The sequence below is a fragment of the Vicia villosa genome, linkage group LG5 (genome assembly GCF_029867415.1).
Source record: "Vicia villosa cultivar HV-30 ecotype Madison, WI linkage group LG5, Vvil1.0, whole genome shotgun sequence".
In the NCBI taxonomy this organism is placed as follows: domain Eukaryota; kingdom Viridiplantae; phylum Streptophyta; class Magnoliopsida; order Fabales; family Fabaceae; genus Vicia; species Vicia villosa.
Window position 1 is genome coordinate 154515404 of NC_081184.1, and position 118447 is coordinate 154633850.

At 34.8% G+C, this 118447-nt stretch overlaps 6 protein-coding genes, 3 long non-coding RNA genes, 5 other non-coding genes and 1 pseudogene across 20 annotated transcripts; 10 read left to right on the forward strand and 5 right to left on the reverse strand.

The window, feature by feature from the left end:
• Nucleotides 1-13338: 13338 nt before the first annotated feature.
• Nucleotides 13339-16355, reverse strand: LOC131607855 (uncharacterized). The gene is made up of 2 exons (XM_058879809.1): nucleotides 15938-16355; nucleotides 13339-13629 (listed from the first exon to the last, which is right to left on the reverse strand). Coding segments are annotated over exons 1-2 (312 nt in total). The 5' UTR covers nucleotides 16248-16355; the 3' UTR covers nucleotides 13339-13627.
• Nucleotides 16356-22704: 6349 nt separating this feature from the next.
• On the forward strand, nucleotides 22705-23220 carry LOC131605781 (secreted RxLR effector protein 161-like). The gene has a single exon (XM_058878093.1). It carries the CDS (start codon nucleotides 22705-22707, stop codon nucleotides 23218-23220), a length of 516 nt encoding a protein of 171 aa, XP_058734076.1.
• A 30835-nt stretch (nucleotides 23221-54055) lies between these two features.
• LOC131603322 (beta-amyrin 28-monooxygenase-like) lies at nucleotides 54056-56566 on the forward strand. The gene is made up of 4 exons (XM_058875619.1): nucleotides 54056-54657; nucleotides 55078-55533; nucleotides 55700-55887; nucleotides 56121-56566. Exons 1-4 carry the CDS (start codon nucleotides 54165-54167, stop codon nucleotides 56424-56426), a joined length of 1443 nt encoding a protein of 480 aa, XP_058731602.1. The 5' UTR covers nucleotides 54056-54164; the 3' UTR covers nucleotides 56427-56566.
• LOC131603325 (uncharacterized) lies at nucleotides 56244-57718 on the reverse strand. Its single transcript, XR_009284299.1, has 4 exons — nucleotides 57586-57718; nucleotides 57458-57494; nucleotides 56787-57104; nucleotides 56244-56376 (listed from the first exon to the last, which is right to left on the reverse strand). It is a non-coding gene; the product is annotated as an uncharacterized LOC131603325 (long non-coding RNA).
• On the forward strand, nucleotides 57582-57765 carry LOC131608294 (U2 spliceosomal RNA; annotated as a pseudogene).
• Nucleotides 57766-59154: 1389 nt separating this feature from the next.
• On the forward strand, nucleotides 59155-59315 carry LOC131608524 (U1 spliceosomal RNA). Its single transcript, XR_009285777.1, has one exon. It is a non-coding gene; the product is annotated as a U1 spliceosomal RNA (small nuclear RNA).
• Nucleotides 59316-68673: 9358 nt separating this feature from the next.
• Nucleotides 68674-75794, reverse strand: LOC131603324 (uncharacterized). 5 transcript variants are annotated; one of them, XR_009284294.1, is made up of 9 exons: nucleotides 75611-75794; nucleotides 75180-75238; nucleotides 71734-71858; nucleotides 71535-71650; nucleotides 71073-71308; nucleotides 69840-70726; nucleotides 69391-69519; nucleotides 69019-69153; nucleotides 68674-68913 (listed from the first exon to the last, which is right to left on the reverse strand). It is a non-coding gene; the product is annotated as an uncharacterized LOC131603324 (long non-coding RNA). The 5 variants fall into 5 exon arrangements; XR_009284296.1 differs by adding an exon at nucleotides 72783-73062 and having other exon boundaries at nucleotides 69019-69519; nucleotides 75180-75241; XR_009284295.1 differs by having other exon boundaries at nucleotides 69019-69519.
• LOC131603323 (cytochrome P450 716A75) lies at nucleotides 68831-70191 on the forward strand. The gene is made up of 3 exons (XM_058875620.1): nucleotides 68831-69180; nucleotides 69346-69533; nucleotides 69743-70191. The coding sequence occupies exons 1-3, from the start codon at nucleotides 68907-68909 to the stop codon at nucleotides 70046-70048; spliced, it is 768 nt and encodes a 255-aa protein (XP_058731603.1). The 5' UTR covers nucleotides 68831-68906; the 3' UTR covers nucleotides 70049-70191.
• On the forward strand, nucleotides 71131-71322 carry LOC131608292 (U2 spliceosomal RNA). Its single transcript, XR_009285567.1, has one exon. It is a non-coding gene; the product is annotated as a U2 spliceosomal RNA (small nuclear RNA).
• LOC131608530 (U1 spliceosomal RNA) lies at nucleotides 72775-72935 on the forward strand. Its single transcript, XR_009285783.1, has one exon. It is a non-coding gene; the product is annotated as a U1 spliceosomal RNA (small nuclear RNA).
• Nucleotides 75795-89009: 13215 nt separating the features above from the next.
• LOC131607856 (beta-amyrin 28-monooxygenase-like) lies at nucleotides 89010-91678 on the forward strand. The gene is made up of 4 exons (XM_058879810.1): nucleotides 89010-89681; nucleotides 90190-90645; nucleotides 90800-90987; nucleotides 91070-91678. Exons 1-4 carry the CDS (start codon nucleotides 89183-89185, stop codon nucleotides 91370-91372), a joined length of 1446 nt encoding a protein of 481 aa, XP_058735793.1. The 5' UTR covers nucleotides 89010-89182; the 3' UTR covers nucleotides 91373-91678.
• Nucleotides 91679-93757: 2079 nt separating this feature from the next.
• LOC131603327 (uncharacterized) lies at nucleotides 93758-95010 on the reverse strand. 2 transcript variants are annotated; one of them, XR_009284302.1, is made up of 3 exons: nucleotides 94574-95010; nucleotides 94371-94466; nucleotides 93758-93979 (listed from the first exon to the last, which is right to left on the reverse strand). It is a non-coding gene; the product is annotated as an uncharacterized LOC131603327 (long non-coding RNA). The 2 variants fall into 2 exon arrangements; XR_009284301.1 differs by lacking the exon at nucleotides 93758-93979 and adding an exon at nucleotides 93988-94229.
• LOC131608520 (U1 spliceosomal RNA) lies at nucleotides 94841-95001 on the forward strand. Its single transcript, XR_009285774.1, has one exon. It is a non-coding gene; the product is annotated as a U1 spliceosomal RNA (small nuclear RNA).
• A 1873-nt stretch (nucleotides 95011-96883) lies between the features above and the next one.
• LOC131608288 (U2 spliceosomal RNA) lies at nucleotides 96884-97078 on the forward strand. Its single transcript, XR_009285563.1, has one exon. It is a non-coding gene; the product is annotated as a U2 spliceosomal RNA (small nuclear RNA).
• A 451-nt stretch (nucleotides 97079-97529) lies between these two features.
• Nucleotides 97530-101420, reverse strand: LOC131603326 (receptor protein-tyrosine kinase CEPR2-like). 2 transcript variants are annotated; one of them, XR_009284300.1, is made up of 4 exons: nucleotides 101071-101420; nucleotides 100690-100810; nucleotides 98374-98967; nucleotides 97530-98271 (listed from the first exon to the last, which is right to left on the reverse strand). XR_009284300.1 is itself a non-coding variant. In XM_058875622.1 (2 exons), exons 1-2 carry the CDS (start codon nucleotides 98651-98653, stop codon nucleotides 98267-98269), a joined length of 285 nt encoding a protein of 94 aa, XP_058731605.1. In that variant the 5' UTR covers nucleotides 98654-99307; the 3' UTR covers nucleotides 97530-98266. The 2 variants fall into 2 exon arrangements, 1 of the variants encoding a protein (XP_058731605.1); XM_058875622.1 differs by lacking the exons at nucleotides 100690-100810; nucleotides 101071-101420 and having other exon boundaries at nucleotides 98374-99307.
• Nucleotides 101421-118447: the final 17027 nt, after the last annotated feature.

A 118447-nucleotide genomic window follows, 5' to 3' on the forward strand; every position in this document is an offset into this window, starting at 1 on the left:
TTATTTTGTCTATGAGATTCTTCTTTATTGTAGAGACGAATGAAAAATCAATTTTTTTGTTAGGAGTCCAATTTTATTTTGGCCCTGGGCCTCTAAAAAGTCGGGACCGGCCCTGGTTGTGATGTTTTATCTTTGATGATAGTATACATGTGTACCAATAAAATAAAAAAGTGTGAATGTTTATTGAAGAATTTCAATTAGTTAAAATTTAAGTGATAATCACAAAATCATAAATGAACAAGAAAATTTGTAAGATGCTTGTGGTTTGCTAGAAAGCTCCAAGAAAACATATGTTGACATGTTATAGACAATTGGGTGACACTTTGTGGGGGCAGATTCAAAATAGATAAAAGAAAGACACAAACATAAAAATAAAGTAGTATCAAATTTTAATTTTTTTTCTTAAAGATAACTTTCATTCATTAGCTCTTTTTTTTTTTTTTTTTTTTCCCTTAAAGAGAACTTTCATTCTTGTTCCTTTACATGTACATTGTCCAAATTTATTTATACATAAATGTGCTTTTATTAATTTCTGATTGCATATAGAGATAGGCTTTACAAGTCTTTACAATTCAACCAATCAATGAACCATGTAGCTTTTTCTCATGATAATAATTGTGGTGCTTTGCCAACTACTATATGTGGCATTCAATAATACTCCATTTCTCAAGCTGATCATGTTCTGGTGTCAAGTGTCGGTGTTCTTTTCTATCTAAATATGCATTTCCACTGCCTAACTTCATATGAAAGGTTCATACAAAATAAAATATTAATATAATTGTTCAAGTTTTTTTCAATATTAATGTCAATCACGAAAAGAACCATATAAAGAAAAAGGGGGAAGTTGTTATTAATACAAAATTGACTTTATGAAATTAATGAGTGTTATTGCACTTTTAATGTCCTATGATGGAGGAGCTTTTGCAAATGGTCCTAGAAAAAACTTTTGAATAGGGAAAAAAAGGTAGCAACGCAGAAGCTGGAAAATATTATCATAATATTTTTTTTGGGGTCTACATATCTTCATCCTTTTAAGTTAGGAATGCTTGATCCTTAGATGGACTTTCATAAAAAAAAAAAAACAAGAAGTATTGAACAGTAATTTGAGCTACAATTTATTCTTCTTTATATTCGGTTTTACTTAAGGGTTTGTTTGGTTTAACACGAAGAGTAGAAGGAGGGAGTAATTTTAATGGAGAAAAATAGTCTGGAGTATAAAAGAAGGAAGCGGTTTTAATTAAATATATGTTTGATTAAAAACGAAATGGATGAGTAGTAAATCTGAATAAAATATTTGTCTGGATGACCACAGTAAGAAAAAATTTAAATTAATTTATTTTTTCTTTTAAAAATAGGACAACACTCATGTTAAATAAAAATAATTATTAGTAAATTTTATCAAAAAAATTGTTAAACAATATAAATGATCAAATAAAAAATAATTAATGTTTAAAATATTTGTGCTTTAAATATTTAAAAAATATATATTATTAATCATAACTTTTTAAAAGTAATCTATTTACAATTATTTTTATTTTAAGTTTTATTAAACTATAATTATTATATGTTTATAAATAAATGAAAATATAGGAAAGTTTTAATTTTGTTGTTATGTATATAAAATGGTATCTAAAGATCTCAAATGTGCTTCACAATTTGGGCGTAATTTAAGGGAGTTCTTGATCTGGCATTGTAGAGGCACAAAGATGGATGCATACATAGTCAGCAAAGTAGTAAAACAATGGCATACAGATACCCCACCAACCCAAAAACTCTTCCTCACATTAGAAAAACAAAGAAAAAGTAGGCATCTATACAAGCCAATCTCCATCTGTTCACCAAAAAAAGAAAAGTAAAGATAATTATGGTGTGTGCATGTGAGATTGAAAATTGAAGATTGAAAATCAATTAATTTTAAAAAAATCAATTAATTAAATTAATTAATTAATTAATTAAATAATCCATATTTACTTCAAAAAATCAAATAATTAATTAATTAAATAGATTTTCTATAAATATTTCATTAAGCTGTTTTTAAAGTGGATTTACTCTCCTTTTTGTAGTTGATGTCATTTTAAATCTTAGGGTTTGTAGTTGAGAACAAAAGAAATAATTATATTTTTTTATAAGAGGTCAATTATAAAATTTTATTAATTTATTTTTATAAGACACAATTAAACATTCAAAAAAATTAATATTAATATATTTCAAATTATTATGTGCTAAATTAATATTCAATTCGTCTCTGTCATTTGGTGCTAGTCATGAAAAGTCCCGTAAAAAAAATATAGATTTTTCTTTATAATCTTCAATTTTTTCAATTTGTAGCATAACAAAATGACTCTGGCCAATACGAAATGATTGGATCTTCCCTTCCTGATAGTAACTTAGTAAGACCCAAAAGAATTACAAAGAACCTAATTGGATAAGAGATTGTGTTTCTAAATAATTTTAGTTATTATTATTATTATTATTATTATATATATGATTATAATCTTATTTAATACTCTTATGTTTTCTACAGCACAAGCTAGAACCAAGTCCCATATCAAAAAAAAAAGCTAGAACCAAGTCATTGAAGAAAAAATATTTAATATGAACTAAGTTGCTGTTGTGACAGTGGCACTGAGGAAGAAGTGTGGGCTACTGGAGTCTGGAACTGAGTGCAGTCACATGCAAACAGAACAAATAACAAAAAAATATAAACTAATCTGCTCACAGTCATGAAATTGGAAACATTCGACATATTTTGACCATCCTACTCTATATGCTTTTTGCCTGTAATTATGGAAATATAATATTGCTAACACATGTTTATAATTAACTAGTATTTTGAATCGAAGGGTGTGTTTGTTGTTTGGAAAGTTAAAAGAAAATAAATTGACCATGGATTCAGAGTCTCAGTTCATAAATTGTGTTATCGATGTTTAGATAGATTTGACTCAAATTTTAAGATGATTATGTAAAAGAGTTTGTCAGTTCACTCTCTAAAATGTAAAAAGTTTAGCTAAAGGATTTGTTCGATAGTGTATTTTAACCAAAATAAAAAGTTATAGAAAGATTCTTCTAATAATATATTTTGACATGTTTTAACATAAGAAGATGGAGACACATTTTTAGTAGTCTATATCTATTTTGAAGATTTTGGTTGGGAGTCTTACTAGTCTCACCTATTATGGTGAAAATTAATAACGTCGTTAAAATTTGAAATTTAACTTTCAGACGTATTTAAAATACAATTAATTATATGTTTTTTGGTTTTGTTTGGTACAAAAATTTACTTCTGAATTTTTTTAAATGTATAATTTGTTTGGCTTTTTTTAAGTGTGTATCGTTTTATTTCTTTAATTATGATATGATTTTTTTTAATTTAATTAAAGATAAAATTTGTGACAATTAAAAAAATTGAGACATGGTGACACAACATGCTTTGTTTAGAGGAAAAAAAAGAGAAATTCTTTGGCCACCTCCCTATCTTCTAGTCCACCTCTGGTGAAAACCCCATTATACCCCTGACTTTGGAAATGAACTTCCGAAATGCATGAAAAAGGTGTTTTCGGAAGTTCATCTCCGAAAGCGCCTTTTTTTTTGAAAAAAATGTCTTATTTCGGAAGTTCATTTCCGAAACTACAATTTCGGAAATGAACTTCCAAAATAAAACGCGTTCTGCAGATTAAGCATAACTCTCCCCCTCCCCCAAATCATTTACCCTAATCATCATCAAACACTTCCATAGGCGAAATTTCTCCAGAAGCAAGTGTGAAGTAGCCAAACTCTTCTTCCAAACTCAACCAAACTCATCATTAAACACTAATTGGTAAGTTTATCATTGTTTTTTCAAGTTTTAGATCTATTTGATTAAACTATATTAGGGTGTTTAGAATCTGAAAAAATGACATTAAGATAGCTTAGTACTGATATTAGGATGTTTAGTAGGCAAAAAAATGGATTTGGTTTAGGTTTTTGGGTCTGCCATTGGAGGTTGCAGAGAAGCTCTGCGTGGGGGTGTTTCGGAAGTTCATTTCCGAAAACACCTCCATCCCAGTTTTCGGAAATGAACTTCCGAACTGTACCAGAAGTTTTTTTTTTTTTTGTTTTTTCATTTGTCTCGCATATTAATCGATTTCGATTGTTTACAGGATCATGTCAGACCAGCCAGCACGCATCAGACAGGGGAGAGAGTCCCAGACTGCGTCGGCTAGACGCGAGCGGGCGGCGACGCATCTGGCGTCGACCCAGGGACGGGGGCAGGGACGGGGACGCCGTGTAGAGATGCTTGGGCGGGACGCGTTGCATCGAGGTGTCATTCATCAGGGCGGACCAGAGGCAGTCGCCGTGATGGAGATCATCGTCACTGATGCGGGCCGTGCGGCGGGGTACAGGCGGCAGAGGAGGGCCCAGGGTGAGCGGGTTAGGCACACCCAGTAGTGGTGGGGTTTATTCATTTTTTGATTTTGGATTGTATATTTAGCACACTATTTTTATTTATTTCGGTTTGTATATAATATTTTCATATTAGTATTTTTTTTGTTTATTTATCATATTAGTGTTTTCAGTCTATCTATTGTTTATTTTATTTGCCGGTAACGTTTATTTAAAATGCGGTTGCGTTTAAGAAAAAACATAAAAAAAAAAACACAGTTTCTGCATAATTCGGAAATGAACTTCCGAATTCACCCCCCATGAGGTGTTTTCGGATGTTCATCTCCGAACGCACCCCCCATGAGGTGTTTTCGGAGATGAACTTCCGAATCAAGGAAATTTTTTTAAAAAAAAAACGCTTCGGAAGTTCATTTCCGAAGCAGGGGTAGTTTGGGAATTTCGCTGGGGGTGACCCCCCATAGGGAGGTGGGTAAAGAAATTTTCAAAAAAAAACATACTCTCGTGTCCATCTTTTGGTGCCACATTATTTTACGCAGAAGTTTTGTCTTTCCGAATTTACGTGTTTTTGATATCGTCTTTTCAGAGACATGCGTCTTTTGGTGCTGCCTCAAAACCCTAGAAGTCCAAGCTGTTGAACTTGTTACCGTCGTTTCAAATGTTTTTCCAAAAAGTCTCTCAAACACCTCTTTACTTTAACTATACATGACTTAAATATAAGATTTATTAAAATATGTCAAAAGTTTGACATATTTAATATCCAAGAGAAAAATTTACTATCACGAGGGTTATTCTTAAACTTAATATATGAATTCTCCATTAGGTTAGGTTGTGAAATAAACTAACATAAATTTAAATTATATTTAAGGGTTAATCTAAAAGTTAATTTTCAGATTCACTCTTTTATTTAGGGGTGTTCGTGGTGCAGTTTGGGCGGTTTTGACGTAAAAATCATCCGAACCGCAAGAGGAAAAAGTGTGCGGTTCGATTTGGTTCGGTTGGCTTTTAGAAATAAAACCAAACCAAACCAATGCGTTTGGATTGGTTCGATTGGTTCGACTTTTTAAAAAAAAAATTATTGAGCCATACATACACATATTGATGACAACATAACTTTGTATTTAGTCATTTATGCGTTATCAAATAACAACAAAATTCATCATATTTGGATAACAACTTTCCATTTAATATACAAAAATAATATTAGATAAAAGTGGAATAAAAGACATAAAATAGTAGTATAAAATAATATCAAAAACATTATAATGAAATTGAAAAAAAGAGGAGATGAAATATTAGAGCAGAAGAGATGCAATTAGATAAGAGGAATATTAAAAACGTGATTGGAAGAGAGAACAGTAAAATAAAATTAATAAGATGAAAACGAAAGAACTTAAGAGATGAAAGAATGTAAAAGAATATGTAATATGTATTTGGAAAAGAAGATGAGAAGAATGTGCAATACCGTTAGGAGAGATTTGAGAAAACTTAAACTGAAACCTTAGATGTGAGGAAGAGAAAATCATTCGTAAGGCTAAGACATAATAGGTTTGAGTTTTGGTTGGATATAAGTTAATTGAAGTTTGGGGGTTGTGACATAATGCGGTTTGGTTCGGTTTATAAAATACAAACCGCAAACCGAACCGCGCGGTTTGTTAAAAATAGCTCAAACACTTCCAAATCAAATGCGATTTTTTGCAGTTTTGATTTAGTTTAGTTTAATTTTGCGATTTTCTATTGAGCCGATTTTGTTTTGAACACCCCTTCCATCTATTCTTTAATAAAATGGAGATGATTCACTTCCAAATTATTTTGGTATGCATTATGGATGTCGTATATTTAACTTTTAGAAAGTATTAAGAACATTTTTGAATTTCATAATGATGATTTTTCATGATTATCATTACGGGTGCGAACAGTAACTGCCCCTAAATTTTAATGGTTACTAGCTATCGGGCCATTCTGAAATTATATTCATTTCAGCCCAAATTTAAAAATTCATAATTTCTCATATCACACCTTTACATACTCCAATATATTAGTTATTTTAGTTTTAAAAGAGTACGTTTCTATTTTTTAAAATGATATAAAAATAATTTTAAAATATTAAAAAATTTACTTTTTGTAAATTAAAAGTTAAATTTGGCATCGAATAACATAAGTATTTTTATTATGGGTTTAAAAGATAATGCACCTAAGTGTAAAATAATATTATATATACAATAAATCAATTTTTTTTACATTTGTCATATCTAATTTAAAAATAAAATGTGACTTGACGAAATACACAGAGTCCTTCATCGATAATAATGTAAAATATTTTACATAGGGGTGTAATCGCATCAGTTTGGACCGTTTTTGTTTAAAAAAGGTTTGAACCAATGATATTTTCATCGATTTGGTTTAGTTTTTAATATATTTCAAAAATGAAACCGAACCAAACTAACTGGTTTGTTTCGGTTGATCGATTTACAATATTTTTTTCCCCAAATATTATATGCATCGGTGTATTTTTCACTATCGTGTTTTTCGGTGTACTTTAACCTATTATTTTTAAATAATATATTTTATACAATTTATTTCATGCTCTATTTTTTTCAAACAAATTACATGCTGCTCTTAATCCATACGAAACAACGCCATGATTTCCATTGCTTCTTAGAATAAGTTCACTATCAAATATAAAAGTTAACACTTGACATCAGAATGTTGAAGAGGGATTTAAAAGCTTAACAAGTAAAACACAACAAAACACACATCAATTAACATGTTTCACACATCAAAACCAGTATTGTAAAAACCATATTAGACCGGCCGGTCGGACCGGGAACCGTCAGATTTGCTTGTTCGATCGCCCGTGCCTAGAGTTGTAAAAATGGGTCGAAGCCCATGGGCCGACAAAAAAATTAGGGTCTGGGCCTTTTTTTAGCTCATTTACTTCTGGGCCTTTTTTTAGCCTGGCCCAAAAAAGCCTAAAAAATATGGGCTAGCCCGTATGGGCTATGGGTAGCTCGCCGGCCCGAAAAAAGATTAAAATTTTTAATGTAATTAGAAATTATCCCTTCATAACTCATAAAAAAATTAAACAAAAGGAAAAACATTTAATTGGGCCAAACCCAAGTACTCTAATATTGCATGTTATTCATAATGTTGCACGTTATTCATTCATCTAATATTTTTTTAACATTGCTTATTTATTTTTATTATTATCATAGTGTTGCATGTTATAAACTTGGTTATATTCTTTTAATAATTGTTAACTATTATTATTGTTTTATAAAATTTGATAACGACCTTAATATAAATCAAGATGAAAGAAGTGGACAAGCATCCAACATATTTGATCATTTGAATGTCGTTGAAGAAAACTCAAGTGATATTGCGAGTCGAGTTAGGACTATTTGAATTTGTGTTATCTTGGAAGGAATAAAGTTATTTTGTGTTATCATGAATATTTTGTGTTATCATGAATATTTGTAACTTAAAACTTGTTGGAACAAGTTATTTAATTTTGAGTGCTGCATTGGATATTTTTGATGTATTTTGGATACTTTGAATTAAATTAAGGGTTAAATAAGTTTTTGGTCCTTCTAAATATAGCGATTTTTAACTTTAGTCCCTCTAAATATTTTCTTCAAAGAATGATCCTCCTAAAAATTTTAATTTTAACTTTTGGTCCCTCGTGGCAAAACCGTAGCTAAAATGGTCTCTAATTCCGTCGCTAAATGAAAAACCATCGCTAAAAACGTCACTAAAACTGTCGCTAAATTGTCAAAATCGTCGCTAAATTGAAGGAGGGACCAAAAGTTAAAATTAAAATTTTTAGGAGGACCATTCTTTGAAGAAAATATTTAGAGGGACTAAAATTGAAAACCGCTCTATTTAGAGGGACCAAGAACTTATTTAACCCTTAAATTAATGTGTTGTTTTACATTTTAATTGTTAACTTATATGGATTATTTATAAATCCTAATATATATACAAGTATTATTGCTTGCATAGTTACTTATAAAATGAAGGGGGAAATTTTAATTTTTTTTTAGAAATTGGTCCGTTTAGGAACGGGTAGCCCACAGTCCAGACAGGGCTGGGCCTGGGTGGTAAAACTAGAGCCCATTTAAAAATGGGTAATTTAGGCCCGGCCCTGAAAAGCCTGAGGCCCGCATGGGCCAACCCATTTAGGGTTGGGTAGCCCATATTGACAGCTCTACCCGTGCCTTTGAATCGAAGAGTATTGGTGCGAACCGGAAAAACCGATGGTTTTTGTAAACCGGTGGTTTAACTATTTTTTTTATAATTTTTTTTACTCAAAACGACGTCGTTTTGAGTATGTTAAATTTATATAAAAAAAAGTTTCAGGCTTTCATTTCAGCCCCCCACACTAATTTCAATCTTTAGAACTCAAAAAGCAAATATGATACGTAGAACAACAACTTGCGTCGCGCCTCCATCTTCATAACAATACATCAGTTGTTTCCTTCCCAGCCTCCATCTTCAGTCACGCTCCATCACCGTATATGCTTTTTCAGTTTTGATTTTGATATGTGTTAAAAATTAGGGTTAGTTCAAGTTGAAATTAAAATTGAAGAGAGATAGGTCTCGTTGTTTTCAAATTCCATGTTCCTCTTAATATTCCAGTTTCAAAGATGGTGGTGATGATGATAATGAAGGGTCTGTTACTAACCTCTTTGCTTACTTTTGCTTACTTTGAAGGTTGCATTTTTGTAAAAGGCAAAGATAATTTAGATAGTTTATCTATTGTACAAAATAAGGGATGAAGTCTTACAATTTGATTTAAGCATTTGATGTGTTTTTGTGTATTGATCAAAATTTTTCCATTTGGTTGTGTTATTTTAAAGGTGAAAGCTTATCAAAGATTCAAAGGTGATATTGGTGGAGAGATACAGCAACATTACTGGCGGAGCCAGAAATTTTAGGGAACCTGGTAAAAAATTTTACACCTTGTTTTTACTAATTTTACACTCTATTTCTACTTATTTTGCCCTTGATTTTGGCTTAAAAATTTGCCATTGATTTTGTCCGAAAATTTCACACACTGTTTTTACTAATTTTGCCCTTAATTTTGTCTTAAATTTACTAATTTTGCCTCTGGTGTTGTCTAAAATCGACTATCAAGTGGGGAATATACAACGAAAGAAGAGGTTGAGCCCGGACTCGTGCCCGGGCTTGCTGGGCTGTAGTTTCACCCATGATTACTGCTAAGAGGTTTTTACTTAACTATACCATATGTTGTAGACTTTTATTGTTTAAGAGGTTTCCCTTAGTTTAGTTTATGATTTTTTTTGTGGCTTACGTGCACATTCTTGTGGGGTTGGGAGATTCTGAAATAGTAATGCACATTAGTTATTACTTTATTAAAAAATATAGGTGATATACAAATTTAGTTATTACTTTGTAATTTGTACTAATTTGTTATGTGTGATAGTTATGTTTAAATTTGAATTTTATTTATTAACTAGTGAATTTATCATATGATATTTTCCAAAAATTGCTAATTATATTTTTTTAGAGATTGAATGATCCGGTTCGACCGATTTTATACCTATATAAATTGGTTATAATCAATTGAGGTCTAACAGATCTTGTGAAAAATAATCAATTGAACCTTATTCAAGCTAATAGGAATTGTCAAGTTCCCTCCCATACTTTGTTTGCAGATGACATTATGGTCTCCTGCAGAGGTGATGTTAAATCCCTCAAGGCTATTTCTGATCTTCTTAAGGAGTATGCTCATATTTCTGGTCAATTTTGTAACTAGGCCAAATCCCTCATTTATGTTGGTGGCCTAACTCAGGACAGGCATACCACTTTTGCAGATATTATAGGGTTCAAGAAAGCATCCCCTCCTTTTGTTTATCTGGGGGTGCCCATCTTCATAGGGAAACCTAAAGCAATTCACTTTCTCTCTAATGCAGGTAAAATTAAAATGAAGCTAGCAACTTGGAAGAATAAGCTCTTATCTATGGCTGGCAGGGTGCTTTTGGTAAAAGACAGTCATTCAGAGTATGGTGGTTCACAGTATCACAATTTATGATTGGCCAATGAGCATCATCAAAAGCATTGAAACTTGGACTAGAAATTTTGTATGGAGTGGAAATGTGGAGAAAAGGAAAGTGGTAATTGTAGCTTGGAAGAAATGTTACAAAAAAACTACTGAAGGTGGGCTGGGGATCATATCTTTGAAATAATACAACAATGCCACAAACCTTAGTAGTGATTGGGCTAAGGTGTTTGCTGTTAGAGTGTTAAGACATGGAAGGATGATAAAATACTCCATAAAGTCTTCTTTGTGGAAAGGTTTCAAGGATCACTATAACATGATTAGGGACAACACTGTTTGGATTTTAGGGAATGGAAAAAGTGAATTTCTGACTGGATGATTGGAAAAGTGAACCTCTTGCTTTTAAATACAAGATTCCAGAACAAGTCCATGTAAATCTGGTTTCTAAGGTTTCTGATTATTGGAAGAATAATCAGTGGTCCCTCCCTGCAAATTTGCTTCTGGCAAGGCCAAACATTATGACATCTATCTCCAGCTTCGCAATCTTTGAAGTGGACAAGGAAGACATGCTGGCTTGGAGAGAAATTGAGAATGGATCCTTAACTATTAAGCATGCCTACAGTCTTTTGATGCATTCTGCAACTGATAAGGTCTTCAATTTCCCTTGGGACTCGGATGCTGCTCCAGCCCACTCTATGTTATGCTGGAGACTTTTTCACAACAAAATTCCAACTGATGATAACTTAAAGCTTAGAGGTTTTTCTTTTCCCTCTAAATGTTCCCTTTGCTGTGTCCAATCCGAGTCTTCCTTGCATTTGTTTTTTGAGTGACAGTTTGCTAGAACATATGGACCTGGCTCAGTGCTTTCATTTATAGCCTGACCCCCATTAATTCAATTAAGGATTGCTACCTGATCATGGAGAAGCACTGGAATCCTCAAGCTGGGGCAGTGATTAAGTCCCTTATGTTACATGCTTTGTACCTGATTTGGCATGCCAGAAATCTGCTTCAGTTTGAGCACAAGCAAACTCATTGGAAATCCTGTGTTAGCAGCATTATGGCAAGGGCAAAATTGGTTGGTAACTTAACCAAGAAGAAAGCAGATGACTCTATGCTCAGTTTCACTTTTCTTAAAACTCTTGGCATTAACATCAACCCCCATGAGACGTTATCTATGATTGATGTTCTTTGGTGTCCTCCGTACTTCGGTTGGATTAAGTGTAACGTAGACGACATGGCTAAAGGTCCATTGGCGGCTTGCGGTGGAATCTTTCGTGACTGACAAGCTAATCACATTTTGAGCTTCAGTGCTTATATTGGGGAAGGCTCTTGGGTGATGGCGGAATTTTTGGCTACTGTGATTGCTATTGAGAAAGCAAAGCAAATGATTTGGAAAAAAGTTTGGATTGAGACGGATTGTAAGTTGGTTGTTCTAGCTTTCACTAATTGTAACTTAGTGCCGTGGAAAGTTAAATCTCATTGACTTAGGTGTTGGGCTTACACGCTTAGTATTGATTTTAGAATCACTCACATTTACCGCGAAACCAATTTTTGTGCGGATTTTTGGGAAAATATATGTTTTAATAGCAAAAGGATTAATTGGTTTAACTATGTGCATAAGGATATCACAAAGGATTACTTGCTAGACAAGAATGGTACCCCTAGGCTAAGGCTTAGTGCTTAAGAGGTTTTGGTGTGGTCCCTCTCTTGTGTTTTTGTAATCCTCTTTTGTTTTAATATATTTATCATTTTGTTTAAAAAAAGGTTATAATGATAGGTTTATTAAACCGAGTTATCCGGTTTAATCCCGTTTGATCATGTTGTTCGACCAGTGACTCAGTGGTTCGACCGATGAACCAGTGACTCAGTATCATCACTGATTTGATGACTAGTCCGGTTTTTAAAACATTGATCAAAACTATTTTGTAATAAGGCTTGAAGGAATTTTGTTGAAGAAGAAGAAAGAAAAAGGTAAAAGAAAATATGAAAATTAGCGATTAGAACTTGAACACGAAAAATGTGGCCATAACATATCAAAATGACGGTAGTGAGAGAAACAATGGTGGCGGATAGCAAGAGCAGCAGTTTAGTAAAAACAAGTTATGTGTGACTTATGGTTTCTACTTTATATGTTTTGGAGTTTGGTTCTAGATGCGTGTTTTACTATAAGGAAAAAAGTGTAAACAAAGATGGAGAATGGTTAGAGCGATAAAAAATTTGGACTTAATGATGGGTGGAATAAAAGATTTAGAGGGTAGTTATTTCTATTGGTTTGACAGTTCCTACAAACTAAAATCATGAACCGAACTGAACCACATCGATTTTTATAAGTTCAATTCGGTTTTAGAATCGAACCAGAAACAATCAATTTTATTTCGGTTTGGTTTAATTTGTATTGTTGGCTTAATTGGATTTTTATGATCCGCTTACACCCCTAATTTTACATCGTTAATACATATTCTTTTTCTCATTTATTAAAGATTAAAACATTGACAAAATCACATAATTTTTAAAAAAATATGTATTTCAAAAATGATTTTTTTTAAATATTCAAAATAACTTTAAACTTAATTAATTTTTTAAAATGTTGATATCTTGAAAAATTACATAGAAAAGATGAAATATTTTAAATAAAATCATTTAAACTAATTTGTTTATTTAAATTTTTAACAAATTTATTAAATATTTTTTTAAAACAAAAACATATAGCACTATAAAAAATCATTAAAAAAAAGCCCATAATATCTGAAATTCTTATTTAAAATCCAATAACTAAGATAGAGAGAACACAACAACACATTTTGTTCATCCATAAACTTCAAATTCATAATATTTCTCAGGAAATATGAGTTCAGTTCCACTCATAATTTGTCTTAATTATTTGAATTTACTTTACCACTTATTCCTTAGCTTTATGACTCCTTGTTAAAATGAAATAAAGTAAAAAAGAAAGCAAACTTTCATAAACATGTGATGAAGCTGCTATACAAAGTTTCTGAATAAAAGTAATTTATATCACCACTTACCCCTTATAGTGTGCATTTTAAAATTATATGAACACTCTCATAAATCACTCTTTACAAGGATATATAATGTAAAGAGATGAATTTATCAGCTTCAAGAATCAAAGAGTAAAAGATGCTTATTTACAATGGAGGCAATCTAAGATCACTTGTGTACCATCATCCAATGTCTGCTTCTACTTGAACTCATGAGGATAAGTGTTCCTATCAAAAGGGCATCCATCAAGTACAGTCATAAAGAGTTTAACCATGTTTCATAGTAAAACATAATGGATCATGTTCATGTGTGCATTCATAATAACAACGATAAAAAGAAAAATAACCTTGAAATTGTGACCGTCGGTTTGTTAAACTAAACTAAAATTGAGAATTCATAAGGTCACTCACAGATAAGAACATAATCGAATCAGCAAAACATGGAATGGAAAAAAAAAACAGTAATCAAACCATTCATTCACACAAATTGAGAGTTGGCGTGTATTAGAGCTAGAAAGAGTATTTCCACATCAATGACTCACTCAAGCATCGCAATTCTACATGATTTTGAGCGTTTTGGATTATGATCAAAACCGCTCGCTGTACACTAAAACTCATAAAATTGCTGCTTCAGAAAGTAGAAATTCAAATCTTTTATAGGCATGGCGTATCAAAGCTAAAATATAGACAATGCTAGTCTTTCAATCAGCTGGCAAAGTCATCCCAGCTCTATAAGCACTACTTAGGTCATATCTCTAGGCAATGTGAAACTAAACCAACCCCTCAAAGATAACATAATAAAGGTGTTGAAGGATGCAATGGAGGCAACACAAATGCTGCAGATGGACAATTAAAGCGGAATTTCCAACATTTAGCAATGAAAATATCAAAGAAAAAGTTGGAATGACACATGTTAAAGTAAAAATGTCTTAATTGGGCGTAAGAGGGTTAAGACATGTGATGATAAGACCAATATAAGCCTCTAGAAGAATTGATCAGGAGGATTCTACCCCAAAAATTCAAGGCAGACTAAGAAAGGCTCCAACTGAAACCATTGAAAATTATTTAGATCAAAATAGCTTCTATGAAGATTTGTTATTTGACAATACACCTAATATCTCTGCTGGTGATAGTAAGTTTACACAAAAAGAACATATGCATCAATTTGGGAGGGCAGCGAGAATTGTTGGCAAACCCCAAACTACTTAGCAATAAAAAGTAAGAGGGAACTGAGATGGATGAAGGAAGACACATGGACTCAAAGAAAATTATAAACGGATCAAGTGAGAAAGGAGAGAATAACCTAAACTACTTAGCAATAAAAAGTGGAATCTGTTCTTTTGAGCCAATACAATACGTTTAGTTGAGTTAAGTTAATAGTTTTCCGAAACAGAGATCACCAACAACCAAAACTTTTCCCACCTGCTAGATTAAAGTTGTAGCAAAAATTTTCACAGAAGGACGATTCATTTGAGAGAACCTGCATTTAAAACTGTTGGAGTCCAGATAGCGCCGATAGTGTCAATGAACTAAATGTTTAGGATTGAAGAATCCCTAACAAAACATATCTCAAAACCTTAAGACAATGGGAGTATAGATCAACTCTCTTATTTATCCAACATTTCATCCATTTCTAGTCGATGTGCGACATAGCCACTCACACTTGAATCTCAACAATCTCCCCACACGTTTGAGTCACTCGCATAGGTTTGATCCATACTAGGATCTCACTTCCGCTCATCACTAGGTTTGATCCATACTAGGATCTCACTTCCGCTTCCCCCATGGAACTTACCATGACTCTCATACCAATTGTTAGAACAACAACCAGTATAGAAGATTAAAGAGAAACAAAAGTAAAAGACAACAAACACGATCGATCGATCTTTGTTAACCCTGTCAGGTCAATGGTGTCTACCTTTGCGACTATAGAGCAACTATTATTTCTCTTGATTTCTGACTAATAATTAGGGTTACAGTGTCACAAACAATATATATAATGCTATGGTTCACTTTACAATAATATTCCAGAACCTCCACACCCCCACCTAACCACAACAAACTGTTGGCCTAAAACCCATTTAGAATTTCTAACTACGTGTTTCTCTGTTTTAATATGAGTCAGTTATTCTTAACAGTTAACAGAAACCTAACATGAATAATTCTTGGCTAGATTTTGCTCACCTCCTGGATGAACTTCGAATTACTAGGACCCCTTTCCCCTACAAACCGGAGGATTAAGATAGAACAAATTGAAGTGCGGCAGCTACAATATATTGCATATTGTAACAGCTGACATACTAGTACTAATAGATAGTTAAACTAAAATAGGGGTTTTGATTGTGGAAACAGTAGACAGTAAAAATTGATAAGAATTGAGTTTTTCATCACACCAAATTCACTCACAAAAGTAAAGAAACAAATCACAAACAACACCTAACCCAAAACGCATCAATCAAAAACCCAATTCATATAAATAACAAAACTTCAAATCAAATACAAAAAAGAGAGAGAGAGAGAGAAAAAAAAAACTTACAATCAGAATGAGAGTGGTAATAGTAGTCATGTTCAAGATGAAGCGTAGATGACGAAGAACCAGAACCAGAATCCTCATCCTCATCCTCAGAATCAGATATAAGATAAGAAGAGTAGAAAGAATGGGGTTGAGGAAGACAAAAGAAGGAACACAAACAAAGAGCAAGACGACCAAATTGATGAAGAGGGAAACAACATAGAAGATCCAAAAGCTGATCACTGTTTATAGGATCATCAATGCACGACAAACGTTGCCATGCTTCAGCAGAAAAACGTGCGACACGAACAGCAACGTGAGTGTTGAACACCATTTCTGTCCTCACAGGAATATTGGTTGTGAATGTATCTGATATCTCATCATCATAATCATTTGAAAGGGGAGTCAAGGTTTACAGTTTTCTGTCATGAATCTGACCTCTTTTTTTTGTTTTCAACGGTCAAGGTTTAGACTTTAGACTATTCTTATTTTATAATTTTGTTTATTTTTGGGAAAAGATATTTTCCACTATTTTTAACCAATGTTGAACATTAAAATCTATTTTCCTTAAATATTAAAAAAAAAAATCTCTATTTAATTGTTATTTTTATTTTTCTTGGTAAAAAAAGTTTGTTTGGTACAAAGTTGAAAAAGAAAAAGAAAATAAAATGAAATTATGTAAAAAATAAAATTTCATTATTAGTAGGGAAGCAAATTGAGGGTTTCGAAAAATATTTCAAAATATTTTTTTAATAGGTTTAATTGCAACTTTAGAATCTCTATTTTTTTTTTTTATTTTAGTCCCTGTATATATATATATTTTTTTATTTTAGTCTCCATTTTAAAAATCGATTTTTGTAGTCTGTTTATTTTATTTTTTTAGGATTTAAGTCTCCCTTTAAATCTGAGAACATTTTTTAATGACATGGCAATGGTAATGGTGATGTGTCAATGTAAGTCAGTATTATAATTTATTTTTTAGGATAAAGTTAATATGTGCCCCAATGACACATGTTAAAAAACCTAAAGATAAAAAATTTATATTAGAAAACGTAATAAATATATTAATTATCAATTTTTAATTAAAACAATACATAATTTTTAAGAAAAACTTTTCACATTTAGCTGTTAACATGAATCATGTTAGGGCACATGTTAGCATTACCTTATTTTCTATTCTAACTATTTTTTATGTCATCTTTTAGGTTAGTTTTTTTTATAAAAAAGAAACATGAATCATTTATTTTTACCAAACTGAAACATAAAAAGGTTAAATTTTTTTTTGAAAGTTTTGTTTCCGTTTCTTCTTCTCAAGGCTTATAGTACAACAACCATTTATTCCCAAAAAACCTTAGAAATTGAAAAATGCCCAATTTCTTAATCGTCTTCTGCATCCAAGAACATTTTCATCATCGTCATAAAATTGAGCATTTTTTAAATAACATGGACGTGGTATTGGTGACGTGTCAATACCAAGTCAGTATTATAATTTATTTTTTATTCCAACTCATTTTTATGTCATTTTTTAGGTTATTTTTTTATAAAAAACATGAATCATTTATTTTTACCAAAGTGAAACATGAAAAGGTTAAAAAAATTCCGAAGATTTCGTTTCGTTTCTTCTTCTCAAGACTCATAGTACAACAACCATGTATTCCCCAAGAACCCTAGAAATTGAAAAATGCTCAATTTTGTCATCGTCTTCTCCATCCAAGAACATTTTCATCAACGTCATAAGATTGAACATTTGCGCGTCCAGATCGCTTTTATTCGTTTGAGTTCATCAAAATGTCAAACTCACTCATTTGTATTAAGGTAAGTGGTATTGTCTTCTATTATTTTAATAAATGCTCACATACGATATTGTTGTTATCGTATGAGTTGATCATGGTTTGAATCCTAAAATTTTGTTCTTGTGATCCTCATTATCTGAAATGGTTGTTGTTGTTGTGAATTTTTTTAAAGTATATGTGGTCCTTAATGTCTTCAATTGTTGTTGTTATTTTATTGTTGACATGTGGTCCTTGTCCCTAAAGTATGTAATGGTTATTTTATATCAAAGTTGTGGTCCCTCATGTATGAATTGGTTATTTGTTGCACTTGTTTTGTGTAGGCCAACAGAGAAATAAAATGTCGGACTTAGAATACACCATAGGAGCAATTGGTCACTTATCATGTAAAGTGGTATGATGGTGAAACATAGTCTGAAATGAATTGGGACTGGGACGTGGACTTAATGTCCTATATGCAGATTGAAAAAATGATGAAATATGAAGGTTATGGTAATATAATGTATCCTATATGCATGTTGAAGAAAAGATTAAAAAAAATACAAAGACAAATGGAAAGAAGACAATGAAGGGTAATCGATAAACTGTTGTAGAAGGAGGGTCTCAAGCACCACAATCAACTCAAGACTAGTTACTAGTTTAAGTTATTTTATGTCTTTTTAAGCAAATGTTGGAAAAAAATTGTTTAGTCCTACATTTAGCTTATTTAATGAGTGAAAACACTTTAGTTTCTATGTTTATCATGTTTTTTGTGCTATGGTGTTTTGTTATGTTGGACAAATTATTTAGTCCTACAGGATACAACATTGAAATGAAATGGAAACAATTTGTGCAATTCTGATTCAATATGAATGCAATTTTGTCCGGACTAATTACGGTTAAATTATGTTTGGCTCAATTATGGTTAAATTCTTGTTTAATTTATGATGCAATTTTGTCTGGTTCAAGTTGTGTCATGTATGAATTACTAGTTATGCCAATTTTGTAGGTTCATATTCTTGGTTTGTGTGTATGTAAACTTTACAGGCTTGTGTAAATTCTGTGTATGTAAACATTACAAATTTGTGTCATTATAGGTTTATGTGTATGTAAACATTTCAAGTATGAGTCGTTATAGGTTTGCGTGTATGTAAATTTTATAGGTTCATATTAATTTTGTGTATGTAAAAGTTACAGGTTCAGTGTATGTAACCATTACAGGAACATTGTCAACTTTGTGTTAGTGTGAAATGATTAATACTGGTTTTGTGTGACCATTATCGAAACTTTGTAATTATAGAAACTTTGTCATTACAGGTAGGGGTGTACATGGGCCGGTTTAGATTGGGTTTGGCCAAACCCAATGCCCAACCCATATTAGACACTCCGGTTTGGGTGATGTAAATTAACCACCCGTTATATCAATGGGCCGGTTTGGGCAAACCCACTATTTTTCGGGTTGGGTTGGGTTGGATAGTGGGTTGTCCGAATAATTTTTTTTGTTTATTAACATTAAATAACTAAATGATGAATTATCATATTTTTTTCATAAAAATTACTCAAAATTTGTATCTTCTTAAAAAAAATTAGATGATTTATTTTCACTATCTTTTAGCATTATATAATAATAAATAATAATATCATCTAATAAAAATTATTATAAAATACTAGCAACAAATTCAAGTTGCATGAGATAAAATTGTATTAGCATTAAAATAACCAAAAAATGAAACATTCAAAATTAGTTAATGTCATGGTTCATTAAAATAGTAAATGTTTAGAGGCTAAAATTACAATTTCTAAGTTAATATTCATCAAAATTATTAAAATTGTAATAATAAATATTTGATTAGTGGGTCAATGGGTCTTTTGGGTTTGGGTTGGGTTTTGCCCGAAACCCAATTTTTTAAATGGGTTTTTTTTTTAAAACCCATATCCACCCAATTACCCGACCCAACCCACTTTTGTGGATTTTTTGGGGTGGGTTTGACCGGGTTTTGTGGGTTGACCCAACCCATGTACACCCCTAATTACAGGTTCATATTTATTACTAGTTTTGTGTAATATATGTGTAGGTTCAAAGAACTACAACCACATTAAAACAAATGATTATAATAGATCATTAAAGTAGAACTTAATAAAGAAATACATTACATTAACATTTTCATAAGCAATAACTTTACAAAGAACTACATTAGAGTAGAACACTACACTAGAATTTTACAAATAACTACATTACTTATCATTACTTTCCATAAGTAACACAATAACATTAGTTGAACATTACATTAGAACATTACAAAAAACTGCATTACATTTGCACAAGAACATTACAGTAGAAAATTAAATTACTTGAATAGGTTTGTTGCAACTAATGCAAACACTAGTAACAATACAAACACTAATGTCACACCCAAAATAATAACCCATATACTTAATCTTCATCTTCAAAAAATCTTCGTTTTTCTATGTTTCCCTAGTTAAACCCATAAGTTCATCATTCTTATCTTTCAAATATCTAATCACATCCTTAGCACGGTTGTTCATGTATTTCAAAATAGTTACACTCTTTTGTTAAAGTATGCCTTAAAATATTTGTTGATGAAGAGAAAGAAAACATATTTCGAGATTTCCAAAAATCAAAAAGCCAAAAAGCAGCAAAAATGTCTGATTTGGGCAGTTCGCGGATTTCGGGTTTGACCGTTTCAGTTTGCGGATTCGTTATTTAATGTTAGAATATATAATATTTAGAAATAGTATAAATTAATATAAAATATATTATTGTATATTTATAATATTTTATTCTAATAATTAAAGGGTTGTGTTCTGGGCTTTGTATGTTGGGTCTTAGTAATTATAAAACTGTATCTATTTAGTGTTTTACCGTGTGATAATCTTAGATTTTATAGCAAAAAGGTAGAGCAAAGGATTTTGGGTCTTCTGAAAGGAAAACTAAGAGAGGCAAGGGTTTTGAAAAATATTTGGAGTTTTTTAAGGGGATTTGTTTGCTTATATTATTGAGTTGGAGAGGTTAGAAAAACACTTGGATATAAAATAAAATTTGGTTCTTGGGAGCCTTCAGAGTTGTATTTGGGAAATCTGCAGGCGAAGACTATTTTCTTGTAACTCATTTATAATCTCTTGTAATAACTTTTCTGACTATAGTGAATTGTAGAGTTGCTCTCTCGCTCTAAGTAGATATTTTGATTGAACTGAGTAAACAAACTTTTTGTCTTTTCCTCCCTTTTTCTCATATATTTTTTGCTTATTGACTATTATTGATGAAGGTCATTTATTTTGGTTGCTACTATTCTTTGTCTCACATATCAAAGTGATGATTTGTTGAAGTAAGCCTTAAAATATTTTTTTATGAAGAAAAAAACACATATTTTGAAATTTCCAAAAATCAGGAAGCCGAAATGCAGCAAGAATGTATGGTTTGGACGGTTCGCGGATTTTGGATTTGACCGGTTTGATTTGCGGATTCGTTATTTAATGTTGAAATATTGGATATATATTAATTTAGAAATAGTATAAATTAACATAAAATATATTATAAGATATTTATAATATTTTATTCTAGTAATTAATGGGTTATGTTTAGGGCTGTTACACTTTGTATGTTGGATTTTAATAATTATAAATATGTATCTCTTTAGTAATTTACAGAGTGACAATCTTAGAGTTTATAGCAAAAAGATAGAGTAAAGGGTTTAAGGTTTTCTCTTGGGAAAACTTAGAAAGGCAGGAGTTTTTGGAAACCTTTGGAGTTATCTAAAGGGATATGGAAACACTTGTTGACACCTTGCATTTAAGTACTTACATTATTGTGAGTTGGAGACACTATTACGGAAAATACCTTTCTTTAACCGTGGTGGAAACACATTTTTGGGCACTTTTTTTTTGTTTTTATTAAAAGGTATTTCACTACGACCTTTGTTAAACTCCATAGTGAAAAGTACTAGGTGTTATAGGGTTCGAATTCCAATTCCTTCATCATCCTTGTTCTTTTTATATCATTACGATTATTATTTACAACCGTGGTGTAAAGTCCAACCGTTGCATCACTGTTCTTCTTGTCAACCGTGATAAAAAGTGATATTTTTTTAATATATAAGCAAAAGTGTTTGTCACCCAGTACATAACAACAGTTACTCTCTAAAGAAACCCCTAACATATTTCATTCTTCTCTCTCAAAACATAACCCTAACATTCATGTCTCTCTACACACATACTAAAATCTTCAAATTTGTTTTCACCAATCACTTCCTTGAGGTTCGTTCATTAAACTTATGTTCCGATTTCGTTTACATTTCTTGATAAAAATGGGTTCTCATTTTTTCATTTGGTGAATGTTCTCATTTTTTTAGATTTATCGTCTTCACTACCTTAACAAAGCGCATACTTTGACTATGGTACATATGGTTTGTGTTGCTATGAAAAAAATATAATAAGTATGAAGCTATTGTGGAAACTTCATCCACGTTATATTTCTTTTTCATAGCATCACAAACTAGATGAACTTCATAATTTATTTCACTTCCACTAATAGTTTCAATAAATGGTGCATTTTTTAAACAATTTATTATATCTTGTGTTGTTGTATGTTGTTAGTGTTTTATTGCTAAAAGGTATTTTTTTATTTTGTTGTATGTATTTGTTGTGTTGTTGTTGATAAATATTCTCAGAACAAGAACAAAACATTGCTAAGTCACAAGAAAGAGCCTTTTGGTGACTTAGCAATGTTTTGTTCTTTAAATTCTTATGCAGCATAGATAAAGATATTGCTCGAAGAGCTCAAGATTATGGAACCCAAGAAGATGAAGTTGTTTGTCGACAACAAGTTAGCAATCAACCTGGCGAATCATCCAATGCATGGTCGAAGTAAACACTTGGAGAGAAGGTGTCATGTCCAACCTAGGGAACTTGTCATATTCCTTATTGATGGAGTTCAAAGACATGGGTGAATGAGTGTTCTTGCACCAGAAGAAGTATGCCCAATATATCTTGAAAAGGTTCAAGATGAGCAACTGCAATGTAGCTTCCACGCCATTAAAAACTAGAGAAAAGTTGAGGAAGGAGATAGATGATGAGTTTGTAAGTGTAAAACTATACAAAGAGATCATTGGATCCTTGAGGTACATTTGCAATACTAGGCCATATATATGTCAAAGTGTCAGATTATTGAGCAGATTCATAGAGAAACCCCAAGAATATCATCTCATAGCAGCTAAGAGAGTGTTGAGATACATTAAATGTACAATTGATCATGGTGTGTTGATGTCAAGACAAAAGAAAACCAGCCTAGATGCAGAGGTATATGGCTACAATGATTCAGATTTTAGTGGAGATCAAGACGAGAAGAAGAGTACTGCAGGCTACATATTCATAATTGAAGGTGCTCTAATCTCTTGGAGCTCGAGGAAGCAAAGAATTATGGTTTTTTCATCATGTGAAGCTAAGCACATAGTTGCATCTTATGCATCATATCAGGAAGCATGGATAAAGATGTTGCTCGAAGAGCTCAAGATTATGTAACCCAAGAAGATGAAGTTGTTTATCAGTAACAAGTCAGCAATCGACCTTGAGAATCACCTCGCTTGTCATGGTAGAAATAAACACATAAAGAGAATGTATCATTTTTTGAGGGATCGCATTAACAAAGGAAAACTTGAACTTGAGCATTGCAAGACAAAATGACAACTAGCCAACATACTCACCAAACCCCTGAAGAAATTCAGGTTCGACGAGTTGAAGAGAAGCATCGGGATGAGAAGTCTCGAGAACATGAATTAGGGTGTGAGTTAGAAGTTATAATTTGATGTTCTGTCGAAAGATAGTATTTGACTGTATCGAAGTAGACAATCGAAGTAGTAGGAGTCAGTTGTATTCGACAAAGTCGAATACAACATATAATTGTTATGTCGAAGTGTAACTTGTAGCTTTGGATTTTACACTCTGTATATTTTGGGATTGGATTTGTAGACTTTTGAACTTGGATTTTAGTTGCCTATATAAAGGGCATAGTATGATGTAAATAACAACTCACTCATTACAAATTCTAATTTTTGCAATTTAGATTTTCTTTTCTCTCTTCTTCTTCTATCATATTTCTTGAAAATCCTAATTGTTCCAACAAATAGGTTGATAAGGTTTTCTAATTAAGAGAAAAAGAGAAAACATTGTCTATAAATAATGGAACCTCTAGAGCAGTGAACATAAATTTAGTGGAAAAGAAAAGAAGTTCAAGTAATTGTTTCAGAACTTCCTTTATAGTGCGTTTATGATTCTTAAATTTCACTAATCTATTTGAAAACAAACTACAACATGAAATGCACTCCATTAGCTTCATGATATAGCATGAACCATATTCTACCACCAACCCAATTTCCCAATTGACTTACAATAAGATAACCAAATCTTTCCAACCTTTTCCTCACCATGAAGCCTTCAATATAACATTGATATGGGCATCCTTTTCTTTATAATGGAATTATAGATATAATACATCTATTTCAGTTGCATGTAAGTCTAAACTACAATTACCTTTTCATTACAAGTTTCGTGCTTTTTTAAAAACACTTTTCACATTTGAAATAGTAAGAAATATAATTTTGGTTGTGTTCTACCAAGTTATCATAGAATAAGATGTATATTTAGTATGGATTTAAGTTCACTTTTGATCCTCTATTTAGGTACTGTTTGTTTTCTGGTCCCTTTATTTTATAACTCACTTTTTGAATTTATGAATTTTACTTTATTTCGAATTTTTTGATTCTCCTCCACTTTTGCTGACGTGACAGCGATGATTATGATAAAAAAATGACATTGTTGACTAGGATAATTTATTAATTAATATTTTTTATATAATTATTTAATATTTGTAATTAAATTTTGCATAAATTAATAAATTAAAAGTTTTTTTAAATTTTTTTTTGTCAACCCATTAACTTACTAACAGGCCCAATATACATAACAGATATTATGTTCTTTAGTGAATCTAACATGTAAATATTGTTATCATTGAAAATTTCTTAGAGCACCCTTATGTCTTCTTAGAGGTCATTGGCAAAAACTCCAAAATACTTCTAGAATTCACATATGCATATTCGAACTCACCACATCATATATATTTAAAGGGGTTTTCGAATATGCATCTTCGAAACAATCTTTTTTTCAAAATTATGGGGATTTCGCATATGCATCTCCGAATCAACTCCATAATTTAAGTTCAGAGGGTTTCAGAGATGCATATCCGAACCTGTTTTTAGTATATATTTAGCACGAACAGAACCCCTCATACTTCATCATCTTTGTACTCTTTCTATTCCATTCACACAAACACCCAAATCCTCTGAGGCAGCGTGCGACAGTTTGACTATGTGCAGACCATCCCCAGATCTCCCTTTCAGGTTACTCCTGACACCCTTATCCTTCCGAATCTCGATGGCATCTTTCAGGATTGGGAGCATCATATGGTGCCAGATAAGAATCGGATGATGTCAACATCGAAGTTGGCATTGTCTGGAGGAATACGTGACATGGTTCTACAGAGTGTTACACTCTATCATGACACCGGACGCTCCTGGACGTCTACCTAAGCCAACTCATGAGGAGATCTTAGAGAACTAGCAGACCCAGGATGCCCATGCCACTGATGTCTTGTCGATTTGTCAGTGTATACAGTTGATTGGGCAAGAAGCTTTGGACTTATGTGTGATTGATAGAGGCAGTCCTGTAGCGGTGGCCATCATAAAAAGGATGGTTAGGGAAGCGAGTGTTGCGGGACACAGGAGGCAGAGGAGGGGTCAAGGGGTAGGATAAGGCATACGCAATAGGCTATGCCCTTCTTTTTTATTTTTCAATGTATTAATTTTATATTTTATACTTTATGAACAACATTTGTATTATGTTTAGCTATATCAGAATAATATTAAATACCTTCATTATGTTTGTTTTATTGTTTTTTGTTTGCGTGTTTATTAACAGTTTAATCAAATTACAAATTATTATGTTTAGCCATGTTTTCGGATATGCATATCCGAAACATCTTTGAGTGTTTTCACATATGCATATCCGAACCACTTTTTCTAAAATTCATTGTGGTTCGTCCGTTTTCAGAGGTGTGATTCACCTCATGGTGTATTAAGAAATTCTCTTATTATTTCTTGAAAACACAGTGTGGGATTGTATTCTTTAAGAAAACTCTTATAGCACGTTAGGTGATCCAGAATCACTATATCTAATGCTACTAGGCAACAAATTATTGAAAATTCAGCAATGCAAAATCTTAATTCAAGCACTGTCATTTATATTTATCATAGTTATCTTTCATTTTTAAACATTCATTTCCCATATATATATTTATCAAAGTTTTTCTTCTTAACCTCATGGCTCTTATTTCTCGTGTATATTTATCATAGTTTTTCATTATATCACTTTGTTACATTACATTTCTCACAGTTAATTGCATTTTGTTGTAAAAAATATGCTGGAACAAAGTGTAATTTTTTTTTTTTGCCAAAAAATCCACAAGGGTAAAAAAAAGTAGGGGAGCAATAAGAAAAACAGATTAATTATAACCGTTATTCTTTACTTTCTCTTTAAAACAAGATTACAAGTGTTACAAGAATAACAAATAACCCTCTAACCCTAAATTTGGATTTGCAATATGCAATGATGAGAGACTAGCTATTTATAATAAAATCTAACATACTAAACTAATGGGTTTTTTCACAAATACTCATTACAAGTTAACTTTGGGTACAAGCTAACTTGAACAATTGGACATAACAGACAGACCCAATTCGAAATACTAACAACCCTAACATTTTGACACCCACATACTAGAACACACTTCGGCTACATTACATAGGTCTTCGACACCAGCATGTATACATACTTCTACGACATGCTAACCTTTGTCGTACCTGAAGCTACTCTTTAACCCTCTAGAGTTCGATCCAATATCTCACATGTCTCCACCTTGGAACAAACTCTAGTATCAAAGAACAAACTACCTTTCATCATGCAGCTTTATCAACTGCAAATAGTGGAAAAACTTGTAACTCGACAATGTCTTGGTGATCATATCAGCAGCATTGTGATCTCTCAAAACCTTCAGCACTTGGACTTCTCCACGTTCGATTACTCCTCTAACGAAATGCAACCTCACATTGATATGCTTGGTTCGCTTATGATATGTTGAGTTCTTCAACAGGTGTATATCACTTTGGCTATCACATTTAAACAATGATACAATTAACTTATAAAAATAAAAGGAAAAACAAAAAAATTTAACTCCGTAGATACAAATGTGGAAAGCTTCCGTAGATACAGCTACGAAAGCATCCAACATTCTCAAAAAATGTGTTTGTTCTAGAGTTGCATCTACGAAACTACCCTAACGTTTAATTGTTCTGTAGATGCACATACGTAATGTTCTGAAGCTTCAAAACCCAACAATGGCGTCCGTTGCTGTTCCAACCATTGAAAACCCTATTTTTGGTGTCGTCCGTTTTACGCATAAAAAATACCTACATTGTCTCTAAACTATGTTTCTAAAACTATCCAATGATTTATACACCTAAAACTGAATTCTAACTCTATTATGGGAAATACTCGAAAATAACTCGAAAACTCGAAAACTTACTGATCATATTGAGCTTTGAACAAGTTGGAGTGTGTTGATCGTTGATGTTGATGTTTCTTGCTGAACTCGAGAGAAAACAATGAAGTTTGGTGGAAGATTGATTTTTAAGGTTGGGAGAGTAGAGAATATGAAAAACTGTGAGAATGAGGGAGGAGGAGAGCCTAGCGCGAGTTTAACATCAAATTATTCCGGAGGTGCATAAATGAAAACATTTTGTAGATGCACCTACGAAACAAATCAACTTTAAGAAGATAAAAAGTGTGTCTGATGATACACCTCCAAAAACAATGGCATATTTGAAATGTTTCGTGGTGCCTAAGAAACCAAGGGATGTATTAAGAATTTCTATAAATGTATTGTTACAACTAGGCCAATTTTGTAGTAATAGCTTATTAAAATTCATACATACAAATTTTGAAGTCTATGTGGCATACCTGCATTGGGTGCATCATAACATTCCTAGTATCAGTTACTATCCCAATAAATATAGGCAGTATAATAATTTTTAAAATTTATAGACTTTCAGAAAATTTCCCAATAAATATAGGCAGTATAATAATTTTTAAAATTTATAGACTTTCAGAAATTTTTTAAATATATTCAACGAGTAATCCCCAAAGGAAACACATTTATCTTATTACACCCTTAAATTCTTTTTTAAGTCCGTAAATTTTTAAAGAAAATTGTTATTTCACTCCATGGTCCAAAGAAATATCATTTGCAATTTTGATTTTGTCCCTCTAAAATCAAAAATATATTTCTGATTCGCATCTTTTTTAAATTGCACTTACCCAAAATCGAAAGTACATTTTCAATATAAATAGGAAGTATATTTCTGATTTCTATATAAAAAGCAAAAGACCTACCAAACACCAAAAGACCCAACTTTTTTTAAATTAACCATGTTGTAAGATTTTTATTATATATATTACTTAGAAAATAGAATTTGTATGACATACTAATTTATGTTTTTATTGATTTTAATAAAAAAAATTATAATTAATAAACTTCAATAAAAAAAATAAATTAAATTTATTTGTTGGTATTTTTATTATATATACTACTTAGAAAATAGAATTTGTATGATATACTAATTTATGTTTTTATTGATTTTAATGAAAAAAATTATAATTAATAAACTCATCCCAACTACTCTTTTTACGACTTTAGCAAGGATCCGCTCTTATTTCTTTCGTAAGGGTATTTGGTGTGTAATTTTTCTTCTTGTCGAGCTTTCCCGCTCCTCCTTTGTAATCGGGTTGGAGAACCCTTAGTTCTCCGTTTAATATTATTTCTTGATTACAAAAAAAAAATAAACTTTAATAAAAAAATAAAATAAATTTATTTGTTGGTTGAAATGCTTTGGTGTTATAAATAAAATGAAAACAAATAAAATGAAATAAAATAAAAATATTTAAAAATATGGGGTGAAATAAAAAATTCCCATTTTCAAAATCATATATTTTTGGCAATCTAATGCAATCACTCATACAGTAAGTAAGTGGTCACTACAGTTATTTTATTTTCCACATTTATTTACTCTCGTTATTTTAACTAATGGATGTGAGACTTAAAAATACAAATACAATATTTTTTAAAATATAAAAAATCCTTCCACTTCACAATTTTATTTCCAAGTCATCGCATGTCAAAAAAATCCGATTTTTTTCCTCTATGGGGGCAAGAGCCTCCCATTTCACAATACATAAATAGACCTTTAGAAAAAGTCAACCATTGATTTTCCACCATGCACTAATTCTAGACAAATATCCATATTACATGCATTTCAAAACCTTTCATGTTTAGTACACCTTTAAGACACAAATTAATAATACAATGGCTCACAAATCCTTAGGCGTAGCAGTGATATTGGTTCTTCTTCTTCTTTTACACAAGCCATTAATGGTGGTAGCAGCAGATGAAGATGATAACGATGTAGGCAATAATGCAGACGACATTCAAAATGGCGAGGTGACGGCGCCGACCGATTGTAAGGATCAATGCATTTCAATTTGCATGAAAATCAAATACGCAAAAGATTCACTTTGTCAAGATGCATGTGAGCCTGCATGTAAACAATTGCAAGGCAAAGGTTCTGTATTATCTAAGAAGTGAAAAATATGTTACTTTTCATTACATGTATATATTATTTCTTTTTTTATTTTTGCAGATTGTGTTTCTAAGAGTTGTTTTCTGTTGCTATATACTAGTAGTTTCTCTATTTAATATGTCAAAACTATATTTAAATTATCTTTATATGTACAAAACTAATGATTTTATATGTCAAAATTCTATTTAAATTATTTTTATTTTTTCTAAGAAAAATTATTATATAAAAAATAATTGATTTATAAGGATAATATGAATGTTAAATCATGTTAAGATTTTAAAACCATCTTGATAGGAATTCATCCATCATCTCATCCAAACCATCTTGATATGAATATATTCGTGTCATATTATTTTTTTTCTTATTCAAATTTATGCAATATTCTTCCAACATAAGAACTAACACAAAATATATGTCAATATATGACGCACTAGCTAAGAATAGTGATTAAATTTTTTGAGAAAAATAGAAATTACAAATTACTTAAATCTTTTTTGAAATTTATAAATTTCTCTTGATAAATTATGGTCAAGGCCTCTTAATGATTTTTGAAGCTTGAGCAAGATTTTAAAAAATATTTTTAAAAATAAATTAATAAGATTTTTTTTTATTATCTAATCAGTATTTGTATATATTTGTTTACTCTTAATAGTTAATATGAGCAGGGTTGGTCCTAATTTTTTAGAAGCCCATGACAAATAACAAATACGGACCTTTAAAAAAATGGACAATTAAAAAAAGTGAGCAATTAATCAAAAGATTTAGTTATAAATAATACCAATATTGCTATTTTTTAATATAATAAATTTAATAATGTATCTTTTTATAAAAAATAATCAATAATTTGAATTAAGTTTGTTTATCGCTTTCTTCTTTTCTCGATATTTGAAGAGTGGAAGTTGTAAGTAGTAATTCCATAAAAGATAATTTATTTAGTTGTTTTGTGACACCTTGGTAAACCGTCAAAATTTATTATAATTGATTTAGTAATATGAAAAAAGTTAAATTAATTTCTTTTAAATATTGTGTTAGGTTATTCTAACTTCAAGATGTTTTAAACTTATTAATTCAATTTATTCTCCATATATTTATACAGGGGCGGAGCTATAGTCCAGCAAGTCCGGGTACGCGTCCGGGCTCAACCCCTCCTTCCGTTGTATACTCCTCACCTAATAGTTGGTTCTTTAGACAACATTAGGTGCAAAATTAGTAATTTTTAGACAAAATTAAGGGAAAATTAGTAAAAACAGGGTGTAAAATTTTTAGACAAAATTAAGGGTAAAATTAGTAGAAACAAGATGTAAAATTAGTAAAAACAAAGTATAATTTTTTTGCCTGGGCTCCCTAAAATTTCTGGCTCCGCCACTGTATTTATAAGAATCAATTAAAAATAACATTGATGTCTAATATTTTAAATATATTATTATAACATAAATTTTAACAATATATTTTTTTTATAAACAAGATCAAACTACTAATAATTATATAATTTTATATAATATTTCTTATAATTTAATCATATAATAAAATTTTGAATATTTAATTAAAAAAAAATATTATCTAAAATTTATATTAAAGAAATAAAAAATAAACTTAATACTATATATATATAATAAAAAGTAGTAGTTAGCCATTCAATTATTTAGTTTATTTGCATTTTTTTAAGTATAGTGCCTACTTCAAACGTTGTATTTCTTTTTAGTACAGTGCCTAGTTCAAACGTTGTTCCAAGTAATTTGGCATTTTAATAAAATAAATAACTAATAACATAAAACCTGCAACAAGGCTCAAACTCGAGCCTTGCATGACAATTTCTTTATCCACACTACTATCTTTTTAAGAATCTGCGGCGAAATTCCTTAAATGTTCTATATTTTGAAAATGTATCTTCAAATACATTTTTTTTGGAAAAAAAAGTTATTTCAGAAGTGCATATCCGAAGACACTTTTTTTTTAGAAAAAATGTAAGTATTTCCGAAAACACTATTTTTTTTGGAAAAAGGTATCGGAGACGCATATCCGAAATATTCTAATATTTGGTCTTGAAATTTTTCGGATAAGCATACCCGAAAAAACTCAATAATTATTAAAAAATTAAAATCAAGCTGAATCAATATAATTAATAATATAATTAATTATATTAATTAAAATATATGATTAAATATATATCATTATAATCAAGATATAATAATAATATTAGCCTAATAAATATTTAAATCAACACCTTATTTATATATATATAATTAATAATAATAATAATAATAATAATAATAATAATAATAATAATAATAATAATATTTATTTACAATTTTTTTTATGATACATTAAAATTTTATTTCATAAACTAATTTTCAAAAACTATTTTATAGTTAAATTCATTTATAAAAATAAAATTTCCAAAATAATTCTAAATTTAAAAATTATTTTAGTAACTTATATAAATGAAAATATTCTTATTATATTTCATAAGTAAAATTTGAATTATATAAATTAAATATATTATTTATTCACTAAATACAATTAAGAAAAAATCTTCTTGTAATTTTTTTAAACTAAGTGAAAAATAAATTTTTTTATCATAATTAATTATTAAAATAATTTTTATATTTGTGATATTTATTTATTATTTTGAAAAACTATGTAAGTCAAAATTTATATTAAAATATGAATAAAGTAGTAAATAATTTTATCCTTACTTGTTTTATTTTAAATTTTTGTTGAATAATTATTAATGTATTTATTTTTTATATAATCATAATTGTTGTGTATTAGTTATAATTTTAGTAATTATTAATGTGAAATTTATCCAAAAATAATAAAAAAATATGATTTTTGTTTTTAATTTATAATTAGAATTAGAATAGAAATATCAACCGTATAATTATCATTATTATTACTATTCATAACTTATAAATCATATCAATTACGGGTGTGCAAAATATCCGGTTGTGATGTCCAAATCCATAACCAAACCTAAACCACTTTTAAATATCCGGATATAATTGAATGGTTATTAACCAGTTTAGTTATTAATGGATTGATTATCCATCCATATAATACGGATATAATTAAATGGTTATTAACCGGTTAAATTATTTTGGATTCGGTTATAATCCGGTTATTATCCAAATTCAAATATTTTAATTCTCAAAATAATTTATTTTTTTGAAAAAAATAATTTTCAAAATTGAATTTTTTTAAAAAACCGGTTATATAATCATAATCAAATTTATAAACGATTTTATAACCAGTTTTGATTAAACGAAGGGTATTTTCGGGTTTCCAGTAGGAGTTTTCACCTCGGAGATAAATAAAGAAATTGTCAACTTGCATTACCACTACGCCGCAAATACCACACAGTACAATGTTTCAAATTAAAATATACATCATCATTTTACATCACACTTCATAAAATCCATAGCAAAAAAATTTAAAACGCATCTATTTTTGAGACTTGGGTTGTGGACCTGCTCAGGATTAGAGCTGTCAAAATGGGTTCGGCCCATCGGGCCGGTCCACAAGCCGAACAATTTAGCGTGGGCCGGGCCGCAAAATACCTTAAAAAACACGACCCTGTCTTTTTGGGCCAGTCCACCGGGCCTATGTTTTTTATGGGTTAGGTCGGGCCGGGCCAAGCGGGTTTCGGGCTGACCCTTAAAAAAAATTTGATAAATTTTGGGGAAAAAAGATTGCGATAAGATATGATTTCATAAATGTATTTTCAAGTCATAAAGAAAAGTTAAAGAGGATCAAGATATATTTTCAAGACGATGTGATCAAGGAAATGGTTGTGAGATGGAGAGAAAATTTGATAAGTATTGGTGATATTAAGTTACTTTATACTTTTACATGGAAGATTTTGTGGTATTCATATATATTTATGGATAAATTTTTGAAACATCACTTATATACGTTTATGATGACTCTCTACTTATGTTGTATTGCATTTATCCATTATATCTTTTTTATAAAATTAAAATTATAATATTGAAATACGGGTCGGGTTGGCCCATCGGACTGCACGGGCCTTTAAAAAATGAGTCGGACACATTTTATGTGGCCCATTAAACAATTGGGCTGGGCCGATCCAGCCCATTAAAATACGTTGGCCCACCGGGTCAAAGCGGACTGGGCTGGACCGGCCCATTTGATAGCTCTACTCAGGATCGAGCCTGAATATGAATATATGTAATTGTTTATTGTTTAATGGTAATTTTCTTAAAAGTTGCACATTTCATAAAACAAACATATACCGAGGGAGTCTAATAAAAATAATTGATAATAATTAATTCTTAATGAGAATTTTTTTTTTTTTGTTACATATGGATGTGGAGCATAACACTTGTGGTGGAAATAGCTTTACTTTTAAAGAGGCATATCATGTTAGATTTCCACACACTCCATCATAGCCAAGGAATATATAGCAAAAAAAAAATGGGTATGTCAAGTTGAAGGTCGACCCCATGACATATGATTTATGAGCTTAAAAAATAAAATAATAGACACAAATTTAACTAATAATACTAGACAATAACACCATTTATTAATGAGGAAATCAAACAACTACACAACACTTTTACAAAATGATAAGAGACAGTTAAAATTACATAAATATAGTAAGCGATATGAACAACATATTAAAATTGTAACAAAAATTGAGATTGTTATACACTTAACTTTCAGACGCCCAAAAATTGGACTATTGTAAACACAAGTATTTAATGCTATCAGACGCCCAAAAATATCAGATAAAATTGGTGGTGGTCCAGGACCCGTTGATATGACCGAAGATCTTCGTCTTCGCCTCACCCCTCTCTATAATCGTAAATAATTATCTTATAGAATATCAGATAGAAATAGTACAACAAATCCTCTACGCTAAGAATTTTTCTGAATCGTGTTTATTCGTTCTGGTTCAGGCTGAACTAAGATTAAAAAAAGTGATATTAACATGTTATAACTCTTCCAAAAACAAATGCTTACTTTCAGAATTGAGCAAGCAGGAAGCTGAAGATGTATCGTTCTGACTTTTGATGATAGACAACTTAAGTAAGTTTTCTACTTTCAATTTTTTTAGTCCTATCACAAACCATTCTAAAGAGAAGATGTCAGTCACAATGAGTAGGATGAATAAGCTATATTTTCAGTGTATTATAGTTTGTAGAAACAATGTTTTCAGATGTTATGATAATGTGAAAAAAGCATGTTAATAAAAATACAGTTGATATGTGTAAGAAAGCCATTTTGGCAAGATAATAAATCTGACACAATTCCACACATTTTTTTACGTATTAGTGTCGCGGGCGAAAAACCGTTTTGTTCCTCTTTTTTGTGGATGAGACACCTGATGCCTTCTTTGGGCTCGAGTGCTCAAAAAATGATTTTTCTTTTGTACCGACCAAACTTTTTATTATTTCCAAAGGAGGAAAAGGAAAAAAGCTGCAATAACCTAAAAGTGGGGGGAGATCTTGGGTAAGAGGGTTGGTTATACGAAGGGAAGGTATTAGCACCCAACGTATCTGTAGTACTCTACAGGGTTCTTTATTGTTTTTTATTCTATGCTACGGTGAAGGTTCTGTTGTGAAATAGGTGGGACCTAAGGTGTTTGTTTGACTATGCTCGCAAAGATCATCGCGATCCTCTGCATACATATCCCTTAGAGGGAATCAGAGCATCTGTAGCTCGGGGTCTACGGGTGCTAAGGTTTGAATGGTTTTTTTTTGTTTTGTTTTGCTCGCCAAGGATCGACCTTGTGCCTACGTATTCTCAAAGGGATGTTGAGAAAGTCAGAGCAATCGTAGTTCCCACTTATGCTAGTGGAAGCAAAGGAAAATAGACAAATGTCGTCTAAATGCTAGATGTATCTAATCTATATCATCACATACATCTGTTTGATTTTGTTTGAAAATCTTTTCATTATAAGCCCGGGGCCATGCCACTTAGGGTGCTTAGAATGATAAAGATGTTTTTGTTTGTTTAACCAGCCTTGTGGCAAAAACTTTCAATGAAGTCAGCCTTGTGACAAAAAGTTTTGATTAATCAGCCAGCCTTGTGGCAAAAGTTTCAATGAAGTCAGCCTTGTGACAAAAACTTTGATTAATCATCCAGTACGGTGGTAAAACAGTTTGATTGATTAGCCAGCCTTGTGGAAAAAAGGTTTGATTGATTAGCCAGCCTTGTGGCAAAAAAGTTTGATTTTGATTGATTGTTTGTGATGATATATAAGAGATACTCCTAGCATAGAGATGAAAAATGTCTAATCTCCTAGGGTATTTGATTTGGATATTGGGGATGCTTATAAGAAGCCCGTGGGTCCTTGTACGAAGCCCAAGAGGAGGCTATCCGAGGGTCCTTGCATTGTAAGCCCAAGAGGAGGCTATGGGAGGGACAATCCAGGGTCCTTGCATTGTAAGCCCAAGAGGAGGCTATGGGAGGGTCACTCGTTTGTACAAAGCCCAAGGGGAGGCATGGTATAGTTGGTTTGAGCTCTTAGAGCGATTTCACCGGGAAACCATACTCTATGTCCTAACCTAAACTAGTGGAGATTCTTTGCACGAAGCCCAATAGGAGGCTATGGGGAACCTAGTGTTGTACTAAGTTGAATAAGCATATAACACAATCACAAGTATGAACAAGTACAAACAAACATGAACAAGTACATGAACAAATATGAACAGTTATATATGACAGAGTGTGTGTATATAATGGAGTTTATGAAGGAAATATACCTGTAAGCATGCTCCATTTGTATATATAGGGGCTCGGGACTCATACTCGAGGAGAGGTCCACTTGAATTTATTCAAAGCTATGTAAACAGGTATTTACAAAGGGGCTTGGGACTTATACCTACATGGAGGCCCATGGTATTTTTGGGAAGATTTAAAGAAACCTTCATTTTGGTTTGTTATTCAAAGTTAAAAATCAAACTGATCGAGATATGTACAAAAGGCGTACAATGAAATACCTAATTTCATGTACTAGAGTGGGTATGTACGAAAGGGCTCGGGACTTATACCTACATGGAGGCCCATGGTATATTGAAAAGTTTTGTTTCTTTGGAGTTTTGTTGCTTTGAAAATGATTTGAAAATTGTTTGAAAATTGTTTGAAAATTGTTTATTTTGAAGAAGTTTTATTGTTTTGAAGAATGTTTTGAAAACTGTACAAAAAGAAAAGAAATGGGACTTACACTCTCTAATATTCGAGAGGCCCCTGTTTTATTTTCATAAAACAGGGTGGATGGTTTGAAAAAGATGTGTGATTTGTTGTTAAAAAAAACTGTTTTGAAGTTTCGGAAAAAGTTTTCTGTTTAAAAAAAAACTGTACAAAGAAAAAGAAAAGGGACTTATACTCTCTAATATTCGAGAGGCCCCACTGTTTTGAAAAACAATGGATGATTTGAAAGTGAATTGATTACTGTTGTGAAAACATTTGATTGAGTTTTAGGCTTACCTCGAAGAATGAGAAAATCGGATTTCTGAGTTTGAGGTGTTACCGTGATCTTCAAGTGATATGCTTGAAATAAATTATTTCATGATCATCCTCTGTAGCAAATGGAAGACAGAAAAATAGACAAAACCAGAAGACGACAAAGAAACAGATCTCGAAACCTTAAATGAATTGTAATTATTCAAGTGATCTGCAATAGTAATCAAAAATCAGAACATGAAAATTCAAATGATTAATTACACAAAGGTTATATGATGATATTAAATTCAAAAGAAAATAATCTAAGAGAAGATATTTTTTGTGTTTTTTTGAATGGAATTAAGTTAATTAATAAGATAATTAAACAAATAATTATACAAATAATTAAACTTAACAAGAAAAATAATTCTTTTTTATGTCACAAATTAGATTATACAAGTATAAACCTAAATATAAAAAGAAAATATTTTTTGGAGTTTTTGATTGGTTGATATTAATTAATAGCAAATATTCACACAATTACTAATTAATTAACAAAATAAATTAATTATGAAGAAAAATAAAATATTTTCATGTCAAAAATTAATTAAATATTTTATCAACCTAAAAGTGAAATTAAAATGATTTTTGGATTTTTGAAAGCTATTTTTGATTAATTTCTGCAAAGAAAATTAAATTAGTTAAGAAAATATTAATATATGTGATCCTGTGTGGCAGACCCCCAAGGGTCTATGATGAGCCTGCGTGCTGAGGCCTGTTAGATGATGATCAAGATTGATCAGACGGCTGCTGAAGCAAGGAGCATGGTAAAAGCGTGGTCAAAAAAGCATATGACTAGTCTGAATTTTAAAAAACGCCCGCGCGCAAATAGACCAACCAGAGGACGCCACGTCCTCGTCTTCTTCCTTACAAACCTGTAAAAGTTTTAGCTACAAATTAGCTACGGATTCTTCCCAGCTATTTTGTAGCTAATCATCTCCGATTTCAAACCTGCATGAAACAAGATGAACAAACAAAACAGTAACCCAGATCAATCAAGTGACATGCCCTGAGCTCGAATATGCCTTTGTTGTCACCTAATTTGGCCCCTATCACAGATCCCCATTTTTGAAGCTTCGCAACCCTAGAATGGCAACTCGTGAAATATGTAACCAAATGGCAATTAAGCATCCAGAAACGTTAAGAACATCACGATAAACAATAATATACATTCAAAAGTTATTTAAAAAGCATGATTGATCATAATCGAACCGAATAAGTTTTGAGCAAACCGTGAGTTACTGGGCATGATTCAGGAAGCTTCAAAGCTTGGAAATGATTGGGATCGCTTCAGTGATGTTCAAGGATCATGTTGATGTTCTTAAACTTGCTCGAAACTTTCTGAATCATTCTACGGACCTCCACCTGTTTTGGCTCCAAACTGAAAACGGCCATGGTGTTTCTCTACATCCAGAAACGTTCCAGATGTTTGGATCACTTCTAATTGATGTATGGAAGATGTTTGAAGTGATAGTTTGGTAAATACACGAGTAGATCGAGAATTGGAGGTTTAAGGCTCAATTTGTGCACTTATGGAGTTTTTGTGATGAAACTGACTTTTGGATAGTTTGGTGATGGTTTAATGGTCCAAACAAATTCAAAATGATGTTTAGAATATGTTTGGATGACACCAATAGTTAGAACTTTCAAGATTTGAAAGTTGAAGTTCTAACTTCTTTGAAAAATGGAAAGAACTTGCAAATAGGTAAGAAGTGAGAAAGCAAGCTTTTCAATGCTTTGGTGTGCTCTTGGATGTGATTTCCATCTCTTATTTATAGGCCACGAAATTGGATCATAAGCCTTGGCAAGTTGAGATTGTAATGATGGTTTTTGGCTTAAGAGATAAAGAGAATATTTTTCATTAAATGCATTAGGTTAAAAATGTTAACCATGGTTAGAAATCTCAAGTGACAATATATTCTCTCCTATCCAATCTTTTATGATAAGAATCTTGCCCTTTGGAGTTGCAAGAGGTCATTGTATGGATTATAGACTATATAGTGTTGAAACTTGGTGAAAATGGTGTGTAACTTTAAGCATAATGACCTCTAATTGCAAAATTCAAAACCATGGCTACACTCCATATTTTTTCTTGCTCTTGGACATTTTGGAAAGCTCATGTTGCATAATTCAAAACCCTAGTTGAAAGTTTCTTCAAGATCTTTAAGGAAGTGGGTGAAAAAGTTCCATGAACTTTGAAGAAAATGAAGTTTTAAGTGAAATTTTCATAAGATACCAACTTTGAAGCTCCATATCTCTTAAATGGTTGATCTTATGGAAAAAAATTATATGTGTCAAAGTTGTTTATTGGATCAAAATCTACAACTTTCATGTTGGAAGTTTTTTTCAGTTTGTAGGTGAAATTTTGAGAAATTCCCTTCCAAAGTTTGGAAAAAACCATTAAAAAACACTTAGAAATTTTTCTAAGTATGAAAAGTCAAACTTTGACTTTTTGATTCTTGATTGATTTTCTTGATTTTTCTTGATCAAATGACTTCTCCTATCATATATTGATGGTTTAAAACTTCAAAAGTCATGGTTGACCAAAATTCCCCAAAAGTCAATGGTGATTCTGTACAGTTGACTTTTTCAGACGAATCGCGTTTCTGGAGTTTTCAAATGAAACAGGCTATCCTCACCAATTGAGTGGTATGAATGGATCATATTGAAGCATTAGAGGATATTGAGCCATGGTTTGAGTTGTAGCATCATTTCCTGATTAAAAAGTCAGTTGTTCAGTGAATTAGGTCAAAAACCCTAATTGTCGACCAGATGAAATTGATGACTGTAGGTCTTGAATTGAGATGTAATTTCCATTGGATGTTATCATAGGGATTATTTGAGGATGATTGAAACCTTTGATTGACTCCCTGGGGATTTTTAGGGTTTCCCAAATGTGATCCCTGATTTTAGTCCCTGATAGTTCCAAAACCCTGATCTGAGGATTTGTCTGATCAATCTTTGTGTAGGAGATGTTATGAGCCAATGGATTAGGTCAAAATGATGCACTTGAGGTCTTGATATCATGTCCCAAGCCATTAGGTCAAATTCTGAGCAAAAGTCAGGAGTGTGCTGTCTTCAGTCAAAACCCTAATTCAGTCGATTCAGAGCCTTTGAGCTTGTTGAGATGGATTTTTTAGGACCAAATGTTAATTGTTGATGAAGATGATTCATTTGAGATGAAGGGAGAACAAAACCCTAATTGATTGTTACTTGTACTGATGAGTGTTTTCTTGATTAAACCCTGCTGAGTCACAAGTAGCAAACACAAGCTAATGCAATTTGTTAGAGATGCAAATGATGCATATGCAATGATATGAGGTGGTATCTTAGGTCAAAAATTGGGGTATGACAATTAGTTCTCTTCAATGCAATGAATTTTATATACATGTTCAGAGAGTTTTTATTTTAGTTCAACTTATCATCTTATCATTGAATATTAGTTCTTTGTTCTTTGTATAATAATTGTAGTTGATTTTGGGTCTTACCTATTGGGGTTGAATAGGAAGACTTATAAGCAAGCAAGGGTTGTTACACTAGGGAATACTCCTGGTAGTACTAAGGAGCCTTCAATTGGTTGGATGACAGCATTTCTATTTGTGATCATTTTTTTTTAATTTTAGCTTTGGTCCCCATTAGAAAGGTATTCATTTCAATATTGAATAAATAGTTTTCATAATTTTGTTTTTACTTTATGATTTATGATTGAAGAGTTTGTGATGTTACTTTTCCAATAGTATCCTCAGTGCCTGCAATTGTGCAGCCCGCGAGTCCTGCAGCTGCAGCTCCACAAGCAGCAAGTCTGCTCCCGTTACATCAAGCGGGCGTAATGATAATCCTATAGACCTCTTTCCCCAGGTAAGAGTTGTTGTTTTTTAAACTAAAAAAGGACTTTTCTTTAGGGTGGTATACTTAAATCTATGTTACATGGCCTCCCAAATATTAGTGCTGGTGCTGTCGGTGTTGACTCTCTGATTTTCTACGTAACTGTCAGCAAGTATTAATTTTCTCCCTCTGTTGGCATTTGCTCTGAATCTATTGTATATTATTGATTGTTTTCCCTTACACATGTTGACCAAAATTGTCAAGATTAATGGTATTTATACAATTAGCTTACACAATTCTGCAAATGGTGATATTTCTTTTCTGTTGCAGCTTGAAGCAATGGGTTTCGACCATGCTATAGTATTGGAAGTGTACTTTGCTGGTAACAAAAATGAAGAATTGGCGGCCAACTACCTTTTAGGACCACATCCACGAGTTTGATGAACAATGATCTACTTTGTTATATATACATGCTTTTATGCATGTTATATAATTTTAAATCAATTTATACATGTTTATAATCTTATACATGTTTATAATTTTGCTTTTCTATTCTCTTTTGTATACAATAGATATTTTCAAAAAATCAACTTTTGATTACTTTGTCATAGAACCTTGATGCCATGTCATGAACTACTAGAGCAAAAGCTTAAGCTACTGTGTAAAAAAGTTTAATGACTATGAAATATTAAAATTGAGAATCAAACATTAATGTTTTAGTAAGAAAGGGTGCATAATGACTATTGAAATACAAATTATTAAAAATTAAAATCAAATGCAAATTCAAACTAATGTGGAATATTTATGATTATCAATACACAATCCATTCACTTATTCATCAACTCCACATCAACCTTTCCACTTAAATATCAACTATGACACTTAATATTTTGATATACTCTACACTATCAATTGAAATTTAATTCCATGTCAATATTAGAAATCATATTTCTTTACTAATTGAATGCTAGCAAATTGCCTGTATTCCATCCATGTGGTTGTTTCTAAACTGCAATCATAATTTACAATTGCTAATATTATAACATTCTTTTTTATTATTTCATTTATTTTATGATTAATTTAATTGTTGATAATTTTGTAGTAGTATTTTTTTTGGTAATGTCTAAAAATAATTTCATGTCTAAAATACAAAGCCAGTTTACAATAGTCAAAAGAAGTAATTTAACTATGAAAATATTTATGAAACAATCTAGCAAACCATCTATTATCATTAGCAAATTCAATATTTCCCAACGGAAACACACTATTTTTACGGGTCACTATCACCACAATATCGTTTTATTTTAATCAATAAAATATTTGTAAGCATTTATAGTTATTAGACATATTGGATTTATCATGTTGATGATTCGTTACATATTTATTTTTAAATGGTTAATTTCCATTTTATATATGCATTTTGGTCAAACTTCTTTATTTCACATTTTTCGTATAGTTTAAAAAATACTACATCACGATTAATGCACCCGGGCGACAGCACGGGTCTCTGACTAGTTTATGAGCTTAAAAAATAAAATAATAGACACAAATTTAACTAATAATACTAGACAATAACACCATTTATTAATGAGGAAATCAAACAACTACACAACACTTTTACAAAATGATAAGAGACAGTTAAAATTACATAAATATAGTAAGCGATATGAACAACATATTAAAATTGTAACAAAAATTGAGATTGTTATACACTTAACTTTCACCTAGAATTAATTTTTCCTACTTCTTCTTTACCTGCGTCACTTTTTCTAATGATATTTTTAGGTGCTTTTTTTTTTCTTGACTTGTTGTGTTGTTATTGTACTAGTAAATATTATTAAATATCCACAACTTTCACATTTTTTCTACGACCAATCATCTTTAATTTGTCAAAGACAATATTTTTGTCGTCATATAAGAGTCATTATCATTAGTATGAATCTTCTCAAGTAAAAATGACTTCGCCTTCAATGCACCTCGTATCCAATGAATCAAACCTAAATGTGTTTTGACCTCATAAGGCATGTCAAGTTTTTACAAAAATGAATTGCTCATTAATTGGCTGTCACAGAACAACATAGAGTTCTCTTACTCAATCCCCAACTTCTGTAAGAATATCTTTATCCACAAAAATTCTTTAGATGTTTTAGTATATGTAATATACTCATCATTAGTAGTAGATAAAGTAACAAAATTTGTAACCTTGATTGTCAAGATATCACTCTCTCTACAAAAGTCATCATGTATCGAGAAGTGGATTTTTCTATAATCAATATCATCGATCATATATACATCGCGTGGTCATCTAAAATGGGACCACTATCTCCAAAACATAAGCACATTCTAAAAGTACCTCTAAGATATTTGAGAATTCACTTTCCTGTTTGCCAATGATCTTTACCAAGATTATAGATAAATTGGCTAACTACACCATCGACATGAGAAATATTTGGCCTTGTACATGCCATAACATACATCAAACTATAAAAATAGAGGATGCATAAGGAACCTTCTTCTTAACTTCTTTGTCTTCTACACTTGTAACATATTGTTCAAAATTCAATTTGAAATGACTAGCAAGTGAGGTACTCACAGGTTTTAAATTGTTCATGTTAAACTTTATCAGAAAAAATATGATAATGCAACGATGTAGAGGGGGTGAATAGACCTCTTTTAGAAAAGACTGATTCGAAAAATTTGTTTATTTCAAAAGTTATTAGAGTTTAAAAGTTGTTTGGTGAGCGAAAAACACAATGCATATAAAATTGATTATGCTCATCGAGGGGTATATACTCAGCACTTTAATTGGTATAAAAATATAAATTTGGATCAAAACAGATAATCAAACGAATCAATAGTTATATTGAATTATGATCGTCTCTCACGAATCAATAAATCTGAGGCATACTAAATTACCTAGTTTTAGTTTAGGTTACTTGTAGTGTAGACTTAGGTCTTTTATGCACTTGTTGCTCAACCTTTTGTAATCATGCTTATTAGCTTCCATTTGAATGAAGAATAATCAGACTTTACTTGTACTTCTAACTTGAATTTTTATATAACTTGAATTTTTATATTTTATGGTCTTGTATGAAGTACTTTGGAATATGCTATATGAACTTGCATTATTTGTGTATAATTTGATCACTTGAACCCCTTCTTTTCCATCCATGATATAAAATAGTAGTTTGAAACAACACTTGGATATATATTTGAATGCATCATCAATTTAGTTCCTTTTGCAATAAGTACTAAACTTGACCCTTAATCTGAAAGTAAAAGTAACATACCATATTTGGATCATATGCTTTAGGTTTGAAAATAAGATAAATGAGCAAAACTTAAGAAAATATCTTGAAATGGTAAAAACCATGAATGCATGAAAAGGATAATGCTTAAACAACATGTTGTCCTCCTTTTGCAAACAAACATGTCTTCAAGTCTTAAGATGATAAATGTATGATAAAAATATCAAATCATGTGTTGACTTTCACTTCCTTTGACCTCTAACATGCACTTTTGAAGAATGAATGATAAAGGACTCCATGACCAAATGAAATGGTCGTGATATGCAGATGATTTTAAGTGCAATTGGGAAATGAAACTTAAGGGAAAACTTTAGGGTATGACAGATGCCCATATTTAAGTATCTTTAACCGAATAATAAGAGGTATGTCAAATACTCGTATTATCTAGGTGGTAGATATATGAATACAACAGACTCAAATTTTGTCACTCAGATGCAAATGGAATGAAATGCAATGCAATGAGTTTGAATGCATTTATGGGAATTTACTTTGCTGGGGATTTGAAATAGGAAACAAACTCTATGGGGATTATATGAGATGGTAGGTAAAGGAAGTCCACTGGATATCAAATGAGGTAAGGTGAAAAGACTCACTGGAAAATGTATACGATAGAAAGACTGGGAGTACCTTCCTTGGGGATATTTCAAGAGTGATGATGAGCTATGGATTCTCTCGGAACAAACCAAGTGATATTCAACAATTTGTGTAACAAAAGGAAAGGTTTTGGCTTCTCACAGAACAAATGATAAGTTTTGGAAATCCTCATGACAACTTGATGAATTATGGATTCTCACAGAACGAACCAAGTGCATTCGGTAATCCTTGTGGACAAATGATAGGTATTGGCTTCTCACATAACGAAAAGCTAAGTTACAGATTCTCACATAACCAAAGTTAAAAAAAGTTTTGGATTCTCGTAGAACAAAAAGGTAAGTCACATGGTTCTCACATGACAAATTGTAGATTATGGATTCTCACAAAATGAGTGAAGGGAAGTTACGGATTCTCACGTAACAAAGGGTGAAAAGTTATGGATTCTCACAAAACAAAAGCAGGTAAGTTCTGGATTCCCTGGACAATAATTGACTACTTTGTTGCATATTTTCCTCTTAACCCTCAGTCAATTACCATGAACTACATTTATTTCTCCAGATTCTTTTGCTACAGTTTCGACGCTATCATCACCCACTTTCAGATGCAGTTCTGTTATTATTTGCTTTTGGACATCATCAATTTTCGGCGAACCTCATGTTGCTCCACTGTAGGAATGACCGATTTTATCAAATTATGTTGTGTTTTCTTACAATCACTGGTGGAAAATCCATAACACCCACAATTGGAGCAAATAATGTGATACCTTCACATTGCACGTTTAACTAATGGTCGTTAACATTGACCTTTCCAACAAACGTAAAAGTAAGATTGATGTCCATACAAATTCTCGCAAACTTTCCTCTCTTTAAATTCAAGGTATTAGTATATGCCTTAACAGAAGTACCCATAACAATTGTCAACCCAAGAAAGACACTTTCATCGTAATACAATAAGTTAAGCTCTGGAAATCGAATTCAAACCAGAGTTTTCTCCACTTTTAGCGGAAGGATATGCAAAGTCTAGAGTCCATCGAGGCACTTCTAAATAATGCTCAAACAATATCCAAGAGCCTTCTGACACAATTTTCTCCCTATTTGCGAGTAATTCGCACTTCACCGTAAAGAAACTATTGTCAACGTCTATGATCTCAAAACCTCTGATAAGTTTCCACATCTTATTCAACCTATCCTTCATCAAATGATAGCCAATGTTCTTCCCGAGAAGTTTAATGACTAACGCCTCATTCCAAAGATTGCATAGTTTCTGAAAAGATTCTCATCCATTGTGACCTTTAGTAGCAATCGTTTTCTCCTTCAACAGAGACTTTCATAAGCCCATTTTAAATCAGGTCATCTCTCTCGTTCACAGTAGTGGCTTTTCGGTCTTCAGTGGAAATATCTTAGAATAACGGTCTACAAGGCTTATATGCACCTCCATCTGGTGGCTTATTCGGCGGCGTGAAAGTGGAAAAAACAAAAGGTTCTATGCAAAACTCTTCCACTATTCAAAAGTTATTGCTATTAATGTGACAGGATAAACAAAATATTTTGGTGCGTATAATAATACATTTACATGTAATAGTTTAGATAAATTTATGTTATTAAAAATGTAATATTTTAAATAAATTTTAGATGATTAATCTTTGCACTTGTACCTAGAAATATTCTTATTTAAAAAAAATTAACTCTTAGTTTCAAATGATTAATATTTATATTTTTAAAAATATTAAACAATTTAGTTATATTACATGGAAAATTATGCTTAAATGAAAATGCCACATTTGTGAAAGTGGAAGAAGACCAAAAAAAAATTTCAAAAAATTTAAAATAAATGGACCAAAAAATTGAGTTTTAAACTAGTGATACTAAAAAGTTAAAACTAACTAAATAGGAGATTAAAAGTATATTTAAACCATTAATGAATAAATGAAATCATTAAACCATTAATGAATAAATGAAATCATTATGTTTATGTTAAAATATAGGATACATATTTTCTTTATCGTTTCCTCAGGGATTGATGTGATACTACCTCCGTTCTACAGTTTAGTGTATTTTGAGTTAAGGGCGAGTAAAAGTTTGGTGACATAAAATGTAAAGAGCATGAAAAGTAAATTAAAACAATAAAATAGGGTTTGAAAACGATTTGGTAAAACTGTGTCAAGATTAGTTTTCGTTAACTTGCTTTGTATATACTCTAATGATCATGTATATGAACATATTAATGATTCATACAACCATGTATCCTCTCGATATCGTTTATCTCTAAAGCAATATCGTGAATATTATCATATTAACCGTCAGATGATCTCTCATGCCAACAATCAACATAACAATCTTTAAAACTTGATACAAGTGATTATCAACTAACAAATCTATCTCTAGAGTTTGTTTATTGATAGATGAATATCCTTTAGGTCAAGATTTGAAACATATATCTCAATAGTGCATCAAAACAACATATAAACATGAACAACAAAGATATTCACCATATATTAATCATCAACAAGGTTCATACACAAAAGATCAAGCTAAATACATACTTTACAAGCTAACTACCTTTAATCTTGACACATGAGAAGTTTAGCTCTCCATAGCTTCAACAACAAACATCAACACAAGATTTTCTAGCATAAAAATTCAAAGATGATGAAGAAATATGCTTGAGAAATCTTGAATGATTTATGAGTTTTTCTCTTCTTCTCTTGCCCTAGAATGTGGTTGGTAGATGGAATGAGAAAAAGATAAGGATTCACTCTTAAAATATTTCTGTGAGATATTGGATCGAACTCTAGTATAGCCGAAGGGTAGCTTCTTGGTTCGACAGGGTTAAGCATGAAGTCGAAGGTTGTTCACATGCTTGTGTCGAAGATGCTAGGGTTGTTAGCATGTTAAATTAGGTTTTAGTATTTAAACCCTAATTTGTTAAGTTAGCTTGTTTATTAAGTTGACTTGTGTAATGGGCCTTGTGGAAAAAACCATTAGTTAGTATGTTAGGTTTATTATAAATAGCATACTAGTCTCTCATCATTGCTAAGCTGCAAATCCTAATTTAGGGTGAGAGAGGTTATTTGTTATTCTTGTAAACTTGTAATCTTGTTTTAAGAGAAAGAGAAAGAATAGCAGTTATAACCAATTCTTGTGTTCCTCTTCTTCCTTGTCCTTTATTCTTCCTTGTTTTATACTTTGTTCTTGGCATTGAATTCACAACAAATTGGTGCGGTGAGCGTGGAGAAGATGCCTTCAACAAAGTATGAGATTGAAAAGTTCACCGGAGTGAATAATTTCGGTCTGTGGCGCTTGAAGATGAAAGCCCTACTGGTTCAGCAGGGTTGTTTGGAAGCGTTGAAGGGAGAGGCAGCCATGAATGCCACATTAACGGCAGCGGAGAAGACAACTATGATCGAGAAAGCACACAGCGCAATTCTGTTGAGCCTTGGTGATAAGGTTCTACGACAGGTATCAATGGAGACGACGGCATCAGGGTTATGGGCGAAACTTGAAAGTTTGTATATGATCAAATCGCTGGTAAATCGACTCTACCTGAAGCAGGCTTTGTATTCATTCAAGATGGTTGAAGACAAAGTGTTGGCTGAGAAGTTGGATATGTTCAACAAGCTGATTCTTGATCTTGAAAATATCGATGTAAAGATTGATGATGAAGATCAAGCGTTGTTACTATTGTGCGCTTTGCCTCGATCACATGCTCACTTCAAAGAAACTCTCTTGTATGGAAGGGAGTCCCTGACCTTTGAAGAAGTTCAATCAGCCCTATATTCAAAGGACCTGAACAAACGAAAGGAGCATAAACCTTCGACTGTTGGTGAAGGTTTGGCCGTTAAAGAAAAATTCTTGCGAAAGAATGGTAAGTTCGACAAGAAGGGCAAAAGCCAGTCGAAGTCTTACAGTGGCGAAGCATCTGGCATTCGATGCTATCATTGTAAGAAGGAGGGTCACACAAGAAAGGTGTGCCTTGAACGCCTGAAAGATCATGGAGGTAAGGATAATGGCAATGCAGCCATTGTCCAAGATGATTTCGAATCATCTGATGTTCTTGTGGTTTCAAGCAGTGACTCGAGAAGAGAGTGGATTATGGATTCAGGTTGCACTTGGCACATGACTCCAAACAAAGACTTGTTCGAGGAATTATGTGATCAAGATGGTGGATCAGTATTGCTGGGAAACAACAAGGCTTGCAAGATTGCAGGTGTTGGATCTCTGAGATTCAAGCTCCATGATGAGTCAATAAGGTTGTTGACTGAAGTCAGGTATGTTCCTGATTTGAAGAGAAATCTGCTTTCTCTTGGTGAATTCGACAAGAAAGGATATGTTTTCCAAGGAGAGAAAAGTATCCTAAGAGTCATGAAGGGGTCGAAGGAAGTCTTGAGAGGCGTGAAGAAACAAGGCTTGTATACCCTTGAGGCTGAAGTTGTAAGTGGTTCGACAAATGTTGTATCCACGAAACCTTTGTCGAAGACAGAAATCTGGCACATGAGATTGGGCCATGTCAGTGAAAGGGGTCTGGTCGAATTAGGGAAACAAAATCTGCTTGGTGGAGACAAAGTCGAAAAGATGAAGTTTTGTGAACCCTGTGTACTTGGAAAATCTTGCAGAGTGAAGTTCAACAAAGGCAAACAAAGAACACATGGATCCCTTGATTACATCCATGCTGATCTTTGGGGGCCTGCAAGGTGTGCATCACATTCAGGAGCAAGGTATTTTCTATCCATAGTAGATGATTATTCCAGAAAATTATGGGTATTCATCCAGAAGACTAAGGATGAAACTTTTGAGAATTTCAAAAGTTGGAAGACTCTGGTTGAAAATCAGACTGGCAGGAAGGTCAAGAGGTTGAGAACCGACAATGGTCTTGAATTTTGCAATGAGGCATTCGACAGTTTTTGTGCTGCCTCTGGCATTGCAAGACACAGAACTACTGCAGGTACTCCACAGCAAAATGGTTTGGCTGAAAGATTTAATCGAACTATTTTGGAGAGAGTCAGATGCATGTTGACTAGTGCGGGGTTAAAGAATGTGTTCTGGGCTGAGGCTGTTTCGACAGCAACATATCTGATAAACAGATGTCCTTCGACAGCGTTAGATATGAAGACACCTGAAGAAGTTTGGTCGGGACATCCACCAGATCTCGACAAACTGAGAGTATTTGGCTGCGTAGCCTATGCTCACATTAGGCAAGACAAGGTCGAACCTAGAGCTCTGAAATGCATGTTCATGGGATACCCTGAAGGAGTCAAAGCTTATAGGCTATGGTGCCTAGAGCCAGGTCACAGGAGGTGTATCACCAGTCGAGATGTAGTTTTCAATGAAGCTGAAATGGCTTTTAAGAAAACTGATGATGTTGGTCGAAGTACAGAAACATCTGACGAAGAGCTGGAACAGGTAGAGATTCCTGTTGAGGTGGAGTATGTTGATGCTGAATTGCATATCCCAGATGAAGTCGAAGAAGAAGCAGAAGATGCTGAAGTTGAGGAAACTGACAATGACTACCTATTGTCAAGAGATAGGTCGAGAAGAGTCATCAAGCCACCTCAGAAACTTGGATATGCAGATCTTATAGCTTATGCCTTAATCTCTGCAAGTGAGGTTCTAGACGAAGAACCTAGAGACTATAAGGAAGTTATGAGGAGTTGAAATAAGACTGAATGGCTGAAGTCCATGGATGATGAGATGAAATCTCTTCATGATAATCATACTTGGGAACTGATCAAGAAACCTGCTGGGGCAAGGTTAGTCAGCTGTAAATGGATTTTCAAAGTTAAGGAAGGAATTGAAGGAGTGACGTCGAAAAGATACAAGGCAAGGTTAGTTGCAAGGGGTTTCACTCAGAAAGAAGGTGTCGACTTCAATGATGTGTTTTCTCCTGTTGTGAAGCATAGGTCCATTCGAATGTTGCTTGCCATGGTGGCACAGTTCGATCTTGAACTGGAACAGATGGATGTGAAGACTGCGTTCTTGTATGGTGATCTAGATGAAACGATCCTGATGAGGCAACCTGAAGGGTATGTCGAAAAGGGGAAGGAAGATTATGTGTGCAAGTTAAAAAGATCTTTGTATGGGCTGAAACAATCTCCTCGACAGTGGAATAGGAGATTCGACAAGTTCATGGCACGCATAAGTTTCATTAGAAGTCAGTTCGACCACTGCGTTTACTTCAAATTTCGACCTGGTAATTCATTTGTTATTTTGTTGCTTTATGTGGATGATATTCTCATAACAAGCAACAATGTTAAAGATGTGACGAGGGTGAAGGCTGAACTCAATAAGGAGTTCGATATGAAGGATCTGGGAGCTGCTTCCAGGATTCTTGGAATTGACATTCAAAGAGATAGAAAGAAGTCGAAGTTATGCTTATCTCAAGAGGCATATCTACGAAAGATTCTCAAAAAGTTTGGTATGTCGAATTCGAAGCCAGTTGTGACTCCAACAAACCCTCAATTCAAGTTGAGTATTGATCAGTGTCCCAGTACTGATGTTGAAAGAGCCTATATGAATAGCATCCCATATGGTAATATAGTCGGTTCTTTGATGTATGCTATGGTCTGTACTAGACCCGACATAGCATACGCAGTAAGTCTTGTAAGTAGGTACATGGCGAATCCTGGAAAGGCTCATTGGCAAGCATTGAAGTGGATTTTAAGGTACATAAATGGATCTCTGAACAGAGTCTTAATTTATGGTGGAGCCTTGGGTGAAGATAGTAAAGCAGCTATTGAAGGATATGTCGACTCTGATTATGCAGGTTGTATGGATTCTAGAAAGTCTATTTCTGGATATGTTTTCACTATGTTTGGCACAGCAATTAGTTGGAAAGCAACTCTTCAGAAGGTTGTTGCTCTATCAACCACTGAAGCGGAGTATATTGCTCTCACTGAAGCTGTGAAAGAAGCATTGTGGCTTGAAGGTTTTGCAAAGGAGCTGAAACTTCAAGGTCAAGGTATCACTGTTAAATGTGATAGTCAAAGTGCAAACACCTGTCGAAGAATTCAGCCTATCATGAGCGAACTAAGCACATTGATGTGACGCTGCATTTCGTCAGAGGAGTAATCGAGCGTGGAGAAGTCCAAGTGCTGAAGGTTTCGACTGAAGACAATGCTGCTGATATGATCACCAAGACATTGCCGAGTTGCAAGTTTTTCCACTGTATGCAGTTGATAAAGTTGCATGAAGAAAGCTAGTTTGTTCCCTTGATGTTGTAGAGTTAGATCCAAGGTGGAGATTTGTGAGATATTGGATCGAACTCTAGTATAGCCGAAGGGTAGCTTCTTGGTTCGACAGGGTTAAGCATGAAGTCGAAGGTTGTTCACATGCTTGTGTCGAAGATGCTAGGGTTGTTAGCATGTTAAATTAGGTTTTAGTGTTTAAACCCTAATTTGTTAAGTTAGCTTGTTTATTAAGTTGGCTTGTGTAATGGGCCTTGTGGAAAAAGCCCATTAGTTAGTATGTTAGGTTTATTATAAATAACATACTAGTCTCTCATCATTGCTAAGCTGCAAATCCTAATTTAGGGTGAGAGAGGTTATTTGTTATTCTTGTAATCTTGTTTTAAGAGAAAGAGAAAGAATAGCAGTTATAACCAATTCTTGTGTTCCTCTTCTTCCTTGTCCTTTATTCTTCCTTGTTTTATACTTTGTTCTTGGCATTGAATTCACAACAATTTCCAAGTGCCTAAAAGTAGTATCCTTCAAAAAGTAATCTTGCTTAGCGCATAGAGGGCCGCTAAGCGGACTAGAGAAAATATCTTCTGCCACGAAGGGTCCGCTAAGCGGAATGAGGCCACTAAGTGGAACTGAAAACACGATTCACCTCTGGAAAGCCCGCTGGAAGGCCGCTTAGCGGACCTTATTGAACAAAAATTCCCAGTTGCCTCTGGAAAGCGCGCTAGAAGCCGCTCAGCGGAGCTTGCTGAACAACACTTCTTCAAAATGCCTCCAAACTTGCTCCAAAGTGACATCTTTCACAATTATCATCCAAAGCTTTCCCAAAATGCAAAATACCTTCAAAACATATAAGAAAAACTAGTAAATTACATATTTACTACTAAAACTCGGTTTTATTCTTTTACACGACTATAAACATAATTGAATCAAAAGTAAAAAAAAAAAGAGTTATCGAAATATCACAAAAGTAATTACCAAGCTATCCACATTTTGGATTCTAACAGTTTAAAAAAAGTTTAACAAGATTACTTGGGTTAGTCTACCCTAAATATTCATAAGGTTTTATAATTTTTTTGACTAGTTCACATTTTTTCATGTTATTATATCAACTCCGATAAAATTTTAAATTTCTTAACACATTGTTTCAGTAACAGTATTTTGAAGGTACCATAATTTGAATATCTTCAAATATAAAATATTTATTTTTTCTATAGTATAAATTAACACATGCTTACAATTAATCTAGTGGTCACATGATTACAACTAATCTAGTTGCGAGATTGAAAAAAAAACAAAAATTCGTGATATACTCACATGTTTTACCATTTTAATTTTTAGGGTTAAATAAGTTTTTGGTCCCTATAAATATTGCAGTTTCATTTTTAGTCCCTCCCTGCCTTTAGGCAACGGTTTTAGCTGGTTTTGGCAACGGTTTTCTTGTAAAAACCGTTGCCTAAAGGCAGGGAGGGACTAAAAATGAAAATTGGAATATTTATAGGGCCAAAAACTTATTTAACCCTAATTTTTATCATTTGTTAATTAAAATATTTCATTATTAATATTATAAAAAAAATTCAAAAAACTACTTTTCTTTATGAAATAATATAAAAAAATTTATAGAACAAAAAAATAAAATAAAAAATCATAATAGTATGAAACAAACTTCTCTTGAAATATTTATAGACTAATATTACTTTTAAATTTTGTATGTTCCTTTTTATTATATGGTGTGTCTATGTCATTGTCATGGCATGTGCATATGCATTCCACTATATAGTAGCATTTTAGTGTTCTATCACCATTTGTCGGTTCATTTATATCCATGTATAAACCTTGTTTGAAGAAACATATCTATTTTAGTCTAACTGAAGAAACATATACTGAGAAACCATATTACTAGATCTCAAAATTCAACATTCCTCAATAATTTTTAAGTGGTTATTAGCACATTGAATTTGGTTAATTGATACATCAAATAGAGTGTCTTGTTAATCACATACCTTCATTAATTAACCACAATTTTAAACGCAACTAACCAACATTAAATCATTCATTTACCTTGATTAAAAGACTGTTTGGTTAACAATGTCAATGAACACAATCATGATTAATACCACTAACCAAACTCAATAAAACATCAACCACTATTTTGAACTAGATGTCACAAATGTTATCTATGTTCTAAACACTGTGTTTTATTCCTTATCTATATCACTATCATCAAATTTGTCTTTGATAGTGACAACATCAAAGATTAGATACATAATGAGTATGTTTGAATATGTGGTTGCAGTTGAAACTTAAATCTTCAAAAACCAATCTCTAATTGTCTATCATTCATCATAGCTTATGGAGATGATTAAGCTCATAGTTTTACCAACAGTTCTGGCACTTTTTGTCATCTTTTTGCATTTCATCACAAGAATTATCAAACTCAGAAACCTGAATCTTCCTAAGGGGACCTTAGGATTACCTATCATTGGAGAAACTTTAGAGTTTTTCAAAGCAAATCTTGAGGGGAAACAAATAAGGTTCATACAAGAGAGAATGAAGAAATATGACTCAAGGGTTTTCAAGACATCAATGTTTGGAGAGAATATTGCAGTGTTTTGTGGAACAGCTGGGAACAAATACTTATTTAGCAATGAAAACAAGAATGTTCAAGTGTGGTGGCCTAGTTCAGTTAGGAAGCTGTTAAGGTTGTCTCTCGTTACTAAAGTTGGTGATGAAGCAAAGATAACTAGAAGGTTGCTTATGAGTTTTCTTAATCCAGAGACACTCAGAAATTTCCTACCAAAAATGGATAGGATTGCTCAGCATCATATCAACACACATTGGAAAGGTAACAAATTTTGTCACCAATATAGGCTTATGAGTATCAGGTAAGATGCTATGTAATACCGACACCTCTGAAAAAATGCATGTTAGTGTCCACATCAACAATGACACAACATTGACCCTTATGATTAAGTTTAATTTATTTATTTTCCAATATCCGTCTATGTGATTCATAGGTAAGATGTTACTTCCATTTAAGAGAATTGGTGTATATGATTAGCCACATGTTTTAATGTTCGTCTCAATCAGTTGAACTATGAACTAGCTAGTTTGCCGGTTGATTTGATTCTGATTATACTTTAGTCTGGTTGAACCGTGGTTGGTTCTATCGGATTTTATTTTATTTTTTTTGCAGTTTTTTACTTTTTAAAATAATTTTGTAGTGATCAAAAGTTAAATACTTGTTAGTTTTCACTTTTTGAAGGAAAGGAGCAGGTTGTTGTCTATCCAATAATACAGCTATACACATTTCAATTGGCTTGTTGCTTATTCTTAAGCATGGAAGATCCTATCCAACTATCATACCTTTCATCATATTTTGAAGAATTTCTCAAAGGGGTCATCAGCTTCGCCATCAATTTTCCTGGAACAAGGTTTCATACGGCAATGAAAGCTGCAGATGAAATAAAGAAAGAAATTAAATTGATTATGAAGAAAAGGAAAGTGGATTTGGAAGAAAAGAAAGCTTCACCTACACAAGACCTTCTATCACACTTACTTGTTACACCTGACACGAGTGGAAGGTTTATGAGTGAAGTGGAGATTCTTGATAACATGTTACTACTTCTTTTCGCCGGCCATGACACTTCCAGATCAGTAATTTCATTGATCATGAAGTATCTTGGAAATTTGCCTGAAGTTTATGAACAAGTGTTGAAAGGTTCTCACTGAAACATTCGAATACTCATTTCACGATGTTCCGACTTTTAAGTCTGTTGCACTGATCTTTTGTACAATGCAACAGACTGGATGTTGGAACACGAGAACTTTTAATAAAATTTTCATTAGGATAAATGTAGAAATTGTTTTTTTTCTTCTAATGACAGAACAACTTGAAATTAGCCAAGGGAAAGAGGAAGGAGAGTTATTACAATGGGAGGATGTTCAAAAAATGAAATACTCTTGGAATGTTGCATCTGAAGTTTTGAGGCTGTCGCCACCCGTCGGCGGCGCTTATAGAAATGCTATGAAGGATTTGACCTATGCTGATTATAACATCCCTATTGATTGGAAGGTATGTTAATCATGCATCATTATTAAGATCCTAGTAAAACAAACTATGTAGCACCGACACAAAAAAAGGTGCATCCGTGTTAGTGTCAGTGTCAGACACCGACACAACACCAACACTTGTAATTACATTCAATATATTTATTTTTTAAATTTTTTACTGGTGTTGACGTGTCAGTGCCTCATATAAAACAAGTGTATTAATGATAAAGCATGTGTGTGTGGTGTTTTTGACAGTTGCATTGGAACACTCATACAACACACATGGATCCAACACTGTTTATAAATCCTGAAAAATTTGATGCATCAAGATTTGAAGGAGAAGGACCAATACCTTATTCATATGTTCCATTTGGAGGAGGACCTAGAATGTGTCTGGGACAAGAGTTTGCTCGGCTAGAGATACTTGTGTTTATGCATAATATTGTGAAACGTTTCAAGTGGGATTTAGTTAATCCTGATGAGAATTTCAAGTATGATCCAATGCTAGAACCTGAAAAGGGACTTCCAATTCAACTTCATCCTTCCCATTACACATCATAATGTATTGATAAGAAGCTTTATTTATGAAGATTTCATCTTATAGTATTAAACTGTAAGGTTTGAATGTTATTTCATATTTTTGATGTATAACCAAATTCTACAACCATAGAAGCATCCAATTACCTGTTTTGAGCATGAAATGATATCATTGGTCTCAAAGTACTAGAGTCATACATATTCAATGCGGTGATTCATCATCGCCAGAATTTTAATGCAATATAAAAATCCACAATTGTAAGCTCAATATAAATCAAATAAGACTTCGTTTCGATAAACAACTTATTTAAAAGGCTTATAGTATAAATGTTTGGGTGTAATTTTGATGTTGCAGGCAATATGTAGAAAGTGAGATTCACTTACCTTTGCGTGGATGAAATCCTTTTGAGCAGAAAATGTATGTGAACTAGACAGTCTCCCTCTTGGTTTTTAATTACTTTTACATAAGAGCAAGCTACATCATAGTTGTGCTGACAGGAACACTTGTAGACTCCAAGTTATTGTATTAAAGTCTCCCTCTTAAGATGAAGTATTTCCCTCCACTGTCTTAAGATCCATAAGCAGAGGCTGAAAGTGTTATGGCTTTCATAGCAAACAAATAACCAAATGTTGTCCTTCTATGACCGTGGGTGTTTTACTTACACACTTCATTTGCAACTGCTATACGTAGTACCTGTGATGCTGTCAGGTAGGCAAATGGAAGTGACGAGAATGAGTTATTGATGTAATTATGATAGAAAAATAGTTTTTCTTACATACACTATGATGAAAATTTGTGTTATAGATAGAAAAGAAGAGGGATGTGATAATTGGAATCATTATAGAATAGAACCTAAAATCTATATCTGGACAGAGTTGGTTGTGCTTGCAGCTTACTACAATACCTAGCCATCAATATCAAAACATCTAAAACTCCTCAACTTGTCCTTTGCATTAAGGATGTTTGACTCACCATTTAATTGTTTACCCCTAGAACTAGACATAACGAGAATTGCATAAAATATTTAGAATCAATAGAGAGATCTTGGACTTACGTTGTGATTTGTTATGAAAGGAAAGGGCTCCAAGTTGCTGCATAAGAGTCCCACCTCGGTTAGTGAAGGAAGAATCATAGTAGATGTCAGATATAAAACACACAGCTAGCATAGATTTCAACTCATACCTTTCTCGGCCTTTTGGCTAAGATCAAGTGTAGTATCTGTTCTTATCAGTTTAATATCTGATATGTGGGCCAATGGTCCACACGATATTAAATTTATTTCTTGAGGGGGAGAGTCCACCACAGTAGCCTCTCAATTGTCGCTTTTGCGTTGCACTATTGCAATAGCCTGGCACACACCCCACCAAACCTAGTTCAAATTTTAATCTTCATTTCTATTAAATTTTACATCTGCTATTATCTGTGTAGTGCAGACTGTTCAAATAATGATTAAATAAATTTTATTTTTTGAATGAATCCAGTTGATCACAAATGACACAGCAGAGTTGATGATAGTGTCTACATACCTTTTAGAATTCAGGTACAAAACAACTTGCTTAAAAGCCAGCTCTGGCACTCACTCCATATCCCTTTTTCTGATTTAGTTTTTAGCATTTTAGGAAACTCTAGATTCAGTCTTGTTCTAACAAATGATATATTTCAAAATTATTAGGTAACAAAATTTGGCTGAGATTTAAACGACAAAAAGAGAGGATAAGAGTTATTACCTATTTTATTTTGTTGTTGCAGAAAATGAGGGCCACTTTGCATGAAAAAAATCACTTTGAGCAGAAAATGTATGTGAACCAGACAATCTCCCTCTATCACAACCATCACTCTATCACATTACAAATAAATCAAAGACCTACAAAAAACTAACATGACCAATACTAATCCCATAAATTATCATTCAATCAATATGCAATGCAATCATACTGCTAAACCAATCAATTCCTTAGTCACCTCAAACAGTATGCTTTCATTAGCCCACACAAACGGTTATTTCTTATTAAATACTTGAACATCACAAATTCTCCAAGTTCATGAACGGTATATAAAATACATTCAACATAATAGTTGACGTGACTACTCAGTCTTAAGTCTAAATGAACCATTTCCAATGGAGATGTAAAGGAGAGAGAATGTTATAACAATACTTAGAATTTTATATAAGCTAATTACTTAAAAGTAGAAAGCAAAGCTGAATCCTACTTTTCTGCCTTCGAAGTACTAAGACCACACTCTAAATTAATCACTTTCTTTGATAAAGTTATTGACTAATTTGTAAGTGTAGTTGCTTTCGTGAAATCATGTGCACCATATGACTGCATGTTACACAACAAAAAACCAACTTCAGCCCAAGTTCGGAGTTAATGTCTATATAGTATTTTGATGATTCAGTGGTGTAGAATAGGGTAGTTAGTATTTATCCTGTTGTCTGGTGAAAGATCTCCGTATTAAACACATCAATAGGAAAGTTAAAAGTCATCCAGATGTTTTTCTTAAATTTGATGTGCAAATACCAGTTCTCAATTCAAGTAAAAGTAACAAGGAAATATCCAATTCAATAATAAAAGTCAAAGTGAACCCATCATGCTTGAAGTTGGTCACTTTGAAGTGAAAAAATAAAAAGCAGCAGTAAAGAGGGTGGGAAATACATTGCCTACTAGTAGTTGAGTCCCACATCGAAAGAATGTGAGATGTATTGAGATAAGCAAGAGTACAAAAGGACATGAATACCTTCATATCAAAATACTTACCTGGATGGGGTCAATGGTTGATCATGAAGGACCATGGCCTAGGAAAGTGACCTCCATTGCACTTAGGAGGGGTGCTATCCTAAGGTCTATCCAAGTGGTGGAACCTACATCATAATTTGTTGCTGTGGGGGCCTGCGTTCGCGCGGCCCCCTCCTATTCGAATATCAAATTTTTCTTCAAAGAATTTCTTGATCCTCACATAATTTGTTGCTATGGAACCTACATCAAATTTTTGTGAACTCTTCTTACTAGTCAGTATACTATAGACTTTGGAGTATTTTCAATAAGGTTTATTTATTTGGTAAGTACATAGGATGACATGATCCTGTATTGAAAAGAATAACAGATCAGCAAGAAAGTGTGTGAACATTCTAAATGTGTAGCTTGCATGATGTATTGAAAAGAATAACAGATCAGCAAGAAAGTAGGGGTGGCAATAAAATCCATTAAGAGAATATCCATCCAATCCATCCAATAATTTATCCATCCAATCCATCCATTAACCAAAAAACAAATTTAATGGATTGGTCCAATCCATCCATCAAACTACATGGATGGATTCAATCCATCCATCTCATTTTATAAATCCAATGGATTTTAGTTTATTACTTAATAAATTACTTTTTTATTAAAAAACATGAAAAATTTAAAATTAAACAATTTTTTAACATTTTTGTTTCTCATAATATTCACACCCATAAATTTTCTTTCCTGTATCATATTGTAAAAAAGTATGAATATTAACGTTAGTATTAACGTTAAAATTGATGATGCAGGATTAATGATACAATATGTACAGTATCTCCTTGAAAAAAATTAATGATGCTCAGATACTTTGTCTATATTTAATTTAATATTAACGCTAAAATTGCTTAATTGGTACGCATTGAATTTATTTAATTTAACATTCATGTTAAAATAGTTTAATTGCGACACAATGAATTTTAATTTTCTTAGAATTAGAAAGTTAATAATAAAAAAAAGTAAAGTTAATCAAAACGTTAGTTGATTAGAGTTACTATAGAGACAAATATTTATAATTAAAATTCTTTTAAAAAGTTTCATAAAAAAATTGTTTTTGTAAAATTAATAAAAAAAAAGAATTTAAGTTAATTTTATGGATGGATGGATATCCATCCATTAGAAATACCTTAATGGATGGATTGGATGGATTATATCTCTTAGTGGATGGATTGGATTGGATTTTTCAAAAGAAAATTTAGTGGATTGTTAACGGATTATTGGATCGCTTTGATCCATCCATTAACAATTCAATCCAAATCCATCCAATCCATCCATTTTGCCACCCCTACAAGAAAGTGTGTGAACATTCTAAATGTGTAGCTACAAGAACATAGTCAACAATCCTTTATTTTTTATTCTAATAAGCAATTGAGTAATAAAGGAAAATATTTATTTAATCGACCACAACATTATGGTTTTCGTATGTTTGCTTATGTGAAATAACAGTTCTAGACAAGAAATCGTAAGTAATCTCAATAGCAGATTGAACAAAATACTTCCATTTTGAATTGTCATGGATAAGATAAATGAAGGGAAATTGTTAAAAAAAACGTAATAAGGACAGGGAAAAAAAAACGATTTTCTGAGGCGAGGGAATCTTACTTGTATAGTCGTAAGCCTTCTTCTCAAATCATTTTCCCGGCGCTCTTTCAATTCTAATTACCTGCTTTGAGCATGATTTGATATCAGTAATCTCAAAGTACTAAAGTCACATATATTCTCAAAGAGGTGTTCCATCTCAAGAATATTAATTCACAATCATAAGTTCAACCTTGACCAAATAAGGCCCTATTTGGATAAACAACTTAAATAAGTGCTTATCGTAAAATGGTTATATGTATAAGCTATTCTCTATAACAGAAAATAAACAAAAATGAAACTATTATTATGTATACTATCAGGTATTTTTTAAGGTATTATGGAGAGGGTGTTGAAATCAATTGAAAACAAATTGTGAAAATGAGATATATAGTTTCTATAAACGCTTTGAATAAGTGAATTCAAACGAACAAAGAAAGAAACCCTAAGCGTTAAATTCAAAAAACTACCAAACATTGAACACTGAAGCGTTGTGAGTTGATCCAGCAGGACCCAATATCAGATGAAGCTTTGACCACAGAAAAAGGAATGGTTTTGATTTTGACAAAATGGGTTTTTGAGAAAGTATAACAAAAAGGGTTTATTTGGCGGTGGGAACAAAATAAGAGTGAGAGAGTGAGCTCTATGAATTTGCCACTCCCTTTGCCCGCCAAATTCTTATATTCTTACAATTTTATAATTAATCTATAAATCATTTATATCATTTATATTTATATATTTATTTATAAGCTAATTATTTGAGATCTTCTTAAACTCTTATAAAAACCTTCTCTTTTATTCAATTATTATGGTTAGTCACAAAAATAATCTGCTTTTTATATTACCAACGTTAATGTAATTTTAAATCTCTTTCTATTAATACATATTGTTTTATTCTATTTGATAATTGTTTCGATCTAAAAATAAAAATTAGTTCAAAAGCAATGACAGTAGATTAAGGATCCTAGACAGAGAAATCAATCCAGTCCATTAAAATCAACAAAATCAAAATTTAATGGTCGTGATCCATTGTTCTCATTTCTCATAATAACCAAGTATTCTCACTTGAGTCGTCCCCTATATATATATATATATATATATATATATATATATATATATATATATATATATATATATATATATATATATATATATATATATATATATATATATATATATATATATATATATATATATATATATATATATATATATATATATATATATATATATATATATATCGGCCGCACAAGTAAATTTATTTGAAACGATATAGTAAATTGTATTTAGATATGTATCAAAATTTAAAATTAGCTATTAATTTTAAAATGAATAATAATTATACAAACTCATCTTATTAATTAAAGTTATTAAGTCATTAAAATATATTTTGGAGTCAAAATTAAGGTTATTTGAGTAATTTTATTTATCAATAATTATTTAGCATTATTAATGAATATTTTGTTATTTATTATTTATTATATTAATTAATTAGTAATAAAGTAATAATTACTACCACTACCTTTGCCACTCTATCACTAACCTACTCCATTATCTTAAATCTCAATTAATGAATCGTTCCTCTTAATATTAAAAGCTTAAAACTCATATTTAACCGTTTTTAAAAATCAGTTCACTTCTCTTTTCATTTAATATATATAGAGGAGGGTTATATTTACTCCAAGAGTAAGTTATTATAACTTACTCCACATCTTGATCATTTATTATTTTCAATCTAATGGTAAAAAAAAAAAGTAATTAAATGTGGAGGGAGAAAACTAGTCCTTATTATTTTTAACCAATAGATTGAAAATAATAAATGGTCAAGATGTGGAGTAAGTTATAATAACTTACTCTTGGGGTAAATATAACCCTCCTCATATATATATATATATATATATATATATATATATATATATATATATATATATATATATATATATATATATATATATATATATATATATATATATATATAACTCTTTATTTTACAGTGGCTAATTGCGAAGAATCGTTGAATGTGAATGCGGCTGAGTTCCTTCGAAATCATCTAGATGACAATTCTCATGTGTTGCAAGAAAAGTCTTGAAGGAAAGTAACCCCTTCAAGGTGGTCGATCACGATCGATATGACCGACCCATAACAATTTCCTCCAAAGCCCTTGTTCGTGCGCAACAAAACGAGGGTTATCATTAATCCCTCCAGACATCTATAGTTTTCGAGAGGGATTTGACTTTAGATGATTCCTCCATATCTCTTGTGAATGCACTATTCTCTTAGATATTTAGAATGATGTCAAAACTATGTAGTATTTAGTATTTGTACATTGGACCTTTTCTCTTTATATCTAGGGATGCACTTTCATTTTATGACACTTATAAAGTAAGTCAAAAATATGATTTTTCATGAAAAATTATGGTAGAAGTCGACACATTCATGTTAGGAGTCGACTCCCTATAGAGAAAAATTGAAATCAAAATCTCTACCACTTACGAGTCGATGCACAAGTGTTATGAGTCAACACATCACGTGAATGGATCGAATCCCTCGAGTTGTAGGTCGACTCCTACTGAAATATTTTTTGAACAAAATTCCATGCCTCTGATGGGTCGATACATATGCAATATGGGTTGACACACAACACTAATAGGTCGACTCCCTCGAGTTGTGGGTCGACTCCTTATGTAGCATTTTTTGTCAAAAATTCTTTGTCCTCTTGGAGTCGACTTCTAGTTTGCATGGGTCAACTCCCCAACTCCTATGAGTTGACTCCCCTAACTTAAAATGTTCAAAAGTGTAATTTTGCAAATCTGTTTTTTATGTTACTTCTTTCACACACACACACACATATAAAAGCATTCATGCATCATTTCAAAATGATTGGAAACCATAAACATACAAAGAATTTTCATCATCTTCATCCTTTCTCATTGCATACATACAACAACTATACATAATTATTTTTATTCTGTGATCAAGAGATAGTTTGATAAGGTCCAATTAGGTTGGTTGTACTCAATTGGGTTGTGAATTCTTTGGAGGTTTCAAGACAAATCAAGTTGGAGTTTTCTTCCAAGATCAAGGTTGATTTGGGAGTTTTTCACAAGATTTTTGCAATTTATTGTGATGTATGTTCCTCATTGGTTGAGAGTGTAAATATATTTTACACTGTCAGTATTTCCTTTTTTCTCATATAAATTTTTCTATATATAAAAAAATTTACAAAACAAAAAAAAACCATAATAGTATCAAACAAACTTCCCTTGAAATATTTATAGATGTTATAATAATAAGTAATCATTATGACAACTATTTTGAAATACCAATGAACAGTCTTCAACTTGGCACAGTAACATATATGCACAACAAATGATGAAACCTCAATACTATAAATGCCACTTCGTGATATATGTAAAACACACCAATCGTTTTACGAGAAATTATATACTACCAGTCTCTTCTATCTCTCTATATTCAGTATTCTTAACATGTTATCAGCACGATCGTTTCTATCAGAAGTGTTTACTACACTAGAAGGTTATACATGGAACATGTCAAAGACATTTGCATTCCGGACAGTGGAACTACACACACAATCCTCAAAAGTAAGAAATATTTTACTGAAATAAATCTCACTAAAGGTATAATAAATACAATCTCAGGTCTTGCAGATTTGATTGAAGGAACAGGTAATGCTATGTTCATATTACCAAATGGGACAAAATTTGTCATTAACAATGCTTTATACTCTCCAAAATCAAAGCGAAATTTGTTGAGTTTTAATGACATATATCGTCAAGGATATGATACTGAAACTGCAACTGAAGGTAATATGAAATACATTAATATTACTTCTAATGTTTTGGGAAAGAAGAAAATTTTAGAAAAACTACCAAAATTGCCTTCTGGTTTACATTACACATATATACATGAAATTGAATGCAATTTAGTAGTAAAAGAAGATCCCAAAATTGTGATTTTATGGCATGACCGTTTAGGTCACCCTAGTTCAACAATGATGCGTAAAATAGTTGAAAGTACACATGGTCATCCATTGAAAAGTTTAAAACTTACACAAGATGATAAACCATGTGAAGCTTGCTCTCTTGGCAAACTAATAACAAAGCATTCACCAGAAAAGATTCAGAAAGAATCGCCTGTATTTCTTGAAAGAATTCAAGGAGACATATGTGGACCTATCCATCCACCGTCAGGACCACTCAGGTATTTTATGGTATTAATTGATGCTTCTAGTAGATGGTCATGTGTATGCTTGTTGTCAAGTCGTGATATGGCATTTGCAAAATTTCTTGCACAAATAATTAAACTTAGAGCTCAATTTCCTGATTGTACTATAAAGAAAATTAGACTTGACAATGCTGGTGAATTTACATCTGAATCATTTAATAATTATCGCATGTCAATTGGTATTACTGTTGAACATCATGTTCCTCATATACATACACAAAATGGTTTAGCTAAGTCATTAATCAAATGTCTTCAATACATTGCTAGACCATTAATAATGAGAACTAAACTACCAGTTAATGTTTGGGGTCATGCAATTTTACATGCTGCAGCACTCATCCGTCTAAGGCCAAGTGCTGATCATAAACATACCCCTTATCAACTTGCAATTGGTAAGGAACCAAATATTTCTCATTTAAAGATTTTTGGATGTGCAGTATATGTCCCAAAATCACCACCACAAAGAACAAAGATGGGTCCTCAAAGGAGAATAGGTATATATGTGAGGTATGAATCACCATCTATTATTAGATATCTTGAACCTTTAACAGGTGATGTTTTTCAGGCAAGATTTGCTGATTGTCATTTTGACGAAACAATATTTCAAACTCTAAGGGGAGAGAATAAAAAATCAGAAAATGACATAACATGGTATGTACCTCATTTATTACATTTGGACCCATATAATAGGTCGTGGGAAGAAAATGTAAAGAAAATAGTTCACTTACAAGATTTAGCAAATGAATTGCCAGATTCATTTACTGATTTAAAAGAGTAACAAAGTCACATGTACCGGCTATAAATGTCCCAACTAGGATTGAGATTTCAAATCAAAATAATGAAGCAAGTACATCTAAGGCACACTTGAAACGTGGCCGACCTATGGGATCCAAAGACAAAAATCCCCGAAAAAGAAAGAGAACAGAAAAGGTGAATATGATTGAAAGTGATCTTGAAAAGACACTAGATAATGATAAATACAAAATTGAAAAGTGTGCTCTCGAAGAAGCTCAAGATGATGAAAATGAGATCATTGATAGTGAAACTAGAAATAAGAATGATCTTGAGATTTCAATTAATTATGTTGATACGGGAAATTTGTGGAACCGAAAAAGTATGAATATAGATGAAATATTTTCATTTTCCATTGCATGTGAAATTATTAATGATGATCCAGAACTACGAACTATAAATGAATGTCAAAATAGACATGACTGGAAAAATTGGAAAGATGCTATAGATACTGAGTTAAATTCTCTTAATAATCGAAAAGTATTTGGCTCTATTGTGGCTCTACCTAAAGGTGTGAAACCTGTTGGGTATAAATGGGTTTTTGTAAGAAAACGAAATGAGAAAAATGAGATTGTCAAATACAAAGTTCATCTCGTTGCAGAAGCTTTTTACCAAAGACCAGGAATTGATTATGAGGTAACATATTCTCCTGTTATGGATGCCATTACTTTTCGTTATTTAATTGGTTTATCAGTATTTAACAATATTGATATGTATCTTATGGATGTTGTTACTGCTTATTAAAATGGATCACTTGATACTGATATATACATGAAAATCCCAGAAGGATTTAAAATGCCTGAGACATCAAAACCTAGAGAAATGTATGCAATTAAGTTGCAGAGGTCATTGTATGGATTAAAACAATCCGGGCGCATGTGGTACAATAGACTAAGTGAATATTTACTTAAAGAAGGTGTCCTTGTGTTTTTATAAGAAAAACAATATCCGAATTTGTAATAATTGCTGTTTATGTTGATGATTTGAATATCATTGGGACTAATAAAGAAATCAAAGAAGCAAAAAATTATTTAAAGAAAGAATTTGAAATGAAAGATTTGGGAAAAACCAGATTCTGCCTTGGTTTACAGATTGAGCACACTAAAAATGGTATATTAGTACACCAATCAAATTATACAGAAAGGGTATTGAGAAGGTTCAACATGGACAAGGCAAATCCTCTGAGTAGTCCAATGATGGGTAGAACCCTTAATATTGAAAAGGATCCTTTTAGGCCTAAGGAAAGTAACGAAGAGGATCTTGGCGCAGAAGTTCCATACCTCAGTGCCATTGGGGCACTCATGTACCTTGCTAACTATACATGACCCGATATAGCTTTTGCAGTGAACTTACTAGCAAGATTTAGTTCATGCCCTACTAAAAGACATTGAAAAGGAATAAAGCATAAATTTCGATATCTTCGAGGTACATCTGATCTTGGTTTATTTTATTCTAACAATACAAAACCAGTTTTGCTTGGTTATGCAGATGCAGGATATTTGTCAGACCCACATAATGCTAAATCACAAACTGGATATATATTCACATATGGCAACACTGCAATATCATGGAGATCTCAAAAGCAAACTCTTGTAGCAACTTCTTCAAATCATGCAGAAGTAATTGCCCTTCATGAAGCAAGCAAATAGTGTAGATGGTTACGATCGGTAACTCGACATATCCAAGGAGCGTCTGGTTTACCAATTGATAATAATCCAACAATTTTGTATGAAGACAATGTCGCATGTGTTACCCAGATGAAAGAAGGTTACATAAAAAGTGACAGAACCAAGCATATCCGTTCGAAGTTTTTCTCATTCACACAAGAACTGGAAAAAAACAAAGAGGTTGATATTCAGTATATTCGTTCAAGTGATAACGTGGCAGATCTCTTTAAAAAGGCACTTCCTACATCAATTTTCAAGAAGCATGTACAAAATATTGGAATGCGTCACCTTCGAGATCTTTAAAAGGGACCTACATGTGTTCTGTCGAGGGGGAGCATAATGTTGTACTCTTTTTCCCTTATTAAGGTTTTTATCCCAATGGATTTTTCCTAATAAGGTTTTTAACGAGGCAACTTATGTTCCCATAGGATTCGTCTCAACAAGACTTCAACGGAGCACTACGACAAATATTTCAAAAAGGGGGAGTGTTATAATAATAAGTAATCATTATGACAACTATTTTGAAATACCAATGAACAGTCTTCAACTTGGCACAGTAACATATATGCACAGCAAATGATGAAACCTCAATACTATAAATACCACTTCATGGTATATGTAAAACACACCAATCGTTTTACGAAAAATTATATACTACCAGTCTCTTCTATCTCTCTATATTCAGTATTCTTAACAATAGATAATTTCTTTTCTCTAATGTTAATATTATTTATAGACTAATATTAGTTTTAAATTTTTTATGTTCCTTTTTATTATGGTGTGTTTATGTAGTATGTCATTGTCATGGCATGTGCATATGCATTCCACTATATAGTAGCATTTTAGTGTTCTATCACCATTTGTCGGTTCATTTATACCCATGTATACACCTTGTTTGATGTTACTTCACTTCCTTTTAGCTTCACTACTGAAAAAAATCCATTTTAGTCTAACTGAAGAAACATATACTGAGAAATCATATTACTAGATCTCAAAATTCAACATTACTTAATGAAGCTTAAGTGGTTATTAGCATATTGAATTTGGTTAATTGATACATCAAAATTGAGTGTTTTGTTAATCATATACCTTTCTTTAACCATTCATTTAGCTTGATAAAAACACTATTTGGTTAACAATGTCAATGAACACAATCATGATTAATACCACTAACCAAATTCAATAAAACATCAACCACTATTTTGAACTAGGTATCTTAAATGTTAAAACTTTAATTGTACAAACATTATCTATGTTCTAAACACTGTTTATTCCTTTTCTATATCATTATCATCAAATCTGTCTTTGATAGTGGCAACATCAAAGATTAGATACATAATGAGTATGTAGTTTGAATATGAAGTTGTAGTTGAAATTTCTCAAAGGGGTCATTAGCTTCTCCATCAATTTTCCTGGAACAAGGTTTCATACGGCAATGAAAGCTGCAGATGAAATAAAGAAAGAAATCAAATTGATTATGAAGAAAAGGAAAGTGGATTTGGAAGAAAAGAAAGCTTCACCTACACAAGACCTTCTATCACACTTACTTGTTACACCTGACACAAGTGGAAGGTTTATGAGTGAAGTGGAGATTCTTGATAACATGTTACTACTTCTTTTCGCCGGCCATGACACTTCCAGATTAGTAATCTCATTGATCATGAAGTATCTCGGAAATTTGCCTGATGTTTATGAACAAGTGTTGAAAGGTTCTCACTGAAACATTCGAATACTCATTTCACGATGTTCCGACTTTTAAGTCTGTTGCACTGATCTTTTGTACAATGCAATAGACTGGATGTTGGAACACGAGAACTTTTAATAAAATTTTCATTAGGATAAATGTTGAAATTGTCTTTTTTTTCTAATGACAGAACAACTTGAAATTAGCCAAGGGAAAGAGGAAGGAGAGTTATTACAATGGGAGGATGTTCAAAAAATGAAATACTCTTGGAATGTTGCATCTGAAGTTTTGAGGCTGTCGCCACCCGTCGGCGGCGCTTATAGAAATGCTATGAAGGATTTGACCTATGCTGATTATAACATCCCTATTGATTGGAAGGTATGTTAATCATGCATCATTATTAAGATCCTAGTAAAACAAACTATGTAGCACCGACACAAAAAAAGGTGTGTCCGTGTTAGTGTCAGTGTCAGACACCGACACAACACCAACACTTGTGTTGACGTGTCAGTGTTCGTGTCGTATCCATGCTTCATATAAAACAATTGTATTAATGATAAAGCATATGTGTGTGGTGTTTTTGACAGTTGCATTGGAACACTCATACGACACACATGGATCCAACACTGTTTACAAATCCTGAAAAATTTGATGCATCAAGATTTGAAGGAGAAGGACCAGTACCTTATTCATATGTTCCATTTGGAGGAGGACCTAGAATGTGTTTGGGACAAGAGTTTGCTCGGCTAGAGATACTTGTGTTTATGCATAATATTGTGAAACGTTTCAAGTGGGATTTAGTTAATCCTGATGAGAATTTCAAGTATGATCCTATGCTAGAACCTGAAAAAGGACTTCCAATTCAACTTCATCCTTCCAATTACACATCATAGTATATTGATAAGAAGCTTTATTTATGAAGCTTTCATCTTATAGTAGTAAACTGTAAGGTTTGAATGTTATTTCATATTTTTGATGTATAACCAAATTCTACAACCATAGAAGCATCCAATTACCTGTTTTGAGCATGAAATGATATCATTGGTCTCAAAGTACTAAAGTCATACATATTCAACGCGGTGGTTCATCATCACCAGAATTTTTATGCAATATCAAAATCCACAAATGTAAGCTCAATATAAATCAAATAAGACTTCGTTTAGATAAACAACTTATTTAAAAGGCTTATAGTATAAATGTTTGGGTGTAATTTTGATGTTGCAGGCAATATGTAGAAAGTGAGAGTCACTTATCTTTGCATGGATGAAATCTTTTTGAGCAGAAAATGTATGTGAACTAGACAGTCCCCCTCTTGGTTTTTAATTACTGTTACATAAGAGCAAGCTAAATCATAGTTGTGCTGACAGGAACACTTGTAGACTCCAAGTTATTGTATTAAAGTCTCCCTCTTAAGATGAAGTATTTCCCTCCACTGTCTTAAGATCCATAAGCAGAGGCTGAAAGTGTTATGGCTTTCATAGCAAACAAATAACCAAATGTTGTCCTTCTATGACCGCGGGTGTTTTACTTACACACTTCATTTGCAACTGATATATGTAGTACCTGTGATGCTGTCAGGTAGGCAAATGGAAGTGACGAGAATGAGTTATTGATGTAATTATGATATAAAAATTGTTTTTCTTAAATACACTATGATGAAAATTTGTGTTATAGATAGAAAAGAAGAGGGAAGTGATAATTGGAATCATTATAGAATCGAACCTAAAATCTATATCTGGACAAAGTTGGTTGTGCTTGCTACAATACCTAGCCATTAATATCAAAACATCTAAAACTCCTCAACTTGTCCTTTGCATTAAGGATGTTTGACTCACCATTTAATTGTTTACCCCTAGAACTAGACATATCGAGAATTGCATAAAATATTTAGAATCAATAGAGAGATCTTGGACTTACGTTGTGATTCGTTATGAAAGGAAAGGGAAATATGTAGTCTCCAAGTTGGTGCATAAGAGTCCCACCTCGGCCTTTTGGCTAAGATCAAGTGTAGTATCTGTTCTTATCAGTTTAATATCTGATATGTGGGCCAATGGTCCACACGATATTAAATTTATTTCTTGAGGGGAGAGTCCACCACAATAGCTTGCTATTGGGCCTCAAGTGTCGCTTTTGCGTTGCACTATTGCAATAGCCTGGCACACCCCACCAAACCTAGTTCAAATTTTAATCTTCATTTCTATTAAACTATACATCTGCTATCATCTGTGTAGTGCAGACCGTTCAAATAATGATTAAATAAATTTTATTTTTTGTATGAATCCAGGTATTCCATCACAAATGAATAAGTTATATTTACTTTGACTCTATTTAAAACATGTTATAATAACAGGCACAACAGAGTTGAAAGTGTCCACATACCTTTTAGAATTCAGGTACAAAACAACTTGCTTAAAGGCCAGCTCTGGCACTCACTCCATATCCCTTTTTCTGATTTAGTTTTTAGCATTTTAGGAAACTCTAGATTCAGTCTTGTTCTAACAAATGATATATTTCAAAATTATTAGGTAACAAAATTTGGCTGAGATTTAAACGAAAAAGAGAGGATAAGAGTTATTACCTATTTTATTTTGTTGCTGCAGAAAATGAGGGCCACTTTGCATGAACAAAATCACTTTGAGCAGAAAATGTATGTGAACCAGACAATCTCCCTCTATCACAACCATCACTTTTGGCACCATCACTCTATCACAATACAAATAAATCAAAGACCTACAAAAAACTAACATGACCAATACTAATCCCATAAATTATCATTCAATCAATATGCAATGCAATCATACTGCTAAACCAATCAATTCCTTAGTCACCTCAAACAGTATGCTTTCATTAGCCCACACAAACGGTTATTTCTTATTAAATACTTGAACATCACAAATTCTCCAAGTTCATGAACGCGGTATATAAAATACATTCAACATAATAGTTGACGTGACTACTCAGTCTTAAGTCTAAATGAACCATTTCCAATGGAGATGTAAAGGAGAGAGAATGTTATAACAATACTTAGAATTTTTTATAAGCTAATTACTTAAAAGTAGAAAGCAAAGCTGAATTCTACTTTTCTGCATTTGAAGTACTAAGACCACACTCTAAATTAATCACTTTCTTTGATAAAGTTATTGACTAATTTGTAAGTGTAGTTGCTTTCGTGAAATCATGTGCACCATATGACTGCATGTTACGCAACAAAAAACCAACTTCAGCACAAGTTCGGAGTTAATGTCTATATAGTTTTTTGATGATTCAGTGGTGTAGAATAGGGTAGTTAGTATTTATCCAGTTGTCTGGTGAAAGATCTCCGTATTAAACACATCAATAGGAAAGTTAAAAGTCATCCAGATGTTTTTCTTAAATTTGATGTGCAAATACCAGTTCTCAATTCAACTAAAAGTAACAAGGAAATATCCAATTCAATAATAAAAGCCAAAGTGAACCTGTCATGCTTGAAGTTGGTCACTTTGAAGTGAAAAATAAAAAGCAGCAGTAAAAGAGGGTGGGAAATACATTGGCTACTAGTAGTTGAGTCCCACATCGAAAGAATGTGAGATGTATTGAGATAAGCAAGAGTACAAAAGAACATGAATACCACCATATCAAACTACTTACCTGGATGGGGTCAATGGTTGATCATGAAGGACCATGGCCTAGGAGAGTGACCTCCATTGCACTTAGGAGGGGTGCTATCCTAAGGTCTACCCAAGTGGTGGAACCTACATCATAATTTGCTGCTGTGGGGGCCTGCGTTCGCGCGGCCCCCTCCTGTTCAAATATAAAAATTTTCTTCATAGAATTTCTTGATCCTCATATAATTTGTTGCTGTGGGGCCTTCATTCGCGCGGCCCCCTGTAGAATTTCTTGATCCTCATATAATTTGTTGCTTTGGATCCTACATCAAATGTTTGTGGACTCTTACTAATCAGGTTACTATGGACTTTGAAGTATTTTCAATAAGGTTTATGTGTGTGAACATTCTAAATGTGTAGCTTGCATGATGTATTGAAAAGAATAACAGATAAGAAAGTGTGTGAACATTCTAAACGTGTAGCTTGCTTTTCAAATAGTCTTTACTCATATAACTCACTATGCTGAGCAAATGTGTTTTGATCTAACTCTTTGTTTACTTAATATTCTTATACTATCTTTATGTTTTTTTATCTTCTGATCCTTATTCTATAAACAAGCATGTTTTCTTAAGATAGTGAATATGATAGTTAATATTTGTCACCAGCAAGAATGTTGCCAGAGAAGGCATTTTGGCCTGATTCTACTCATAGAAGACCTACGACTAGCTCATACAATACGTGCAACATTATTGCATGTCTAGTAGTGATAGGCATAGACTTTTAAATGGTTGTATGCAATCAACAATTGCGGTTGTAATATATAAACTAACGGTTGTAATATATAATCACAACAGCAACAACATCCACAATTTATACCTGTCTAGGTGTAGCATTTAGAGTGGATTGGCTCCAACATATCCAGTTAGATCAACATAAGGAATCAAATAAGATGAATGAAGAAACTTGATATCATTTGCATATGGATCAAAAGGGTCCAAAGGCTATGTCAATCGCCTTAGCAAATAATGATCTATCAAAGGCCTAGCAAATAAATAAAGTATTTTTCTTAAGATGAAGTATTTCCTTCTACTGTCTTAAGATCCATAAGCAGAGGCTGAAAGTGTTATGGCTTTCATATCAAAATAAAAAACCAAATGATATCATTCTATGACGGTGGATATTTCATTTAATTAATTCCAATGTGTGCTAAGCAAATGGTGGCAAAACACCATTATTATGAAATGCTAGGCAAAATACAGTACGAGAACAGCAGAAAAGCAGTTTATCAAAAGAGAACTAGCGCCAAAAGAGATGGTTCAAGGTGCTAGGCTCACTAGGTGTTGTGGCCTGGAGGTGCAGCGGCCCGTGATCCCTCCACTGTCATGACCACCAGACCAACCTGTTGAGCCTTAGCCATGTTCCATCTCCTTGATGCCCCCACATGGGTCACAAGCTGGCGCTACTCAGCTCGGCGAACCAACTAGCATGTAAGACATTTATAAACACTTGCTTGTGTGATATTCTAGCCAATGTGGGACTTAATGGATATAAATTGGTAAAGTATATATACTATTAAGATGGAACATGTTATAAAACTAATTGTTGACAAGATGCGGTTGAAAAGGTTTTTTAAATGGCTTACTTTGTACTCGCACTCCCCCAACTACTTATGGCATGTTATAACACTAATCATAGAAAAGATGTGGTTGAGAGATTTAAACTACATATACAAATTAGTAGAATGCAGCACATACAATTTGTAAAGCCAACAAACATATATACCCGGAGAGTAGTGGAATGCACACATACAACTTGTAAAGTGAACAAACATATCTACTTGGTTTAGCTTAGAGTAACAAGTAACAACAAGCAACATTTTAACTTTCCAGTGCTACTTCATCGGGCTCGGGCTTTGTTCTTAAAACTGACTTAAATTTATCTAATGCTTGCCCGTACTTAGCATTCCTTCAGCATTTTAACAAGTAATGGACATTAGGATTATAAGGAAGATATCATTAATTCTTTTTATTCTAATCTAGATATACTCCTCCTAGCAAATTGGATGCTTCAAAATTAAAGCTTTTTTTGCCTCAAATCAAACTAGGTGTTGCAGTTTACAATTTCATATAAGAATGTCATGTCTATCTTGTCGTTACAAGAACAAAGTCGGCAATCCTTTATTTCTTATTCTAATAAGCAATTGAGTAATAAAGGAAAGTATTTATTTAATCCAGCACAACATTATGGTTTTCGTATGTTTGCATATGTGAAATAACAGTTCTAGACAAGAAATCGTACGTAATCTCAATAGCAGATTGAACAAAATACTTCCATTTTGAATTGTCATGGATAAGATAAATGAAGGAAATGAAGGGAAATTGTTAAAAAAAACGTAATAAGGACAGAAAAGAAACAATTTTCTAAGTCGTGGGAATCTTACTTGTATAGTCGTAAACCTTGTCTCAAATCATTTTCCCAGAGCTCTTTCAATTCTAATACCTGCTTTGAGCATGACTTGATATCAGTAATCTCAAAGTACTAAAGTCATATATATTCTCAAAGAGGTGTTCCGTCTCAAGAATATTAATTCAATATCAAAATTCACAATCATAAGTTCAACCTAGACCAAATAAGGCCCTATTTGGATAAACAACTGAAATAAGTGCTTATCGTAAAATGGCTATATGTATAAGCTATTCTCTACTTATAACAGAAAATAAACAAAAATCAAACTGTTACTGTATATACTATCAGCTATTTATTAAGCTATTATGGAGAGGGTGTTGAAATCAATTGAAAACAAGTTGTGAAAATAAAGTGTATTCAAACAAACAAAGAAAGAAACCCTAAGCGTTAAATTCAAAAAACTACCAAACATTGAACACTGAAGCGTTGTGAGTTGATCCAGCAGGACCCAATATCAGATGAAGCTTTGACCACAGAAAAAGGAATGGTTTTGATTTTGACAAAATGGGTTTTTGAGAAAGTATAACAAAAAGGGTTAATTTGGCGGTGGGAACAAAATAAGAGTGAGAGAGTGAGCTCTATGAATTTGCTACTCCCTTTGCCCGCCAAATTCTTATATTCTTACAATTTTATAATTAATCTATAATTCACTTATATCATTTATATTTATTTATAAGTTAATTATTTGAGATCTTCTTAAACTCTTATAAAAACCTTCTCTTTTATTCAATTATTATGGTTAGTCTTATAAAAACCTCTTATAAAAACCTTATCTAATAATCTGTTTTTTATATTACCCGCATTAATGTATTTTTAAATCTCTTTCCATTAATACATATTTTTTTATTCTCTATTTGGTAATTGTTTCGATCTAAAATTAGAAATGAGTTCAAAAGCGATATTGACGGTGGATCAAAGTTTTTAATGCGGTGGAATGGAGATCTTAACATTTCAACGTTTAAGTCCGTATATGAATAAGAAGAGTAAAGTGAAAACTTGTTTCCTCATTTTATCACTCTCTCTATCTCTCCCTCCATATATATATATATATATATATATATATATATATATATATATATATATATATATATATATATATATATATACACGTTGAATGTGAATGCGGTTGAGTTCTTTCGCAATCATCTAGATGACAATTCTCATGTGTTGCAGGAATATTCTTGAAGGAAAGTAATCCCTATGGTCGATCACAGTCGATATGACCGACTCATAACAGTTTCCCTCAAAGTCCTTGTTCGTGCGCAACAAAACGGGGGTATTGTTATGTCAGCATTGGGTGTCGACCACTCCTTCAATCACCTTCGAACGGGGCGATATAGAACGTTTCAGTTTTTGAGGATTGGTGCATTTAATGTCCCATGCTTCAAAACATCTTTTCCAAAGTATCGTTATTACGGCTCTTGGAAACCGAAACTTTCAAATACTTCGTGTGAGTGATTTGACACATTAGATGAAGTTTCTTTGCATGCTAGATTATAATCTTTAAAGAGTCGGTAAATATTTATTTATATTGATTGAACTATATATTAGCAATAAAGGAGGTAAAAAATGACTATGTCTATAGAATGGATGGATTAGATCCATTTGCCACAAATATGAATAAAAGAAAAGACAAAGATAATCCTAGGGACAATGTGTTACACTGACACGGATTAAGATCCTCTCCATTAATGGAGATGATCCATACCCCACTGACACACGTCAAGTGAGTTTGTTTCGGGAAGACAATTGTTCGATGGAGTCTTAGTGGCAAACAAAGCGGTTGATTATGCAAGAAAAGAGGATACTTCTTGTCTTCTTTTCAAAGTAGACTTTGAGAAAGCGTACGATAAAGTGTCTTGGAACTTTCTTCGTTACTTGTTGGTGAGGATGGGTTTTGGGGAGAAATGGAGGAAATGGATGGAGATTCTTATTTTCAAAAGTAACATGTCGGTGTTGGTTAACGGAAATATAACAAAGCAATTTGTTGTTAAGAAAGGCCTAAGACAAGGCGGTCTTTTATCGCCTTTTCTTTTTGTTATAGTGGCGGAGGCTCTTGCAAGGTTGGTTAGAAAATCAACGGAAATTGGTGAATTTGAGAAGTTTGTAATTCGAAGGAGTTGTGGGGTGGATATTCTTCAATTTGCGGATGATACTTTGTTGGTAGGAGAAGGGTCTTGGAAGCATGTGAAGGCAATGAAGACCGTTTTGAGGGCTTTTGAACTTGTTTCGGGTCTCAGCATTAATTTTCATAAAAGCAAGTTGATTGGAGTTAATGTCTAGCCTAATTTTTTGAAGTCGCCGCTTTCTACCTATCTTGCAAAATTGAAGAGAGTAATTTTATCTTTCTCGGAATTCCAATTGGTTTTAATTCTAGGAAGGAATCCTCTTGGTCTCCTCTCTTGAACAAAATGAGAAATTGATTAGCGGGGTGGAAGAATCATTTTCTCAATCTTGGAGGTAGGATTACTCTTTTGAAGTCTATTTTGTGTTCCCTAGCCATATTTACTTTTTCTTTTTACAAGATGTCGGCTAAAGTGGCAAAAGAATTTACTAAGATTCAAAGTAACTTCTTGTGGGGGGAGTGGAAGAGAAGAGGAGGATTCATTAGGTGAGTTGGAAAGAGGTGACTTTACCTTATATGAAGGGGGTTTAGCGATAAAAAATATTGTCGAGTTCAATCTTGCTATTTTAAACAAGTGGAGATAGAGGATTATTCAAGGACACAAATCTTTGTGGTATGGGGTGTTGAAGGCCCGATACGGTGATTTATCAATGTTAGTCTTTTATGAAGGTGATTCTTACAAACTTTCTTCTTTTTCCTTTTAGTGGCGAGATATTTTAAAGATTGGAATTTTCTCTTCATCTTGTAAGAATCCTATTGTGTCTAATTGTTGCTTTACAATTGGAAATGGTTTTAATACTCCCTTTCGGGAAGCTCGTTGGTTAGAGAATGTTATTTTGATGGAGGCTTTTCCGAAGATTTATTTAGCTTCTTCGTTGAAGAAAGTTATGGTGGTGGACATGGGGGTTGGTGTGATGGTGTGTGGAAGTGGGGAGATCTGGGCATTCCCGTTGTCGTCGTAGAGGGGCCTAATATTTTACCTTTTTTTTGGATTTGCAGGGTCGATTAGAAGCTTTTAGAGGGGTGCATGATGTAAAGGATTCCATGTCTTGGACTCTTAAACCGGAGAGGGGTTTTACGGGTTCCTCTTGTTATTCTCATTATGTTTTTTCACGTATTCCTAATGGTCCACCCAATAGGTGTGATGGGGCTTTGGATATAATTTGGAAGATGAAGGTACCTTTCAAGATTAAAGCTTTCGGATGGAGACTTTTTGTTAATAGACTACCCACTAAAGATCTCTTGACGTATAGAGGTGTCGACTTTATTTTATCTAACTTGATGTGTGTTTTTTGTGATAATAACTTGGAAGATAAAGATCATATCTTTTTTAAGTTTAATTTCATTAAGATAGTTTGGAAGGAGATTGCTTCTTGGGTGAATTTTTCGGGGTTGGTGGAGGAAGGGTGTCTTTCGTTTTTTATGGAATGATACTCTTATGGCCGTGTAAAAAGAATTAAAGAAGGCAAATTGGGGGTGTTTTGGTTGGTCACTTCTTAGATTATATGGTTGACAAGAAATGGTTTTTGTTTTAGGAATGAGGTTTGGAATATTAACAACATGGTGTGGAATATTAAAATATTGGTTTGGAGGTGGTCTTCTTTCGGTGATATTACTCATTCTAATTATAGTTTTTACGATTTTAGTAAAGACCCTTTCTCTTTTATGTCGTAATCATATTTGGTTTGTAATATCGTTTTGTGTCGATTATTCACCATCTTGTGTATCAAGGTTGAAGAACTCTTAGTTCTCCCTTTTATATAGTTCCTGCTTACACAAAAAAATCGCAATTATGGAGACTTCTCTTCTGGAATCAAATTTATTGTCGAAAAAAATGTTCTTAGTTTCGTCTCAAATTTCAGTATGTTATTTCTATCAATTAATTTGTTAAATTCTTACATTCATCTTATTTTTAAGAATTCTTTTATCTAGCTTAAAGTATTGTTTTCTCGATTCGATTAATGTCGTTGTTTTGATCGTATCTTGTTCACCGTAACTCGGATTTCCGCAAAACCAACGCCAAAATGAACGGGATATGATAACAGAGATGCTCCTCAATTTTAGTTTCTATTTTAGAGTAAGTTTATTTTACTGAAATTCAAAATTCAAAATTGTCTATTTGCTTGCTCTTTTTGTATAATCATAGTGATATTAATGAATGAATTTTTCAATTTTTATTGCAAATTGTGAATCAGTTTATGGTGCAATCAATACATTGAGATAATTTATGTGTCAACATTATTTCAAACTGTTGTTTTCGCATTGATTTTAATCTATAAGATTGCGATTGGTTTTTCATATCAACAAAATAAAAAAAAAAGTCTTATTAGAATTGATGGCACACCAAGTGTTCGACAAATTTCTTAAATGAAGTTGTTTTGTTTAATATTTCATTGGAAATCAATTATCATTGTTTGATTTTATTCAAATATTATTGTGTCATTGTGTGATTTTATTCAACCGTTATTGTTGAGAAATAATTGATTAAGTTTCTCATCAATCGAATACGTCTGTTACAGTTTAAATGCATATGTGACCCTTTCAACAATGGTTCGGGATAAACAATTGTCGATCAAGAATTGCTTCCGCTTGCCATAGTTAAGCAATTTTTAAACAAGAAAATTTCATGAGCGATATATCCACCCCCTCTAGATCGTTGCCTATTGTCTAACATCTATTTTTCGCTCGTGTGCGACTTTGAAAACCTTTTCAAAAATGCGTGTGTTTTAGCCATTTCAACGCGAGACAAAAAAGGATTCAACCTCCAAGAGTGAGCAATAATCAAAGGTTTAAGCGCTCTAAATGTCTAATATATTTCTCTCTAAAACCAATAAACTAACACATGGTTTTCTACTTAGAACCACATAATATTGAGTTCCTCATTGTAGCAGAGGATACGTAGGAGTGAGATCCAACATCTTGTCAGACCCAATAAACTAAAACATAAAAACCCTTATTTTCCTTTTCCTCGTAATAAATAGAAGATCGCAAACTATCATGCTAACACTCATTCGCAAAACAAACTAAATGGATACCGTTGAATACAACGGATATGAGGGGTGCTAATATCTTCCCTTGCCTAACCGACTCCTAAACCTGTTCTTGATTGAGACCATCATTCCTTTTTGTGTGGGTTTTATTCGATATTTTCCCTTTCCTTTTGGAATAAATAAAGATCGGTGGCGACTCTGTTATATTTCGAGCGAAGGTTGAATTGTGTTGATTTTTCTTCTTTCTCTTCTTAATATCTAGTATCTGATTCTAATTGTAATATTTAGAATCTGATTTAGAGTCTGATTGATAGTAGCAGAATAATATTGAACAAAAGTAAAAAATAGAGCAAGACAACACACAAGCAATTTATCCTGGTTCCTCCTACAAATTAGAAGTAGTATAGTCCCCTTGCACTTCTAAGAGATTTCCACTATAGCCAAATCTGATTACAAGTTGCTCACCACACAAGCGAGAGAATTCCAATGCCTAAACACACAAGTAAGAGATTTTAATGCTCAAGCATACAAGCAAGAGACTTGTTATTGCTCAAGAACACAAGCAAAAGACTTTACAAATGCTCAAGCACACAAGCAATAGACTTCATAAATGCTAAAACACACAAGCAGGAGACTTCACTACAGCTCAAGCACGCAGACAAGAGACTTCTAACAATCTATCTCACAGATAAATGATAGTGATAGAGTGATAGTTACACTTGATATACAATCAGAGATGTAACGAGATTACAACATAGAAAACTCTAAGACTCAAGAACTTCTAAGAATGTACAATGGTAATAAGTTCTAAGTTAGACTGTGTTCTTTGTTTTTACAGAGTAACTTCTTTTTTTTTCTTGTCAAAGCACATTGTTGTGTGTTTCTCCAAATCTTTATTTCCTTTTATAGAGTTCCATGAAAGAGTTGTTGGAGAGATCTTCAAGCATAAGAGAGACTTTGTAAAGAAGCATCAAAAAATTTGTTTCAAAGCTTCCTCAAATGGACAATGTCGTTGCAAACTCATTTGAACTTCCTTTGCTACAAAAGGAATTATCAGCTGTAAACGTTCAGGCTTCTACAACTTTTTGATGAGTTTCACGGGATTAGAACAAGACAAATTGACCTCAGAGTCTGATAGCGACATGTCAGGACTTCCTCAGTTATTGAGCTTTGACTAGATTTAGGTTACAGTCCTTCAAAGTATGAGTCTTAGCTTCTATTCCTTCAGACTCTGACTCTTTAGAGGCTGACATATTCAAAGTCTTGAGAGATCATATTTTGATCATTTTGATTATAAGTTGATTCTTTAGAATCCAATCTTCAGAATTTGCCTCTTAAAAAGCTTTCCTTTCAATGTTCAGTCCAGTTTCATAACTGACTTTCAACCAGTATATTGATCTTTGTACCTGCACAATTGAACACACATTACTCTACCCATTTATTCTTCAAATACTTTGTTATCATCAAAATCCAAGTGATATGGTATAAATCAATTTTGTTCCAACAAGGACAATGTTACACGGGCTTGGGAAATATGCAAGACTATGTTGAAGGACAAAAAATGCATGCCACAAGTCATAATCACCGATCGCGACACTGCACTGATGAATTCGGTTGTAACGATATTTCCTACTTCTTCTGTATTACTTTGTAACAGTATTTCTCATTGATCTAAAAAACAAACTGAATACTCTCCTACAATATCCAAAAAAATCAGAGAATTTTCAAGCTCAAGTACCGTCCACCCTCGATAGACAACGAAGGGTAAATACAGTTCACGATGCTTGAATTGAAGAAAGACGATGATTTGATGGTGATATGGAGTGCCTTTTATTGTTACTCAACCAATGATCTGATTGAAGTGAATACGAAGATTCAAAGATCAACCGATGATGTTATAAGAATGTTGCTACGTTCCGAACCACCTGTTATTAATAACATGTAATGTTTATCTATGTAAAGATTATTTTGGAGTTAATTTAAGTTGGTTCAATTTCATTTTGTTATTGTTGTTTCAACATGTATTTGCTTTGATCTAATGGAGCATACTCCGGAGATGCATCTCCAGAAAAGTCATTGACTAATGAACTAACAAGCATTTCAGAGATGCATCTCTAAATCAATCTTTCGTTTATACGGAGATGCATCCCAAATTAATTTTTTTATGGAATAAAAGTTTCTCACCATTTTTTCTTCAGTTGTGCGTGAAAAATGTGTGTCCGAAGATACATCTCCGAATGTTAGAGACATTTTAATCTTTTTACGGTGGTGTAAGAGAACCTCATAAATATGGAAAGAGCAATTTCCATATTTAATGTGAATTTCCATATTTAATGTGAATCTAGCCGACAAAAAGCTCTTAAAATAACAAATAGTTGACTCAAATATTTAATGTGGATCTAACATACAGAAGCCCATAAAGTAAGAAATAGTTATAGATAAATTAGTAACAATAAACCAATATAAGTAATGCAATAATTGAAGTAATTATGTTTAAGAATAACATAACTTGTAAAATAAATTAATGTGTCTTTGTCAATCTCATGGCATGTTCGTTCCACTTATAAACTAGCATTTTACTGTTCTATCACCATCTGTGGGTTATTTATATTTAATGTATATGCACATGTTGATGTTACTTCACTTCCTTTAATATGTAGTGACAATATCAAAGATTAGATACACAGTGAGTATGTAATTTGAATATCTGGTTGTAGTTGAAACTTTAATCTTCAAAAACAAATCAATAATTGTCTATCAACCTCCAACACTATCTCACTTTAAGTGATAGAAAAGTATCTTATAAAAATTTAAAATTATGATTTGAGAAATACAACTCTATACGTATAATGCATCTCACTCAAACATGTCCCAACTGAGTTTAATCCATTTTTTTTTAATTTCTTTCAAAAATGTATCTTCAGCTTCTGAAAATCAAAATATTGAAAAATTTCGGAAATATATTTCTGAAATGTTTTACAATTCAGAATAACGTTAATGACAAAAATGCAGTCCATCTAAACATCCAAACGCGTTTTTGATTAAACAACATCATTTCTGTAATTTTTTTTGCATTGTCTTTGGACCAAACTCATAAACGAATGTATTTGGAGTGCGTCAGGAGAAACATCTTCTAAATTTAAAAATATTGGAGATTTTCTAATGCACCATATGGATTACTAGGACACCTCATGAAAATACAATAATACACCCAGATTCTAGAAATGCATTTTTGGATGCACCTCAAACATAAAATTCACTCGTTTTTGAACAACGCCCCAATTTTATGACTAAATTTATTTCGAAAATACATTTCTGAAGAGTCTTAAAATGACTAATGGTGCATTTGGAGATACATTTCTAAAATCTGAAGGACATTTTCAAATTTTCATAGGGTATTTTTCCATCTTATAGGATTTATTAAAAAATTCCCAAAATATTCTTGAATTTATACGAAAGTGTGGTAGCAATCTTTGATGGAACATACGAATCAAATTAAGGTTTATCAATGTAGAAAATGAACAATTGAAGAAGATGAAAATTAAAGAAATTGAGAGAAAATGAGAGAGTGAGAGAGAGAGAGAGAGAGAGAGAGAGAGAGAGAGAGAGAGAGAGAGAGAGAGAGAGAGAGAGAGAGAGAGAGAGAGAGAGAGAGAGAGAGAGAGAGAGAGAGAGAGAGAGAGAGAGAGAGTAATTGAGGGTGAGTGGACATATTGACATTAACCACAATAGGAGTAGTGAGCTCCTTTATATAATACAAGTTACAAAATGATTGGGAATTAACAAACTGCCAAAACAGAAACAGAAAAATAGTTAAACTACAGTGTAACCGGTTACGGAAAATAGCGTAACCGGTTACGCTACTACAACAATGCTAGTAAATAAACCTGTTTCACGGGTTCATAACCGGTTACGGCAAACAGCGTAACCGATTACGCCAACTGAAGTGGTAAAAAAACAGCAGTTTCAACACACCACCTCACTTCAGTTGGTCCAAGTCAAGCATGCTCACACCACCTCACTTCAGTTGGTCCAAGTCAAGCATGCTCAGCTTCATCTTCAGCCTCCTGAACACTTTATTTGTCACCCTCTTGGTCAACAAATCAACCACTTGATCTTCGCTTCAATAATATCCCAATCGTAACTTTCCATCGCTCACTAACTCCCTCAAATAATGAAACCGCATCTCTATATGCTTGCTCCTTCCTTGTGCAATCAGATTCTTCGCAAGGTTAATCGCAGAAACATTATCAACAAGGAGTGTAATAGCCTCGCCCTCACTACTATTAAGCTCCTTCAATAGATTCATAAGCCACATGGCTTGGCAAGCACACAACGACGCCGCAATATACTCGGCCTCACAAGATGAGAGTGCTACCACTGGTTCCTTTTTCGAACACTAAGAGATTGGTGTTCTACCAAGCATAAAGATGTAGCCAACTGTTGAATTTCTATCATCTTTATCACCACACCAATTAGAACCGATGAAACCAAGTAAATCACACTTCCGGCCCGTATCCGATGCCGAAAAGAGAATTCCACAACCAAGAGTTCCTTTAACATATCTAAGGATCCTCTTGACATCTGCCATATGAGATACCTTAGGTCTCTCCATGAATCTACTTGCAATACCGACACTAAATGCCAAGTCCGGTCGCGTATTGCATAAATACCGCAATGATCCAATCAATCTCCGATATTGAGTTGGATCCACATTTTGTTCATCCTCACTCTTGGACAGTTGTAGCCTTGCCTCACATGGTGTAATGACAACATTACAATGCTCCATTTCACACCTCTTCAAGATCTCAAGTGCATACCTCCTTTGGTGCATGAGGAGTCCCATTTTTTACCTTTGGAACTCTATGCCAAGGAAGTATCTCATGATCCCAAGGTCCGTCATCTCAAACTCACTCATGAGTTCCTTCTTGAACCTTGAGATACTCTCCTCACAGCTGACGGTAATCAAGAGATCATCCACATATCGACAAAGAATTATCACACCATCCTTAGCATTCGATCTCACATACACGCCATATTCGGACACACACCGCTTGAAACCAATATCAATAAGAAAGCCATATATGCGTTTGTTCCAAGCTCTTGAAGCTTGTTTCAAACCATATAAAGCTTTATGTAACTTGTAGTATCACATCTCTTGATTCTTCACTACAAATCCGAGGGGCTGCCCAACATAAACCTCCTCATCAAGTGGACCATTCAAAAACGCAGATTTGACATACATTTGATAAACGCTCCAATTATTGTTGTTTGCATACCAACAACCAACCAGATGGTCTCAAGCCTAGCCACAGTTGCAAACACCTCCTCAAAGTCTATTCCTTCACCGGTTCAGATTCGGCCATAAGCGCAAAATGGACGAAATCACCTTCATTATAGACTTTGTTATCTTGGAATCTCTCGCATTCTTGGAGTCTCAAAGGCAACACCCTTTGCCTTGTTGATCTTCTACGATTTTCCTAAGTTTGAACATCATTCGGAGGCTGCGGAACTATTTCGGGGATGACTGGATCATCTAAAAACAGTGTCGTTGGGATTATGCTCTGCTCGTAACCGGTTACGCCAAATTGCACTAGATGGCCGTAACCGATTATAGTTCTCTGCAAAAATCCTGTTATGTTTTTCCTGCTCGTAACCAGTTACGCCAGTTTGTACTGGCTGGCCGTAACCGGTTACACTGTTGCTGCTGCTGCTGCTATTTTCTTTAAAAATAACATCCCGACTAATCAGAATCTTCCGATTTCTCGCATCAAACAACTTGTAACCTCCTGTAGAGTGATATCCAGCGAAAATCATTTCCTCTCCCTTGTCGTCCAACTTCTTTCTAAGTTGACCCGACACATGTCTATAAGCCACCAAACCGAAAACTCGCAAATAACTTAGATTCGGTTTGAATCCACACCAAACCTCTTTCGATATAAGCTTCTCAAGCTTCTTTGTAGGACATCGATTCAACAAGTACGTGGCTGTAGAGACCGCTTCTCCCCATAGTTCCTTCGGTATATTTTTACCGCTTAACATGCTTCGAACCATGTTCATAATTGAGCGATTTTTCCTCTCGGCAATACCATTTCGCTGTGGTGTATAAGGTGGTATAACCTCACGCACTATACCTCCATCACCATAATACTTCCCAAGCGCAACCGAGGTATACTCACCTCCACCATCCGTTTTGAGAATCTTCAAGTTGTGACCATATTGCCTCTCCTCCATGGACTTAAAACTTTTGAATACATCAAACACCTCATCCTTTCTCTTGATGATGTAAGTCCATAACTTCCTACTAAAATCGTCAATGAACGTGACAAAATATCTATTTCCACCAAATGTGTCTACTTGCATAGGCCCATAAACATCGGAGTACACCACCTCAAGGTGTGCTTTGGTCCCTTGGATTCCATCTCGAACCGAAATCATCATATTTTGTTCCGAGCCCAAAATTGTCGTGTTTTCTGCACTACTGCAACTGATGTCCCGTGACCTGCAGCTGCTGTCCCGCACCTCTGTCATGCCACCAAACTCATCGGTAATTATCATTAACAGAGTGGCTTCATCATCCACCTCTTGTCTTGCAACATTGGCTTCATCACCTTTAGATTCCCACTGTTTAGCACCACACTTTGCTCATGTCTCTCGGTTTTCCAAGTTTCACGTTGCTCCGATCACCATAACCATTTGAGTTGTTCACTCTTTTGTCGCTTTGAATTTTGAGAATCACCACCATCTTGCTTCCCTTTCGAAGGACATTTTCCTTTCAAACCTTTACTCTTTTCATTGAAACGAGCTTATAATGCTATCTCCGCCTTTTCCTTATCGCTTCCTCTCTCGTCCATTCTTTGTTCATGTGCTTCTAAGAAACTTTGAAGCTCATCCTTTCTCAACGACGCAAGATCCTTCGACTCTTCAATAGCCACTACAATGTTGTCGAATCTTGACGTTAAAGAACGTAAGAGTTTTGACACAACATTCTGCTCTAAGATAGTTTCCCCATACGACTTGATTTAATTCACCAAACAGCGTAATGCGCATCACATAATCGTTGATCGTTTCCTTCTCTTCCATTTGCGTTAACTCGAATTGCCTCTTGTGAGTTTGTAACCTCACAACCTTCGCCTTCGCAGCCCCAACATATGCTTTCTCCATAATTAACCAAGCTTGCCTCGCGGACTCGCAATCACCGACCTTTTTCGAAGTTATCACCATCGACACAAGAGTGTATCAAGAAGAGAGCTTTATAATCTTTATTTTTCTCTTCCTTGAAGGTGGCTTGATGTGCAGCTGTGGGTTCAGCCCCAAGTGGTGTGACACCATTGTTGACGATATCGAGAACTTCTTGATATCCAAACAAGACTTTCATTTGCTTAGACCACTTATCATAATTCTTCGAATCAAGAATCGGTAAATTGGTAGGGATTCGATCATTGGTACTCATTGTTGCAGCGGAATCAGATCAGAACTAGTGCTCTTGATGCCAAATGTTGGAACATATGAATCAAATTAAGGTTTATCAATGGAGAAAATGAACAATTGAAGAAGATGAAGATTAAAGAAATTGAGAGAGAGAGAGAGAGAGAGAGAGAGAGAGAGAGAGAGAGAGTAATTGAGGGTGAGTGGACAAAATGGCATTAACCATAATAGGAGTAGTGAGCCCCTTTACATAATACAAGTTACAAAATGATTGGGAATTAACAAACTGCCTAAATAGAAACAGAAAAACAGTTAAGATACAATGTGACCGGTTACGACAAACAGTGTAACTGATTACAGCAAACAGTGTAACCGGTTACGCCAACTAAAGTGGTAAAAAAACAGCAGTTTCAACAATCTTTAAGTTACCTTAAACTATTTGTTTTACAACTCAATGGACTCAAATATTTGGATTTGAATTCTCTCCAATTTTTTCTCTACTGCTTCTTGTTCAGTTGCAATTATAATCCTTGGATTACATTACCTACTTATAATTTATATCATTATTTTTTTCTTACTTATTAACCTTTAGATTTGCTGCACGATGGAAGCTGAAGGAGAAAAACATGAGACCATCCATTTTCCAAATATTTAATGCGGATTTAAAGGCCCATAAAATAAGGAATGTTTGTTATTCCAATTGACAATATCTCAATTAATCCCATAATACTCTTAGGTACCTGACAAAATTTCATTTTTGCCCCTTGTTTCCGGAGGTGTATCTCCGAAAACACTTTTTTTATTTCACATTGAATTGTTCCGTAAATGCATCTACGAAACCGTTTAAACAACGTTAAAAAAAATGTTTCGGAGATACACCTACGGAACAATTCAACGTTAAATAAAAAAAAGTATTTCTGGAGATACACCTCAAAAAACAGAGGTATTTTTATAAATGCACATGGTGCATAAGAACCCTCAAAGAGTGAGATGAGAGATTGTCTAACAATAAACCAATATAAGTAATGCAATAATTGAACTAATTATGTTTAACAAAAACATGATTTGTAAATAAACAAATGCGTGTCTTTGTAAATGTCATGCATGACATGTGCATTTCACTATAAACTAGTAGCATTTTACTGTTCTATCACCATCCGTCGGTTCATTTATATATCCAATGTATATACACATGTTGATTAAAATAATATTTAGTTAACAATGTCAACCTACACAATCATGATTAATACCACTAACCAAACTCAATAATAAAACATCAACTACTATTTTGAACTAGGTGTCACAAATGTTATCTATGTTATAAACACTGTTTTTGTTCCTTTTCTGTATCACTATCATCAAACTTGTCTTTGATAGTGACAACAGTGACAACAGTTTATAGTTTGAAACTTAAATCTTCAAAAACCAATCCCTATGATGATGATAATGATTAAGTTCATAGCTTTACCAACAGTTTTGGCACTTTTTGTTATCTTTGTGCATTTCATGACAAGAATTATCAAACTCAGAAAGCTGAATCTTCCTAAGGGAACCTTAGGATTACCTATCATTGGAGAAACCTTAGAGTTTTTCAAAGCAAATCTTGAGGGGAAACAAATAAGGTTCATACAAGAGAGAATGAAGAAATATAATTCAAGGGTTTTCAAGACATCAATATTTGGAGAGAATATTGCAGTGTTTTGTGGAACAGCAGGGAACAAATTCCTATTCAGCAATGAAAACAAGAATGTTCAAGTGTGGTGGCCTAGTTCAGTTAGGAAGCTGTTAAGGTTGTCTCTTCTTACTAAAGTTGGTGATGATGCAAAGATAACTAGAAGGTTGCTTATGAGTTTTCTTAATCCAGAAACACTCAGAAATTACCTGCCAAAAATGGATAGGATTGCTCAGCATCATATCAACACACATTGGAAAGGTAACAAACTTTGTCACCAATATAGGCTTAAGTGTTTGGCTAAGATGTTCCTACCATTTGATCATAATTTGATCATAGTTTGTTAATTAATACTTTGTTGATTAAATTTTTAAAAACTGTTTACTTTGTGTTTATGATTTAAAAACCGAACTGGTTAACTCTAAGGGGTTGACTAGTTGATGAAGGTTTGAGATCTGAGAATGTGTTTCTCTCAAAGTCTTAGGTTGGTAACAATCCCTGTATTGAGTCAATCCATATAGAGCTATGCTCCGCCTTTAAATGGGGCCCCCGCTAGTGGAGGGTGAGATTGGTCGCCTTGAATAGGCCGAATATCAAATTTTCAAAACAAAACAAAAACCCGAATTGATCGGTTCAATCAAGTTATATGTTAGTCAGGTTGAACCGCGGTTGGTTCTATCATTTTTTTTTGTTGTTGCAATTTTTTACTTGGTAAACGATTTTTTTACTTATCAAAAGTTTAATACCTGTTAGTTTTCACTTCTTGAAGGGAAGGAACAGGTTGTTGTCCATCCAATAATACGAGTATACACATTTGAATTGGCTTGCTGCTTATTTTTAAGCATGGAAGATCCTATCCAATTATCAAACCTTTCATCATATTTTGAAGAATTTCTCAAAGGGTTGATTGGCTTCTCCATCAATTTTCCTGGAACAAGGTTTCATAAGTCAATGAAAGCTGCAGATGCAATAAAGAAAGAAGTTAAATTGATTATGAAGAAAAGGAAAGTGGATTTGCAAGAAAAGAAAGCTTCACCTACACAAGACCTTCTGTCACATTTACTTGTTACACCTGACACAACTGGAAGGTTTATGAGTGAAGTGGAGATTCTTGATAACATGTTACTACTTGTTTTCGCTGGCCATGACACTTCTAGTTCCGTAATATCATTGGTCATGAAGTATCTCGGAGATTTGCCTGAAGTTTATGAACAAGTGTTGAAAGGTTATCAATAAAATATTTAAAGATGTTCCGAGTTTTAAGTCTGCTACATTGGTTTTATGCGCAATGCAGCAGACTTGATGTCGGAACACGAGATCTTTTTATAAAAATTTGATTAGGATAAACGTTAAAATTGTTTTATTTTTTTAAATGACAGAACAACTTGAAATTAGCGAAGGAAAAGAGGAAGGAGAGTTATTACAGTGGGAGGATGTTCAAAAAATGAAACACTCTTGGAATTTTACATCTGAAGTTATGAGGCTGTCGCCGCCCGTCGGTGGTGGTTACAGAAATGCTACGAAGGATTTCACCTATGCCGATTGTAACATCCCTATTGATTGGAAGGTATGTTAATCACGCATCACTGTTAAGATCCTAGTAAAACAAGTGCATTTATGATAAATCATGTATGTGTTGTTTTTGACAGTTGTATTGGAGCACTCATACACACATGGATCCAAAACTGTTTACAAATCCTGAAAAATTTGATGCGTCAAGATTTGAAGGAGAAGGACCAGTACCTTATTCATATGTTCCATTTGGAGGAGGACCTAGGATGTGTTTGGGACAAGAGTTTGCTCGGTTAGAGATACTCGTGTTTATGCATAATATTGTGAAACGTTTCAAGTGGGATTTAGTTAATCCTGATGAGAATTTCAAGTATGATCCTTTGCTAGAACCTGAAAAAGGACTTCCGATTCAACTTCATCCTTCCCATTACACATCATAATGTAATGATAAGAAGCTTTATTTATGAAGTTTTCATCTGTAGAGTATTAAACTGTAAGGTTTGAATGTTGTTTCATTTTGTATCTGCTTCCATGATTTCATTCAACAAGTATTGGTTTCAAGATAATTTGGATTACGATCAGTTTCTACTGTTTCCTGCAAAAATAAAATTGAAAACTATGAGCTAAGCTCAGTGAGGAAAACATTGTGAAAATGCGTACACAAGAGTAGAATCCTACCTTCTGCATTCCAAGTACTAAGACCACATCTTATAAATTAATCACTTTCTTTGATAAAGTTATTAACTAATCTGTTAGTGTAGTTGCTTTCGTGAAATCATTTGCACAATCTGAGTGCATGTTACGCAACGAAAATGGTAGTTAGTATTCATTCAGCTGTCTGGGGAAAGATCTCAATGTTAAACACATATGAATAGGGAAGTTAAAATTCATCCAGCTGTTCCACTTAAATTTGATGTACAAATACCAGTTTTCGATTCAACTAAAAGTAAGAAGGATGGCTCAAACATATCCAGTAAGACTAACATGCAAGCAGAAAGTTGATATCATTTGCATATGAGAGGTCGTCCAAAGACGCTGCCAATCACCTTAGCAAATGATGATTCTAACAAATACCTAGGAAATGAGAGCCACTTCTCTGCATGTTACCTATTGAATTAATGTTACATAAGAGCTAGTTACAAAAGTGTTGAGCTAACATGAAGTGTGATGCTCAAGGTTTTAATCATGCTCAATTTGTTGCATCTATTTCCAAATCAATGTACAAATATCATTTGGACACTGCAAACTTTTCCATTAGCCAGATGAAGTGTGAAATAATGATGCTTCAATAGGTCGCTGTAAAGATTCTCTACTGGAAACCTAGGAATTGGGATATAGCTGACAACTAAGATTTGTATCTCACGTGGCTTCTGATGTCATAGAAAGAAGTCAATTGGGTAGAGTTTATTTTGGACCAAATCCTAATTTGCCAAGCCGTATGTTGTATATTATTCTCATCATTGTATTATATCAGGACTCTTATTTACTTTTTATTCAGACATACATATATATGCTATTTTGAATATTTTGACTGGTTAAGTCTTTTTTGTGGACCATATTTTGTATGGCATGCTTTTGGCCATTTATGTTGATTTTGATGATGTTCTTCTATTTTATATTGTCTTTAGCCTGTTATCTCTTCTTATCTCATCTCGTGTATTGTTTAAAATCGCGTTACATGTGTGTGGGTGTGATTGTATATGACTTTCTGTTTTCAAAGTAGTTTTCTTTTGCATGACATTTTGAATTGGTTTTCCATGCTGTTGTGAGTTCATACGTAAACGTGTTATTTATTTTTTCCATTTTCTTTTTGATATTTTTCAAAGAGAGAAAAAGTTATAAGATATTATCGTTGTATTTATGTACATTAAGTGTTTAATCCAAGGGGAGCTTAATAGTTCAAGATATTTTCAAAAGTTCCAAACAAGTGTTGTATCATTTGTGTATGTTGATCAATTAACCTGAAATCAAATTGCTCATCAAATCTCATTTAAATCATATGCTCAAATCAAATCAATAATACCTTTGATTTGTGTGTGTAACTTGATTTATCGCTTATTTGTGGTTCATTTTTAATTTGTTTATTTCGATTATTCGATTAGATATGTACCTTTGAGATACCCTTACATTCAACAAAGTAGTTTTGGAGCTATGACAATGTGTTTTTTAGTCTAAGTAATTTGATCTAAGTCAATATGTTGAGTGTAACTTGAATTGCAAGTTAGAATATTTACATCAAGGTTTTTATGAAGCTTGATTCGAATTATATCTTTGGGTGATTCGAATTAAACATCAACATGAAGTTTAAAATTTGGTTATGTTAGCTTGATTTGAATCACAACACTCCACGACTCGAATCACAAGACCTTTGACTCGATTCATATGATCCAAAGATCTTTTGAAAAACATATGTGATTTGAATCATGCTTTAACGTGACTTGAATCATAAACACCGGTCATGATTCAAATCAAATGACAAAATTTTCACTTTACTACCTTTGATTCAAATCATTTTATCTTTGATTCAAATCATAACTTCATGATTTGACTTGAATCATTTTGTTTTTCTTCACCTTTTTTGTGTCTAACCTCTAGCACCTAATTAAACTCTTTCTAGTGTCTCTTTGAGAGGTAAGATGGTTGGTTACTGAGTTTTTAGCTATGTCGTGTGAGATTCTTTAGATACTCCTCATTCATTTTGTGGATTAAAAGTAACAGGTTGAGACAGGGTATTAGAAAATTGAGAATTTAAGTTATGTATAGGGATGGTGATTTTGTCTATTAAAATTGATGTGATGCTATATTCCATTAGTAAAAAGAATGACTACTAGAATATGACTATACATACGGGGGATACAAACCAGATAGTTAATTAATGTGTACTAATGAAATTGTTATTCGGAGCATGTTAAATAAAAAATTCACGCAGGGATGCAATAATTTGGCATAACAAGTAGCAATGACAATGACAAGCAGCAATAACAACAATGCTATATAGTGCAGAAAGATTTTAGCAGTACACCAGCAAATCATATTCATGCGTACATCTGTTACAAGAAAAAATCATATTAAATCCACTCAAAAAAATGTTCCCAAATTCCTAGTCTCAAATTTGTTTACTAATGTTCTAAAATCCCCCATTTCTATACAATCCTATAGATATCCATAAACAAAAAGCTAATTCCAACTATGCGTTGGACATATCCTCACTCTTTGCATTCATTACTGTTAAGATGAGAGAAACCATTGCAGCAGACAAATGCTTTAGTGTGTGACCATTGACAATATGATAAGTTGCTGCATAAAGCAATCTATCAGCAGCAGTCTCTTGCAGCGTAGCTAGAGGATAAAATCTAGCCAAGATTTAATTTGAAATTAAGGAGCCATTTAAAGGAATGATGAATAAAACAGGTAACATGTCATACCAAAAGTACAAACCTGCAGCCCATAGCCAATGGGTTGAATGTGTGTACATTGGAGACAATGGATGATACAGTTTAGACCAGAAGATATGGACGGACGTAGCCAAAGAACCTGCAATAAAAGGTATGGCAATGCATGATACTCTGTTGTTTCATGGTTACTACTGCTATTGAATGGAAACCATTGATCCAAGGAGAATATTAGATTCAAAGAAACACCTTTGATAGTGCATGTAATATGTGACAGATTTTCTCTCCAGTGTTCCTATATAGCAGCAGTATGAATACTCTTACTACACGTGCTCTGCTGTCTCCAACTCCAACTTACACCACCAACAATCAGTACCGGCATGCACCCTTTATCGATCAATCTTACACAAGTTGGGAAATACATTGGGTACTGGTAGTTGAGTCCCACACCGAAAAAAGCTGAAAGTTATTGCGATAAGAAGGACTATAAAACAACTTGAATACCCTCATTGTAACATACTTACCTGGATGGGGTCAATGGTTGATCATGAAGGACCATGGCCTAGGAGAGTGACCTCCATTGCACTTAGGAGGGGTGCTACCCTAAGGTCTACCCAAGTGGTGGAACCTACATCATAATTTGTTGCTGTGGGGGCCTGCGTTCGCGCGGCCCCCTCCTATTCTAATGTCAATTTGTTTTTTACATTTACATGATTTAAAAATCTCAGATCCATTTCCAGTCACTCTGGAGTCAACAAGGTATATTGACTTGGTAATTACATAGAATGAGATCCTCTTTCGAAAAGAATAACAAATCATGTTCTGCTGAACACGTGTGTTTTGATATTACTCACAATTGCAGTTCACAACAGTTAATGTTGTATCAATTGTATGGATTGTATTTTACCATATTATTAAGACCCTTGGCTAATTCAGGAGCAATTAGATCCAATCCATCTATAAACAAGCATGTTTTCTTAAGATGAACTATTTCCCTCCACTGTCTTAAGATCCATAAGCAGAGGCTGAAAGTGTTATGGCTTTCATACCAAATAAATAACCAAATGATGTCCTTCTATGACCGTGGGTGTTTTACTTGCACACTTCATTTGCAACTGATATATGTAGTACTTGTGATAGTGTCAGGTAGGCAAATGGAAGTGACGAGAAAGAGTTATTGATGTAATTATGATAGAAAAATTGTTTTTCTTAAATACACTATGATGAAAATTTGTGTTATAGATAGAAAAGAAGAGGGATGTGATAATGGGAATCATTATAGAATAGAACCTAAAATCTATATCTGGACAAAGTTGGTTGTGCTTGCAGCTTACTACAATACATGCTTGTTTTTTGAGTAATGTTTCAACCAACTCTACAAATACTTGTACACCTTTAAAGGAATGATTGGAAGAAGACTATACTTAAGATTGTCAGGAAGATGCCATTAATTCTTTGGTCATAATCTACATTACAATTTCATATGGCAAATGTTATTTGTCTTACATCTCTATCTAATTTTTACAAGAAAAAGGTCACCAATCCTATATTCCTTATTTCAATATTGTGGACTAGAGATGCAACATCCTGTGTTCCCTCCACTTTCAGGAGTAGGAGGTGTCTGCTGCTATGTGAAACCAGCCTCACACGGTACCCTCGCAGCTCTTAATAAATTTGTAAATCTCCATTATTAATAAAGTATTTCATAAGATATGTCAAAACATGCATTAAACAACTAATAGACATGTGATATGTTGTTTCCATAAATCCTTCTAAACAGTCTCATCCAAATAAATACGCTTAAATCCACAATCTAAACAAACCCTAAACCTTCAATTCACAAGCTGGCGCTACTCAGCTCGGTAAACATGTGAGATATTCTAGCCAATGCAGAATTTAATGGATATAAATTTGCATAGTATTAAGTTGGCACATGATTTCTTGAATGCCATACTTTGTACCAAGCACTCCAAAACTAGTTTTGACATGTTAAAACACTAATCCAAAAATGCTACAGCCGATATTGCAACCATATTAGGCATGCAAGGATTCAATCAAGTAGCAGTTTACTTCAGTAGAATGCAAGGGAAAGAAAGTAATTTGGAACCATACCCTTGAACCCTCCTTCATTCTGGTGTCTGCAAAGCCAATTCAAGTTTTTCATAACCAATCCTTTTGGCACACTATCACTCCATCACAATACAATAGAACCTAAAATATATATCTGGACAAAGTTATAGAATAGAACCTAAAATCTATATCTGGACAAAGTTGGTTGTGCTTGCAGCTTACTACAATACATACTTGTTTTTTTAGTAATGTTTCAACCCACTCTACAAATACTTGTACACCTAGCCATTAATATCAAAACCTCTAAAACTCCTCAACTTGTCCTTTGCATTAAGGATGTTTGACTCACCATTTAATTGTTTACCCCTAGAACTAGACATATCGAGAATTGCATAAAATATTTAGAATCAATAGAGAGATCTTGGACTTACGTTGTGATTCGTTATGAAAGGAAAGGGAAATATGTAGTCTCCAAGTTGGTGCATAAGAGTCCCACCTCGGCCTTTTGGCTAAGATCAAGTGTAGTATCTGTTCTTATCAGTTTAATATCTGATATGTGGGCCAATGGTCCACACGATATTAAATTTATTTCTTGAGGGGGAGAGTCCACCACAATAGCTTGCTATTGGGTCTCTCATGTGTCGCTTTTGCGTTGCACTATTGCAATAGCCTGGCACACCCCACCAAAACTAGTTCAAAAAATCTTGCTTTGATTTATTCATGTTTTAATTAAGTATATAATGTTTTCATGTTGTACATGTTGCTAAATTTAATTGAATGGTTGAATATCTTTTGTATGAGTTTGGGTTCTCCATTTGTTTCTATGTAAATTTTGAACCAATTGCTAAATATATGGAAAATTCAGTAAAAACTCTAGTAACTATGAAAATTTAATGAAGGTTTTTAATATTGTTTGTTTTTCATTTATGAAGAACATTGCAAAACTTGAATGAAATGATGCAAATAAAACTGTAAGTGAAATTCAGTTTTAGAAATTTAATCTAAATATATTCATTTAGTCATGTATTCAATGAACCCCACTACCAAAACTTGAATACAAATAAAACTGTAAGTGAAATTCAGTTTAAGAAATTTAAGCTAAATATATTTATTCATGTACCCTCCTACCACTACCAAAACTAGATGGTTCAAGGGGCTAGGCTCACCAGGTGTTGTGGGCTAGAAGTGCAGCGGCCCGTGATCCCTCCACTGTCAAGAGTAGGAAGTATTCGCTGCTCTGTGAAACCAGCCTCACGCTGTACCCTCCTGTCTAAGAGACACATGACCCATGCCTTCGCACAAGTCCCATGGGTCAACTCGCAACTTGGAGTGGGCAGGCCAGCATGGTGCAACAACCAGACCAACCTGTTGAGCCTTAGCCATGTTCCATCAACTTAATGCCCCCACATGGGTCACAAGCTAACGCTACTCAGCTCGGCGAACTAACTAGCATGTAAGACATTTATAAACACTTGCTTATGTGATGTTCTATCCAACGTGGGACTGAAATGATCCCAAATGGAACATGCTTAAATGTTATAACACTCAAAAATGTTTTGGTTGATGTTATAATGCATTTAGGGATTATTGAACCGAATTACTCACAACATATATAAAAGGATTAAATCTATTAAGAAAGTTATACGCAGACTAAATACATTCAGCAAAATGATCCAAAACCAATGAAGAAATAGTGAAATGCATACCTGGTTTAGCTTAGAGTATCAACAAGCAACATTATAACTTGTGAATGCTGCTTCTTCAACTTCTGAATTTGTTCCCAAAACAGAATCAAATTTCTTTACTGCTTCCTCGTACTTAGCATTCCATCAGCATTTGAACATTAAGATTATTGGCCTTAATTCTCTTGTCCTAATCTATATCGCAATTTCATATGGAAAATGTGTAAGACATGAGATACTTTTGAAACTAAAAACAGTATATTGAAATTTCTTGTTGAAAGCAATATCAAAACATACCTGGAGCAATATAACCATGTGTGTCAACAAAAAAGCTATAACCCATCTGAGATTTTTCAGAAACACCAAAATCAATAAATTTTGACTCATAATCTTCATCAAGCGAGATGCTGGTAGATTTTATATCCCTATGAATAACAGGTTGAGAACATTCGTGATGAAAATAGCAAATCCCTTTTGCACCTTCCAATGCAATTTTATACCTCTGACCCCAATCCCAAGCAACCTTCTCATCTTTTATATTTCTATCAAGTGCTTCAAAAAGATTACCATATGGCATATACTCAAACTAAAAGATTGGTTCCTCCATTAAAAAAACTAGCATAAAGTTTAAGCACACTTCTCTAAAATCTACATTTCTGCAGCTAACATTCTCATACCACCACCTTTCTCTAGTTGCTTCACAGCCACAATCATCCCGTTTTTCTTCAATGCGACTCGATAAACCTTTCCGTTACCACCACAGCCAATTAAATCATCTTCATCCAATGACTTGCATCAATATTCACTTGGTGAAAAGATGCTAGTTTCAATTATTTTTACTTGCTTCTTTGGACAGTTTGTAACTTTTTTGCTCTTCGAATCATGAAGCTTCTACACATCAAAACCACGGCGATGAAGATAACAACAATGACCAAGAGCATTACATATTTATAATCAAAAAGAATTCTTCTAAGGCCATGACCTTTATCACAAATCTTCAAATCAAAATTTATTGAACTTTTTTGGAAAATTCTTTACTTTTGTTTCCAACAAAAACAGCACTGTGGATGTTGAACATTTTGATTCACTCATATCTCAAACATTATGGATCATACATAAAGTACACTGTTTTACTTTTCAAAAAAGAATTCTGCAGTTCATATATACAAAATGACAACTTATGAAATGTATAATAACTTGATCATACAGTCTTCACTAAATTAGGCCTCCAATTACCTGCTTTGAGCATGATATGATATCACTAATCTCAAAGTCAATCAAAGTCATATTCAAAATGTTGAGATTAATCATCATTATAATGAATGTGATTATTGCCCATTAGTCCTGACTATAGGTAAAAAGTCATTTAATTAGCTAAATAGGTTATTTGAAAAGCTTATAATGCATTATTTGAGCATGATATGATATCACTAATCTCAAAGTACTTAAGTCCTATCTATATATATTCAAAGAGGTTATTCTTCTCAAAAATCTTAATGCAATATCAAACTCCGGTCATAAGCTCAAAGAGAGAATAAGAAATTACAGTCCCGTGGCATTACATAAATAAGCATCACACAAACTAAAAATAATACAAGGAAAAGAATATAACATGCTCAAACCATGTCCAAGTAACATTACCATGCACACTCTTTTTTATTCAAATTACGGGTGGCAAATTGGATGGACCAGATAAAAGAGGCTTGAGTTTCAAGTCTCCCATACATGTCTTGGGGTCAGAGTAAACCAAAGAAACAACATATAACAAAATAGAGGACAGAAAAAGCTATTGAGGTGTGATGTTGGTGTTATTAAAAGTATTGATGGAAATGGACAATTTTACTGATCATAAGTTTCTTATTTATCTTACTAGTAAATAATAAAACAAGATCCTGCAAAGGTGGCAACAAAAAAATTGAGTCCTATAATTAACTACAAATGTGATGGGATCATATTTGCTCAATCAATTCCTTAGAGCTAAACCAAAAAAAGAGATAGTTCAGAGGCTAGGCTCACCAGGTATGTGGGCCAAAGGTGCAGCGGGCACGTGATCCCTCCTCCACTGTCAGGACCAGCCTCACGCTGTGCCCTCCTGTCTAAGACACACAAGACCCATGCCTTAGCGCATAAGTGCTCGCAACCTTTGGAGCGGGCAGGCCAGCATGGTGCAACCACCAGACCAACCTGTTAAGCCTTAGCCATGTTCTATCACTTTGGTGCCCCCACATGGGTCACAAGCTGGCGCTACTCAGCTCGGCGAACCAACTAGCATGTCAGACATTTATAAACACTTGGTTGTATGATGTTCTAGTCAATGTGGGACTTAATGGATATAAATTGGTAAAGTATATATACTACTAAGATGGAAAATGTTACAAAACTAATCACAGAATATGCGGTTGAAAAGGGTTTTTTAAATGGCTTACTTTGTACTGGGCACTCCCCAACTACTTTTGACATGTTGTAACATTAATCATTGAAAAGATGTGGTTGAGGGATTTAATCTACATATATAGAGATTACTAGGTACTCAAAAAAATGATCCAAAACCAATGACAAATTTGTAGAGTGCAGCACATACATACAATTTGTAAAGTGAAGAAACATATTTACCTGGTTTAGCTTAGAGTAACAACAAGCAGTATTATAACTTGCTACCGCTGCTTCATCGGGCTCTGGCTTTGTTCCCAAAACTGCCTCAAATTTCTCTAATGCTTCCTCGTACTTAGCATTCCTTCAGCATTTAAACAAAAAAGTAATGGACATTATTAGGATTATCAGGAAGATACCATTAATTTGTTTAATCCTAATCTAAATATACTCCTAGCAAATTGGATGCTTCGAAATTAAAGCAATTGAGTAATAAAGGAAAATATTTACTTAATCCAGCACAACATTATGGTTTTTGTATGTTTGCATGATTATATGTTGTAAACCAAATTTCATGAAATGTCTAATAAAGTAATAATGACATATGTGAAATAACCACCTTACCAGTGAAATCACTGCCAGTTTTTATCTTTTCCGAGAAGAAATAGAAACCTTAAGCCTTCAATTGAAATAACTATGTTGAAGATGATATAGCAAACAAGTTGATCACCAACATTGAACACTCCGGCTATATCAGCTGACCCAACAGAAGCAATAGCATCAATGTAAGTTCCACCATCTCTTCCTTTCAGGTTGGTCAAACTCATATGGTTCCTCTTCTCCTTCTTCTTTGGGTACTTCTCACCCAACATCGGATGAAGCTGCAATCACAAAAGGAATGCTTTTGATTTAGGGAAATGGGTGTTTGAAAAAGGGTTTTGTTGAAGAAAACCATTCGGTGGTGGGAAGAAAATAAGAGCAGTGAGAGCTCTATGAATTTCTTTCTCCCTTTACCCGCGAATTTTTTTTACTTTAACAATTTTATAATTAATCTATAAATCATTTATATCATTTTTTTTATAAACTAATTATTTTATGAGTGTTATTATCTTACTAATTAGGTGGTAATTGATTAATTTTTATTTAATACTATCTAAAGTGATGAGTTGCTATATTTTTTTTATTTTATTAGTGTAATTGGTATAAAGTAGTATTATTTAAATAAATTAGAGTTTTTTTTATAACGAGGGTCGAACACACGAAAAAAATAAACACTACACCACTATTCTCGGAGAAACAGTCCCTTAACATTCATATCTATCGATTCTTTGATGAAAATTGAAGCATCTTCTCGGAAGACTTTGTCCTGCAAGCTATTAATACTCACTTTAGCTAAAGCATCCGCACAAGAAATCGCCTCCCTTTACGAATGATCCACTCTCACTTTCTCATGTAACTCCATGCATTTTTGAATTTGCTTAACCAGAGCATACCATTATGTAACTTTCAAAGCTTTTATTTCTAAAACTTACAATCGATTTCGAATCCACACAAAACTCAACCTTAAAAAACTCAAACTTTTTAGTTAGCCTCAACCCTTCCAACACTCCCCAAAGTTCCACTCGAAAAGTAATACACTTTCCAACACTTTAATAAAACCCTACTTTACACTTGCCCTTCCTATCTTGAATGATACCTCCACACCTTGCTTCTTTAGTAGCACTACACACTCCATACATATTGAGCTTAATCAATCCATCTTCTAGAACTTTTCACCCCACTAAAATGGAAGTTCTCTCTCTCTCTCTCTACACAACAACTTCCTTATTTATTAAGGAATGATCATATTCCTAATCTTACCATGCACAAAGTTGGTTGGATTTTGAGATCTTTCACAATGCTTTTTGTAGGGCCGACCCAATCAACGCAGAGGCTCTGTTCTATTTTTAAAAATTGACCCAAATTTAAAATATAAATATAATTATAATAATTAAAAAAAACACTTAAAAATTACAGTTATGTATTAATCAATAATATATTTAATTATAATTATTTTGAGTTTTGATCTATCTTAATTTTTGTATGTATTGAGTTTTTATTATAGTATTTTTTTTATTTATTGAATTTTTATTATAAAATTTTATTTATTTCGATTAATATTTATGAAAAAAATTGAACCTTTTAAAAATTTGGGGCCTCCCAAAATTTGGGGTCCTGTGTTGTAGCACTTCTTGCAATGCACAGGGCCGACCGTGGCTCTTCATGAAGCTCTTTATTGGGCCCCCACCACAAGCTATGACAATTGACTGCCCAAAATCTACTTCAATGGTTATCCTTATTTAAATTTAAATCAACCCAATCATTGAGCTCCATATTATAAAATTCATACTTGATATCTTCAAGAATTATATTACTCTAAAATTGTCTAACTTTTTGACAATCCCTAACTACATGTAATGTAGTTTCATATACACTTCCATAAAACTTACAAACGACTTCACCTTATTCTTTTGTACTCTTTTGTTGATTAGTTAACAATATGTCATGCCTTAACAACCAGATAAAGCTTTTGACACATTCTTGTAGCCTAAGACTCCAAATGAACCTCTACATATCATTTGTTCTTGCTTTGTCTAAGTTAACCAATCAGTTGTACATACTTTTCATTTAAACCCCTTTGTTCCCAGATCCCATAACTACTGTCATGCCCTAAAATCTGCCCTCCTAATTCTAACTTCTAATTGGCTTAGGCTTCCCATTTCATCTGCATCACTCCATTATGACCTTAGCATAATATGTATCCATTCATTGAATAAGACACATGGGGGTTCATTGGATCAGTGCACATATGATGGTTTAAGGTTTCTACATCAAGCAAACTTATTTCAATTGAGGATTTTTTATCATGGAGTGGGGTTACCTCATTATGCTTGTGACTAGGGGTGGGAATAGGCCAGGCCAACTAACAGGGGCCTACGGCCTAGCCTACACAGGCCCATGCCAGACCATGCTTTTTTTATAAATAGAAAAGGCCTAGGCTTTTTTATAAGCCTATTTATTTAAAAAGGCTAGGCCTCAGGCCATGAAAAAAGCCTTTTAAGCCTACCAGGCCGGCCTCTTTAAATAAATATGAATAAGTTTAATATTATTATTATATTTTATTTTTACTTTGAATTAAAATACAAAAAAATAAGTTTATTTATCTAGAAGAACTTGTGAAAATAAGTTGAAAAAAAATTATGAACAATGTCATAAGTCGTTTTCATAAGTTCTCTCAAACAAATACTATCACATAACTTATGTTAATAGGTAAATTTGAATAAGTCAATGAAATAAGCATTTAGTCTCGTTGATCTTGTAATTTGCTAGTCTATTTAAACATTAGTTAAATTTCTTATTCACAAATGTTCAAATAAAACAGGCTTTTATATAGGCTAATAGGCCAAACAGTCATTCGAAAAGGCCAGACTCTGGCCTAAAATTAAGCCTATGATAGGCAACAGGCCAGGCTTAGGCTTTGAAATATTTAGCAGGTCAGGCTCAGGCTTGGAAAAGCCTAGCTCGGCCTAGCCTATTCCCACCCCTACTTGTGACCTTGTAAAGGCTTGTTTCAAATGAAGTGCTATTTAATCATGGATTCAGGGATACTTCCCTATGCTTAGGACTATTAGATGAATCAGGGTTTGACCCTACAATTATCGTAGGTTCCTCTCCTCAACACTTAAGCTTGTTTGTCTTATGAGGAATGGCTTGAACTTAGAGGTGGAGATCTTGTGGATCATGAATTGAATGTCATTTCTCTATGTTTGGGTTATCATATGAATTAAGGTCTTGGCGATGACTTTCATGTGACACACTTCTCATTAATTAGGGTTCATTTGGTTACTTGGGTTGCAAGTCATTAGCTTTGGGTTTTTGCAAGGATTGGGACACACATTGGAAAAAACTATGTCATATCTTTGACTTTTGGTCAGAGTCAATAAAGGAAGGTTGACTTTTGACCAAAGTCACCCTTAACGCTTCTTGGAATTTTCTTTGTGCTTTTTCAAGTTGCTTAAGGGAAAAAAGATTGGAAGATTCAAATTGAAACATGTTGAGGGAAATAGAGAGAAATTCAAATTTATTTGAAAAAAATAGGAAATTTTATTTCCAAATGCCTTGTTCATTACAACTTCGTTTCAATACAGGTACATACCATTACAATTGCAATCCAAGTACGTTACATCAAGCAAAAGTACACAAAATTCTCTTTTTTTACCTAAGTTGATTTTTGGTCAACTATTAACATTTTGGTGAAACTGTTGACCAAAGTCAACACACTACCATTTGACCAAGATTCCATAATATTCAGCTTCAATCCTGCTCCATCTTCATGACCAAACTTGTTCAAGCTTCAACATGCTTCATGACCAAACAACCTCCGCACTTTGCCTTTTTTGCTTCACAAGGCCTTGCAACATGCCAAGCTTACTTTTATAAATCTGCATCAAGTCAAAATAACCATGAGCATTCAACACTTCATTATAACAAAATCTATTTTGATACAACTCAAATGCAATTCACTACAATCCAAAACAATGCATAATGCAACCAGTTCAAAACCATGACACTCACCATATACATTAAGACATCAAACCCACATTGATTCGCCTACTTACAAGATATGCATCCAATTTGTTTCCATCTACCATGGGTATAACTTGCAGGTCCATACATTTCAAACACAGTTGCATTTTTTCTATGCACATCAACACAATCATGACACAGTCCATACACCTTACCATACATACATGAGCCTACACTACAAAAAATAAACTTTGTAGCGACGTGATTCCCACGCCACAAAATGGAATATCACGTCACAACACAAAATAAGCGACGTGGACATTTATGTCGCTTGGGAGAACGTGGCGACTTTGTTGTGTCATGATTATCACGTCACTATATAGTGACATGGAAATTACGTCGCAACGTGATGCACGGAACCCAACAACTTTTGGCTGTTGGAACAGACAACGCCAGGAAAAAGCAGGATGGCACAAAACACGGAGAAAGTTGTGGCGTGGAAAGCAAGACACAAACTAGCGACGTGGATATCATTTCACAAAATTTCTGCGCTTGCTCATTCGGCAACTCATCCCCATCAAAATCTTCAGGTTGATCATAGGTCACATTCACACCAAAAGCATCCTCAACCATGTCACCGATCATATTAAAGTTTTCCTCATATTCCATAGTCGGTCTACTACTTGAAGCATGCGAATTGCTAGTCTCTAGCACGTTCACCAGCAATTTTTCACCATTAGACGTTCAAACCCAATAATTTTTAATGAAACCCCTTTTATGCAAATGACGTGTTACTTCCTCTGGATCACTAGTTATACGTCTACATTCACATTTAAGACAAGGACACCTAACCCCCCCTTCGCTTCGACAACATTCTTGAACAAATGCCCACTTGACAAACCCATCAACTCCTTCTATGAAATTTGGTTTAAGTGCACGTCTTCCTGGTTCTAATCTATCATACATCCAACTACGATAGTACAAATAATATTCCATACTGCATATTTGTACAATCATCCAATTTCATATGAGTAAATTTAACTATTTAATATATGCACAAATAATACATTATATACTATTACATTATATACTACAAATAACAAAATATTTTTACTACAAATAATACATATAATAATATTATGTATTTGTTTTAAATACACATTTAATTAAATATTTTTAATACATAACTATTATTTTCTATTTTAAAAAAATATATAATAAAAATCTAACATATAATACATACTATATATATATTCTATTTTTTTAAGTTTTATTCTAATATAATAAAAATATATATAATATTTAGTGTATACTCAAACAATACATTACATACTAATAATTTTTTAAATAGTCAAAAATTAACGATCTACATTATTAGTCTACATACTAATACATTATATATGTTTCAAATAATAAAATATTTTTTAAATACAAATAATACATATAATATTATGTATTTCTTTACATAACTATTATTTTTTATTAAAAAACAATTAATAAAAATCTAACATAATAACATACTATATTATAAATATTACATTTTCTTTTTTACCAATATATTTTATAAATTTTGTTTAACATTACATTTTTTTCTTACCATTTAAACATATTAAATATTTTATTATCTAATAGATTAACTATTTTATTAACCAATAGATTAAAATATAACATTAAAATATAACATTAAAATTATAATAATAACATTAAATTTATTATTAATAACTAATAGATTTATAATAACATTAAATTTATAGTAATAACTAATAGATTAAAATATAACATTAAAATATAACATTAAAATTTTTTCTTTCCATTTAAACATAATATAATAACATAACATATTAAATATTTTATTAACTAATAGATTAAAATATAACATTAAATTTATAACAATAAAATATAACATTAACTAATAGATTATTATAAATTTTGTTTAACATTAAATTTTTTTCTTACCAATTAAACATATTAAATATTCTGTTTTAAAAAATAATAATATAATATAAATTTCGTTTTACCTAATAAAAAATTTAAATATTAAGTTTTTAAAATATATTCTGTTTTAAAAAAACTAAAATAATATAAATTATATTAACTAATATTAACTATTATTTCGTTTTACCTAATAAATTTTATAAAATAGAAAAATAATATTTCAAAACAAACTAATATTAACTGTTTTTAATCATTAAATAACATATATTTTGTTGTCTCAATAATATAATATATATTCTGTTTTATAATAAATATATAAATACACATATATTTTTGTTTAAAATTTATTTTTCAATTTAAAAAAAGTATATAATATCTAAAAATCAAGCAACAATCCAAACAATATATCAAAATTAAAATTGCAAAAATACCTCATCTTCAATCTCCTTCCATCTTTTTTGTCCAATCTTTCTTTAAATCTCTTCAATATTCTTCAATCTTCTTCACTTCAATACTTAAAAAAAAATTCACAGAAATTAAATATCAAAATTAGCATAAATAATATTTGAAGAAAATAAAAAATACAGCTAAAAGAATATTATAAAAATTTCATACCTCTATAAAAATACTAATGGAAGAAAAATCAATGGAAGAAGATACTAAAGGATTAATGGAAGAAGGAGAGAAATGTGAGGGGAGGAGGAAGAAACATGAGGGAAGGAAGGAGATTGGGAGATATGTGAAGAGTTATGTGAAGAGCTACTGAGTAAAATGGAAGCGTTTAAGGGTTATTATATAAGCTTGACAGTGACGTGGGAACCATGCCACAATTTACTCACGTGGAACCCACGTCGCAACGTTTAAACGGTCAAAAAGTTGAAGGAATCAGTCGTGGGAATCATGCCGCAACTTTCCCACGTGGATCCCACGTCGCAACACTCAAACGGTCACATATGCATTTACTGTTGTTCCTGCCATTCACTGCACAAAGTCAAGTCAACTGCAGAGTTGATTTTTTAGCGACGTGGGAAGCACGCCGCAACTTTCCCACATGGGTCCCACGTCGCAACCTTCAAACGGTCATATGCAATTATTGTTACTCCTGCCATTCTTTGCACCCAGTCAAGTCAAATTCAGAGATATTTCCCTCTTAAAGTGTTGCGACGTGGTATGCACTTCACAACATGAAAATTTTAAATTTTAAATTTCCCACCTGTTCTGGACTGGGCCAAGGTTAGGCCCACTATGATTTTCGGCCCAATAAACCTCAGAGGCCCACGTTCCTCTACGGCCCTCCTACGCACTTAGGATGCCCACCTTAGACATGCTCGGCTGCCCTATATCCCCGGAGCATATGACACCCGACATGCTCGGCACTGACGACCCCGCAAACACCTTCGTTGCCGAGGACTCTGCTCCGCGCAGGGTTCCTTCACATTCAACCCTCCGAACAACTCGGATTCCACGTGGCTCCTGAAAGACCGCGTCTCCCTGGAACTTCGGAGCGGTTAACCAGGACAGAGGGCATGCACGCACCTCCGATATTTCCGCTCAGGAAACCTGGCAGTCTCCTAGTTGGGCTTGGGGATCCAACCCAATAGCGAGATCATGGCCCAGCGCTGGGGGCTATATATACCCTCTTTGATTAGAGGGTCAGGTATTCAATTCTTACTCACTTTTAGCTAGTACTTGCGCTCCTTTGCTCGTCAACTTACTTTGGCATTGGAGTACCTTGCAGGTACACCCCCTTCTCCTTCCTAGAAGATCCAGTCCGAGCAGCCTACGACGATTCTTCTGATCAGGTACGATCAGTGGCGCCGTCTGTGGGAAACTTGCTTCCCCATCTTTAACAAACAAAGATCAAAGCTAATCATCTCCAATCGTCATGGCTGACAACAACAACAACATCCCAAGCGCTGACCCTTTCCTCCTTCGCGAGCTGATCGAGGAATCCTCCCGCGAGCTAGCTAATCATCGTCGAGGGGATCGTCGGCAACAAAGGTCCGGGCATATAACCCAGGGCACTCAGCTGTTACAGGTCCTACAACAGGTCCAGAATGTTGACCAAGTCCCTCCAGAGGGTCACGTTCAGAACGACGAGCAGATCCGAACGACCAACGGGTCAGAACATGCCCAGAATGTGAACGAGACCGACCTCCGAGACGGGCAACATACTTCCTCGTTCACCCACACCTCTGAGAGGCGGAGAACCCGTCACGGAGAAGACGAGGAGCCACTCAACATTCCCGAGGACACTGATCCCATCACCGTCCGCTTGCTCAAAGAAATACAGTTGACAAATAGCCTCCTCAGAATCCAGGACGACCGAATTCACGAACTGGAAAGACAGCGACGACGTCGCCCCTCTCCGCGGAGGCGCCACAGGTCTCGCTCCTATTCCTCCTCGCGCTCACCGCCGAGAAGATACCGTCGGCGATCTCCATCCTCTTCGAGGTCTCCCCCGAGAAGACATCGCCGCCGGAGGACCCGTTCCCGTTCTCCACCCAGAAAGAACAGGAGGAACCAGAAACCTGAAGCCGCTGAACAAAGGAGCTCCTCCCCCGAACAGGGCCGCCGGGGCCCCTCCAAGGCTGCGTTGGGTGACAACCAAGATGATTCCCGACGAAACAGGCACTACCGTTCACCAGGTCCGAGCGACGAGGAGGACTTCCGCAGCCCCTTGTCCACCAAGATCCGGAGAGCTCACCTCCCTCGAGGGATGGAAAAACCGCCAATATTGGACCAATACGACGGGACCACTGACCCCGACGACCATATCCGGAGCATCGAAGCGGTCATGGACTATCACGTCGTCAGAGGCTCGATCAAATGCCGCATTTTCCCGACCACCCTCAGGAAGGGAGCGATGAATTGGTACAGGAACCTCCCTCCGAACTCCATCCACTCCTGGACCGAGCTCAAAGAACTCTTCTTGAGCCACTTCACAGCCTCCCGACGACAACCAAAATCGGAAGCCAATCTCGAGGCCGTGATACAAGGACCCAACGAACCTCTTCGGGATTACCTTGAAAGATTCAACAAGGAGGCCGTCCAAGTGCAGACGGCCGACTACATGAAGAGGTACCTCTTGGAGCGAGGACTACTCCCCGGCAGTGACTTCAAGAAGGCCATCAAGATGGAGGAGGTGCACTCGATGAATGCCCTCCTTCGCAAAGCGAAGGCATTCATCGACTTTGAAGAAGCCGAGGCAGCCGCGGTCAAGACCTCGAGAGGCAATAATGCCGCTCGCAGCTCAAACCTCGAGGATCCAGGGTCACGCCGAGGACAAGACAAAAGAAGGGACGACAGGTCCCGAGATGTCAAAGAACGGCGAGGACCGGCAGGGCGTTTCAACGACTACACTCCTTTGAACGCCTCCCGGGAGAGAATCCTGGCCGACTGCCAGAACGCCGAATTCAAAAAATCCAACATCAGGCCCCCGAAGTCAAACCCTACAAGACCGGGGACGGACAAGTCCAAGTACTGCAAGTACCACAAGAGTCACGGGCACTTGACCGACGAATGCATACATCTCAAAGATGCCATAGAGACCCTGATCAAAGAGGGCCACCTGGCAAAATATACCAAGAAGGGAGAACCCTCCAGAAGAGACATCCCTCGAAACTCTGACGAGGGGAACTCACCAGATAGCAGACCGCTTCAAGTCGCGTTGTCCGTGACCCGACCGAAAGACTTCATCCCTTCACTCGGCGTGACAACCGCCCTCAGCACCTGGGAACATTTCCCCACCGCGATGGTCATCTCCAACGGCGGCGACCCCGGCTCTCTCACCGTCAGTTCAGTCAAGAGAAAGTTCGACGAGTTACTCAGCGCCAATGCCGACCTCGGCCCTACTCTGCGGAAATTCCGAGGAAAGTCGGAGCCAATTACTTTCTACCTCGAGGAACTGCCCGGCGGAGCTCCAAACGCCACCATTCCCCTCCTCGTCCGAGCCAGAATGGCAAACTTCGATGTTCGACGAGTCCTGGTGGATGAAGGTAGTTCGGTCGACATCATGTACTCTCACCTTTTCCGAACACTTCAGCTGGACGACTCGCACCTCACTCCCTATGTGGGTTCCGACCTCCAGGGTTTTAACGGAGCCACCACCAAACCATGGGGCTACGTCGAGCTGATTGTCACCTTCGGGGAAGGGGAAGCGTCCAGACAAGTCAAAACCAGGTTTTTGGTGATCGACTGCAAAACATTGTACAACTGCATCATCGGACGCCCAACACTGGCCGAGCTAACCGCCGTGCCCTCCACGGTCCATCTGAATATGAAGTTCTACACGAGGACGGGGAAAGTGGCCACCATCAACGCCGACATTGAAGCTGCGAGGAGAATCTTCGATGCCTCTGTCAAAGGACTAGAGCTGATCGCCCCTCCGACCAGCTCCAACAAAAAACCGAGAGCCGAAGACAAACGCCCCCGGGAAGATCAGGTTCCAACAGCCAACGTCAGCTCAGTCGACCTCGATGCAAGGTTCACACAAGAAGAACTGAAGACCGGGGAAGAGACGCCGGCCCCCCATTCCGTCCGGCCTGTCCCCGACGGAGATTTCGAGCTGATCCCCCTGGGAGACAACGCCGACAGAGCAGTGAAGATCGGCAAAGGCATCCCTGACCTGCCAAAGAAGCAACTCGTAGCCTGCCTTCGAGCCAATGCCGACCTGTTCGCCTGGAGCGCCGCAGAGATGCCCGGACTCGACCCTGAGGTCGCCTGCCACCACCTCTCCATCAATCCAACCGCCAAGGCCGTAGTACAACGTAGGCGTCGGCAGTCTCCCGAGAAAGCGGAGGCTGCCGAGAAAGCTGTAAAAGACCTCCTAGAGGCAAATTTTATTTCCGAGGCCAAGTATTCAACTTGGCTCTCAAACGTTGTACTTGTTAAAAAATCTAATGGAAAATGGAGAATGTGTGTTGATTATACTGATGTTAACCGGGCATGTCCAAAGGACGCCTACCCTTTACCTAATATTGATAGACTGGTCGACAACTCGGCCGGCTATAAACTGTTGTCCTTCATGGACGCTTATTCTGGTTACAACCAGATTCCCATGGCTAAATGCGACAAGCAATGCACGGCTTTCATGACCGAATCGGGCAATTATTACTACAACGTAATGCCCTTCGGACTCAAAAACGCCGGGGCAACTTACCAGCGGATGATGAACAAGGTCTTCCGAGGAGAGATCGGCGACACGCTCGAGGTATATATGGACGACATGATCGTCAAATCTCGAGAGGACTCCGACCACACGCTACATCTCGAGCGGGTCTTCAAGCAGGCCAGGTCCTGCAGGATGCGCTTCAATCCAGAGAAGTGCACCTTCGGAGTACGGGCAGGGAAATTCCTCGGCTTTTACTTAACAGAACGAGGAATAGAAGCCAACCCCGATAAATGCCGAGCATTCTCATACCTCCCTACCCCCACCAATAAAAAATCCATCCAAGTACTAAACGGAATGCTCACGGCATTATCCCGCTTCGTCGCGAAATCCGCCCAGCATGCACTTCCATTCTTTAAGCTTCTTCGGAAGGAAGCAGCTTTCGAGTGGTCCGAGGAATGCGAACAAGCATTGTCCCACCTCAAACAAGTGCTATCCAAACCCCCGGTGCTATCCCGACCAGACAGCAACGAGGTTCTCTATCTCTACTTGGCCGTTTCGGGCGAGGCGGCCAGCGCGGCCCTAATCCGAGAAACGGAAGACGGGCAGAAGCCGGTGTACTTCACTAGCAAAGCCCTTCAGGGACCCGAGGTCCGCTATCAACAGATAGAAAAAATCGCGCTAGCCCTAATAACGGCCGCCAGAAGACTGAGGTACTACTTCCTCGCCCACACTATTGTCGTCCGAACAGACCAACCAATTAAACAGCTACTCAGCCGACCGGACATGGCCGGGAGAATGCTGAGGTGGTCCCTCGAACTGTCCGAGTTCGACATACAATACGAGGGCAGGAAAGCGCTAAAAGCCCAAGCACTCGCCGACTTCGTAGCCGAGATGACGACGATCTCCAACTCCCCAACACCCACCGAGAATAAGTGGACCATCTATGTTGATGGCGCCTCAAGCCACGCGGGCAGCGGAGCCGGTATCATCTTGGAGAACGACGAGGGGCTCGTCATTGAAGTATCCTTAGTCCTATCCTTCACCACGTCGAACAACCAGGCTGAGTACGAAGCCCTCCTAGCGGGCCTGCGCCTCGCCGAGGACGTGGGCGCTCAAGAAGTCATGATTTATACCGACTCTCAACTGGTCGCGTCCCAAGTCAGCGGCGACTACCAGGCCAAAAACGACACACTAGCCGAGTATCTATCGCTCGTCAAAGAAAAGATGAAAGGATTCACAAAGGCAGACGTCGCACACATCCCTCGGGAGCACAACTCACGGGCCGACCTTTTATCCAAGCTTGCGAGCACGAGGAAGAAAGGAGGGAACAAGTCAGTGATACAAGAAATCTTGTCCGATCCAAGCATAGGCAAAAACGCGCAAGCCATACAAGTGTTTGCCATCGGAGACGACCATTGCTGGATGACCCCGGTGTACAAATACATCACGAACGACGAGCTCCCCGAGGACCCGAAGGAAGCCTCAGCCATTAAGAGGAGAGCATGCTCGTACACAGTCATCGAAAACAAACTCTACCGACGAGGCTTCTCCGTCCCACTCCTTAAATGCATCGACGGCTCGCAAGCACTAGAAGTACTGCAAGAGCTTCACGAGGGGATTAACGGCCAGCATCTCGGCGGTCGGTCGCTGGCGAGGAAAGCCCTCAGAGCCGGCTATTATTGGCCGACTATGCAGCAGGACGCCAAAGAGCATGTTCAGAAATGCGACAGATGTCAGCGGCATGCCGACATGCACCTAGCTCCCCCCAACGAGCTTAAATCCCTTTCCTCTCCTTGGCCTTTCTCCACCTGGGGAATGGACCTCCTCGGCCCCTTCCCAGTCGGATCATACCAGAATAAGTACCTGGTGGTCGCCGTGGATTACTTCACGAAATGGATAGAGGCCGAACCTCTCGCCAAGATCACGTCTCAAAACGTACTACGCTTCTACAAACGGAACATACTCGCTCGGTTCGGGGTGCCACAGGCTATAATCACCGACAATGGCACCCAATTCACCGATAGGAAGTTCCAAGAATTCGTGGCCAAGCTCGGCACAAAACAGCACTTCACCTCAGTCGAACACCCTCAAACGAACGGGCAGGCGGAGGCAGCCAACCGAGTCATCCTCCGAGGACTGAAAAGGAGGCTCGGCGAAGCTAAAAAGGCTTGGGTCGAGGAACTACATAGTGTACTTTGGGCGTATAGAACGACGCCCCATTCGAGCACGGGCGAGACTCCCTTCAGATTAACCTACGGCACCGAAGCCGTAATCCCCGTGGAAATCCGAGAACCTTCTCGGCGCACCGAATACCCCCTCGAGGAAGAACTTAACGACGAGGCCATGAGGGAAGAGCTCGATATGGTAGAGGAGATCCGAGCAGGATCCTCCCTCCGAGAAGCTAAACTAAAACAGCAAATAGCCCTTCGCCATAACGCCAAAGTTATAAAGCGCGAATTTGAAATCGGCGCCCTAGTGCTCCGCAGAAACATGAAAGACTCACGCGAGGGAAAACTAGCCCCAAACTGGGAAGGCCCGTACCGAGTTTACGATAAAACAGAGAACGGCGCCTATTACCTCGAGGACCTCCTCGGAGTAAGACTTGCTCGGCCCTGGAACGCTGAAAAACTCAGACGTTACTACAGTTAGACCCGACCTAACACTCCCGGACGCCTGTATCCGACACAGGTGCTAACCGGGTATGGACCCGCGTCGTAGGTACGAACGCGAGGACTCCACGACAGCAGCGGTCGGATACTACCACAAAATGGGAGAACCGACCACACGGAAGACTCTACACCTAGACCCTCCGTGGAAGTACCTGCATGGCAGAACCCCAGCTCGCGATGGGACCGTTCACGCCGCGAGGACTTGGCCATGACCATGGACTCGTACTCGCTAACAGCGCACACCTACTCTGCGCACCCGGGCCGTACTCAACACGCCCGGGCAATCGATCTAGGCCGAGCATAGTCCACAAAACCGATAATATCACAAGTATATGAGTAACTCTCCGGCGTTCCGAGCATAAGCCATCAGTTACCTGAAACAATCGAAAAATATTCTAAGTATGGGGGAAATACCTCGTCATACGAGCACAACAGGAAAGTTATCAAAACACGAGCATACAACGATAACACCGAAGGTGCAGATAAACAGATATAAGCAAGCAAAGTTATAAAACATTAAAATTGCCGACCAACATGGTCGACGATGTCCAAAAGTTACAATCAAAATGCCGGGCACGCAGGCCCCCAAAGTAATCCGGGCATTACCCAACAAAAGATAAAATGGCACGCAGGCCGAAGAAGAAGGGCACGCAGGCCCAGGACCACTACCTACTCTTCACTCTCTGGAGACTCGGGCACCAACGCACCGTCCACAATCTTCGAAGAAAGCCCGACGTTATCCTCCTTCAAACCAGGGTTTAGAAGCCTAAGTTGACGGACAGCACGCTCGAAACCGACTTCAGCCATGTCGGCCAAGCTTATCTTCAGGCTATCTATCTTCTCCACGAATTCAGCCCTAGTCCGCAGAACGGCCACATCCGACGACTCGTCAGCCGAGGGAGCCCACTCAAGCTGAAGGTCGGCGAGCTTTTTCTTCTCCGCCGCAATCTCTCCGTCCTTCTGCTTGAGAACCGCGTCGATCTTTCTCTTCAACTCCTTGCGGTCGGTCTCCAGGGTCTTCACCCTGTCCTCAGCAGTCTTCTTTGCCGCCTCCGCCTCTTTCAGGGCCTCGGACGAGCCCGAGCCACCACTGGCTAACATTTGGGCCATCCCCAAAACCCTCACCATGGCAGCAGCGTCGCACGCCAGCTGTTTCTGAAGGGACGGAGGGTCCATCTCACCGATCCGACGAGCTTCATCCGGAGAAGTAACCATGGGAAACTTTTCAAAATAACCTCCATCCTTGTAGCAAGGAGGCAATACAAAACCACGCTCGGGACCTAAGCTCGACGGCTCATGACGCCCCTCGGTAGCACGAGGTCTCTTGGAAGACCTCTCGTCCTCCTTCATCCGAGGAGAACCTGCTGAGCCCGAGTTCTCGGCAGCACCAGTGCCCCGATTCTTCTTCTTCTGATTCCTCTTTGCATCCAGGGCCATCTTCAGGACTGCGTCCTCCTTCTCCGGCATGGCATCTGCAAAGAAAAAATAAAAGGAGTTAGCGAAAACACAGGACAGAAAAGGAAAGCAGGGTGAATAGGCACAACCTAACAACGCCCGAGTCTCCTCGGGAGTCCGACAAGATAGCAGAGCCTTGGTATTAATAGGCCGCTGCTCCACGACCGGCACACCATTCTCGTCCAATATGGGACTCCCATTCCTCGTCACCCACCGGGACATAGTAAAGCTGTCCACATATTTGCATAGGACCGAATAGGACTCTGCGTCTTGCTCGTCCAGGTCCCCATCTTCCCAAACGTAATGTTTAGGGGGAGACGAGAAGTGACCTTTCCACCAGAAAAACGGGAACCTCGTACAGAATTCCCTTTCTACCTGCCCGTCCTCACCCCTCACTAACTCCCCGTCGTCGTCACGAAGGACCACAGAATCCGACACATCGTGGTAAGCCGCCGGGCTGAGCGGACGAACGACAAAGTATCGATCCTTGAAACCCTTCACAGAGTCCGTGTACATCCCGAAGAGCTTCCGCTCGGCATTCTTGAACGATACCCAACCATATCGCCCGTCTGCCGCCTGTCTTTGAACACGAAAGCACCGGCCGAACAATGCGGTCGTGGCGCCAATACCCAAGTAGTCGCAAACAATCTCGAATGCTCGCATAAAAGCAAAAGCATTGGGGTGCAATTGGGACGGCGCCAAATTTAGAAACGCCATCATCGATTTCTGAAAGTCGGAGAAGGGCAGTCGGAAGCCGAGCTCCTTGAACACGTACTCGTACATCGCAAAGCCATCCCCGTTGAACCGAGAACATATGCGCTCGTCCTGAGACGGGCACGTCACTTGGTAATTCGGCGCTTCGCCCTCTCTCAAAACCTCGATTTCTGTAAAGACCCCATCTAGAGACTCGGTATATCGGGAAGTGACCGTTAAGGCTTCCTCGGCTATCCAGTCGGCCGCAACCGTGCATTCATAACTAAACAAGGGCATTGGGGAGACCCCTCCCTCGGCGTCCGGGCCAGGTGAATCAACACGGTCGTCGTCGGCCAGAGAGGGCGCATTTTGATCCTCGATAATCTCGACGTCTGAACTTGTGGCCGTCGAGGCATCCGACTCACTACTCCACGACGAACCAGATCCCGAGCCGGACTCCGAGCTAGCGCTCGAATCAGATTCACCTGCACGCAGAAGGGAGAAAGTGAATTCGACAGTTCATCAAATCCACCCTTCCACCGCAATGCAAGCGAAAGGGTAGAGCAGGAGCGGCGGAGCCCCCGGCTAAACCCCCATCGAGGAAAGACGCCCGTCAGCCGAGGACTCGCGAAAGCACGCGACATGACAACGAAAAATCATCCGAACAAACACGGTGGCCCAACGCCACGTCATCTAGTCCGCCGACCCATACTACCCCCGAGCATCGCCTGGATAACCCGAGGAGGAAACAACGATCGCTCGTTGATTCCAGCCTACGTCTACGACGACGACCGCGAGAATAAAGCACACAAACCCTACGGAAAAGAATAAAGCAACGAACAGGGAAGCGAACTTACGTGAAGACATGATGACGATGACCGGATGAGCTTCTCGGTAGACGAACAGTATGCTGAATAATCTGGAAGAGGATCTTCCGAGGAGAGCCTGTCTGATGCCGAGCAGGTAAACAGAGAGGGAAATTTCCAAATGAGAGGATTCGCCCCCTTTTATAGGGAAAGGGCTCGGAAGGCGAAGCGTCACCTCTCCTGACAGGCGCCGCCTCCTAGACCCTAGGCCATTATTACCTATGCCACGTCAGCGCGTGTCACCCACGCGCGACGTTTCGTCCCTCCACAGGCTGTTCCTCCGAGCACATCTGGTTGACGAGGAGCCATCTCATCGAGCATCTCCCCGGCACGAGCATCAGATAAAGTCACAGCTTCTTGACCAGAAAACTCCGACTTGGGGGGCTCCTGTTCTGGACTGGGCCAAGGTTAGGCCCACTATGATTTTCGGCCCAATAAACCTCAGAGGCCCACGTTCCTCTACGGCCCTCCTACGCACTTAGGATGCCCACCTTAGACATGCTCGGCTGCCCTATATCCCCGGAGCATATGACACCCGACATGCTCGGCACTGACGACCCCGCAAACACCTTCGTTGCCGAGGACTCTGCTCCGCGCAGGGTTCCTTCACATTCAACCCTCCGAACAACTCGGATTCCACGTGGCTCCTGAAAGACCGCGTCTCCCTGGAACTTCGGAGCGGTTAACCAGGACAGAGGGCATGC

Excerpts from the sequence above, each read along its gene's own strand:
- LOC131607855 (XM_058879809.1), bottom strand. The coding sequence starts at position 16,247 with ATGGTGTTCAACACTCACGTTGCTGTTCGTGTCGCACGTTTTTCTGCT.
- LOC131605781 (XM_058878093.1), top strand. The coding sequence starts at position 22,705 with ATGAGCAACTGCAATGTAGCTTCCACGCCATTAAAAACTAGAGAAAAG.
- LOC131603322 (XM_058875619.1), top strand. The coding sequence starts at position 54,165 with ATGGAGATGATTAAGCTCATAGTTTTACCAACAGTTCTGGCACTTTTT. Across the intron at positions 54,658-55,077 it reads TATCAACACACATTGGAAAG|GAAAGGAGCAGGTTGTTGTC; the intron begins GTAACAAATTTT and ends CACTTTTTGAAG. Across the intron at positions 55,888-56,120 it reads ACATCCCTATTGATTGGAAG|TTGCATTGGAACACTCATAC; the intron begins GTATGTTAATCA and ends TGTTTTTGACAG.
- LOC131603323 (XM_058875620.1), top strand. The coding sequence starts at position 68,907 with ATGAAAGCTGCAGATGAAATAAAGAAAGAAATCAAATTGATTATGAAG. Across the intron at positions 69,181-69,345 it reads TTATGAACAAGTGTTGAAAG|AACAACTTGAAATTAGCCAA; the intron begins GTTCTCACTGAA and ends TTCTAATGACAG. Across the intron at positions 69,534-69,742 it reads ACATCCCTATTGATTGGAAG|TTGCATTGGAACACTCATAC; the intron begins GTATGTTAATCA and ends TGTTTTTGACAG.
- LOC131607856 (XM_058879810.1), top strand. The coding sequence starts at position 89,183 with ATGATGATGATAATGATTAAGTTCATAGCTTTACCAACAGTTTTGGCA. Across the intron at positions 90,646-90,799 it reads TTATGAACAAGTGTTGAAAG|AACAACTTGAAATTAGCGAA; the intron begins GTTATCAATAAA and ends TTTAAATGACAG. Across the intron at positions 90,988-91,069 it reads ACATCCCTATTGATTGGAAG|TTGTATTGGAGCACTCATAC; the intron begins GTATGTTAATCA and ends TGTTTTTGACAG.
- LOC131603326 (XM_058875622.1), bottom strand. The coding sequence starts at position 98,653 with ATGCCATATGGTAATCTTTTTGAAGCACTTGATAGAAATATAAAAGAT.